The sequence below is a fragment of the Atractosteus spatula genome, chromosome 2 (genome assembly GCF_055471065.1).
Source record: "Atractosteus spatula isolate fAtrSpa1 chromosome 2, fAtrSpa1.hap1, whole genome shotgun sequence".
Lineage (NCBI taxonomy): Eukaryota > Metazoa > Chordata > Actinopteri > Semionotiformes > Lepisosteidae > Atractosteus > Atractosteus spatula.
This window is the reverse complement of record NC_142707.1, coordinates 45205111-45349289: the sequence shown is the minus strand read 5'-3', so window position 1 is coordinate 45349289 and position 144179 is coordinate 45205111. Positions and strand designations below refer to the sequence as shown.

The 144179-nt window shown below is 39.2% G+C and overlaps 4 protein-coding genes across 7 annotated transcripts; all 4 read left to right on the top strand.

Moving 5' to 3' along the window:
• The first annotated feature begins 3794 nt into the window (after positions 1-3794).
• Positions 3795-14283, top strand: ostm1 (osteoclastogenesis associated transmembrane protein 1). Its single transcript, XM_088907571.1, has 6 exons — positions 3795-4258; positions 5276-5390; positions 5906-6003; positions 6757-6870; positions 10122-10287; positions 11141-14283. The coding sequence occupies exons 1-6, from the start codon at positions 3872-3874 to the stop codon at positions 11194-11196; spliced, it is 936 nt and encodes a 311-aa protein (XP_088763697.1). The 5' UTR covers positions 3795-3871; the 3' UTR covers positions 11197-14283.
• Positions 14284-22061: 7778 nt separating this feature from the next.
• Positions 22062-25229, top strand: LOC148839724 (uncharacterized). The gene is made up of 3 exons (XM_088908491.1): positions 22062-22279; positions 22897-22996; positions 24156-25229. Exons 1-3 carry the CDS (start codon positions 22098-22100, stop codon positions 25074-25076), a joined length of 1203 nt encoding a protein of 400 aa, XP_088764617.1. The 5' UTR covers positions 22062-22097; the 3' UTR covers positions 25077-25229.
• A 7190-nt stretch (positions 25230-32419) lies between these two features.
• Positions 32420-68755, top strand: sec63 (SEC63 homolog, protein translocation regulator). Its single transcript, XM_088934446.1, has 21 exons — positions 32420-32675; positions 43570-43669; positions 45004-45118; positions 47391-47503; positions 47598-47659; positions 48282-48340; positions 49425-49475; positions 51196-51304; positions 51480-51574; positions 51668-51800; positions 53296-53388; positions 53615-53760; positions 55763-55910; positions 56336-56418; positions 57198-57260; positions 57551-57718; positions 58914-59072; positions 59392-59493; positions 59596-59694; positions 64981-65085; positions 65571-68755. The coding sequence occupies exons 1-21, from the start codon at positions 32552-32554 to the stop codon at positions 65706-65708; spliced, it is 2265 nt and encodes a 754-aa protein (XP_088790572.1). The 5' UTR covers positions 32420-32551; the 3' UTR covers positions 65709-68755.
• A 4180-nt stretch (positions 68756-72935) lies between these two features.
• On the top strand, positions 72936-143220 carry scml4 (Scm polycomb group protein like 4). 4 transcript variants are annotated; one of them, XM_088932040.1, is made up of 11 exons: positions 72936-72954; positions 81353-81458; positions 91293-91518; positions 112371-112603; positions 113841-113970; positions 123761-123961; positions 125441-125629; positions 136102-136308; positions 136856-137001; positions 137853-138021; positions 138400-143220. In XM_088932040.1, exons 3-10 carry the CDS (start codon positions 91329-91331, stop codon positions 137976-137978), a joined length of 1422 nt encoding a protein of 473 aa, XP_088788166.1. In that variant the 5' UTR covers positions 72936-72954; positions 81353-81458; positions 91293-91328; the 3' UTR covers positions 137979-138021; positions 138400-143220. The 4 variants fall into 4 exon arrangements, with proteins under 4 accessions (XP_088788166.1, XP_088788156.1, XP_088788183.1 ...); XM_088932030.1 differs by having other exon boundaries at positions 137853-143220; XM_088932057.1 differs by lacking the exons at positions 72936-72954; positions 81353-81458; positions 91293-91518 and adding an exon at positions 100149-100241 and having other exon boundaries at positions 137853-143220.
• Positions 143221-144179: the final 959 nt, after the last annotated feature.

Here is a 144179-nt window from a genome sequence, read left to right as displayed (position 1 = left end):
GTACATATTGCTTCTTCATGGAAAATGTACCAAAATAGACCCACCGGAAAAGGCAGAAAATATTTTGTTAAGAGTGTCCAATAACTGAACAATTTCCATATTTTCTTAGTCATTAACAGAGAGGTGTCACAGTGGTGTGGTGGCTAGCATGGCTTCTGCACAACTCTCGAGTCCTGGTTTGATTCTGGACTGGGGGACTGGATTTTGCATGTTCTCCTCTGGTCTCTGTGCATTTCTTCCAGGGGCTCCAGATACTGTACCTCTCAGCTTCCAGAAGAATTCTGTGTAAGGTAATGGATGTCTCACCATTAATGCTGTATGTGTTTGCTCATATGTATGGCCTGAAATGGGCCAGTGTCCCAATCACAGTGCAGTCCTGCCTTGTGCGCTGTGTTTCTAGAAGAGACTCTGTTTTTCCATGAATGTTTCTTTCCAGGAATAAATGAATAGCTAAACTAAAATAAGATTATTTGACAGTGGTTCTCATGGTGAAGTGACATTGTTTTTGTTTTTCTTTTATATCATTACATGACGATATAACTAGATGATTCTTAGAATTTTTCTTTCTTTTTTAGTATGTCATATGTACACTTATGGATGAATATCCTAATTAGTAGCCTTTTGTTGTCAGTGCATACAGTCAACAGGCATGTGGAGCATGTACAGTATCTGTGAGGCATGCAGGGATTGAGCTTCTCAGAACTAATATTCTCAGCCTCATGCCTTTTATAAGCAGTCTTTCACAATGTGTTTCTCCAGGATGCATGGCAAAGTGTGAGCTTTAAAGAGACCACGTGCACCAGCCATCCTGACCCTTAGAGGGTGTAGCTAGGAAACAAGCCAGCGAGGTTTGGTATTTTATGACTAATCTTCATGGGATATGGTAAAGCCATTTTGATTTCTACAGCTCTCAAGGCATTTGGATTGTCGCCTTTCTGAAGAGCACTTGTCTGTAAAGTACCATGCGATTAAAACAAATTGTACTCCCTCGGTCTAATACAGCTACCTGGATTTAACCAGTTTACACTGGAGCTTCCCCCTCTTTTTAGCCAGTGTAGTGTTTTTCCCCCAAGTTAGTTCCCTATCCTTCCATTAAAGCTTTTTAATGTTAAACTTATAATTATTTTTTGGATGTACAGGGACTGTTTTCTCCACTATGTTAGCAGAAACCATGCTGAGTCAAATGGCCTCTTGTTGTTTTTTTGTAGTGTTCTAGTGTGAATGTGTTTTGTGAAAAGTCTAAATCTGTGTGCTTAAATATCACCTGTTCCACCGCTTTTTACAAAGCACAGATAAGATATACTTTTTTAGTTCAACTTAGTTTATACAATGATAATGTTAGTATTAAGTTTAACCCAATAAGCAGGATTAAAGAAAGAATAGAATAACAATTAGTCTTTACTGTATACAGGGGCACTTTCAAATGTTTGATAGTTTCAGGTCATTATATTTCATTATGAAGAGAGTGTATCCATTCACTCACACATCTGTCTTAATATTAAGGCAGCTTTGTCTCGAGTAGTTGATTACAGTGGTGCTGGAAATACTTTGAAAAGTCCTCTATCTGCATCTAAATCCTGGTGACTATTATGAACTGTTCACACCAAGTAACTAGTGGCAACCTTATCTCCGCGTGTTCTTTGACTGTGCTATAAATCGAGATCCTGAAAGAGAGCTTTCTGACTGATATTAAGACTCAAAACCCTGCTCCGTTTTGACCTCAGATGTTGACACAGCAAGCAACAGCACTGTGACACCGATGAAAGACAGATTGCTGAGACATCACAATCGACAGCATTGGAGTTCAGCCAGAGAAGCTCCTTGTAAAGGCTTTGCATCACTGGTTTTAAATGGGCACTTAAACTCTTGAAAGTGGTGCCATTCTGAGCTTTGGTGGCTTCAGTTAACAGTGATTAAAATGTACTTTCCTCCGTCGCATAAAGTGTCAAAAAATAAATGTACTAAAATGCCTGTAGCCGAAAACATTTCCAAAAACATCTTGTACTTTGTTTTTCAAATTCTTTTAATCTGCTGTATTTAATCATGTAACTTTAACTTGGAATTTACTTTACCTTAACAATTACCAATGAGGTATGTACACTTTTCCGAAGCATGATTTCATCCCAATTTTAGGTCCAGCAGACTAAAAAGAGGTTTTCCTCTAAGATCTGTCATTTGCTCCATCTGTGAGACATATTTAATTTGTGTTAGCAGATTCAGTATTTTGCATTTTATGTTCTTTTTCAGGTTTAGTTTTTCTGTGGTCATGTTCTTAGTGTGAGAGATGTTTTATTTGATCTCTGACCTAAGGGAACGTGTGGTGTGGATGGTTGAGGGGAGAACACGCGTATGTCTTTTTCTTTATTTTGGTTCCAAATAAGGTTTGATAATCGGCCAGTGAAAGTTCTGTTTTCTCTCATACGAATGCCTACGACCTTAAAACAAGGAGGGAGGGTGTTGTCTAAGTGATGCGCTGTGTTGTGTTTGCGCCAGATGTGACGCTTTGCATTCAGACCAAAAAGTTCCAGTTTTGTCTTGTCGCTTTAATGCTTAGTTAAAATCTCCATGCAGGACTTCAGATGGGTTAGCCCCTGTGTCATATAGGCCAGCTCTGTGAAGTGACCGGGATATCATTGATTCATGGACATTTTCTCCCATCACATCCATTGACTCTTTTTCAGCCTGTAACTCTTTCCTCACCAGTTTCCTCCTTGCCTGCCTGCTCAGTTTGAAGAGACATCCCTCTCTAGGTGTACATCCGCTTCTTAATGATCGACTTCTTCTGATCTGTGGCTTTCTACAGCTTTATCCCTGAGTTGAGTTGAAAGATCATCAAAAGCAATTAAAGCACCAGCAATTTAATTGACAATTTTGATATTGAAAATATCAAAAGTAGCTTACTGCATTTCATTTAACTCGCCATTCAATACCAGTTCACCTTTATTGTAATCTGAACATTTTAAATTGAGTTTTATCATTCTTTAGTCATAGAGTGGGCTTCTACAGAATCAACAGTGAAACCACAGACTAGATGGACACAAGTGGAACTGCTGTATTTGGAAAGGCATTTAAAATGACAACGGGAGGAGACTTTACACAAAAGGTTGTGGGAGTTTCGAACAAGCTATCTAGCCATGTTGTTGAAACCTATACTCTGCATGTTTCAAGAAACAGCTGGATGGGGTTCTTGGATAAATTTGCTACAACCATAATACTTCAACATTGTGGACTGATTTGTCTCTTCTCAAAAAAATATCAAAACGTCACTCAGCTGGGTTGGTAGCATTAAGTCTCAAGTCTTGATTTCTATGGGAGAGTCTTTGCACATTGGCGTGGAGTATATTATCAACAGATGGCAACCAGCCACATATAAAACAATACAAAATGTAAAATAATGAATATTAGTTTTATTTAAATGAAATCGCGAAGACATTCAACCACTAGCAAAAAAAAACTACAAAACATTTACGGTAATCTTCAGAAGACTGTCGTGTTTAAAAACTTTTTGAAGTAATCGAGTTAAAAAGTTACCACTCCTTAACAATGACGATCTGTCGAGTACCCATTTACACAACAGTACATTAATTAGAGAAATCCGACTGAAGTGTTTTTTTCGTACAATTGTATAAGAGCAGCAGCATCACATGTGGGATTTGAACCCGCAACCCTCCGGTCCAGCGCACTAACGCAGCTCTCAACAATACATCTATTCACCGACCCAGAACTCGCGGGGTTGCACATGACACAGTCACGTGAGTCTTTGGAGGGGGGGGCCGGCCATGCGAGCGACTGTCACATGACCATGCCGGAAAACAGGAAGTAAGACGTTGAGCCGTGAGTGCGGGGCTGCCGCTGCTTTTCTAAAAAAAACATGATTTCATCCATAGTTATTGGGTGTGCAGTAGGTTTGATCTTGTTAGAGGGGGGTCAGGCTAGTTCTTTTGGAATAAACGCAACGGTGTTGGATGTTCAGCGGAGCAGAGACGATGTTTTACGGAGAATGTCTGGTATGGAAGAGAGTGCCTTGTTTACCTCGCAATCTCCCGTACTCGGATTCCACTTCTTGCTCGGTCTGTCCTCGTCTTTCCCCGACGACCTGGAGGTCAACCAGCAGTGTCGGGAACTTCTTCACATCTTCGCCCAGAGATGTATCTCCTACGTGGATTGCCTCCTGCGGTTTGCTCGACCTGTCAGGATCTGCCAGAACTGTTACAGCGAGATTGAGAGCCTGAATAATATTTATACAAATATCTCAAAGGTACATGACGATTCAGTAAATCTGTTAATCTTCTAGAGGTTGCATTGATATGCCTGGTCGAGTTTCTTTCTAGTGTAGGGAGCTACACGATTTTGGGTTCAACACAGCGTTTGGACCCATTTCTGAAAGCAACATCATAAAAAGTACACACAATTTTTAGTCGTTTTGTTCCGAAAACTGCCTGTCAGGGGTCAGATGATGTCTTGTGATGATGCGCGGTACACTTCCGCTTTCCCGATGAGTTTTGTGGACAGTTAACTACAGTTGCGCAGTGCTGCCGGTCTGGATATTGCTACTAATCAGGACTTTTTTTTAGTTAAACAAAAGCGAAGCATAATCACAAAAGCCACATACCGTAGAGGAAATGAATAAGATAAGCGAAAAAAAGGACAATCTGAATAGTTTTTTGCGTACATGTACAGTATGTCGACCTCTTTTGTTTGTAATTTTCTGCTCCATTGTTGTCTTATCTGACAAGGGTTGCGCTTGAAATACCGATTAAACTTTATCCTTGTGCTAAGGACAAACATGAGCTAAACATGAGACTGTTCATCTCATGTTTAAGAATTGAGATTAGAATTCAGGAGTGACAAGTCCTGTGAAATTAGCTCAATTATTTCTGAAAACTGTTCAAGTGAAGAAAGCGTACATTTAAGTGACCTGTTTTTGAAGACATACACCCTTTTCTGGGAAAGATGGACTCTAATCTCTTATAAATGGATCACACAGTTTCATAGTTTCAGGTCAAGGTTTATTCCATGCTAAAGAAAAACAAAAGAGACACTCTTTCTCCTTCTTCCACAGCCTAAACATTGTGTCTCTTTTCTTTTCCTTTAACATGGAATAAATCTTTGCTTGTTCCTTTGAAGCCTACGCATGCTGACACAGCGACCTGCTCGAACTATTTTTATTGATTCTATATTATGTTTTTTATGAAGTCCAAATGGGCACCAAGCACAGTTAAAGTCTTCCAGATATTGTTGTTGGATATTGTTATTGGCGTATCTTGTCTTCCAGGAGAATACAGGGAATGTGAGCTGTAGAAACGTCTTGCTCAAGTCTGACAGACTGCAGCTGGTTTCTGTGCTCCATCGCGATATGAAAGTCATCTGGGACACGGCGGACTGTGAAAGTAAGCGCTGTACCAGAGCAGAGCAAAACCGGAGTGCAAAATAAAAGAAAACGGAACACGTTAACTAATTTAAAGTTTCTTAGACATGATGAAAATAGCATTAGTGGCATTACTCTTTTGCCCCCCAAAAGAAAATTAATTCCAAAGGTAAATTGCAGCCCTTCCCAGTCTGATCCATTCCAGAAGTCTGATACAAACCAGCTTCTCTTGGTGGTTATCAGTAACACAAGGAGATGCTTGTAGCAAAGTCCTGGATTGGAGCAGATCAGAAGTGGGATAAGTTGAATAGCCCACTTTAGGGTTTTGGTCCCATGTGCAAAAGCCTGCATTCTGTAATGGGTATTGTACCACACAAAAAAGAACATCGTCTAGTGAAACATAAAAAGTTTATTAAAACTCACACACTTTATTTTTGCATTTAGTGCAAGTTTTTGTTTATAAGCAGTCTTAATGTTTTATTTTGTTATAGTGTCTGGATGTCTCCCGGTTTGAGAGTTTCTCCTCTTTTTTTGCAGAATGCTTGACTCTTCCTCTTGGCAGCTTCTCGAATGATAGCCTATACTTCATGGCATCTCTGAATCAATCGCTTAGCTGTTTTGACAAATATGACCAGGTAAACCACAGCAAAGGATCGGGCGGGGTTCATATAAATAATACTCAGCCTAACTGGTTATGATTAACTGGGAGAAATTTTATTCTGTTCATAATTAATATAGTATTCATTGATATCATATTACAAAGGTCACCTGTACTTTAATTTTTTATGTATTTTTCTTAGACATTGACCATGTCAATAAGTTAACATTAACCTGGTAAAAAAACAGCAATTAAGAGGTTACTTGCTTTAAAAGTAATTAAATAATGTTTTTAAACTAAAATAAGTTTATAAGTTGCTCACCTTTTTTTAAATACTTTTTTATTGTTCCTCAAAATTAATAAAATACCCTACAAAAATGAAAGTAGTAGTTCCCCACCCCTCACAAAACAGACTTGCCCTTTCTCTTAAGTAGTTTTCTGCTCCGTGTTTCTACCTGAGGACACCTAAAATATGGCCAGACAGCTACAGTTTCAACAGCACCTCCACTGTGCCCCCTTCTCTTGATTACACATATGAAAGAGATTGAACGAATTATTTCTTAAGAAATTGAATTGTGTAACGTCATGGTGGGTGTCACATATGTTTTGAATAGGAGTAAAAGGAAACCTCTTTTATTACTGTTCTACAAGTCTGATGTAACTTACTTTATTTATCCATGATTTTGTTGCTGTGGTTTGTTTAATGATATTTACGTGGTGTTCGATTACCAGCTGTGCTTCGGTGCTCTAATGAGTTTAATGAGACTGTCTTTTGCATTGTGTTCTTCAGCAAGGGAACCAGTCTGTAGTCTGCAAGGAATGCAAAACAACCTACAGGGGCCTGAATGACCTCTACAATAGGATGGAGAAGAACCAAACTGTCTGCATTGATATTGAAGACGCGGTGAGACTTGATTTGATCAGTTGAAGAGGTGGAAGAGCTTTTGACACTGCATAGCTGCTTATTTACCAGCTTATTACCAGCAGCCATATCACCCTGCAACTCACAACTGGCAGCCCACTGAAGCTAAGCAGGTGTGAGCCTGGTCAGTACCTGGATGGGAGACCTCCTGGGAAAAACTAAGGTTGCTAGTGTTAGTGGGGCCAGCAGGGGGCGCTCACCCTGTGGTCCACATGGGTCCTAATGCCCCAGTATAGTGATGGGGACACTCTACTGTAACCAGGTGCCACCCTTCGGATGAGATGTAAAACCGAGGTCCTGACTCTCTGTGGTCATTAAAAATCCCAGGGTGTTTCTCGAAAAGAGTAGGGGTGTAACCCCTGGCCAAATTTCCCATTGACCCTTACCAATCATGGCCTCCTAATAATCCCCATCTATTAATTGGCTTCATTACTCTCTGCTCTCCTCCCCACTAATAGCTGATGTGTGGGCGCACTATGGCTGCCGTCGCATCATCCAGGTGGATGCTGCACATTGATGGTGGTGGAGGGGAGTCCCCATTACCTGTAAAGCGCTTTGAGTGGAGTGTCCAGAAAAGCGCTATATAAGTGTAAGCAATTATTATTAATTATTATTTAACCATTGTGGTAATAGTTCCATTAAGGTCCAGGGGGAAAAAAAACAAAACAAAAAAATGGAAATGTGCTTACAAAGTATGCCAGGGAAAAAGTATTTCAAAAACATTTTTCAAAAAAGGTTCTGCGTTTTTTTACACTAGAAACTGACACACTGTCTTAGAAGTAGGCCTCTGTGGTCATTGTATTTAGTGGATTTTTTTAAAGTTGTAGATGTTTGTAGATTTAGCAAGCATGTCCTTTTCATCCCAGCTGCAGATAGAGACAGAGCTGGTGGTTCAAGCTGACTCAGTAAGAAACAAGGGGTAATAACAAAGAAAATGAAACCAATATTTTTTTTTCATCTGCCAGAGATTAGAGACCAAGTCCTGCTGTTCCAAATTAGCTTAGCCTGTGTGTTCCTTCTTACTGAACCTGTGACTAGGTTATTAGCCGGTTTGTTTTCACTGTCTCTTTTAATTAAACAGCATTCCTTTAATGCAAACGTGAAGTCATGTCAGACAGATGTTTCTTTGTTCATTAAGTATATATTATATGGTAACAAGTATATCACACTTGTATGAATAATAAAAATGGAAATTTGAGCAGTGAACTTTTTCACTGCAGTGTGCTTTCAGGCCCAGGCACCAATCTCGATTTCTAATACAAGAGTTGCTAAGTGGGTCTTAAAGCGAATCCTTTGTCAATGTGGACTATTACTTTTTTGTACTTCATTTCAGTAAGTATTCATTTTGTTCTGAATTCCCGAAACTATTAATGATACAAAAAAGCTGTCAGTGTTAAGATAATTACTTTTTTTTGGTTTTGAGTGCTTTGAATAATTCTAAAAACTGGTCCACCTCATAATTAGAGAGAGGTGTGGATGTTAAACCCTTTTTCACCAAGAACATCTGTGATTTGTCTTAAGCATAATGGCCTATTCTCAATGGGGAAAAATACGCTGTAGTATTACAGTGATTTTCTTATAGTCTTAGAGTATATGTTAACACTTCCCTCTCTTCAGTAGGTATAATATACATAGTTACAAATCATTGCAACATCAGCGATCACCAATAAATATTCCCATGACCAAGAATCAGTAGTTCTAGTGATGGCAAGTTTGAGCTGTACAGCCAACATCTATTTTTTAAGGTTTACATTCGAAACAAGCAGGCAATATTTGATTTCACAAATGTTTGGTGGCTTGATCAAAAAGGATTTGAAAGTTCCTCTCCTGTTAGAAGTCTCATTATTTCCGCCGACAAGGCAAATGCTCTGAAAAGATCAGTGCAGTGTCACTTGTTGTGATCTGTTGTGAGACAGAATTTTCCATTTAAAATCCTGTAGTACAGTACATCTGCAGTAAGGGATATGAGACATAGGGGACAAGTTGTAATACGCTTTCTGTATGGTACACTTACATTTGGAATTGAGAAAAAGTCCTTTTTTTTTGCTTTGTATTAGAATTTTCATTCCTCGTCTAAAATGAAAATTGAATTGTTTTCTAATTTTGAAGTTAAAAAAGCAAAGATATACACAGACTGAGCATTAGAAACAGGTCCTTGGGAAACTGGGTCGTTCTTATCCCTCCTGAAAACCCATGTCCTCATGACCCCCAGGGACTACTGGGTTTTGTTCTGATATCAATATCTCAGAATTGTCGGAGATTTATCCATTTTTTTCTTTTTAGCAGGTATTCACGTTAAGATTTCCTGCTTTGCTGTAAAATGTAAAATGCATAAAGCTGACCAAGTCTGCCTAGATTATAAACTGTTGTTTTAAGTCTCATCCACGTAGATGAAATATTCGTCAGAGATCTGAGCTTTGGCCTTTCTAGTGAAGAAGTTGACACATAACTGCAAACTATGCAATTCCAACTTCTGTAAAAGCTTCAGTGTAAAATAGAAAACACTACATAAAAATAAGTAATGTGGAGCAAACACACACAGTTCTAGTTGTGGTTTGTGGGGCAAATGGGTGTTTTTGGAAACGGGAGGCTCTGTGAACTGTTTGGGTCTTTCTTAATGTGTGAATGTTATAGAACAGCTCCCCTTAGAGGCCATGACGAGACGGCTCTCTGTGCCGAAACAGTGCAGACGTATCTGACGGAAAACAAAGAGATCACCTGTATCCAGCTATTTGTTTTCAACTGTTGGTATTCATTGAAATCTCTCCTTTTGTACATTCGTATGGAAACCCTTAGGTAGCTTAACACACATAATGGTAGATGCGGAATTAAAGGAGTTACTTGGTTTTTTTTTCAGCCCTTCTCCAATACCAGTTGTCATTTTTTTTTCTTTGTGTTTTTTTCTCCAGAGAAAATAAGTAGGAAACATGAGTCCCAGGCACCTGTTTTCACTCCAGTGCAGTGTAAGATCTCAGATGAGAGACTGCTTGCCTACAGGCAGCACCAGACAGGCTTCTAGAATCTGGGCTGTCTTGTTGTTTTGCAAACATGGAAGCCATAAACTTTCCTTCGTTATTTTTAGTTGCAGACCTTGCTTTCAGATGAGTAGGCGGCTTCCTCGATCTCCAGAATGGTTTGGCTTATGCCAAATTAAGTGCACACTGCTGACTGGGCCTTTGGAAAGAGAGCGCTCTTTGTTGTTTTCATTAGATCTTGTTTTTGAACTGTTTCAGATGAATATAACCCGCAGACTGTGGAGCACGAATTTCAATTGTTCGTTCCCCCGGGAAGAGATCGTCCCCGTCATCGCCGTGTCCAGCTTCATGCTCTTTCTGCCCATCATCTTCTACTTGAGCAGCTTCCTGCACTCCGAACAAAAGAAGCGCAGACTCATACTCCGTGAGTAACCAGCTTAATGCGCCCATTGTTGCAGACTTTTAACTGGCAGAGCTTTGCTGGGATGCCACAGGTTGTTTTGTATGAGGAAGTACAGTACAAGTTGAAAATTCAGGAATGCAGTTTTCATGCGCAGAGACGTTCCTATGAATTTTCTGATAATTCAAGTGTATGTGGGGAAACTCTAATGGCTGCAGACCTTCATGGGAGCTTTTAGTATACAAGGGGAACATATTCAAAGCCGGTCTTACGTGAAATTACAGTAGACTTTTACAGAAATGTGACCAAGCATTGTGAAATTTGAAGTGGACAAACTGCAGTGTAGATATACTTTGAGTTAGCAGTGAAACCTAATGAGACTTTAAAGAATGGGAAGGAAAACGTTTAAGCAAAGCATGAATATCTCCCCAGCTAATTGTTAGCAGCAGGTGTTGGTAGAATTTTAAACCTAATTGAATGCAACAATTTTAAAATTATGATTACAGAGTAAAGCATAATACAACATTAAGAAGACCTAAAGAATATTCTGTTGCATAAAAGAGACTCATCGTCCTGCGGATTTGCTGTAGCTATTTACATTCAGACACTAATACTTGGGATGCAGTGACTTTGGTTATTTTGAGTCCTATAAGAGCACACCGGAATTCACTAGAAATTCATACCTTAGGTATGGAAAATATCATATATGGAGAAAGGCTTTAGGAACAAGATTATAACCACCCACCCCTGACATTTACAGATTATCCAGGTGAAATTGTTTCTCACTGGTCTGTGCTTTGTTATGAATAGAGAAAAAGGCAGTGCTCCCATTTCAGAAATAGGCAGTCTCATCTTCCTGTGTTGTTTTTGTTTTTAGCGAAGCGTGCGAAATCAAGCAACAGTGTGATGAACATTCAAGACAGATACAGCTGAGTGCCCAACGCTGCAGACCTATGGCAAAGCTGGGAAGAAAACAGTGGAGATGCTTGGCTTTTCAGGAGCCCAAGATAATGGAGTATAGTATGGTGAATAACGCTGCCAACAGGGGTGAACAGACCTCAGTGTTAATAAGACTCTTTGTTTTTGTTTGTTTCTGCTTTTCTTTTTTGGTTGTAGGGAGAGGGCCGAGCATGAAGTTGCTGGAGCTCTAATATTGTTAGGATTGTTATTATTCTGCCAGGGCTTCAGAAGAAATTCATAAAATATACACTTTTTCGTTAAAAACTCATGAAACTTCACAGGATTGTAGAGGCCTATGGTAAGATGTTGGAGTGGAAATGAGGCTGAGTTGTCGTATGGTTTTGTGGCCATTTTGGGGATTTATGATATAATTTAAGAACTTTTTTGAAAAACATCTTCTCAGAAACCAGTAAAGGTAGAGATCTAATGTCTGAGGTCTAGACTTGCTGTGGTCAGATCGATTGGTCACATGGGTTTGCTGCCATATTGGATTTGTCAGAAACCATTCAAATAATCTTTACTGTTAACACAGGTTGCTATAGTAACAAAAACAACTGCCATGCATCAATTAAATATTAGATATGCTTAATATCCAAGTTACCAAATAAGTAATAATAATTCCCTATATATATATTGCTTTGCATCCCACAGTGTCCCACAGCAGTTTACATATAAGAGAAAACCCACAGTTCACCACTGAAGTGTAGTTGGTACCATTGTGTGCTGCAGTCTCACTATACAGCAGATCAGTTAAGGGAGGATATTTAGGCAGAGGCCACAGTATGTAAGTCCACAGAAAAATTGAGAGGTGTTAACCCCATTGTCCAGACTACTCTTCTGACCAGTGGCATGGGATCTTTATTGACCAGCATGTCAGGATGCCAGTTTGACGTTTCTTACAAAGGGCAGCATCCCCTACATCTCTTTCCACCACACTGGGACTGGAAATGTTGTGCTGTGAAAATGTGGCAGCAACAGGTCCTTCAGAGTGTCATTTGAGGTCTCCTGTCCCAGTACTGACCCTGCCTAGCCTTGTATAGTTTGTGAGATCTGAGGAGATCAGGCTACAGGGTGTCAAAGTTTCTCTCCAATATTTATCTACTTTAAAACATATATCTACAGTAACATTTGTAGGCATTTGAATCCTCACAGAGGAATTGTAACAGCAGCTACTGGTTCCCAACCCAGGTCCTAAGGGACCACTGTATCTTCTGTGTTTTATTCCAGCTAACATCTTAAGCACAGGCTAATTGATTTCAGTTTGCTATTTGAAGCACATTTTAATTTGCTTTTGAGAGACTGTAGGCTCTCTTAAAATGTCTAATGAAATTTGTACTTTGTATCAGCCCATCTCTAATCTCAGTTTCAGAAGTGCTGTCATGCAGGTGAGCTGTATCAGAGTGTAACCAGATGGGTCTCCCCAGAGGGGAAATACATACACTAGTACTTTTTCTATTTTTTTATGTAGTAGGACATACTACATAACTACATAGAACATGGGATTTTTTTGTAAATGTGTCATGCAGTTGATTGCACAGAAATACTCACACCAACTAGTGACTGAGAGAAACAAAAACTAGACTACACAAAGAAAACATATAGGAACCTGTGAATCTTCTCTCCAAAAGAAACTTCTGTCAGGTCGCTCCTTAAGGTCAAATGCAAAACTTGCATAGCATTTCAGAGTGCATACTGTACAGCGTCATGGTTACTGTGGAACAAATCTGGAAATCCTCGCTTCTGCCCTCTTCTTACAGTGAAACTGTGTTGGCTTGGTCCTCTGTGATTGCTGCTTGCAGCTGTATTTATGACTTAGGCTTCCAAGCAACATCATTGCCAAAGGAAGCCTGTTATTATTGTTGTTTGGAACATTAGATTTCCAAGCAGGAGGCCTGTTATTATTATTTGAATAATTAAGGGGACAAGCAAAAAAAAGCTGCTGGACTCCTCTTAAAATTGGACTCATAATTATGTTTTTCCCCACCAGAATCTTGAGATTCCTGTAGAGTCCAAAAGCCTGGATCAAAACGCCCAATGTGAAGGAAGATTGTAAAAGCCTATGGTATATGAGCTGTGAAAAAGAGGCTTATAGGCCACTGGATATTTCACAATTCTGAGACATTTTAATAACATTGTTTGAAAACAGTGATAATATAGACCTAATACTTGGTGTACAGTATACCTCCCTGGCCACAATTTGGATTTGTTCAGGACAGGTCGATTAACCGGTAAATGGTTTGGCTGCCATATTGGGTTTTTCAAAAAACGTTCATGTGAAACATCTCTGAAACTGTTTGGCTGACTGGATCAAAATGAGATATATGGTACGTGAAATAGGACAAGTCCTCTCTCAAGAGTTCTAAATAACTTGCTACTAGAAAAAAACTTAGTCACTTTAAGCCAACCAAATTTGTGCTTCCTTTAAATATATTTGTGCTGCAACATGCTGTGTGCCCATACTAGGATGTTGTAGGCTCATAAATACAGATGAATAGTATATGTCTATCTGTATAGTCTATGGAATTGTAGTCCACATTGGAACTAATCTGATTTGTTGACTGCCATATTCTGCCTCTGATCTTCTGGTCAAATGCAAAATTATTAACTCCATAAGGAGTAGAGACTGGGTCATGGTTACCATGGTTCACCAATTCACCAGTTCCTTATGTCAGTATTTAAATCAAGAATAATGTGTGGCTTCTCTACTTATTTAATCTTTTTTTCCCATTTCTCTACCAATACTCTGTATTGCAGTCAGACATGCTGGTTATTGTTTCGAATGATAGATTTTTTCTAAATGTTTTAAAAACATACATCAATGTTGCAATTAAAATGAGTGTACATTAGGAAAATAACCTATCAACTTCTTTTTCAGTCTTCTCAAATGTTTTTCTGAAGTTCTTTAATACTTGTCACTTTTGTGGAGATACTAAATATTCTAGTAAAAATCTGAATATGAACACATATGGCAAATGAATTACTTTGCACTTTAATGAGAAGGTGTCCTGTTACATTTAAGAATAATTTTGTTTTCAGTAAAATTAAATTTTGAAATGTTGATAATCATGATGCAATTTGTACTTCATTTATTACATTGTTTCAGATGTGAAGTATGTGTGGTCCAAAAAGCTCTCTTGTATGAGGATAAAAAACACATAAAAATAAAACATACAAACAGTTGACTTAACACGGAACTCCGCTTTTGGCAGCCATGGTTCATGTGACAGTCCTGTGACTCATTATTCTCCAATCACAGAAGAACAAAATAAGCCACCTTCGTTTCTCTTTGATTTCATTGCATACTAATTGGGTATCCTGTTATATGTGTTCTGTATGACTTTGATAATTATCAAAGTAGTCTCTATTATATAAAAAAGACTATGACTTTGTAAAATCGCTATATGTTTACTAAGATAAATACATCTATGAATTAATTGCTAAAAGCTTGAAATCTCTTCCCAAGATAAACTGGTAATAACCTGTGCAGATATTTGATCAACAGTAAATAGAATGTTTTATTTTTTATGGTTTGGGGAGGTTTTCTGCCATCAAATTGGAGTGTTGTTTACGGATATAATCGGTCATAGGTGTTCCCAGCAAAGAGAAAAATATGAAAACATTCAAAGTAATTCTGGACCGAATTAGCATGAAAATAAGCATTTTTCATGTATAGGGGCATGTTCAGAGGTCTTTCAAAGTGAAAAGTAATGACATACACAATGCTACGAAAGGGGATGAAGTGTTTGGGCATCTTCAATTATTGTTTAAAACATTCAACTTTTCTGCAAGTGGTTCAAATGAGGTTATTTTTCTAATATTCAATTTGAGGGACACTTTTTTACCGTTCATTCCGTGCTTTTTTCTCTCTCATTGTTTTCCTGTTAGAATAGAACATTTTTTTTCCAGTAACAAAAAGTTTCCTGTTCCCCTTTTTAGTAAGCAGTTAATCTCAATGTAGGATAAAGTTACTTGGCTGAAGAATCATAACACATCGGTTTAAACCCTGTTGGCTTTTTGGTCTTATTAAACATAGAAATTGCCTATCACACTGGCTCTAATAGCATTATCTTGATGTGCTGAATCATATGATCGCAAGCTGCGCAAAACAATCTTTCATTCATGCTGGCAGATTGGCCTGTGCTTTGTGGAGTTCAGGAACAACAGCTCTGATTCCATAATCTGTGGCTTTCTGAGCACACTCCCAGTAAGTAGGGCTGAAAGTCATTACATTGACTCAGGGTGCTTTAGCACACTGCTCTTTTCTTCCGTCCTGCAAAGTCTATCTTGCTGCCTTGTGATTTTTCACAATAAAACAACCGGAAAGGGAAAGCGCACAGACAAATTAAGTGCAGCTTCTACCAGAGGGAAATACCATAGCAATGCTTCAACACCATGAAAACATCAAGTCGTGATTTACATGTATCCTTAATTACTTTGAAAGTCATAATGAAATTGTGGTCTCTCGCATTACAGAGTTAGTGTACCTATGCAGGTACAGCTCGGTTTTGACATCAATACTCTGTGGGATTTAGGCCCACTTCTGGAAGCAAGGGTTTAAATGTTTAAATGTGTCCCAGGTCCTGTACAAAAACAATCCTTGCACATTAGTTTGGATCAATGCAGCTATCACACAAACTTCCACATCACACACTTTGGGGGGAAGCATAAAGATTTTGCTTATCTCTCAAAACCAGGTAATTTCTAGACAAAGAATGGAAACCTTTTAGGACGCTTGCTCTGACCGATCGTTAGCAAAGATTCAGATTCTCATACAGTTAGCAAATGTGCTCAATTCACTGATGATAGAAATAGAGGAAGCGTTCAACACAAATTGCAGGGGCAATGGACTGGCAGAATGACTTGGAAAAAATGCAGAGTTGGCAGGTGCAAAGTGATGCATTCATGAAGTGGAAAAGGTATGGATTGGTGATATTGAGCTGTAGGAAGCTACACGTGAAAGGGATTTGGGTTTATGGGGATTTTAAGGCCTGAACAGGACAATGAAAGGAAATTTTTAAAAAAGAGAATGCTTGTTTATATAGCACAAAGTGCGGACTGTGCTATAAGTGAAGAAAAGCTTACTAAACTTTAGTAATACCTAATGTATTATAGTGTTCAGTTTCATACCACAAAAAGGTTTATTATTACAACCTTAGAAGAGCAACTAGAATGATTCCTGGTCTTGGTTGATAATCATGTAAATCTCTCGTCCAAAGGTGTGTCAAAGGAGATTGAGAGATTTGATCTAAGCATATAAAACTGCAAGGTTGTAACAGTAAGAAAATTGGAAATGAAAATGGACAGAACTTAGAAAGCACTCAAAAAAGGGTTGCAGATGTCTGGAACAGGCTATTATGCTAGTCAGTTGAGGTCCAAGTACCAGGCTTCTTCAAGAAGCAATAATATATGCCATTGAAAGGTCGGTGCATGTACATTCTTAGAAATCTTTTAGAAACCTGAAAAAAATTGTATTGGATGGAGGTTAGTAGGATGATTTCTCAATTCTGTGTTTGCAAATTAAAAGAAACAGGCTGGCAACAGAAGTAGTAGGTAAAATTGTTTATCAATTGTTTGTCCTAAATTAAAATCCAGCATCCGTAAGTTAACAATGCTTAACAATATTGTGTGGAGTTTCAAGCAAATACTATTCTCCCATCTTCGTCATACCAAAACATTGAATAAAACATTACTAAAACCATTCAAGACATTCAACTATTAAGCCCTGGATGTTTTGTTTAATCTAGTTCAAAACGTATTTAAAAATATTTCTCCTTCATTTAGTTTAAAAAAAGCAGACATGAAAAATACATTTCTGAGATCCGATGACTAATTATTGGGAGAGCAAGCTGTTTCCAAGATTTGCCAGCACAATGAATAACATGGGTTGATGCAATTTAAAATCAGCACGTTAAGTTATTCATAATGCCCCTTCTGGGCAGGTTTCCCATTCACCTAATCTCCACAAAAAGAGCTTTGATAGGACTTGACTGTGGAATAATGCTGTGCTAAGTGACAATTTATTTGAAAAATTAATAACAATCTGTAAACTGACTCAATACGTTGCTTCCAATTATTCTCAAACCTGTTTAGATTTAATCATATTGTAAATGTCGCAGGGAGGTCAGTGTCAGTCAAAATGAAGCAAAAGCAGAGGTTTTTTGCTGTTCCCCTCATAAAAAATAAAGACTCCAGCAGTCTTGAAGACGGGTGCAGGGTTTTGGACTGAGGGGTTGTGGGTTCAAAATCTGGGTGGGATGGTGTTGTTGTAACCTTGGCATTTTGTTTGAGAAAATGCATAACTGTGTAAAAATGTGTTTCCAGGTTGTTGCTCTAAAAGATGGTTTGTTCCCAATCGACCTTTCTGGTAAAATAAATGACATAGTGCTGGAAAGCAGAGTGGGCATAGCTTGCCAATTTGAAGCATGTGCTTTAAATTGATTTAAAGGATTTTTCTTACAGTTTTGAAAGCCCTTACATAGTTTGTGAATACAAAATAAGCTCTAAAGTTTGTTTTCTAAATGTGTTTATTTTACTGTAGCATGTTGTGTGCTCTAAGATTGGGAACATCCAGAACTCAAGAGCAATTTGCTTCAGGCTTTCTAGCAGCCCAATGAACATGAAAACCCAGAATAAGGTGAATACAGCTCAGAATGGAAAGATGTAGTGATTCGACTGCTGACATTACTCAGACTGTGACTGCGGAATGTCCTGAAAATAACCATTTGCTCCCGTTCACAGAGGGTGCTATTCCTTTATGGTCAGGCGGTGTGGTGGCTCTGTGGCTAAGGATCTGCTCCCTCTGGCTAGAAGGTTGCTGGTTTGAATCCTGCGGCTGGCAGAGGAATCCTACTCCGTTGGGCCGCTAAGCAAGGCCCTTAACCCCAACTGCGCTCTGACCCCAAGCTTCTCTCCCTGTCCGTGTGTCTCATGGAGAGCAAGTTGGGGTATGCGAAAAGACAAATTCCTCATGCAAGGAAATTGTATATGGCCAATAAAGTGATCTTATCTTATATTTTACAGAGTGTTCAAACAGTGATCATAGTAATATAGAACATTACCCTGAGATGGTCCAGTCCTGTAAAGAGATTTCCTGTACTTTCATGACATCTCCTGCAAAAATCTAGAGGTAAAGAAACCTAGAAGCTCAAGTATCTACATGTGACACAACAAGTCAGGCTTTTTCCTTCACTAAGCGCTGTCCCTTTTCACTCTTCAATAGAAGGAAAGATGCAGCAATGGTACTCCAATATTATTAGCATGTAAGCTGATATTTTAGAAACCTTTGAAGTGAAATGCAATTCTGTTGAAACAATAAAGGAATTTCTGGTAGCGTGCAAAAGACCACTTATGAGGCAACGATGCAATTAAAATATTGGTTCAGCGTTCTCCAAGATATGCGTGCACCAAAGCAGGTGCCTGCAGAAGAGCTGAACATTAGAATACAATACCATTACTCGAAGGGGTGAGATTAATCTTCGCAGAGTCTTGTTTTCTCAATCTGAATGAACTACAAAGTATAAAAGAGGACGAGCTAACTCTTAAGTGACGTGTTTTGGGGGCTGATAATTTCCTTGTCTCGGGAGTCAATGGAGAGAGCTGTGTTCGGCTCTGCAGAGCTCCCGGCAGTGGAAACCATCAGCTGGAGGGCTGAATCTCTCCCGTTTGTTTGAACTTCTGATTCTCATCGCCGGGCATGAATATTTCTTAGTGCCATGCTTTGCTAAAACACTGAGCTCAACTGCTCTTTTGCACTGAAAGGTCAGCTGGTGTTCAGACACTAATTCTTTAAATCTGTGGTCATTTACCATTTCCCTGTTTGCTGGCATTCGTTAGGCATTATACCTTAAGATGCAGCCAAGGTTTTCTTCTTTATGCCAATATTAAGAAACTGTTAGTTAAAGCTTATGTTGTTATGCAAACCCCTTAAGCTGTCAATTAGTTAACTGGCTAAGGGAGATAAGCTACCTCAGAAGCTTGCAGTTAATGAATATAGTGCTTTGTTTCAGAGAAAAACATATGCCTGGGATATATAATTAGAAGAAAGCCCCCCAAAGAGAGAGCATGTGCAGTTGAATAAAGGGGGTTATTATACCTGTAAGGGGTCAAAGTCTGTAGATCTGTAGCTTATGGTATTATGATAGATTACAGAATCACTCTATTATGTTAGTCATTCAGTATGTAAGCAGGCCCTCACAGGAAGCAGAGCACAAGAAGCTTTTGAAAACAAGGTTCCCGGTAGCTTTCTTCTGAAGCCCTTATGACAGATCAGCTGTTAGTGACATCTCTACTGTTAGATCATATGTCACAACCTTAGGTGTCTGACTTTTGTCTTGTTGTTGCTGAGCCTCTTAGACCAAGGCTGGCTAAGGCAGGGATCTGCAGGGTTGAATGGTAGCTCAGCAGGCAAGCAAGAGCTCAGGCTCTTTCAGACAAGACCCCAGGCAATTACAGGCTATCTGAGCTCTCCTGGGGTCTAACTCTCCCATACTCTGGGACCGGAGGAGCCATCAGCTGGAGTGGACGGTTTTCAAGCCTGTCTTACAAATAGAAAACAAGAAAAAAAAAACAACAACAGCACAAAGAAACGCATGCCCTATTGAATCATCACCTACTTTGCCGTGAATTTTCAAACAAACCCATTTAAGGCAGTGTAACTATTATCACAGCAGTGCTACCCCATGAAACACAACAATGTCTGCCAGGTAGGTCGTTGCTTCTGTATTTTAGTCAATCAGTTCTGTTGTGTCTTCCATGAGCACATAACTGAAGAGTCAGAGCTTCGGCTTGGAGCTAAGCATACTATACTTAGCTTACAACATAGACATAAAGTAAAAACAGCTTGGTTTCCCTTAACTTTTGAATGTGTTGGCCATTTCTCGTTTCTAATTAAAATATTTTACACAAAGCGTGCATCTTCAAACACAGTTCTCCATTTTAATTTGCTAGTGTTATTCATCGGTCTAGGACAGTCGGATACATCACGTGTTTCAGAGCTCTGCACTGTTACACTGCACCCCTGTGTGACCTGCAGTGCTTAATTTATAAACATGCCGGCCATCGACTCAATCAGAACTTAACGCAGAGCACGAGCAATGTTCCGGGCAGTGCAGGAGCACTATAAACTGATGACACAAAGACCTGTGCTTAAGAATCACTCTTCTTCATTTTGAATTTTTAGTATTAAGATGAACACACATTAAAAAGAAGACGTTGAATTTAATAGCATTCTCTTAGTTTCCTTTGAAAATATGTAACGTATTCATTTAAAACTACTTGTGGTTTTAAAAACTTCCACATTTCTGTCAATATTTTATTTGTATACTTTTACATTTTTCATATGGCATGTATTTCTATATACTGTTGCAAACTTCTAGTTTAGATGCAGAATAAACCTACGCAACTGTTATTTCTAAAATGGATTGTCTTTTTCCTAAAAAGCAGCGGTAGATCTGGCAAGGTTGGCTTTGTAATTTTTTTAAAGTAATTTCAAATAATAAAAAAACAATACTAAAGACACGACTACTCATAAATTTACTATATAAATTATACACTGAAATAAACATGTTTTTCTTTCTCGGACGGTAGTTTACGTGCATTTAGTCTTTCATGCTATGTGAGCTCCATCTGCCGGTACATTGCAAAATAACAGCCACAGTGAGCATCACAGTTTTTTGCGAATCTACAGTATATCCACTTGACTATCTTCTAACCGCTTTTACCAGTACAGGTCCGTATGCTAGCCGGAACCTATCCCTGCAAGCAGCGTGTGCAAGGTAGGATACATGGCAGGGCAGCACACAGACACAATTTTCCCAGAAGCCAATTAACCGTCCAGTATGTTTCTTGGACTGTGTGAGGACACCCACGCGAACACGGGGAGAACATACAAACTCCACGCAGATAGCCATCCCCAGGATTTGAACCCACGGCCCCAGCGCAGTGACCAAAGCTGAGTACCGCGCCACTGTACCGCAGAGAATGTATTTTAATCATATTCAGATATTGGAACCGGCCTGCAGGTTCTTGATTTTGATTAATTCTGCATCTAGCGTCTATCTGTGCTGCGTCAGCACGGATAGTAATATAAATAATGTCTGCATATGAGTAGCGCTTTTCATCCCAGAGGGTCTCATAGAGCCTTAGAGAGGAATCTCGAAATACAACCCAAAACTGTGCCACCCGCGGCTCACACACAGTCTCCACTCTACACTGCAGGTTAGATGGGCAAGAATAGTAATGACTTCCCCAGTTGAATTTAATTGAAGTAGAAAATACTTTAATGGCAATTGAATCCTTTAGTTTTGGGGTTTTAAGACATTTGACTTTGTAGGATCTAGCGTTTAAGGAAACACTCAAAGGCTCGGTACCACAGGTCAGCCTGGATACAGACACTGAATTTCTCGCCTAGATAAAAAGTGAGATGCTGAGATGTATAGGTATAGAGAGACATTATTTGAAAGGTGCTGAAATAAATTGATACATCATCTAAAGGTGTTTACAGTGGCTTTTCAGCAAAGAGGTTTCTTTAAAAGCATGTCTTGTATTTAATGTACATGAAGAGCAATAAGACTAGAAACTGTGCTCAATAACACATAAGTGTATGAGGAAATATTGCAGGTTAAATATTTTATACATAGGAGCGTTCTGTACAAATGTATTGTGGGCGTCATCATGGCACGAGTACCACTCTACAGCACATGGGTTTAAATGGGTAATTGATCTATCAATATCAATTTGCTATGCTTCCGCTATATTAAAAAAAATGTTTTATTGATATTGCGTAAGCGCCGTCTTGACGTCACAGTGTGAGACGGAAGTGAAAGTCAGGGTGGGCGGTTCGTACACGGGATTGATGTGTTGTGTGTTTCATATTGATGTTTCTGCTGGGTGATCTTGTACTCAGCAGTGGCGCATCAGTGGTTAGTTGCCGATTTTATTCAGGGCAAACAAAAATGTCATTAATGACAGGATTTGCGTTTTTGTTCGCCGAAGAATTAGATGCAAGCGATAATATACCTTTTGTTACTGATGCACTTCGACATCTTCAAGGAAACAGGTTAGTTTAGCGTTATCCGACTTTTATTTATGTACATTTATTAATGTAGATAAACGCGCTTTTAGGTTTGCTAAGCGTTTCATCAAAAAGTGTTCATGTTTTCTCGCGAAATTGAATAAGTAGTTGTGAGGATGATAACAACACCTTTGCGATTTTAACTTTTACACTGTCGGAATGTGCCAATGATTAATTTCAAATCACCAGTTAACGAGTGCCTGGTTTTTGCGTAATTTGTTTTAACAGTACGATAAAATAAAACGTAAGAAGATGGGAAAGAAACGGGTGTCACTGCAGATTGTCTTAGTGAAAAGATGCTCTAGTGAAAAGATGGGTCCTTTAAGCATGTCGGCAGGTTTATAGTCTTTTGGTCTGGGCAGTGAGTTCCACAGACGTGAGGCGCCTTGTCCTAGGCAGAGCTGAGTAAGAAGGTATGAATTAAGATTAAGCTCATGTAGTTAAATCTTGAAATATTCTAAATCTAGAGCATTCAGGGCTTTATCCATGTACTATGGGTTAAATGATCCACCAACTGCCCTGCCTAGCCCAGTTCAACTGTTCCTGTTCTGCCTTCTGTCACAAAACGGATTGATTCCTTGACTTATTATTTTGTATCGCAGGGATGAAACAAAAGTGAAGAACTACATAAATGCAGTGATACCTCATTACAGTATCAGTGAGTTCCAGACCCATTTTCAGCTAACTCCAACCCAGGTGGAGGTAGGTCGCAATTTTTACATTTTCATCGGTCACATTGCGGGATGTGTTAAAGGATGTATTGTGTGACAATGAGGGGGGTAGATGGAGGCCACTTGTTTTGAATGCAGTTGGATTCATTGCATCATGTGTCTGTTGTCAGAAACAGGTCCTTGGACATACTAGTCTGAGTATTGTGCTTAATAGGCCCTGGTAAGAAAAAAGAGAGTGTTTCGTCTTATTCTTTGTCTGTTGAGCGGATGGTCATAATACATTAAAGGCTCTTCAAGTACCTTTGGGGTTAAAAATTTAAAATTTAAGTTCTCTCATCTGGTTTTCAAAGAGAGTACAGAGGCCCAGATCAGAATAAGCAAATGAGTAGTTCCAACAATTAATTCCTGAAATATTACAAATATTAGGTACGTGTAGTTTATATCTTATGACTTGAAAAAAAAACCATCAGTGTGAGCCAGTGGTAGGGGTCGAGTTTCTTCCCACAAGCTGTCAGATTACTGAACTGGCTCACACTGATGTTTTCTTTTAAGTTGTATGTTATTTAACTTGTTGTTGCAGCTGCTGCTGTTCTGTGTTTATGTTCTATGTTATTTCCTTAATGTCTTTGTATTGGAGCATACACGCACATAAGCATTTCATTGCACTTGTGCAGGTGACAAATAAACTGAACGGAACAAACAAATGAGTGGGGCACAGAAGAGACATGCCAGGAAAAGGAAAATTGCTCTAGCTAAAAATCTTTTAGTGCTGGCATTATGAACCAGCTCACTGTCCCATCAGAACTACGGCAGACCTGAAATAACATAACATAAAATCACTTTATTAGCCCTATACAATTTCTTGCATTAGGAATTCGTCTTTTCACATACCCCAGCTTGCTCTCCATGAGACACACAGACAGGGAAAGAAGCCTGGGGTCAGAGCGCAGGATCAGCTATTGTACAGCGCCCCTGGAGCAGCTGGGGTAAAGGGTCTTGCTCAGGGGCCCAACAGAGTAGGATTCCTCTGCCGGCTGTGGGATTTGAACCGGCAACCTTCCAGCCACAGGCGCAGATCCTTAGCCACAGAGCCACCGCTCCGGGGTAGGGTACGCACGGGAAAGGATTTTCTATTCTGTGCAGTCCGTGCAGGGAAGAGCAGCTCTTAATGCCTCTCTGTCCTTCCCCAGGGGCTGATTGCCGAGCTGGAGCCCTTCTACTCGAACCTCATGGGCAGGAAGTGGCCTCTCAGGAACGTGGTGCTGGCCAGCCTCTGGACGCTGGCGACCCTCGAGTCATACCGAGATGTGGCCGACAGGTTTGAGACCAGCAAATCGGTCATCTGCGGCCACTTGCACGAGTTCTGCGCCTTGGTGGCGGAGCACCTCTCCGGTACGCTCCGCTGGCCCGCCGGGGAGGCTGCCGAGGCCTCGGTGAGGGGATTCGCGGCGGCCGGTTTTCCCGGCACGCTGTGCGCGGTGGGCGCCTGCCACATCCCTGTGGAGAAACCCCAGGGAGTACCGGATCCCGAGGAGTACTTCAACAGCAAACACTTCTACTCCATCAACCTGACCGCCTGCTGTGACCATGCTGGACGGTTTGTTCACGTGAGTTCTGAGCACCCGGGGAGCTGGCACAACTCCCGTGTCTTTTGCGTGACGGATATAGGCAAGGCTCTGGAGAGAGACCCGCAGTCCCTGCTCTCTGGGTTTCATATAGTGGGCGACGCATCCTATCCGCTCTCTGAGCACCTTCTCACCCCTTTCCCCGACAGCGGACCCCTCCTCCCGAGAATGGGGCGCTATAATTGGAAGCTGCACACCGTCCTGAAGATATTAGACGGCTCTTTCTTTGCTCTGAAGTGCAGGTTCAGGAGGTTGAAATCCCTACAGATGCATTCGGTCGCCAAGACCAGTGCTGCCGTCAAGACCTGCTGCATTCTTTACAATCTGTGTTTGGAAACGAGCGGCTCTCTGCAGATTGAAGATATAGACTGTGAAATTGTGCCTCAGGAGCCTTTTCACTTGCTTCCTGATGGACACTGTGGTAATCCAGCTGGCACTGCCAAGAGGAAAGCCATTGCCGCATCCCTAGCAAACCTGGGCTCTTGACAGATTTTGGACTCAATGTTAAATGTATATTTCCTTACAGACTCACACGGTTTTCTGTCATGAACTATTAGACTTGCACATACTGGCTCGTGTGGACTTCATACAGCATCATCCATGTTTCACGTTTGTGGTGTTTATTCTACAGCAATAAACTCCTTTTAAAGAGTATTGGCAGCTTTTGCTTTTTCTCTTTGTCTCCCTTTAACAATCACATATTCCTGACCTTTGGGTACAGAAGGTTTCTTTCTTCACTGTTAACCGTAGTGTTTTGAATAGGGTTGTTGTGATTATTACACATAATATTTCACATGCAGATATTTCCAGCCTACTAAAGGGAAGTTTGTTGTTGCATCTTATTCACAAACTGGTGAAAAATACCTGCATAACATGCTGCAGAACTGAAACGAGTTACTCGGACACTCCACTCAAAGCGGTTTGCAGGTAATGGGGATCCCCTCCACCACCACCAATGTCCATCACCCACCTGGATGATGCGACGGCAGCCATAGTGCGCCAGAACGCTCACCACACACCAGCTATCAGTGAAGTGAAAGCTGCTCCCATTTTCAGTATTAAAGGATTGTTAATTTTTACTGGGAAGTAAAGCTGACCAAAGGCAAGTTTAAAGGGACTTCATGTGACATCAGATAAACACTGAAATTGCAGACAATGTGTATCAGCTACAATATGTTCACATCATATATTCTGCTAAATGGGTTTGGAAAAACAGCGGCTTCTTACATGTAGTTAGGAAAGAAGGGTTTTTAAAGAAAAGGATTGGTGCAAGAATTTTGTTTCCAAGCTGACATGATTGATAATTAGGAAATCATGCGAAAAAGTAGAGAGCATTTTTTACAGATTTAATTAACAGCACACTATATAAAAAAAACTTTTTATTATATGCCATAGCGATTTGAAGCCTCTGTTATCTAGCAGTGAACAAGCTGTTTTTTACAGACTTGCCAGCTCCAGGACACTTGACAGGTGAGTTTGCACTGATTGGAGGAGATCATTTCACGAGTAAGGCACAGGACTCGCTGAATCTCAGGAAGGCAGGAATGCCCTGGTCAACTAATCCCAGGCCCTGGACGGCTGGCCACAGTGATGACCAGTGACTTGGTGAAGTCTGTGTCAGACCACACTACAGCCTGAGGCAGACTGAGATAACATGACTCTGTGGACTAAAGCAACTGTGGTAACTGTGCCCTGTCCAACCTCAATCCACTCCTGTGGCAGGAGTTGAAAGTTGCAGTTCACCAAAAGTCCCAATTTGAGGGAGCTTGAGAAGTTCTGCAGAAAAGAAAGGACACAATTTGCACTGTCCAGATTTGCAAGGCTGGTACTTATCCGAGAAGACTCATGGCTGTGATTGTACTTGCCCAATCAGTTATTTTCTGCTTCATATTTATAATTCATTTATGAAGATCTGTAGAATTATGTTTTCACTTTGATGTTATGGAGTGTTTGTTTCGATCATTGATTTAGATTAAATATATTATGTAACATAATAATTATGTAACACAATATTGTTATTCTATATTATAGATCCTTGGGATTGAATACTTTTAATAGCCACCGTGCCTTACTCATGAGTGCAATGCCACTGTCTGCAGGTGTGAGTCTGCAGGTTTACCAGCTACTCTGCACCATCCCCCTTCCAGCAATGTCTATGTGCTGAGCGGGAGGATTCACTAGTTAAGCCACTTAGGAAGTGCAGAAGACATTTTTAACATTCAAATTCAGTATGAAAGGAAATGGAGAAGAAATGCACATGTTCCTGTATAATTATACAGTAGACACTGTACTGTAGGTCCAGCTCGTTCTTTGCTTGTCATTGTCCAGAATACACCTTAAATGAATACCACCTAAAATGTACATGGAACACGCACATATTGGTATTGTGCCATTTTATAGAACAAGGAGTGTGGTGCTATAGAGCAAAATGTAGGAGAAGGGTCTGTAATACCATGAGGATAACACATTCATCAGTTTGATATCAGCCTATGAAATCTTTTTCAGTGGAATATTTTGAAACTGTACAGAGTAGTTTGCCACTTTCATCACTTTTGTTCATGTTGCCCATAACTGAATCTTCCTGTTGTTAATGTAATGCTTTCTGTTGTGTTTCTTGTATTTCAGACACCAACATAAATGGGAGTTTTAAATTTGACAATGGCACTGCTGTTGCTGCCAATGCTGTTGGCAGCATCATGCTGAGCAGACTGGATAACTGGAGATCCCTGTGAGTTTTGGAAAGAAGAAATGTAGATGCATTGAGGTGGAGTGAATGTTAAGGATTCCACAGGCACCCTGAAGATGCTCAATATTTCCAGTTGCCACCGTTAAGCAGCATGTTTGGAGAGTGTAGAGATCACAGCTTCAAAAGAGACAGACCATCCATAGTCTAACCCCTTTATCCAATACAGATTCACGAGGGAGCTGGAGCTTATCCTAGCAAGTAATGGGCACAAGACAGGAAACACCGTGCAGTTGCACACTCACACAGGGTTAATACTGTATATAATATACACTGCAAAACAGATAAAGTTTCTGTGAAAAGCGACGCTAGCCTGCGTCGACAACCTGGGTCTCTGGTCAATTCCCCATGAGTGAGGGCGGAGAACCAGTTTACGAATCTCTTCTTTAATTTTAGCGAGGCTTAAAGGCTAGAAGAAGAAGTCATAAGATAGCGAGAAAGAAATGAAACAGAAGACGCTTTTACCTTTTTTTTGGCGAAAATAAAAACTGCATGCAAGCAGCTGCGTGCGCGTCTTTCAGAGCTGTCCTGTCAAGCGGCGCAGCTGCTGGTCGCCTCATCAGGGGAGAGTTCCCCGGCTGCTGGGAGAGCACTGCGGTCCTTGGCCCTCCTGTGCGCTCTAGTGGCGACTAGCGGATAGTCAGGTGAAAAGGGAACAGGACCGCTGTGCCAGAAAAAAACTAATGCAGAAAGGAGATGCGTTTGTGAAACTATATGAATCTTTTTTGTTTTTCTGGAACAGAATTTCCAATGTCTTTGTGCGGGGCCCTTAATATTACTCAATGGCCAGACCAACCGGAATTGGTTGCGGCTATTAGCGGGTTAGATGACTCGAGAGCTGCCTCGAGATAGTGCTGAGCTCTTGGAAGTGCAATGGGAAAGTTCTCGGTGTCATCAGAGCGATTCTTATTTTGATACAGTCAAGTCCGCATCTGTCTGGGCTGTTGCAGGCCAGCTATGATCCTTGTCCTCCAATTAGTACTTCCTCTCGGCAGAGTCCGTTCCGTTTCAGATCATTACGAAAAAAGGCAAATACCTTGAGGCAGTCTGTTTTGGGTAAACTGTGTATAAACAGGAATTACTTAAACAGGTTTTAAATCAGTTAGTTGTATATTTTACAAGATAGAAATCGATAAGATGCTGGAAAAATAAAATTGACAGCAAACTTCACATCCACGTTTTAAAAAATGTAACTTTTTTTTTAAAAAGAACACTATTTTTGTTCTTGGACCTGCTCACGCTGGACAGAGGACAGGAATAAGACAGTGAGGCTTGTGCAAGCCATGTGTTGATGTATGGCAAAACAGAAAGTGGCTAAAAAGTGCAGTGTTTTATTTTTAAAAACGCTGAATCATATCTGAATGATTCACTTTAGGTGAAAGACTCAAATGTGGGCAAAGAGATGACTTATACAAGTCATACAAGTCACTTATACAAGACTTATACTTATACAAGTATATCAGTACAGATTGATCTACAATGTATCCGAATAAGATGGCAACTGTAAGAGCACAGATGTGTCTTCTTTTAGAACAAACGCAGCAGTCCAATCTCCACAGTGTGATGAATAGGCACAAGCTGGTTCACTCCATTAAGATGACTCGCCTCTCACTAGACATTACTGACTTAGACGTAGGTCCTTATTTTCTGTGAGCTGAAGCCACCCACAGTGTAGTCTGAATACAGAAAAGATCAGAATTGAATTTGAAATGCCAAACTGTAAATGAGCAGTGATTGTGCTGGGAAGTGAAGTTTGAGAATGTCCTATAAGCTTACTCCTATGATGGTAGAAATGAGAGGAAATCTTTTGGGAAAGAAAATGAAGAAGTGGAAGGAATTTCACCTTTAAACTTTCTTGCATTCTGTGTGTTGTTTGCTTTCTTCAAATTGAAATAATGTGTATTTAAGGTTTTGGATCAAATCTGAATTTTCCAATTAAGGGAAAGAAGATTGGTACCCTACAAATGGTGTCCTGTTTTGTGAAATTACAAAATGATGCATACACATTTTTAATTTATTTTAGATAAAACCTGAATGCTCAGACTGAGGACTTCTGAAGGCTTGGAGTAGAGGTGTTGGCAAAAGGTGACAGAAGTGGGAGGTTCAATCTTTTCAGCTGTGCTCAGGCAGTGTAAGAACTCCAGTCTAATAGGATTTAAAGAGACAACAGCTATCTGAGTGATATCATCCTAGCAACATTGGGTTGCGTGCTAGATTATACAACAGAATGAGTTATTAAGGAGTAAAGGAGTAGCAAACTTGGCTGCTGAGAGGTCAGGTTTGTCGGTACGGTAACAAAGACAGTAGATCTGTCCTGTCTGAACAGGATCAACCACTGGGGATATACTGCTACTACAGGACAGGATCATGTTCTCTCCCTATTACCCCACAGGGGGTAATATTTGGTTACAAATCCCAGAGGGCATTTGTGATACCCCACAATGGGGTGCACCTACAACAGATGGGTTATAAATCTTGGGGGGATTTACCCCTAAAGGGACAAAGTAACTTGGGTTGGTTACAGGGCAAAATCAACTGATTATAAATCCAGCAAGGGATTTACAAGTTACTCGGTAGGGGACACATAGATCAAGGGGGACTTATAGGTTACAAACTCCAGAGGGAGTCTGAGTAAGAGAGGAGTAATTGGGTATAGGTCTCATATAATATGCTCAGGTTGAGCAAGGTAATAGGTTTTTAGTTATAGAGGTGGACTGACAGAATAAGGGGAGATCCAGGAAGGTGAACTGAGTAGCTCGGTGGCTCTGGAAGAAGGTAGGACTGGTAGGTGGCAGAGCCAATGTTAGGTCTCCCCAAGAGTACAAGGGTTAGAAACCCCAGTCCAGCCAAAGGTTCAAGGAGGTCACACGGTCGATGTCACATGGTTACTGACAGTACTGTAACCCTGGTTACTCAGCAGATTGCTGAATGTTTCTAAGAAGGGATCTGGAAGTCATCAAATTATCCTCCGAGGAGGTCAAGGTTAGTCAGGAATAAGCAGCTATGGAGAAAGGCTCAAGAGGTTGAAACTACCATACGCCATGATTTGGCGAGAAAGAGTGAAGCCTAAATCCAGGAATTTATAGAGTGAAGGGCTTAGTAAACATCCTGAGTATCGCGCTCATTGGGAACAAGATATGTTTCAGTTACAGAAATATTCCCAGATGGTAATTTTAATACTCGTACTCCTGACCTCAGCAGTTAAGATGAGAGTTCTATGCAGGAGAAATCTAAACACCTGATAATCTTGAATTTAGGCAGGTTCTCATGTAAGGTTTACACACTAAGGTTTGCTGAAGCAGAGCTTCAGGTCCTGGAGGATGAATGCTCTTTGAAAAGGCTAGAGATTTTAGGTTACAGGCTCTGCAGAGGTGCATAAGGACAGGACCATCAAAAAGAGACCCTACCACAGGCCACAGAAACTGCACAGTGTCACACAAATTAGTGTCAGAGGGCTGCAAATCTCTGGTCAAATGATGTGAGAAACTGTGGTGTCTGGGAGACAAGCTGTTGCTCCTTAATACAAGGTAAAGAAAAACTATATTCTATTATGTTGTTTTTTATTCCTTGTGAAGTTTAAAAGTTTAAAATTAGAAGTCTGCAGGTATTTTTAAATTCTAATCACATTGTGTTCTCCATAAATATTCCTCAATTAGTTAAATCGTTTGGAAAACGATTTTGTAAAAGAAGGAAATTAGAAATAAAATTAGAAATCTCTGTAAATTGTGGGGATTTTTGAAATAAGATTTTAAGCAATGCTTCAGTTTCGGGAACTAAAATGCCCGGCTAGCACTATTTAACTTCTCCACTGTAGGGTGGAGACAGTCCCCCTGTGAAATACAGCATCCGTCAGGCAGTGAGGGGTGGGAGGTGATGCCGACAGGGAACCAAAGCAAAGACCTCTATCCCATCAGCAGCTAAGTCAATGGGGCTCCCCCTCTTCCCCACAGACCTAAACAGAACTGGGAATACACCTCCAAGAATCTAGTCGTGCAATAAAGCTGGAATCTCAGATTTAAAGTGACTTAGGAACCCCTCAAATAAAGTGAAAATAAATATCCAAACCGCAGTAAACAACACAGATTTAATAAATACATCTACATTTACAAAGATAACTAAGGGAGTGTTAAATTAGAATATGAATGTCACCATCCTTTTTATGAGTATTGTTTGAATATATTCACATCTAAACCATCAGCACCAGACACTTATTTATTATCACAAGCAGAAAGTATATTTTTAATGAAGGATTATCCAGTGTGATTCCAGAAACAGTTTTCATACCCCTGCATATAAAGTTAACGGGCTGTGGTCAGTTTTGTGTCATTATTGAAGGCATTCCACCAAACCCCTTGTTGCCCTGCAATTTTGAGTTACATTTTTTTTTATTTGAAAGATTATTCAGATTTTTTCTTGGACAGTGGGCCAAGCCAAAACAACGAAGAAACACTGCTTTTTATGTGTTTGCAAAAATAAATCTTCTTATTTAAAGTGTATACAAATTGATTGAGACATTCAATGAAGTCAGTGGACTTTAGTTTCTATGGGCCTTTAGTGGTGTGAAAACACTCCTTTCTGGCCTCCAAAGTCTTTCAGTATTTACATGTGCTACTGTATTTACATTTCATCAGTTCGATGGCTGGGAGACTCAGTTGTACCTATTTTCCTCCAGCCTTCCACCCTTCCGTGGTTGGACTGCGAGAGCCGGCGGCAGGATTTGCCTTAGTCCCAGACCGTCTCCCGAGCCATGATTGGCCGATATTCACCTACGCTCTCAAGATTCTGCTCAATGTTGCCCATCAGACGCTAATCAAATTCGAATAGCACTTGTCCATTGTTTATATTCCTCTTTGGGGTAGTGAACGAAAAATGGAGAAACATAAATGGAGGAAGGTTTCATTTCATCCTAAAACCTATAAAGATACTGAAGATACTTTGCAAAGAAAATTCTCTATAGCCTATCAGTTTGGCTAATCATTCTTTGAATTACGTCAGGGTCAACCAATCAGCACTGGGTGACGGTCGGTGACCCACGTTTTAGTCCCGCCCACTCCCCCGCTCGCTGAGAGAAGGCTGCCGAGCCGCTCTCTCTACGCATGCGTAGGCCACGTACTCCAGGTCCCGCGGCGTGTCGCGCAGTTTACCCGTGTGCGTCTCCGTGCACAAGTCCGGGAGGTTCCGCGGCGGAGAGGAAGGGGGTCTCAATAGCCTCTCCGCAATGGCAGGGCAGCAGTTCCAATACGATGACAGCGGCAACACTTTCTTCTATTTCCTCACCTCGTTCGTCGGGCTCATTGTCATCCCAGCTACCTACTACCTCTGGCCCCGGGATCAGAACGCGGGTGAGGCCCCGGACAGGGGAGCCGACGGTGGGATCCGAGGGGGTGATGAAGCGGGCAGGAGGGACACTGTTGCCTGGCTGTGGGCGCAGACCTGTAGAGGCCTGCATCACTGTTTCCGAAACGTTGGTTCAAATCGAGGTTCCCTTCCCCGAGGCTGCGAGAAGGTAGTGTACGCGGTCGCAGCCGGACCGGGACTGAACAGCCGAAGGAGGATTTGCTCGGAGTAGGACGTGATCTAAACAACGGAGGGTTGAGATCACTTGTTAGAAAGTGGCAGTTCCTCGTGGGAAAATCGTGGTGGACGGGGACTAAAGTTTTACCCCTTGTCTGCTGCTTGCGATGGCTTTGTTTACGCGTCCAGCCTGCTCACAGACGAGGATTGAGTGTAAGGTCAGAATGCAACACTTTCAGTGCAAGATGAACATCGCTGTCTACTGCTAGTGCAGATGGCTCTTCCACAGCGCAGTGGAACCACCCTCGCTTTGCCCAGAATGAAAGACATTTCAAGTCATAATTTCCTGACGGTCCAGTATCGAGCTAAGCTTGCCCGGTAATATCGTCAGCTGCACGCTGTAGCTCCCTGGTTTACAGAATCCGGTCCCCGGTGCGATGTAATTCAGTAGCCGGCTCTTTTCGTGTCCCTAGGGCAGCAGCTGCAAATCTGTAAGGGTTCTGAAGTAGTGGTTTAAGGTCGTTTGCAGTTTGTCTAATTAAGCCAATACTTCTTTTAGATATGCGAGAGCTCTGCCCCTGCTCAGACAATTCACCCACATGCCCCTGAGCTCTGAGTGGACAACTCCATACCTGCTCTGCGTGTGAAGCTGACCGTTTGCTTGCTTCGTCGTCAGTTAATACCCATTTAAGTTGCCCTTGGGGAATATTGTCTTTTATTAACCACGCTGCTTTCTGAATTTGAGATGGTAGTGCGTGACGGAGTCTTGAACTCCCAGTACATTTTTTTTAACTGCCCTTTCTGAAGAATGACACCTTAGTTTGCAGCTAACGTCACCTGACTCCACCAGCAAATGTCTCCACGTCTTTTTTCCTTGAGAGAATCTACAATAGATGGAAACAGCCCACACTGTAATTCCAGAGCTTTAAGACTTAGACTTAGAATAGAAGCCTACACAGCAGCGTGTCTCCAGAGCTCGCGGTCCAGTCTGCCTCTTCCTGCTAAGCATTTTAGGGGTTACTTATACTTTGTCGACAAAAGGGGATGATAATGGCTAAGGGGATATACATGTTTGGTTATGCATTACTATAAGTTTTTCTGCATCTGCAGTAGATGTCGGACAGAAAGTGCTTGGCCTCTTGCTGAGTTTGCTTGTAATCTGCGAGATACATCTCATCTTAAAAAATCTTGGGATGCTTAGGCGTCGATGCGTGATTTCACTTAAAGGTAATACACGGTTAACTAATTTTTAAGAGAAAACCCTTCATCTAATTGGCTAAATGGAGCGAGTTTTAAAGGCTTTATTTTCAGTAAGTAATGTTACACTACGAGCTCTGTTCATTCCATGTTGACTGCCTCAGTATCCACATGTAGAAAAATGTTTTAGTGAGTGTGTTGTAGGTGTGAATTAGATTGCATTGGGCTTTATGTGGCACAGTGTACATCAGCAGTGTGATGCATTGTGCAGATGATCCTAAGGCTGGATGCAAGCGCTGCAGAAGCCAGACATACTGCAGGTTTGGAGCAAGTCTCGTGTATATTTTACCTAGCTCAGTGTCGTTCTCCTTGCCATCAAGGCCAAGTGTCAGACGCCCATGCTAGAGAAAAAAGGTTGGGGTTCTCTCTTTCAGTGCACTATACTATAAAAATATACGTTCAGAAGTTAATGTCCTAATTACATTAGATTTCAAACTGAAAGTGAGATTATCCTCTAACTGGCCCGTTGTTAGATGTGTTTTCCCCCAGATTAGCTTGGCATTCTGCTGCATGTACAGTTTTTTTTTTACCCCTGTACAGTGTGTTGAGTAGCACTTGCAATGAAAACAGCAACAGCAACATGGTGGCTCAGTTCAGGTTTAAACTAGAACATTCCACCTGTGGTTGTCGAGTGCTCCAGACTGCTGTTTTTATTAAAGTAATAAGGTTTTCTTCACAATGTTTTCTATGGTATGAGTGTTGGTGTGAATTAGTGTCTTCTGAAAGCTATCAGGTGTGACAGAAATTAGCTTGATAAGCAGCATTAAGGTGAACTCTTGAAAGCCTGGTTTATCAGCAGCTGTTGTCAGAGGCCTGATACTGACTGTAAAAGTTTTGCTTTGGTTGAACAACACTACTTAATTCAGTTATGAGTATTTACATACCTTGGGAACACGGATGACTCGGGGCTGTCTTGTCCTTTGTTACAGCAAGCAGGAGTCATATAGATACTGTGAGTAACACTGATATCAAGCAAGTCCTTTACTGTTTCTAAGATACATTAATCTGGTCTTATTTTTCACTTCTCTTTGGCCTTTGTGCACTTTTCCCATTTTCATAAAGTCAAAGCAAGCAATCTGTGTTTGGAGGAGTTTCTGTGGCCTACCTTGTTCACATAGCTTTGGACTTCCACGGATTCCTGCTACATTTTGATGGCCAGAATTGCAACCTGGAATGTGCAAAGGAATATATGGGTTATTGGAGTATAAAAGGAGAATTCTGTTTCTATTGACTTTGGAAATCCAGGTCTTACTTCTGTCTTTCGGCAGCTGATATTTTGTCCGCTTGGCTCAGTGTGATTTGCTTCAGTGCCTTGCTGTCTGAAAATAATTTAATGAGGATCTGTATTCTGTTGCTTCCTAAGAAGTTTGCCAGATGCAGTAGCGCACACCTGGCATATCTTTGATCTGTCAATAGCTCAACATATGCATACTGTGAGATAGGCTTGTCATCATGAATGAGGATGCATATACTTGTTTATATTGCACAAGGCTGAATATTTAAGCGCGTCTCGATTTCTGTGTTGAATGCACAACCCTAACGGCACCGTTGGCTGATCATCATGTGGCACATTGTGAAACTCACTGTTGCTGAGATGAAATGAATGGGGGTTGGGGGGGGTGTTATGGAGCTGAGGATGCTCTAGCCAGCTTCGGCCCACAGGACCCCCAGCAGTGCTCAGCCGCTTGAGTCCTGCTGCTGGAGTCCCCATCACTGATCAACGATAGAGCGGGTGGCTCTTCTCTGCTCTGATTCCAGGGCAGCAACCTCGTTTCTGTAACATGGTGTCCTTAATTATCCACAATCTTCTAAATCAGGCCCTTGAGTGTGCTGTTCAGTTTTAACATACACACTTTTTACTGTGTGTCTGTGCATTTTCTTGCTTCCTCACATTCTCTAGAAGATGTAAATAACGTGTCTATTGTAGCACCTAACATTGACATATTAGGTCTTATGTTGACCAAGTCTTTTCAAAATACTGCACTTGTCTGCTTTCAACGTCATCTGATACGTGCCTACGCTTTTTGGAACTTTGTGTCAATCTTTTTGAAATGCATTTGCTGGTCCTGCAGTGTTTGCTTTGACCTTACAGTCCAGTTTGTTCATGCTCGAAAACCTACCAGTGTTTCTGAATTAAAGCAGTTCTGCGAGCAAGAGTGGGCTAAAATTCCTCCACAGCGATGTGAAAGACTGATATTGAATTATAGGAAGCGTTGGGTTGCAGTCATTGCAGATAAAGGTGGCGCAACTAGTTAATAAGTATAAGCATGGAAATTAGTTTTACAATTACCTCACAGGGGATATGGGTGTTGGATAACTTTATTAAATGAAATAATATAAAAAGTTATTTTTTCACTCAGGTTCCCTTAGATCTAAAAACATCCAGTGTGACAAATATACAATTATAGAGGAAATCAGGAAATATTTTTTCACAGCACTGTACGTTTGGTGTCGGATGCAAACATGACAGGTTTAATAACTATACTAGAATCTGGATCATTGATATTAATTAGTAAGAGAAGAGGTCCTAGTACAGATTTTTGTGGTACTCCACAAATAAATCTATCTGCTATCTGTACTCTCTATTAACCAATTCACAATTCAGACATGTTTCCCTTTAATGAAATTCTAAATATATCCAGGAGTTCTCAAATTAGCATAGGCAGAAGTGGCACAAATTTGATGCAAATATTGGACATCATTTAACTTGCTTATCTTCTTCTCTTCTTGTGCTCCTTCTGTGCTCACTGTGCTCTGATAATCTCATCTAGATCCCTGTCTTATCTTGTGCTTCACTGTCTGGAGTCATAACTCAACTGAAGTTTGAGGGTGAATCTGTATTGTCAGCTTCCACATAAATGTACTTTAGGGCATAGAGGCGGAGCCCAATTTTGTTTTTTGTGTAGACGAGGGAGAACCCTGGCTCACAAGCAGCACTTGCAGCGGCAGACTGAGGGACAGCGGCGCAAGCTTGCTTCTGTTCCCAATGCTAAACCGTTAAACATGTTCCGATGTTAAATCAAATGCAAATTTCCAACAACAGGAGTGAAAAATAAGCATGTTTTGTGGTACCATTTTGTATGTTATTGAAATCTATGGTCCCCACCTTACACATTTCAACTGCATCCGTTTGTCGGTATTCCAATTATGTGAATCCCCGACATATAATATTCTCCGTGTGTATCCGTGAGTTGTTTCTAGTTCAAAGAACTGAAACAAGTTCTGGGTCTAAGGAAGATTTATGTGTTGTAAATCCATTTGGACTAATCCGTAAGATCTCATTTCCATCTAAGTGATCCTCTAGTTTATTTCTAATAATGAACAAGTAAAGGTTTATTCTGTGCTGGAAAGGAAACAACATTTCGGCTGTGGAGCCTTCTCCGGGTGTCTGTATACTTAATGGTCTATAATGACGGTGGGTCTTATGGATGGGCACTATGTTAGCAGTTCTCCAGTCCCCGGGTACTTCCCCTGTCTTATGAGACTGGTGGAAAAGTGGAGTCACTGGCTTCTGAATATCTTGTTTCCTTACATACAATTGGTAAGATGCCATCAGATTCCGTGTTAATCTTGCATTCTCCTAGTACCCAAAGCTCTTTTCCTTTTCAGTGCTGACACTGTTTAATACAGGACTTTGTCCTTATGCTGTCTGAGGCATGTCGGTGACTTTTCTTATGAACACCTGAGTGGAATACTCATTTAGTACTTCAGTGGTTTTCCTTACATTGTTTCCCATTTTTGCCCTAAATATTTTTGACTTCATCTTTAATGGTCATTTTATTTTTGTAGCATTGAAATGTATTTTAGCCTCCATTGCAATATCCCTTTCCTTTCCCTCTCTCTTGGCCTTTTAAATATCCTTTTTCACCTGTGATTGTACTTCATTTTACTTGCTTGCTTTAACTGGATCACGATCAGCTCTCTTTTCCATATTTAGCCTAACTGATTTGATGTGATGCTGTTATTTTGCTTTTGATTTAGTCTTGGGATAAAAGTGTTCTGTGCTTCAATAAGAATTGGTGTAAGTCATTAATATTCATTCTCAACTGTTAGCGTGCATTATCCCATTTTACTTCTCTCAAACTCTCCCATACCTTCACATTTTGCTGTTCTGACAATGTGTAAGGTTTTGATTTGGACTCTGTAGTTTAATAACGTACCATATTAAGATCACCATTCCCTTAATCGTTCTTTCACCCATGTTTGCCGCTGTCTGTATACCACATGTTGAGTGGTAGTTCTGCTGAGAATTTTGTAGTAGTGGAAACAGTTTTCCTTTTGCAAATTTCTGTTGTGATATGTTAAAATATTTCATATCAGATCAGAGCCATTTAGTAATCTGAAGGTGTGGTGTTTAATAACAAAAGGGCAGAACAAGTGTTTGAGTGTAACTGAAATCAAAATGCATGATTTTGTTTTGTGACATTTTAGATGTTTTGCAAAAATAAAGCTTCATGTACTAGACAGTTTTCTGTTTTCTGAGAGTTAAGATCATGTGCAGTGGTCGTAGCAGACTGCTGTGGTTTAGGTGCTGATTATAGAACAGATGAATGATTATGAATATCATTAGAGTAATAATAATGGCAGTAAGTATACAACAGCTGATCATACTGACTTCTGGATGCAACCCTGTCTTAAACAGGGAAAAGCAGGTTTTTCAGTTGAGATAAATGTAATAAAATAAGGGGAATCATCCCTCATATTGATGGTGTAGCTATCAAACAGTGATATGTTCTGTATGTTCTAAAATACTGACCAAATGAAGCTTGGTATCAGTATCTGAGTCAAATGTTGTGATGTTGGTGGAGCTGCACCTTATGTACTGCAGCCTTCTTCTCAATGTCCTGAGCAGGGGAGCACAATTTCTCCAAAACTGCACGCTAAAATCTCAAAAGCATTTTTGTTGGTGCCCCTTTCTACTTCCCGGATAACGTGGGACGTTGACTGAAAGAATATTTTTGAAAGCCTGTGTGGGAGGGACTTGAATTTTGTCGACCGATTTCACTGTTGCTGTTCTAGTACCCAGGAGAATCCCAGCCTTGGTTTTAGAAAATAAAGTCCTGAAATGCAGTCTGCAGATTGGTCCCCGTGAGGGCTGGTCTGACAAGAGGGTTGACATGACAGTTGTGGGCAGTCTATTTCCCAGAGGATTGTGTAAATTTCTTTATCAGTATCAAACATTCAGCTTAGATGCTTTGCTTAGAAATTCGAATGCTTGGGTTTCAGCGTACTTTCATAGTTCCAAGCACACTGTGCACTCTTTGGCTATTGCAGTTGTCATCTTTTTTTTCCCCCGTTTATTATTAAATAAAGTCAGGCGTGAAGAATTTAACACTTTGAAACGTTAGTTCAAATTGAAATCGTAGCTCTGTAGCAATTTATTCTGGGGAAAATACAATCTTGCCTTTACCTTTTTATGTCTTTTTTTTTATCAGGCTACTTGAGTTAGCATAAATCTGTAGCTGTCAGTAATTACGAGCCAGCCAGAGTTCACAGGCGTCTCATGAATAAATTCAGCCCGGCTTTTATCGGGTGATGGGGGGGGAATTAGATGCCACAAAACCAGATTTCTTTGCATGTTCTAGTTTCAGAATTCTATACATTTGCCTGATGCTTCAGGACAGCTAAAAAAAAACAAGAAAGGTAACAGAGGAGGAACTTGGGTTTAGTAAACTACAGGTTCTAGTTGTTGGGCTGTTGAAAATATTACAATTGAGGTAGGGGTCAGTATTGATAACGGAATAGATGGTCTCCCTCAGACCCTTCCCGGTTCAGTCCAGTGGCGGAGTTTGTTATTCTGTAGTCTATCAAATGATAAAGGAGAAGGTTGGAAGAGAATCCCAGTGGGCTGGAAGTGGGCGAACCACTTTTTTCAGTAGAATTATGAGCTTCTCGCGTTGCTTGACCAGTCAGTGAGCTGTGCAGTACTTGGTTTTGAGCTCGTGCGCCAATGGAGTGCTTGGGTTAATGTGGAGGATAGGTGTTTTGACATGTTTTCCGCTGTATAGAGTTTGAGCTTGAAATACCTGTACTTTTGAGAGTCAAAAAAGTGCATTCTTCTCAGCTGTACATGGAGTGATTAATGCTGCACTATGAATAGTTTTGTTCTCTGACACATTCGTATTGCATTTACCTTGACACAGCGGCTCATGGGAGCCTCCCTGCAAGATGTCATCCCGCGGCCTGTGTGGGTGTGCGTCTGCTGCTTATTTCTGCTCGGCGCATTGCTCTTGGCATGTTAACACCCAGTGAGGTGCCCTGGAAGGTTGTGTTTCCTGAGTGAAGCGTTTAGTAACGAGGTGTTCTGCTTCTCGCTTGAAGAATCGGAGTCTTATTGCCAGGCTGTAATTGAAGATACTCCTGGTGGAATCCGTGCAGCTCTTCCAAACAGATGGGGACCAATCGTGTGCTTTTGATGGGCATAACCAACTTTGTTTACACAGAATTGTACTTAATGCATCAAGGAGTTGAATGTTATTCTGCTTTCTGGAAACTTTTATACCTAATTTTCAATAAACTTCACATAAGACTAGACATTTGTCATAATTAGTGGACATCCGATGAGTGGCATGACACGTGACTCAATTTTTTTTCAAAAAAATAATTAATTTTTGTGACATTTTAATTATTTAATAAGCTGCAATGTTGAAATGAGTGCTCTATTGAAACAAGATCGCACTAATCACACTCAGTTTCTACTTATTCATATCAATCCTCAATAAATATAGTAGGCTTAATAGTTGTCAGTTTTGTGTTTTATATAGAAATTAATAATCTAACAGTCAGTGGAATTAGTCTGTATGTAAGACTTCAGATCCCCAAAGAAGATGGAAAGGTTAGAGAGTGGAAATTAGTCTTGGATAATGACAGAATATGGTGCTGCGGGTACCTGGATATTTTGTCTATTTTGTGATGTAAATTGGAGGTTTTACAAGTTACTGCGCACATTTAACGTTTATTGTGGTTTGAAATGCACTCATCAAGGCTGATTCTCTCCAACCCCGGAAATTGAAAATAGCCTCACAGTTCCCCTTTGAAGTCAAAGCCAGCCCTTTTCCCAAAACAGCAAGTCGTCAAGGTTTCTTGATGTCCTGGAGTCTCGGGTCTGGTGTTTTTTTGCTTTAATCTGCGTGCAAGTTCTGAAAGGCAGAACAAACACTAAAAAAAAACAGGGAGTGCTGCGTAGCATCTGCTCGGCTCTCGCATGATGAATAGGGAAAGTGCCAAGTTTACACACTCCCCCGTCTTTACGGCAAAGTTTGTGCAGTTTCAGGGTGTATATAAAGTTGAACGAGCAGTTTCCACAAAGTTAAATTAATCTAGTCGTAGCTGTTAGTCTTGATCCCCTGTTGCCTGGAGAAGATGCTTCCCCACTGTTTCCTGTCAGCCCCTAGTGAAGATTGAAGTGCCTCTTTCTGCATGGAATTGCTGTGATTCTGTTTGGTTCTGTGAGTGTGCAGTCATTGGAATTATCCCCATCTCGGCACGAGACGTCTCTCATGGACCAATCATTTATGGGGGCATGATGCCCAAACCTGCACCCATGAGAAATGGGAACGTGTTGGCTTTTCCAGGGTTGGATTTGGGCCTGATGCCTTTGCTGAATATGTTTGTTTTGTGTAAATATGGAATTGCCAGTTATTTGTGTTATACCCACCCGATTTTCAATGGCCAGTTGTGTGCGTTTCCCATCTCAGCTTGTAACTATGAACCCCACAGCCTCCCACAGGCCAGAATGTAGAATGAGGATGTGGAAGTGTAGACAGACTCCTCCGAGCCACCCACCTTCAAGACACTCATGTTTCAATATGGCCCAGGCTGCACCGCTACTGTTGAAGGCTCAGCACTGACCCAGCACCCAGAAGGCCACAGGGTTTGCCTGATCTCCCACCATCCTCGGCAGCACTTGGCCACTTATTTGCCTCTACTTGAGGAACCACAGTCACAGTCGGCTAGTGACCAGACCCAAGCTCGAACCCAGGATCTTGAAGCCCGGCCCTTAAATATTGATCCATAATCAGAATTTGTGAATGCAGCCTTTCACTACTGTGATGTATTATCATTTTAACAATGAGCTTTTAGCAATAATTAGACTAGATGGAATCACTTCAGAATATCAGAACTTTGTTTCCAGTTAAAATACCCTTAATGATGTTTTCAGTGGTCTCTGTCTATAGTGTTACTCAACTGACAAAATTTCAGTAACTGCCTACATTTCCTTTTCCGTGGTATGCTCCTGGGATGTTTTTTAAGGATCAGTCAAGGACAGGCGGCAAAGTGGATGCAAAGTTCATTTCCAGTTATTTCCAGACCACAGTGATGTTGCAGGGTTGCGATGCGTGAAATAGAGGGTCATTTTATTTAAAATCTTCAGCAAGATGGATCTGGCGCCGGCTGTTGTTCAAAGAATCCTATTGTTTCAGGCGGAAACTTTCATTTCTTTCTCAAACCACAAGCTCTGACCCTCGTATGTCATATTAAAATTGTATGTTGCAGAAGAATGTGGAGTGCCTCCAGATGAAATGTCTGTGTTCTCTTCTTCTGTTGTGTACAGAAATGTCATCTGCTGGAATCTATTGGAATTTGATCTAAACTCTGTTTTTATTATTTTTCCTTACACTTAAATAGCGCTTTTCTGGGCCCTCCACTCAAAGCGCTATACAGGTAATGGGGAGAATGTGCAGCTCCCACCTGAATGATGATACAGCAGCCATAGTGCACCAGTGCACTCACCACACATCACATAGCAGCCATATCACCCTGCAACTCGCAACTGGCAGCTCACTGAAGCTCAGCAGGTGTGAGCCTGGTCAGTACCGGGATGGGAGACCTCCGGGGAAAAACTTAAGGTTGCTGCTGGAAGAGGTGTTAGTGGGGCCAGCAGGAGATGCTCACCCTGTGGTCTATGTGGGTCCTAATGCCCCAGTATAGTTACGGGGACACGATACTGTAAAAAGGCGCTGTCCTTCGGATGAGACATTAAACTGGGTCCCGATTCTCTGGGGGCATTTCTCAAAAAGAGTAGGGGTGTTAACCTGGCCAAATATCCCGTTGGCCTTTACCAGACATGGTCTCCTAAAGATCCCCATTAGTGTCCCTGTCACTATACTGGGGCATTATGACCCCCTACTGGCACCTGTAATGCCACTTCCAGCAGTATCTTTAGTTTTCCCAAGAGGTTTTCCATCCAGGTACTGACCAGAATGTAAATATTTTTTAGTACATTTTTAAACTTCTAAGCTAAGCATGCTGATGCAGCAACCTACTTGAACTATTTTAAATGTGTCTAAAGAAAACAATAGTTACATTTTTAAACTGCTAAGCATTGGGAAACGTCAGACTGTGGGTAGAGAAGGATGTCGAGTTATCTGCAGTCGTGTTCTCCTGGATTTGCTGTGCTTCATCTCTTCCACCTCTGCTTTTGTTCTGATTCTTTCTACATTTTCTTTGGTCATGTCTCACCAGAGCAACTTCGGTTAAAGGCTTTGCGGAAAGTCCACGGAAGATGTTTGTGGTACCGGCTGCGATTGATGAAGTCCCAACGAAGTATTATTCCAACACTAAAGTACGTAATGTTTTTGTTCATTCGCAGTTGATGGGTTTCAATGTCGATCATGCACCGAAGAGGATTTCCTTAGACTTAAGCCAGCATTGTTGTTTAAAGTCGGAATCTAGGTTTATCCCAGAAAACCATTACCACACGTCCTCAAGAGAGGATGAAACTGAAACATCTGCTTTATTCAACAAGCAAAATTCTTACTTTGATAGCAGAAGCTGGTGTTGTGTTACAAATGTGTTGATAAGTGTCTGAAAACCAAAATGTAGTGCAAGAGTGGAAGTTAGGGGGAGAAGCTGACAGAAATTTCCTGCTGTCATATAAGCCTCAACACCAGCCATTTTTTAACAGTCCTGACAATAGTTGCTCATTAGACCTATAACAGTTATCTTAAGTGTTGCAGTGTCTAAGTTAGATTTAGAAATATTTATTTGTGCAGATGATAAAATTGCAGATCTTTGTCTAAGGACACATTTCACAGAAACAAAAGGATGTGTGCTGATCTGCATTGTCTGTGGAATTAGGTTAGCTGCTTGCTGTGGATATAATGTCTTCATTTGTTTTTGGTGTCCTGATTAAAGTTCTGCATTCCTCTCAATTGCTACAATACTACAGTAGAGCCTTGTGTCAACTCCTTCATTTTTCAAAAAACTTCCCACAGTTTCAGGATTGGAAGAATTTGTCTTGTTCTCAGCACAGAGCTCATACCTGTCTTTCCTACTGCAGTACAGTGACTGGGGAATGGCTGACCTCATTTTACTTCATCCATCCTGAAGATCTGTAAAACTGTTCTAGTTTAATTGTCCAGCAACAACATTAAGTGAAACAATTTTGAAACCAGTGATTTCTTTTCTCTTGGGCTCTGTTCGACTGTTTGAATTCCCATCTTTAGGTCACTTTTCATTTGCTGAAAAGATGGCTGTCCACTCAGCTGGGTTACTGAGTCACAGAGTAGCTGACTGTAGTAAGCGGTGTTCATTAAACGTTTAAAAGACCTGAATTTGGAATGATGATATAGTGTAGATATAGTGTAAAATCTCTGAACATGACTGGATTAAGAAGGTTTTCTGCATTGCCCCTTGCCTTGGTCATCCATGTTCAAAATCTATTTCATTGGTATGAAAATGTCATTATTTTCTGTGTGGCATTAATTCAGGAGAAAAGTGAAAATGTTCAAAAGAACAAGATTTAATAAAAATCACCTTCTCAGTAGGCAGTTGAGGTGAGTTTTAAGTTCCAGTGCAGTGTTTTTCATGTACTTATGGAGCTGCTGAGATTTGTCTTGTTTTAACACGACCTTCCTCAGGAACATTCATGTTTTACCTTTTCATTTTCTCTTACAGAAAAGTAGCCCTGTTGTTCGGATGGGCTGTGTTTTTGTTGCTTGCCTACAAAGTTTCAAAACTAGAAAGAGAATATCAAGAATACAACCCGTACGAGGTCTTAAACCTTGAACCGGTAAGTCTTTAAAGATTTTTTTTTCCCTAAACTTTCTTCCTGCAATGACTCACACGTGCATAAGTCAGTGAGATGTCTGTGCCTTCGTCTCCGTGCATACAGGCAGAGAACGATTCTAAGAGGGTAGCTGGGTAAGAGGAGACATGGTGCGAAAGCTTCATAGACTCTTGGACATCTTCCAGAAGAACAAATAAGCTGATTTTCTACTTGTTGTTTGCTTGTGTACAACCTTTCATTGCTTGTTTTCCCAGCTTGTGGATAAACACCCATTAAGATGCATGAAATCACTGCTTTTGTAACCATTTAGGAGATTTGTTTTTGTTTTTTGTGGGGATTGCTGTACTTTGCAGCAGCTGTCTTTGTGGTTGAATGGTTTTCTGCAGTATGTGTAATGTTATTGTTTTCATACTATGTAAATGCTTGGTCTGAATTTGATGCTTATCAACAAGAAGCACCAGGACCTTTGAGATGTACTGCTTATAAAAGGCTGGGGATGAGGGGACTCCAGCCCTGGTCCAGGAGAGCCCTGATCCGGTGACTCCTATAGGTCACACTACAGCACCTGTTTAGCAACACTTCCTTAAGCAAGTGATCAATTAAGCTGGTAGTGTTTCTGTGAAGGAAACGCTGTTCCTTGAGGGTTGAAGGATATTCTGATTTATGTTCCAAGTGATCTTTATATTGCATAATTGAAGTTGCCACATGTTTAATTGATCATAGATCGTAATTAATCACAGCATAGCTGATCAAAGCCTGGCCTTTAGTATGTGTTAAAAGTACCGCTGTGGCTCTGCGGGACCAGGGCTAGAGACCCCTATGCTACACTAGGTGGATTTCTGGAACGTCTCGTGTTGTGAAAGCAGGTTTTAGGAACAGCAGGCGTGGAAGAAAAGTGCACACGTGCCGTAGAGCACGAGGGGTGTTAACGCTATGTGTGGTGGATAACTTTTAAGCAGAAGAATGGGAAAACAAGTGCAATTCTTTTAACACTGATAACACTTGACTCTACTAACTTCATTTTACATAAATAATGATAAATCACTGTTCTGCAGGTAAATCAGTAAACCTGTTTGTTTGAAGCTCATGATTGTTTTTAATACTCAGTCAAAATAAGATGTATAATATTTGTATTAAAATATACTTATTAGGGAGAAGAAGTGACCTCAATTTATAGCTTGGGTTTTAAAGCGAAGACATGGACACTAGTTTATCACTTTGCTAAATGGCCAAGGCTGTCTTGCATAGTTTCTGTGTGTTTTCATCTCTGTTCATTTGGAGACACAATTCTGAGCAGGTGGCTCAGTGGGCTCATTAAACGGTCCTCTCAGTCTGTTACCTCTGGTGGTCTGGGCTTAGATCCAGTTCCCTTTCATCTGAAATTGCATTGTGCAGTTCATAACTTTGGCCAAAAACAAATTAGTCTCCACCATTACAATATAAGTTTCATATCTTGTCTCTCAGCAAGTATTTTTTTAGAATGAAGACGTGTGCAATGTGTGAGTTGAGACTGAACCATCCTGTTGTATAATTTAATTTACTGTTTATGGTCTTTTGAAAATTTAAGTATCCATCTCTTAACTATGAGACAACATCACGTGAAAGATGACAATCACTTTGGCCTGTCTAGTTTGATTGTTTAATATATCCAAAGTTCTTTACCAGCTATTGGCGTATAGAATATTTATCTTCTCTTATTTGGCTTGGACAACATGACTGTTTGCTGCCTGTTCTTATATTTAAATACACCTCCCTCTAGTTTTTACTGTCTTCTGGATTCTGTTTCAAGTCAATTTGTTATCAATATTTTATTAAATATTTCAACTGGATCCTCTCACACCCTTCTCTGTTCTTAGTCAGTTTTTTCAGTCTGTCAGAGTAGGACATTTATTTAAGCCTGAGAAGCTACCCAGTGGCTCTTGTGGATTTATTCCAGAGTAACAATTTTGTTTCTGTAGTGTGGAGACCTCTCAGTATGCTGTATTTTGTAATGAAGTAGACACTTCGAAGTGCATTGTACAATTTTAACATTGCTTCCCTTAATTTAAATTCTACTGTTTTAGGTATAGATTCGACCATTTTTTATTGCTTTGCCACATTGTCTAGTAGATCTTATCTTCTTTGGGAAGTGTCTTTAAGCTTCAGTATTTCCCATTTTTGCATGGCATCCACACTGCAGTGTCAGAAACATGGTGTAGAAGAATATATGAAATAACAGTGATTCATTTTATAAAGTTGTCCCACAATAAGGCTCCTCTACCTGTGTGTTTTCTAGGGTGCATCTATCTCGGAGATCAAAAGACAGTATCGGTTGCTCTCGTTGAAGTACCATCCCGACAAGAAGGGAGATGAGGTGATGTTCGTGAAGATTGCTAAGGCCTACCAAGCGTAAGTGTCCTTTTTTAATGAAGGTGCTCCCTCCTTGTTTTTGTAACTAAAAGGCAGCTTCTGACTTTCTCCCATATCCTGACTGTTTCAACAGTTTAACGAATGAAGAGTCCCGTCTTAACTGGGAGATGTACGGAAACCCAGATGGTCAACAAGGTGGGTGTAATATTTTAAATTATTTTAATTTATTCCATGTGTGGCTTTTTGTTATTTATCTAGCTTGTCCTGCTGTTTTGAAACTTTCTGCTGTATCTGTAATGTTTGCAAATGTTTGAATTATTTTTAATTAGAACGCCAGGGTCACAATTTGGACCTGGTGAAAAGGTAACTGGAAAGGAAGCAAGCTGATATTCTAATAGTGCTCAAATGGCCATTCCAAAAGCTATCCTATGAACCCATTTTGGAACCTTTTGGTTCTTTTGCGACAAATTATGGAAATACTGGGAGTCATAAATGGAGTCTGGATACTTGATATAAATCCATCAAATATATCGTACATATAGGCAAATGTATCATCATAAGTAAAGAAACTCAAAAAAGTAAAAGGCAGACTACAATTCAAAGTACTGAGCTAAACTGTTTTATACCTCTTATTAATCAATAAAATCAATAATGTGTGTTACTGGTTAAATCGGGTTTAACATGGGATGCCTTGATAACCGTTTTACTGTTTTGTGTTTTCAGTAAAATAATCTAAACCTTTGCACAGTCCTGTGAGTAACGTGCGTTCCAGGTAAAGAAACAGCATACTAACTGGCCTTTCTTTCTAATTCTCCAGTTGCAAGTTTTGGTATTGCTTTACCTGCCTGGATTGTGGACCAGAAAAACTCCATGCTTGTAAGTTTTTATTTTTACCTGGATTGTAGCTAATGTTCGTCTCTTTTCTCTGTTGAAATTCACTGTAAAGTCAATATTCAGTGTGTCCTGCGTGAACATGTGGTGGCCTTTTGAATGAGGTCAAGCAGATTCCGGTCATGACCACAGCAACATGATATCAGCCTAAGAAGAAAAGCTGCATGTGGTTGTGTGACTCTCGCTTCATAGACTCATTAGACCAAGTGGTCATTGTTGACTTTGACCTCATTCACAGATAAGGCTTACCCTGCATAATGAGATGTGAATTTTTCATATTTTGAGGATGCTTGTATAGTTCCTGTTGTGCAAAAAGAAAATGAACAGTGTGAACTGCATAATAAAATGATGCCTTCAGTTAACATTTAACAAATGAACAGATTCATTTTGGAAGTCGAACCAGAAGAAATAACTGTAGTTGTCTTATTAAACTTCCTACTTGTTTGTGTCTGAAGAATAGGATCGTATTAATTGTTGGGTCTACGTCTGTATGAAGGACAGAGTTCACGATAGAGACGTTACAATATGAAAACAAGCTAGAATGATCATGTTTCATACTGTTGACATGCCTTTTTTGAAAACCATCTGCATTTTAAACATGGTCACTGCAGCATCATTCAGTGTGAAATTAATATTAACTTCCATGTTATTTTAAAGGCAATAAATTGACACGGAAGAAAGCTACGCTGATTCTCTTTAAAAAAGTGAAATACCCTTGTGGAATTGGCACAAACTGCTGTGTTAATGTTCCGCTTAACCGCAATGCTAAAACATAGCTGTTTTCAGCAGCAATTTGCCTCATTTGTCAGCACTACTGGAAGAGCGGCTGAAAAGGAATGTAGTTTAGAGGTGAAGCCCAAGGAGCTTTCACTGCTGCCAAAGAGAAAGTCTGAGGCCTTCTTAAGGTGCACGTCTTGGTGACATTTCTTAGGTAATCCCCTTTCTCTTCTGGAAGAAATTGCAGTGTGGTTTAGGATTGTAAAAGGAAGGTTATCTCTGAAGTCATGAAGATGGTGATAAATATAACGACAGTAATATGGAGAAAGCAATATACCTTTTAATTTTGCAGGTTCTGCTGGTTTACGGTCTTGCCTTCATGGTTATTCTTCCTGTTGTTGTGGTAAGTATAAGCAAAACACCGTATGTTTTAAACCAGACTCTTGTATTTTGTTTTTTACGACGGTTCAGTTCGCCGTTTGATTCTTCTGATTTTCTTCTTGGTTTAGCGTTTCATTCGATCCCTGCAAATTACGAGGGCTCATATTCTCAAAGGGGGCTCAAGCCTGAGATGAATAATTAAAGTAACATCCTTTTCCAAAGTTCAAAATTTGTTTTAAGGGGGTTCTTAACCTAGAGCAGTGTTTTTCTTGTTTTTTAATCATGTGATTAAAATCGCAGGATATTCCATCTTTAAGAGCCTTTTGCTGTCAATATCACTGTAATTGCATTCACAGCACTTTGGCATGCTTTGTTGATATAGCAGGATTTGAATGGGCATTTTCACAGGTGTGTCATTTTTGGTTTAATTACAGTGTTATAATTGAGTACATTAAGTTCAGTAAATAAAGCATGTCGTTAGCATAGAAAAACTGGCAGTGATTTACAAAGACAAAAATATTTCCTTTAATTAGGTGTGTATCCCAGTGCTGTGATTTCAATAAATAAAACGGTTAACAATACTTATACCATGAAACAGTATTTAAACAGTGCTCTGAATGAAAAAAATGTGTCTTTATTTGGACTGTTACTAGTCCACCGTCTTCATTTCCCCAAGCAGGGGCACTCACTTGGCATGACGCCACCAGCGTGTGGCCGAGGAGTGGTTGGTCTCTGTTTTTCGGGGAGCAGTGGGTCCTGTAATTTGCTGGAAGCCTGTGGGTTGCTGTGATGTCAGTGAGAGATGCTCCGTTCCTCCAATCAGTGCTGTTTCTGGTGTGGAGCACTGTGGTGGAACCTGAAGCAACATTTCAAATGACGTGTCTCTGCAGGGGTCATGTCCACATGTCTCATACTCTGTGCTAAGTGGGTTCAGCCTTTAAATTGCTGGAAAGTTAATTGAAACAACCTAATTGTGTGGGCATTTAAGTATTTTTACTTTTACTAGCAATTGCCATAAAACCACACATAAAAACCAAAATCTTTCTGAACTAGTCAGTAAATAATCACCTTTTTTTCACATTTAGCTGCATTTACAACTTGCAATGAAATAGGTATTCTTAAGGTAAAACCACCATAATGGTATTGCAGAGTACTTCCAAATTGTCTGTGTATCTGCTTTTCATTAATTTTAAACTAACCCTTTGCATTTTTATCCTTTGGTAATTTCTACCAAAAATAGTTATTCTTCAGCAGCAGGCTAAAGACTCTTGCAGTTTCATCTCAACACCTTGTAGAAAAAAAGTCCACAGAGATTCATTTGTGAATACGATTGAAATTCAAATTTTGAATTTTTGATTAATCTTAGGCTTAAGTCAGCTTTGTGAAAAGTGACCCCCATGTGACAGTTTAGGCATCTGTCTGACATGACAAAATGTCTTCTGAAACCCCATGAACTTCTCTGTCAAGGATCACCTGCCTTTGAATTACTTAGAGAGGAGCAGATCTTATCTGGGGAAGTAAGCTTGAGGTTTCAGGTGCCCTTTAAAATTTAAGGTGTGGTGTGACTGCCAGGTTTTTTCAGCTCTTCCATAGCACCTATGGATTCATTACAAGAGTCCAGTGTGGAGTTCCTTGTGTGTGCTCTGCAGAGATCAGCTAGCTCTCCTACCAATGACAAGCCCTCGAGATTTAGTTTACACAGACATTTTAATTTGTTTACTTTTGTTTTTCTTTGTCTTTAGGGTACTTGGTGGTATCGGTCCATACGATACAGTGGCGACCAAATTCTTATCAACACAACACAGCTCTTTATGCATTTTATGTATAAAACTCCCAATATGAATATGAAACGTAAGTAAGGCCTGTTTAATTGGTTCTGGGAGTACCATGTGATTGCTGAATATCATTTTTGGTCTTATGATAGATTTTGAATATGTTATCTGTAACCACATTAGACTTAATGTAATCTAAAAAATATTTTCAGAATGTGTGAAGATAATTTTTTTCATTTTGGTTCTCCTTGTAGGTCTAATAATGGTTCTGACAGCAGCATTTGAATTCGACCCACGTAGTAACAAGGAAGCAACAATTAGACCCACAGATAACATTGAAGTACCCCAGGTAATGAAGTCCTTTGTTGTATGCAAAGGAGTGATTTATTACAGCCCATCTAGTGCTTGGCAGGAGTTTACTCTTGATTTATTACTGTTGCAGCTCATCCGGGAGCTGGGCAACATCAATGTGAAGAAGAAAGAACCTCCCTTCTGCTACCCTTACAGTCTGAAGGCCAGAGTCCTGTTGCTCGCGCATCTCGCCAGGATGGACCTGTCTGAAAATATCGAAGAAGGTACATCTCGGCCCGTTTCCCATTGAGCAGTTTTCTGTCAAAGATGGGCAGTTTCCTGACATTTCCCAATGCTTAGCAGTTTAAAAATGTAACTATTGTTTTCTTAAGACAAATATTTAAAATAGTTCAAGTAGGTCACTGCATCAGCATGCGTAGGCTGCAAAGGATCGGGAAAGGCTTATTCCATGCTGACGAAGCATTCCACAGCCGAAACGTTGTCTCTTTTCTTTTCAGCATGGAATAAACCTTTACTTGTTCCCTTATACTGTATATGCAGTGGTTGACAAAAGTATTGCAGAAGGCTTATAAGGATTAAAACAGTTAGGTTTTGCATGTCGAAGACTGAGAGTCATCAGGAGCAGGTGGCAAGTGCCACAGAGTTCCAGAAATAAATAAAAATGAATACTACACCTAGATCATAAAGAGTATATTAAAGCCAGCAATCACATACCGTACTGTACGTTTTAATCAGCGTCTTCAACATGACAGGGGGCTGGTCAAATAGACCCCTGATAAGTACCTTTAGTTTGGGTTGAATTTGAAAGTTCTCTTCTGTGTTGGGTTAATTTTCTTGATATTTAGCATGGAATTGACATGGGTGACAGTTCTTTATTTCTGATACTGCTGAAGATAATCTGGCATACTATCATTATTTTATTTTAGAAAAGTTAGAAATTCACACTATTACCTGCAATTTAGTTTTAAAGTTACATTTATACCGAAAGTACTTAAGGTGCCTATACCGAATGTGAAATCATTAAAGGAATTAAATTGTGATTGAAACCTGATGAATGTATTTTTTAAGCCAAGTATTAGTCCTATGCAGGTGTAAGCAGTTGAACCTGTAGTGGAGTACTTTTAAAAACATTATGTGCTTTATAAGTTCTGCTGGTGGTATGTAAGCTTTACATAACTTAAGTAACATTAGAAATTGTCTGTAGTAAGTGCAGCTGAAGTTATTGGATTAGTGTAACAGTAGTGCAGTCTGGGCAGAGCAAGATATGCATGTATATTGTATGTATTGTTGCATGTCTAGACTATTGTTTTTTTATGTGTATTTTATATTGGGTGTTATTCATTTTTTGTAGTTTTTTATGGTGATGACAAAGGCAAATTTCTACCTTTTTGGATGGACAATACAGTTATATCTTATAAACATCCACATGTTAACTAAATGGCATACTAAGTAAGGTCAGCAACTGAAGAATGAGCTGGCTTGTAATGTTTACAAATTTACTCATTAACTAATAGATGTTTAATGTGTTTCATATCTAAACGTAAAAAAAATAGTTCATACCCTTTATAGTGTGTCTTAGTGAATTTAATAGAACTTGAATGATTTTCTTGTATGCGTTATTTCTCGTTTAGCACGTATGAATTTTTACTTTAAGAGCTTAATAGGGTTAAGCATTGAGGTCTGCCTCTCTAGTTTTAAAGATTACAGTTGGTAAAACGAAGATGCAGTGTCCATTCTGTTTCCTTTGGTGATTTTCAGATCAAAGGTTTGTGGTGCGGAAGAGTCCAGCATTACTTCAGGAAGTGGTCAACGTTGGCTGTCAGCTCACTATGATGGCCAACAGCCGGGGAGGTAAGTGAAACACTAACTCCTCAGCCAGGGGCGGAGCAAAGAAGGAAGTGGAACTGTGTTCCAGTTTTCAGGGATAGCCGCAGTTCGCTCATGGAGCATTTCAGTTTGTGAAATTGATCTTGGAGCTAATGTTACATATTCTATTCCTTAACCTTACGTGATCAGGGAGAAAGAAACTGCTTTTCAAGGGCAAACATTTTATTTCGTTTGGTCGTTTTTACCTTAGGGTTTCATGCTCCTCGTTTGGTGTCCATTGAGAATTGCATGAAGCTCTCTCAGATGATAGTGCAAGGACTGCAGGAGTCCAAATCTCCTTTGCTGCAGCTCCCGCACTTTGAAGAGGAACACCTGAGATACTGCGTTTCCAAAAAAGTAAGTGCGGTCGGCTTGGCTGCTGGAATGTCATGAAGAAAAAAAAAGATATTTCATTATTTGCGATTTATTTCTATTATTATATCCTCCGATCAAAAGGGTGAAGAGAATTCCCTGGAAAGGTGGAAAGCTGGAAAGAGGTCACTAGAATAAGCAGAATCACAAAAGATGCATTTAGCATGGTTTGATATTCTCCCTGCCAGCTATACTGGAGATGTGCCTGTAGATTTTTCTTTGAGCATATCATTGATTTACTGCAGAAAAGGATGAATAGATTTTGAGGGGTTGTGATTCATGGTTGAAATTTTGAACTCCTCTTTTTGGCAGACCACTCCATTTTTTCCCCCACCAACAGAAGATTTATTTTTATAGGCACTTAAGATACATATGAATTTGTTCGCGAAGTCTTAACTAATTTATCAAGACGTTTTGTTTCTGAATATGTTCGAAACAAAAGGAGGCCCATCTTTCTTGTTCAGTTGGTAGTAAGATAGAAATCCAGGAAAATCACCTCGTTTTTTAACATGAAACCACAAATAATAAATGAGCAACATAAGAAGGGAGTTTGACACCCCACACCTTAAAAATTCTTTATAAAATGTTGTTTCCTCATTTGTGACTTAAATGTTACTAATTTTGCTGTTTTGCGGTCCCTGATGGTTTCATCCTCGTTTTTCCTGGGCTGACTCCATCTGCAGGATTTTGAATGCTCAAGTCAATTCTTCCTGTAATCTTGTGTTACAAGCTAAAAAAGTCTGGTTTATTAATCTATTACTCCTTTCTGGTTTGGTTGCTGTTATAGGCTGGTAAACAGAAAAAAAATGACAGCACTAGTTATGGTTTTAAAATAATGGCAAGGCAGCGTTTTTATTTTCATGTGCAGAAGTCAACACAACAAAACCAAGTCTTCTTGGACTTCTTTGATGTTTAGTCAGTCTTTCCCAGTTACTGGGGGTCTCCTGTTTAGAAGTGTGGCGTTTCTGGCCTTTTCCTGGCTACCTCACACACCTTTGCTGAAGGGAGCACATGTTTATGTTGAACTGTCAACTATCATGACAGTAACTACCAGTAGCTGCCCCCCTCAGATAGCTATGAGCTGAGAGCCTCATCAAAGTTTCTCTCCTTTGCTATTCTCCAACGAAATGATATTTCAAATAAGATCTAAATCGTGCATTGCATTTTTAAAACAATACTTCTCTTGATTTGTTTTACATCTTTTACTGTATCCAAGCATTTGGTTGGCATTTTGTATTGTTTCTCAACACTGTTTAGATGAGGAAATAGACAAGCTCGATATTTCTTGTACTGCTCTGTTGGTTTTGTTTGAAAAATGTTTAGGTTTAAAATGTTAATCATGTTTCCTGCATGTGATACCTTGCATTTGAACCTGTTAGGTTTCATTTGCCAGCATATCTCCCAGGATCTGATTAGTATTTAAATTTTTATTTCTTACTGAACACATAATGCAGCTGCGCTTTTTTTTTGTATCCTCTGCAAATCTGGTGCGTTAACAATGCCATCATCAGTACTGTTAATGTGTCTCAGAGCAGCAGTTCCATACTGACATCGGTGGGACCTGTTTCCTCCATTCCAACCAGTTTCTAATCCATGTATTACTTTGGAGCACACATTTTGTGAATTAGTCTGTCATGTTGGCTGTGATCTCTCTGAAACTCCCATTCTATATGTAGTATACCCTTTAATGTAAGTGTTGTTTTTGCCTGTGCTCACTGCCAAGTTCTTTGTATTCATTGTATTATGGGTGGCACATTGGGTTAAATCCTTGCCTCTGCTACTGTAATAGTGAGAATGTCAGAGAAAATACAGGCTTGAAAATGCTTTGAAAATAATTAGTAGTACATTTTTTTAAAGAAAGACCTTGCAGAATGTGTGCTGGAAGGATTTTCTTTTCCACTTTTTGTTGAAAACTGCATTTTTAAAATGTACGTTGTGGAGTGTAAGAAGGTAACTGTCTCTAAACTGTCATCGTCTGCTTCCGCAGTACAAAGTGAGGAGCATTCAGGACCTAGTCAGCCTGAAGGACTCGGACAGGCGCAATATGCTACGTTTCCTGGGGGAAGAGAAGTACGAGGAAGTCATGGCTGTACTCGGAAGTTTTCCTTACATTATTGTGGATCTCAAGCTTCAGGGTACTGTGCACTTCTGTGAAAGACTTCTGAAGATGAAAAACATTCATCCGTGTCCAAAATTAGTCCATTCATATTTTTGCTAAAAGGGAAATATTTGCATTACATGGATCATTTTGATTGGTGCAAAAACAAATCAAACCAATCAACTGAGCTTTGTGTTTCATAGTTTCACGTATGCGATGGAAACAAGCAGAATTTGGAAAAACTAAAATTCAGGGAAAATTATAATAAACAAATCATAGGGTGCATAGTCAGGATTAGGTTTGTATCATTTACAAAACGGTATGCGTCACTTCAGGTAAACGGTTTTTGATTTGTTTATCAGCTTTTATGTTTTTTCCCATTGTATCTTGGGAATTTCTTGCTGGAGAAAAGTAAGAAAAAGCAGATGGTGAAGTTTCACTGGTGTCTTCTGTCATTTGCAGTGCTAGACGACGAGGATAGCACTAACATCACGGCAGGATCCATTGTAACCGTCACTGTGACGCTAACGAGAAAGAGAATGGTGGTAAGTCATTCTTTTGTTCTTTTCCTTTTGGCGGTGGGTCTCAGCAAGCTGACTTTTCAGGTTTGCTAAATGGCTGTAAAAAGTAGTAGTTCCTCGCGGTCTGCAGCTCCCCATTGCTGGTTTCAAGCTGGAGTCCAGAGCCTGTGGGTTTTCTTTAACTTAGCCTCTGTCGTCGCTCATGTGTCGCACCCATTGAGGTGTTAGCTTGAACTCCAGGTGAGAGTGCTGGGGTTCAGCGCAGTGCGACGGGCTGCGCCTGAAGTCTGCCTTTTCTTGCCTTCGGTGCGAGTTGCTTTATGTGCACATGTGGGGGCAGCTGCATGTTAGTCCCCAGATGACCACTGGGTGGCATCTTCTCTTTGCAAATTTCAGCTAAACGTGTTTTATGTCTCAGTTAAACATGCTTCCCTTCCCCTGGAGTTTCGGTCTTGATTGAACCTCTCATGTTCCCGTACAAACAGCAGGTGAATGTGTCCAGCACACTGGGAGGTAAGGCTGTTCCAATGGCAGGAATTGACTGTTCTTCTAAACGTCAAATTTAAACATAAAAAAAAACGTCCTTAACACCCCTGGAATGTTGTCAGTGGTCCCTGAATGTGCACTTAACGTGGCTTTTCTCTCCTGAGAAAGTATTTTCTGGTGCCTTTTTCACCCATTGGCATTGGAGAGTTTGTGACGGAACAAAGAGGCTGGGCGGAGTGTTAGAAGTCTAGACAGGGCATGTGATAGTAAACAGAATGACCCCAAAACCATCTTTTAATTTCTTCTCTTTCTTAAAGGATTTCTTTGAGGCAGAGCAGGATCAACTCCGTGTTGTAGAAGACCAAAATACAGAAGAGGGGGTAGGTCAAATTTAAAGTTTTCAGTGGCATTAAAAAATGTAATGCAATGATCGGTCCAATTATTTATTTGGATGTTAAGAATTTCTTAGTCTTGGCATGGTGTTTTCCGAATTTGAAAGCATGTTGAGTTTCACATACAGATGCATACCATATTCTGGAGGAGGGATGCAGTGTTTCTTACATCGATGACTTTGTAACTTTTAACAACTGTTTTCAACTACAGAACTGAAAAGTTGTCCTTTCTAAAAATCTTTGAGAAACTACATAGAAAATGTTTTTTGTTGTTTCAGCAAGGAGAAGCCAGCAGAAACAAAATCAAAGTGTGGCAGAACAAGAATAAAGGAGCTAAGAAGGTGTCAAAGACAAAGAAAAAAAAGTTAACCAAGAAGAAAACAATTTCTCAGCAACAGCAGAAAACTGACAAGCAGAAACAAGCCAATGGGACTGTTTCTTCAAATGTAAGAAGTTTAGGAATCTCTTTCAAGTTAGTGCGTATTGTAGGACAAAATCAAGTGAGAACTAAAGACACATCCTTTGCTTATATTAAGATATTTGTGTATTTTAACACAAAAGGAAATAGTGGTCCCCAAGTATGACATAATATCATAATGGAACAAGTAAAGGTTTATTCCATGCTGAAAAAAAGAAGAAAATAAACACAACGTTTCAGTTGTAGAGCCTTCTTTGGGTGTGAACTACTATAATATCATAATGTACATGATCAGATACCAGAAATGAAGATCTGTGATTTCAAGGGGTATTACATCAGTACACAATGCTTCATCCTGGCAGGATGTTTGTTTGTAGGTCTTGCAGAATTAAGAAAGGGTAGGATCTGATGTGTACAGCGTTATGTCTGTTTGCTGCCATGTACTTGCTACCAGTGTAATGGCTACTGGTACGTGGAATCCCAGTTGATTTATTACTGAAAAACACATTCTTTGACAACCTTCAAATGTAAAATGAATCCTTTTATGTATACTTATAAGTATATGCATATATTATAGATATACTGTATAATGTTTTTATTTCTGTGATGCCCTTTTGATCTTTTAGTTTTGCTAGAGTTGACTGAACTTTTCAGTCTTCCATTTACCAGTTCCACATAAATAAAAGGCCTCTCATCACACAGCCCCAGCAGATTGTAAGACCTTATGGTTTAAAGACTGATAAGCCTTCCCGCACAAAGTTAAAGGTTGTATCTGTACTTCAGATCATACTTCCTTGCTCAGTCTCTAATTTAAAGCAAAACCAACGGTTTCTCTTTGCACCCCTCAGAGCCATCCCCAGTCTGTGGTGATGGTTCCCATGATATTTGTGCTTTAACAGTGATATAAATGTTTTAATAGTCTGTGTTCATTGTGTTTATTATGGTTTTATCAATTGAATGATCAGGTAAAGCACTCTAGCAAGACAGAGCAAAGCTCAAAATTGGTTTTGATTGTTATGGATAAATATCGTAATGGCTGAAGGATCCTCCAGTTACTTTGCTTCAGTTGACATGGTGACGTGTGAACCGCTTTAAATCTCTGGGGACAATTGCCCGAGTGAGGTGCAGTGCCATGAGCTCCATACGCCTGTATAGAATGAGAGAGCGCGCTGTCCCAAACTGCAGCCAGGTTTTCTGAAACGGGTTCCTGGTTCTCTGGGCAGGAGGTGGTCCCTTCGAAGGAGGAGGACGAGGAGCTCTCCGACAAGGGCAGCGACTCGGACGAGGGGGAGGCCAACAAGGACTCCCCCAGCGAGAGGGATGAGGAGAGCGACAAGCAGAGTGACGCGGAGGTGCAGGAGATGGGCGGCGACGACGAGGAGGTGAGCGGCTGTGGAGCCTCGTGCGGCCCAGCAGGGGCGATATCTGGACTCTGGGCTGATACTTTTATTGCTTTTTGTTTTACGCCTCCAATGCCGAGAGACACCTCATCCAGCGTAAAGCACTGATATTCCGCTGAACGTCTGCTTACAGATTTTCTGTTTCTTTGAAGAACACTGAAGCATTTGAAGGGCCAAGGGCAAAAACACTTTATTGTAATTATTGCTCACCAGTGGTGAGGTTTGGTCTGTATTGTAGCAGTCGAATGGACTCAGTTTGTCTGTCTGGCAAACCCTTGAATTCCTCTCTCTTTCTCTTCAGGAGTGGGAAGCACTGCAACAGAGTATCCAGCGAAGAGAAAGAGCTCTCCTGGAGACCAAATCAAAGATCACACATCCTGTCTATAGCTTGTACTTCCCAGAGGTGGGATAATTTGTTTTATATGTACTCTACTTCCGATCAGGCATCCTGACACTTTCAAAGAGGTCATAAGAATTACAACACTTGTTCTTTTGCCTTTTACAGGAGAAGCAGGAGTGGTGGTGGTTGTACATAGCAGACAGGAGAGAACAGACTTTGGTATCAATGCCCTATCACGTCTGTACGCTTAAGGATACAGAAGAGGTTAGTAGCTAAAAAAAGGAACAAAGAGTTTGTCTGGCTCCTTCGTTTACGTGGGCTGGGGTGGGTTAAGTGGCTGGGATTGATTTTCCTTTCCAGGCAGCGCTGATGTCGGTACAGCAAGTACCCAACAGGACACAAATGAGAGGAGTGGACCTGAGCACAGCCCTGCAGGCCCAACCACCGCTGATCCAGTTAATTGGAGTGATAAATGTTCTGGCAAAATAAAAATGAGCGGAGGGCACTTACTGGTAGCCTCACAAAGCTTTAAATACAGTGCCATTTTATCCTAACTGATTAAGGTTTTCTATAAAGATAAAGTTGCACATGCATTTAAAGTCTCCAGTGAGCTCTGATTAGCAAGCTGGTATATGTACGCAGTTGTACATATTAGGATGGCCTAAGCACAAGACATGCAAGTCATTTTGGCATTTCTGCTTGTTGGGAATTTGAAATCGGTGTGTAAATGAAGTCTGAAGACTGAGTCTCTCAGCCCCTCCTCCCTGTCAGCCTTCCACAATTAGTTGCCAAGCAACCCTAGTACAGTCGTGTCAGATTCTTAAAGGGGCAGAGCGCAGTCTTGATAAGGTTTGTTTTGACTGTAGCTTCAGATGTGGCCTTGAACTGTACAGAGGTATAAGGGCAGTCATTTTTATTCACGCCTGTTCTACTTGGGCAATTTTTTATATTCAGGCAATGGTTTTGAACAAGTAACATTGGGGAAAACCACTCAAAGAATGAAAGACTGCTTTTTGTTTTTGGTGTAAATTTGGTGCGTTTTCTTTTTAATATATTTCGTATAAAACTATTACAGGGAGCAAAATATTTCGGATGTCCCCAGCCGGACCTGTATTATGGAGAGCTGTTTTTGGAGTGCCAGTGTAGACAGGAGAGAGGGTGATGAAAGTTTTAGCTGTTCATGTACAACAAACCCTGCTCTTCTCGCAGCAAGCAGTTGGGTAAGGGAGAAGAGACTTCAGCTGTTCGGGACCCAGTGGTTTTGAATGTGCAGTTAGTCTGTACAACCAAGAACATTTTACAAGCCTCTGCCAGACAGTGTCCCCCTCTTCTTCCCCTGACCTCTCCCTGCCAAGAAACAGTACACTGTCACTGAATTAGGCACTAAAGTTTCCGATAGTCAAATCCAGACATGCATCTGGAAGCCGATACATAAATGACTGTTTTATTTATTTTGTTAGGTAGGTCAAAAGATGCTAACAGATTATAGATGTTCAGTTTTCTAGTTAAAAATTCTCAGAAACATAATCATATTTTGGAGCTCATTACCAATTCTTGTTAGTATACAAACTATTTGTGTTGTACATATCTAATTATATCATACACAAAAATAATTCTATATATTTATATATAGAGTTAAGTGAAGGCAACATTGTGAAGATAAAGAATCTGGAGGTTTTTATTATTTAAACATTTTTATTTAACAAAATTAAAACAATTGAATTTAAGGGCACTCTTTGTATGATGGCACTGTGGCTAAGGATCTGCACCTGTGGCTGGAAGTTTGCTGGTTCAAATCCTGCAGCCGGCAGAGGAATCTTACTCCATTGGGCCCCTGAGCAAGGCCCTTATGACCACACCCTTTACCAATTAATCTAACAGCCTGAAATCAAAATGCATTAAATCGGAATCTATTTTATCTTTATACATTGTACCTCGCACCATGCAAGTGAAAAATGAATGCTCAAACATTCTGAAAAGTAATTACAATGAAACCACCACCAAACCAAACCTGCAATAATATTTAAAATTAAAGTTAATACTAAAAACCATCCCATACTCGGAAGTAATGAGAACATTTAGCTAAATCAGCATCTAGTGAAGATTCAGTGACTGCCAACTGAATTTTAAAGGCAAGATTTTTGTTGTAAAATGAACAGCAAAATTGCAAAACAGCACAAATAAATAATACTATGGTGGATATAAAAAGTCTACACACCCTTATTGAAATTGCAGGTTTTTGTGATGTAAAGCTAGAGATAAAGATAAATCATGTCAGACATTTATCCATCTTTAATGTGACCTTGCAACCAACGAAATTCAAGAGAAAAACAAATAGATAATTATTAGGAAAAATAATTGAAATAAAAAAACCTTCAACACCCTGGTTGCATAAGTGTGCACACCCTTTTATAATGGGGGCTGCAGCTGTGTTCAGAGTTAACCAGGCACATTCAAAATCATGTCCAAAGCTTTTTTATATCCACTGTATGTACTGGTTGTGTGGAATAAATCATCAGAATATCTGTATGGTCCACTTGAAGTAGATTTAAATCAAATTGGTCCCACCACCGCAAATGAGTGTGACATTCTTGGTCTAGACTGTTTGGCCCCGATTGTGTCAGACTAAACTGCATTTCCTCTAGTCTCTAATCATTAGCAGCTCTGACCCACTTGCTGCCCTCTGTCCCTGCCTGTCAGGATGGTTGATTCCCTTTGTATCTTCCTCTATCAGACAGCCTGACTCCTCCTTCACCGTAACTAAATCCTCTTCTGATTCTCCCATATCCACATCCACAGCGTTTTCCCCCCGGTATTCCAGCTCACTCCCTCGTCCTCCTAAAATCCTTCAAAATTCCCATCAACATCTCAACACACACCTGTGCTCTAAGCTTTTATCTCCACCTGTTTTTATAATCCACTAGTGGAGCGCTTGGGATGTTACATACATGATATGATACTATCTGCAATCAAAAAAATGAAACTTCATGCTGAGGCCCTTTTCAATAATTGTGGAGCTTTGTACCTAGCAACATTAGTTTGATTGGACTGAAAAGGTGATATCTGAATTTATTTTGCCAACCACAGGCAAGTGTTGAACACTGAGCTAGTTTTGTGACAGTTGGTGGGAAGGGTGTAGAGCCAAACACCAGCAGTGAGAAGCTGAAAACTATTCAGAACTATTATAGTATGCACTGTACGTACTGTAGCTGGCGCAACCACTAAATTTACTAGACTTTATCAACCAATCATGAATGGTATTAAATTATGACCTGTATTCATCCATTCATAATCTCTTTAGGAAAATTCATAATGGAAGAGCAAGGTTGTTATCTTGCAGATCAGTGAATCTACTCTGTGAAATCCTGTATCTTCTTAATTGTAGTCTTTGTGATTTTGAACAGTTTCCTCTTTGATTATTGAAATAAATGTATGCTCATCTGACTTTTATTTTTTTCCATTGGTAAGTCTTTAAAGAGAAATTGCACTAAGAAGATCAATCTGTTTCTAAGGCTTCTAGTCTTTATAAAAAAGGCTGTAAAACACTGCGGCAGTTTAAGTTTTGGGTAACTAAAAGAGCAAAAGGACGGGCAGGTGATTCTCTTGCTTTGTGCAGAAACCCCATTTTGTTGTACTGCAACTGCATTATGTTTGGGGTTAATCAACCAAACACTTATGCAAGACTGTGTTACAGGTTACCCTTTCACCTAGAATGTGATGGGGAGTCAGTATAGGCACTAAAGTATTGCTGCACCCTGTGAGGCGCAGGTCTGGAGCATGTTCAGGTATTGATGAAACCTGTCAACTCTGAAGTAGGTTGCTGCGTCAGCATGCGTAGGCTGCAAAGGAACTGGTGAACTCCATGCTGGAATAAACCTTTACCTGTTCCTCATCTCAGTAATGCCACTGAAAAAAATGGTGGTCAAGTGTCCATCTTGGTTGACACACAAACACAATTTTCACTCAACATCCTCTTGGCTTTAGAATTGTATGTATAAAGTTTGGAGTATATTGGCTTAATACTTCCACAGCAGGTGCAGTTTGTGCTGCAGGCCATTTTTCTCAAAATGGTTTGCGACCTTTTGTAAAAATAATGGTAGCAACCCACATCTTGGTTGATGGAGGACTCCAGATTTTGCCACAGATTGCAAGGCTTATCTGTACCAGTATACTTGCCTAGTAGGATGTTGTTAAGCTGCCCAGTCTTCAAGAATGACCAGTTTTCAAATTAAAAAAAACATCTTTGCAATCAATTTTACTGCTAGAAAGGCAAATTACAAGAGTAGTAACAGAAAAAGTTCATAAGAAGCCAGAATGATCCCTTGAATAAAGGACTTGAAAGGTTAAAAAAACTGTCCCTCTTCAACACAGCAGCCATATCACCCTGGAACTCACAACTGGCAGCCCACTGGAGCTCAACAGGTGTGAGCCTGGTCAGTACCTGGATGGGAGACCTGGGTAAAACTTAAGGTTGCTGCTGGAAGAGGTGTCAGTTGGGCCAGCAGGGGGCGCTCACCCTGCGGTCCATGTGGGTCCTAATGCCCCAGTATAGTGATGGGGCGCCGTCCTTTGGATGAGACGTAAAACCGAGGTCCTGACTCTCTGTGGTCATTAAAAATCCCAGGGCGTTTCTCAAAAAGAGTAGGGGTGTAACCCCGGCGTCCTGGCCAAATTTCCCATGCCTCCTAATAATCCCCCTCTATGAATTGGCTTCATTAGTCTGCTCTCCTCCCCACTGATAGCTGAGTACTTGTATTCTGGAGCACTATGGCTGCTGTCATAGTGGTGGTGGTGGAGGGGAGTCCCCATTACCTGTAAAGCCCTTTGAGTGGAGTTTTCCAGAAAAGCGCTATACAAGTGTCAGCAATTATTATAATACTTTAGTTTTGAGTAGAAAAGACTTTGTGGAGACATGATCCAAATCTCTGAAAGTATATTTTCAAGGTCAATTTTAACTGTTAATTTGAGCTCCAAACATTCATGGCCATGAGAAATTAAGAATGGGTGTATTTGTAACTAGGACTAAGAGGCATTTCTGTACTTAGCTGTGAATGTGTGGAAACCCAAAAATTACCTGTTAGTTCATTGCAGTCTTTAAGAGAAGGACTGATGCATGGCTTGATGTGTTTTTGTAACCTTTTGTTAATCTAAAGCAGTGCTGTATTTTTACTAAGTAGAAACTTTACGAATATGATTTAAAATGTTTGTGCACTTTTTTTGAAAAAGCTCCATTCTTTCATGTTTTAAATATTAATGACTAATGTCAGAATTTCCACTTGCCTTTGTCATGTTCAGAAGATTAGACTGTGTTGAGAAGCTTTCCGTGAGGGTTATGCTACACAAGTTTAATTTTAATGCATATAGAAGTAATAAAAAGTAAGAAACATTTGATTGTGCTATGCTTTGAGTTGTTAAGTAAATTATCTTTTTCAAAGTGTTGATATTTTATATACTTATGGTTTTATAACCATATTATGTTTAAATAATATATTATCAGATAAGACTGTTTTTTTTCCCTCCAGCATTAACTGTGTCTTTGCTTCTTTAAAGGTTGAATTGAAATTCCCTGCCCCATCAAAAACTGGAAACTATCAGTATTCGGTGATTCTGAGATCTGATTCCTACATGGGTTTAGATCAGATAAAGCCATTAAAGGTGAGTGCCTTGTCAATTCTTCGGCTGTATGTTTTGGAAGTGAAATGTTTCTTCATTAAACAATCACAAAGAGCTGTTTTCTCTCAAGCAGAATTAAAAAAAAATGCAAAATATCCTGTGTAGAACTGAATAATCAGTCTGGTTATTGCTATTGTCACAGACCAGAATGCTCTCTATGTCCTGCATATACCTTGTTTTATTTGTGTGACAGGACTCGGTGGCCATCAATAATTATTGTACTCAGCAACAGCACTCAGCACATATATATTAGTCTGCGTGATGGTCTACATAACACAGAGAAGAAATGTTACCCTTTGTGGTTTGAATTTGCTGAAAATGATTTGGTAGAGTGAGCACACGGCTACAACAGGTCCTTAATAGACGAGCGGACTTGCAGTGTTTGATTTGGTGAAAATGTCAAGAAATTGTGAATCAGGCTGTGTTCAGCTGCGGCCATGTGTCTGACCCCCTGTCTGGTGCTGTAGCTGGAGGTCCACGAGGCCAAACAGATGCTGGACAACCACCCACAGTGGGACATCCCTGAGACGGAGGAGGAAGAGGAGGACCAGGAGGACAGCGACGGCATCGAGGAGAGTGAGGAAGACGAGGAAGACAATGACTAGCCCAGCTGCCCCGGCACAGACTGCTTCCTCTGGTTAATGCCAGCCAAACCGATCGTGAAAATCGAATGATTTTTTTGCACACAGGTCAATACAGGCCTCCTGGTTTCTCTCTTCCTTTTTTTTTATTAAAAAAAGAAAGTGGAACAGACGCGCTGACTCTGAGCTGGTCTGAAATTTCAGCTGGTAGTTGTGTGTGTAATGGTGTTGAATACAGCTCATGTTAAAAAGGACCAGGGAGTTATTGTCTTTCACTGCTTGGGAGATGCTCCTGGCCACCTACTGCAAAGACTAAACTGGCAATTACAGTCACCGTGTTTCTAGTGTGGAACTGGGGGCAGGGGAGGCGAGGAGCTTTTTCTTGTCGGAATAAAAATAATGAAATAAAACAATAATTGGCCTGGAAATTGGGGCTCCTTACTACTTATATTGTACTTTATTTTGTAGTTTGTGTGTACAGTAACTCACAGTTGTGCTTGAGAATTCCGCAGGCTTTCTTCTGAAAGTGTAGAAATAAATGTATGTTTAAAATAACACCTACAGGTCTCCGGTTTAAGGTTTTAATTGCTTTTGTAATGCAGCACATTTTAAAAAAAATAATTTGTACGGTTTAATAAATGGGAAGCCCTGGCTAATGGGGTTTAGCAAAGTGTTTTTTTTTTCCTCAGCTCTGTGCTAGCACTCGCCATACAGCAGATCTTAGATCTGTTTAAGTCATTTTATCCAGAAGACATTATCAGACAGTAATGACGGACAACAGGCTTAGTTTTTTTTTCTCCAGATTTAGTCCACTAAGAGTCATTGTAGCTTTGATCATCTGGTTCCGTCTTTTATAGTAAGGGGTACCAGGTCTTCTCACCTGCATGCACACTGTGTTCATTCCTTAGGAATGAATGCTAAGAAACTGCATCACTATTGGTCCCCCTTGCTTTGGAATCTTACAGTTTTGAATATTTTGAAACTGAAAGGTGTGATTCCCATTCTACCACAGTCAGCCTCACACTCACACTGTCTTTGTTTGCTTTACTGAAATTATATTTTCAGTATAAGATTACAGAAAAAATAAACAGTGGGACTGCTGTTGAAAGCCAAGTTAGATGGCCTCAGATTCAGCATTGTATACAATGCTTTTGATCTTCTGTTTTAATCTCTGTAAAGTTATAAAACAAGGGCACATTGCAGGGTTTTGAGCAAAGGTTAATGTGTTTCCGATGTGCAATAAAATTTTACAGGTTGTTTTTTTTAGGGCATCTTTACTCAACATAATGTACAAAGATAAAAACAAAGGACTTTGAAGATGTGTTTTAAATGCACGGAGGTCAGTGTGGCATATTTTCATGGTACATTCCAGTTGGTTCCTGTATCTCGAAAGCCTTATTTTGTAACAGGGTTGTAATGCTTTAAAGTTAGTAAATCAATTGTAGAATTCAGTATCTCGGGGAAAAAAATAAAAAGTATTTTTATTTTGAGGTGAGAATTATTTGGATCCAGTTTAACATTTTTCATTTTTCAGGATTCAGAACCATTTTGTTGTGGACTCTCCGCTTAGTAGTGACAATATTCGATAAGATTGGTGACGGGTACTGTGAGGTTACACATTAAACACAGCGACAAGGGGAGGTCAAGGCTTACATCTGACTAGAGAATTAAAAATGAGAAACTGAGTTTCAGAAAGTATTCTGTTGAATTATTCTAACGTGTCTGAGAAAGGCTTCTATTTCAAGGTGGAAGAAAGTCTAGAAGAAGGAGGGTCTCATATAAATTAGTAGGAGTGAGATGGGGAAAAAGACAGCTCTGTTTGCTAATGTATGGTTCCAACAATATTCTGTTTTTCATATACAGCAGTTGTTTCTGCCCAAGTTTTTTTGGCACAGGAAATATTTGAGCTCTTTAGGATGGACCTGTCAAATGCCCCCTTGATTTGGTACCCTGAAGCAGATGTCTAATTGAAATAGTTCACATATCTTTTGAACAACACTGTCCTCCCAGCTCTAAGCTCTTGAACCATGGTTAGGTGAATGAAATCTGTACTTAACTGATCAGTAAGTTTTACGTGTCCTCAGGCTAAATGGGTGAAGTAGGGGGGTTTATAGGACTTATAGGATATGGGCTTTGGTGAGAACTGGTCTGGAGATCTCCTGCCCTAAAGGTTAATACATACCTTCTTTGAAATGATCACTGAACTGAAACCTAAAAATAGTCCTAATAGAAAAGCAAAAGCATGTGGACTAGAAAAAAGGACAGAACCGTGTACGCCCTGTTCAGTCTTCGGGCAGCTCTCCAGCTCACTTCATTGACAGTGTAATGAAATCAGACCAGCGAGGAGTGAGAGAGCAATTAAAGGAGTATAGTAATGTATAAAAAATAAGTAAATCAGGCCCTGGCAGTTGTAAGCAACTTCTTGTAGTTCCCTGTGATTAATAGCACACTCGCTTTCAGACTGATTGGATTTTGAGTGCCTAACCTTGAAATTACACCCATCTAAATTTACAAGTGGGCTCATGAAAATCCTGCTTTTGTGTGTGATTTCTTTAAACCACTTTCAGTTGTTTTTGTTCGTTACTTCTTATATTAGCTCTTGCAGGCATCAATGGATGACTGATCTGTGTATTTAGTAGTTCTCTGGTGGGCATAAATAAACAGTTATTTTTAGCATAGATTGTTTTTTTTTAACCAGTATAACCATTGTGTCATGTATGAGGAAAAAGGTTTAAAATAGGGCTGCATGTTAAGTTATAAAAACACCAAACTTTACATCAACTAAGTTTCCATCAAAACTAAGACCTAGAAGAGAATTACTGTGTTTAAGTATTAATCTGCAAGAATGTAGCATTAGTTAACATGCTGTGTTAAAACTGCAGTGAATTCAATAAATCAGCTACATACTGTCCTTTTATTCTTAATCATTACAGGCCAAATTATTACCCAATGTTAAACTATCAGCCAATTTTTGTTTACAAAAAAATGTCATTGTAAATGGAAAATATAGCATATATTCTTTGTATTTAAATCATTGCAAATAAAATGGTAAGACTTTTTAAAATGTGAAATGTTTTTTTAATTGTTGTTTCTGTGTAAGATTCTTTAGTTCACATTTAAACTGCCTCAGAGGCTTCACGTAGTCCTGATGTCACAGAAATTCAACTTCATTGTGGATTTACATTTTTACAAATGTTTTGTTTTCTAATTTATACTTGACAGTTGCCAAATTGGGGCTCTAGGCCCTACGCCGTGTTGTGCTTCTATGAAGTCGTATAGCCCTAGTGTGTGGAGTGCTAATATCACATTTTTTCCCAGAAAGTGATTTTTGTTTCAATGAATTCTTGTTAATTTTTGTTAACAAATGGAAGCACAAATTCGAAATGTTTATTACTGCCATCTAATAACAGGGTTGAACTTGTAGAACAGTCTGAGGTGAAACCCAGGTGAATATTATGACGTCATATGGAGGTAGGAAGAGTGCGTCATTATTGGAGTTTTACTATAATGGAATAAAAGGAAGAAACGGTAATTTTCTGTTCTAAACCTGGATAGAATCGATTTGCAAATTCAACCAGACAACAACTGACGAGCAATTACACGATGCAGGTGTCGGTCAGCTCTATAGTTCTAGACAGAAAAGTTTAATGTATTTTCTGAAGGTTGAAATATAAGGAGTGGTAGTTGGTTGTTTTCATTACAATACAGACATCACCCTAGATTATTCCACAATGTCAACCACAGCATTGTAAATCCTAGAATACAGGAAGGGTATGCTTCAGTGTAGACGCGTTTGACTGCCACTTTCAGTGCGAAAACGTATCTGTAGCGCTAAACCATGACACGGAATCACAAATTAGGGGTGAAAACATGTAATTAAGATGATGCAGGACCGCTTAGTGATACGTCAGGGTTGCTGTTATTTTCCGGGTGTCAGTGCGCACTCGGATCCTCAGTGACTTTCTCACAATGTCTCTTGAAGATGGACGGAATGTGTCAGAAGAAGGTTACGCTTCATGTGTGACAGCAGGATTCTCGGATGTTTGCTGGTCTTTGCTGATACATCATTCATCGGTTATAAAAAGGCCTTGTGCGTTTCGCAAATGAAGATGTTGACATGCTGTTTTCTAAAGAAAGGTCTGTTGATATAAATAGTTATGCGTTAAAATGTTTATGAAGTCATGGTACACATTCTAAATAACTTTTATAAGCGTCCCTGCTTGGTTTAATATGTCACATGTAATATTAAGGAATCGAAATAAGACGTTTAAATATATTTGCTAATTGAGTTTCTATGAACGGTTTTTTCATATTGCATAGTTTTTTATCTAAATTATTTAACATTACTCACAATGAGATTAAAATGTTATAAAATACGTGGAGATCCTTCTAAAAATAAAACGTTTTGACGTTTCCGCCAGAAACGTTAACAGCATTGTTAGTAAAAAATGGGAGCACGAAATAGCTATAATTCTTTAGTATCTTAAAACATTAATATAAAAACTAAACCAAATTGCATATAATGAGAATATATTTTTACTCTAATAGTTGTTTTCTGTTTCTTTTCAGAACAAAAGTCGGTGAAATGTGCTTAATAAAGTAAGCTACAAAGCAACAGAGTTCGCCGTGCTTGCCGAATCGTGCGGTTTGGGCCTATGTGACAAATGTAGCTATGTTTGAACAGTCTGCAGCCACACGCTTGGGCATAGATTTATTTTGTTTAAAACCTTTGAAAATTTTCTCAAATACTGTGCATCCATTACTGTTTACAGTCAGATTTCCGCTATCACCGGTGATATCAATGTCGAACATCGTCCTTAAGAAAAAAAAAAGTTGTAATCCTAGAAATGTTCGGAGGGCCATTTAAAATATAATTGCCAGTCATGGCAATTGAGAAATATAAATGATTTCTGTACATTCTATTGTCCGTCTGTAAAACGCTGCTGGGATATTTTCTATGGTATCTTCTACCTATTGTTCTTTTGTTTGTAGACCTGTAGAGCCCACAGCTCTTTTAACAACCAAAAGCAAACAAAAGCAGTTCTCTAACAAGTGCCAGAGGGACAGTAAAGAGAGACTGTCCCTGTCTGAAGAAAGAGCCCAGTGGTACTGCTTGCTTGTATTGTGCTGTTTTTATGTTAGCTGTACTTTTTTAAGGATTTAGAGAAGAAATAAAGTCCTTTATCACAACACAACATCGCATGCAATTTAAGCAATAAATAATATTTGGCAAGGTTTTGACCGTTTTTCAAGTAGGAGTAAAGTACTGTATTATAAAGGTTGTTGCACAGAAAAGGCCAATACCTTTAAATTCTCAGAGTGTAATGTCAGTTCTCAGGGCAGTTTTCTGCAGAGGGTGTACACTATAATTTTTACACTAACACTATTACCAAAGCTCGCACCCCTGGGCATCTCCAGAGATTACTCATTATAACCATAACCTTGGAAATTAAAGCACACAAGGTCTTCTTCTTTCCCCTGGTGGGGGTGGGGGAGTCTGTGATGAATTTGGAATGGGGAGACCTTGCAGAACTGATCCTTGGCTTCTTGACTAAACAAGTAGATAATAACAAGACTGCATACAGAAATCTTTAATTAATCGAGGTTTTCATCATGACAGACATAAGTCCAATTATGAAAATTCAGGAAATCAGGGCAAAGGAATGGGATGTACTCATGGTACAAAATCATTTCTTTACTGAAGCAGAAAGTGCTTGGTGAGGATGCTCGAGTCTCATTCAGCTGGCTGTCATAAAATGTGGAGATTGTAGTATTGTAACGAATGGGCTATAAACAGTGCTGAAATGTAGCAGGTACTTTGTCAGTTAAGTTTAATAATAATGTTTAATCGTTTTTGGAATAAAAGGGGATTTTTTTTTAAATAACTGATTTGAAAAATCAAAGAAACAAATATTTTCCTGGAACCTCAAGACTCCAGTGTAAAGTTCATATGTGACAATTCTGTCGGTAAAAAGATGGCTATGCGGAAACTGCACATTAACGAGTGACGGGAGTGATTTATCACATTTTTTATTAACTATAATATATATATGTGTTTTATGTATAATTTATGGTAACACTATACATATTTTATTATGTAAATACAATACAGTATTTAAGTATGTATATTATAACATTCACACAACAAGTCGAACATTGTCAATGTTTCAAAACATAACTTTTGAATTTTTTAAGGAAATAATTTTCCTACCGCAGGAAAGTTCACTGCGTTCAATACAAACAAGTGAATAAATGGACGTTGTTTTACTTTCTTATGGACAGAAATTCCCATTATTATAATTTGGAAGGGATATAAAAGACGCGTAAGTCTTAAACTGAGAATAAAACTAATTTGAAATAGAATCGTAAATCTATGATATTTTTATGACATGAATACATTATGTATTTATTATCTGAGCGATTTCCACCTGAAAAAAAGACTTTGAAAAAGAAGATTATTATTTTAAACAATGCTTTAATGTGTAATTGCAGTGCACGTACTGCGTGTTTATGCATTTATTGCCTATCTATAATTTAAAAATACTACTACAAGAGGGTTTGCCGTGTTTATGAGACTCTTTCTTCCAGATGTTTCGGCCCGAGCTGCTGTAAGTCTACGTGTGTGCATTATAAAATCTACAGGAGTAAGGATTTAACAATGATATATTTCTGTTTTCGTGAGCTGTACTTTGTATAAATTGTGTGCTCGGGTTTTTAATATACAAATAATTGCAAGTGTAAATTTTAATTTAAAGCGTAAATAGTTAAACGTAGATTTAAATTCTAAACATCACTTTTATACGCGGTGTGCAGAGGAGCGTTTTAGTCTTCTACACACCCACACGCAGAATGCACTATTCTAAGCGAATGGGTTGAGCTGCAGAAGCGGACTGTATTATATTTAATGATAATTCTGACCCACTGCTGTCGTAGGCTAGCCTTCCCTTTCCCCCTTTTGCAGAAGCTCCTTCGGCCCCTGCAGGTGGCTTGGAAATAGTTCTACAGCCAGCCAGGAATCCGCTATGAGTACTTTTGCAAAAGGGAAATGCATGTCCATCCACAGTGGTGTCGTACTTCTCAGAGCAGTTCAGTTTAATTAGCTCCCCGGAGTGTAAGGCAACTTAGCGACATTTCTTGCCTTTATTGCCGCTGAGCTGGGCTGTCCTAGCCGGGCCACGGTGTTCGCTGTTGCATCTGCATCTGTGGGATACAGGCAAAATCGAGCCCGGAGTCTCCTACACTACAGCTGCATGGGAGACGAGCTCTGCAGGTAAACGCCACCCCGACACAGAAATGAAGGGATCACCTTTCGCGTAATATGCAACTCGCACAGGTAAACAGTCATAGCTTTTGGGTGTCTTTCATAAGCCCATGGCTTGAATTTTGTGCGGATATTCAAAGTATATATCTGAAATGTGAACACTGCCTTGCGAGTCTCACTAGAGGTGGCCATATCGCGTTTTACGGCGTAATATTTATTAAGTTTCAGGTCCTAAGTAAGCTGTCTCTTTCTTCTGCAGGTCACTAACAATCGTCTCATTTACGGGTCGTGTTAGGGACGTGGCGATTCATGGAAAGAGCAATTAAATGTAGAAATAAAATACGAGAGCGATAAAGAGCGTGAACCACCATGTCTGCATTCATTTTGCATAGCGAGCTCAAGTTTGGAATTTTAAGCCAGCTAAAATGTCTGCATTCCGCTCTCAGCCGCAGGAAAAAGAAAAAAAATCTTATCGTTTTCGGGTAGTTCATAAAATACAACGCTGGTAGCTGGAACAACTAAATCATGAAACTAAAATGAACTTATGTTATGTGTAATCTCGTGTTTTAGTTATGGGTTTTCACTTATAAGACTGGATTAGCACATTTATTCATATACAGTATATATCCCAAGAAGTACAGCATAAAATCTAGGGCATGGCAAATTAACACGCAGTTAACTTCAGCAGATTACCTGATTTTTATAGGCAGCATTTGGGTTGAACCGTAAAAAATAGCAAGCAAATTTAAGACATATGTTTTGCTGAAAAGGCCTTATGTGTTCAGTAAATCTATTTAAAAAAACGAATTGTTTGGTTCGTACGGTGCATTAAGGTGCTTTTCGGTACACGAAATAAAAGGTCTTGTTTTTCTTTTGTTCATAAATAATACCATTACCTTGGGACCCGCGAGAGCCCGGCAATGACACCTGCAGCATTATTGAGCACCTGAGGTCTTTCCAGATATCTTCCATTTCGGTTCATTCAATAGTTAACAAAACATGCAGGGAAAACGTGGGGAAACTCCATGCTGAATTTTGTCTTGACATTCAGGTAAATATTTTTCGTTTTTATTTTTAGCATGGAAGCATGACACCTGACAGGTTATGAAATATAAGCTATTTTACGTAAACTATTAAATATTTTATATTTCTCCAATATATACACCTTGAAGATGTCCGAATTGATCCATGCACATTATATGCATAACCACAGAACCAACGTTGTGAATGTATCGCAATTTTTGTTAAATAAACAGTAGCTTCCTGTAAACTAACCTTCATTTTTAATTTCTGCTTTGTAGAAATATATCACCACATATTTTAAAATGTTTTTAAGTTTATTATGTTCATGAAGAATTTATCACTGTGTTGCTAAGATGATAGCCTTTCCTTCATTTAACTGATTTTACACGGGTTATCATCACATTTTAATCCTGGGTTTCACCAGTGTACGTTTCTGAACTGCTTTTGTGAAAGGTATTCCATCTCGGGTGAACCAAGTGCTAACAGTTTTAGTCTGTGAGCTTTAGACCTCTGCTTTTCATAAGAACTAGAAACCACTTAACATCTTTACACTAATAATAATTAAAATTAAATACCTTAATGTCGATCTGTTAGAAAAAGGCCTGGCCTGTCAATGTGCTTTCAAAGAAATAAACAAGAACATCTACTTTATGTACAGTATGAAACTGCTTCATGAAATTATTTTGATTGACCTGTTAGGAGAGGTTCATTGGTAGCACTGGTCAATCACAGGTAGCAGCGATTGAGCACTGTACAGTATATACATAATTTTTATTGATTACCGAATAGAATAAATACATAATAGGAAAATATCTGAAAAACCTCTGCAGCACTAACCTACAATTACTGTGTTATTCTTTAATTAAAATAAATACATTAACCTTGGCCAAACGTGTTTTTCACATCACATTCTTTTATTTTAAATGAAATATTTTAGGAATTTGCTCCATTAGCACACACACTTCATCTGTCCCAATTGGAACAATCAGATAATTCATTGTTGCTGTTAAAGAGGAGTTTAATTGTGTCAGGCAAAAGAATGAGAAAGATTCCCCTTCTTTGTCAAATAACGGGAAAATTTATAACCCTCTGGGGAAATCAGTTTATGTGATTTCTCAAGTATCATATCTGATTGCGATTAAGGACTGCTGTTTTTTTCCCTTTACAGAATTCCATGTGTTTCACTTGTATTTGATAATGACTATTGATATATAAGAACCATAAAAAAGTAGAGAAATTTTCTTACATTTAACTTCAGTTTGTTCTCTTTCTTTGGGCTTATGAAATTCTGTTTTGCAACTTTCTGCACAAAACATTAATGTACAACATCTTGCTGTAATTTCTTTAGCTTAACCAAACAGTGATACCTTTTAGATATAAAATTCAACTCTTACTCGCGTTTTTAGTGCAGAACGTATTTTGATAAGAGCTTTCTCAGAGTTCAAATTTTTTTTTCAGATTCGGGTACAGTTCTTATACACCGATAGCCTGAAGAAAAGAGAAAGCACCTGTAATATTTGTTAAAGGTTTTTGACTTTTACTGTATACCTAATACATTTCAGTCTGCACACTGGAATGAATTCAAGAACAAACACAATTTAAAAATGTTAACAACGGTAAAATTATCTTTTTTTTTTACCCTGTAACTAATGTTCAGTATGGCTGGTAATTTGCAATAACTGTAATTGGCCCTAATGCATTTTGTTACACAAAGGCGATGCAGCTGCTGACATCCATGACTTAAGGTTCTTAATTAGTCATGTCAGCCTGAACAAGTCTGCGAGTCCTCCGGCAGACTTGTACAGCAAGAAGCATCTCGACTTGCTGTGCCTTACTGGCTTACTGTGACCTCTGCATGGCTCCATGTGTCTGTGAGGTCATCCGCCTTACACTTGTAATAATAACAATAATTGATTTAATTTATATAGCATATTTCCATACAGTCAATCTCAATGTACTTCACAAGAAAAAAGCTAAAAGAGAAGTTAAGGAACTTAAAAATTCTAACACTAGACTACTGCGGATGAGTTGTTACTTAAACTTAACATATGGATTTAAAGATGGAAGGATTTAAAACCTAGCATCAGAAATTTGATTGTGGCACAGCTCTTGTTTTTTATTTGTTTTCCCTCACTAGTAAATAAAAAAAAATAGTTATGCAGATAGACCAATCCCATCTATCTGCAAAACACAGTTTTACTTCATACAGGAAGTACTTTATACATAGACGTATATTCTCAGAGGCAGTGTACTCATTCTGTTGTGTTAATTGGCAAATTTACAAACAAGTTAGTTTTTTTTTTAATGTAGCTATAAACTGTATGAAACCCTAGCTGAATTACATGCTTTGTAATCTCTTGTGGCTAACGACACAATCACTTCAGTTTTTGTTTAATATTAATCACTCAGACCAGACAGTTTAACACCTTGCCTCTCGGGACTGCTCCTTCTCCTATTCATTACAGTCACTAGAATCCAGACAAGTACAGGAGAGCAAATGGAAATGGACATTAGGATTGACTCTGCAGTTTGAATTCCTTGTGGTATTTGTGTACTGTTTTGAGTTCTACAGTTGTATTCTGTACAACAATGTTCTGCTGTCTGAAGTTTCATTAACACCTTAGAAAATATGTATCCTGGTATAATAATAATAACAATAATCATACTAATAATTTACACTTATATAGCACTTTTCTGGACACTCCACTCACAGCACTTCACAGGTAATGGGGACTCCCCTCCACCACCACCAATATGTAGTAGCTCCCACTTGGAAAAACACTTTTATGTGGACTTTTATTTTGGGAAATCCCACCATGGTGTCGGTGAATTCATAAATTGATTTGGTTGTGGTTCCTGAGACAGGCGGTTGTACTTGCAGAAAAGTTGTGGACAATCCCTATGAATGCTCAGCTCAAGGCAGATGATGCAACTGTGTAAAATGATCAGGACAGTTTTCAAGAATGGGGCACTTCTTTGTCTCTGTTACTGAAGAAGGAATTTAGCTCATTTGAATGGCTTGCTTTTCACTGTATGTACAGTACAGTACTTGATTTATAGTCCATGTTCTTGATTTGTTTCAGAGATGTGGGGCTTTGGCGTTGTGGGAAGGGAATGGGATAGTGTTGAAAGTCTCCCCTGAATCCCATCACACATTTAACCAATTTGTATGTGCAGCACTTACCCTGCCACAGCCTCTGTGATCCTGTAAATGAACAGTATGAAGGTATTTACAGGCATGTCCTCAGGGCGCGTGCCACAGTGAATCAGTGGATATCCAGAATTGTTATTATCATTCTGACGGGCTGCTAGGGACCGCTCTCTTCTGAAAAGGTTACCAACTTATTGCCCATTGGTATCCACGGAGCACAGTGATCTCGGCTTCTTAGATCTCGGTGGTGAATCTTATACATAATTAATGTTTGTTTTTTTTTAAATCAGCATATTCAAATTGTGAATGCTGAGGAAATGAAATCCATCGCAAACATTTTGAAATAGCCTTGCTACTCTTATTAAAGATCTGCTTTGGAAAAGAGAGACGTACAGTGAAACGCTGGCATTTGTGCCCATTTCTGAATCATAAGAGGATGGAACATTTTTATAGTCCTATTTAGCATTTTAAATTAGCTTTTTATTACCTAACAGACGTGGTTGAAGTCTGTTAATTTCCTGTCATAATCATTTAACATTTTTGGATCAAACTCTATAAACCTGATGTAGCCATCTCCTTCTACTTTTCCTTTGTTCTTCGCCATACTGATCAGGTTGAAGTGCTGCGCTTTGTTTTCACCTTTCTTGGAATTGGTCAGCACGGGTAATACTTTCAGAGGAGTCTTTAATGTGCCTGAACACATGCCCAAGCACATTGTGAATCTCCTATCAGTGATGTCTGTTCACATATTCAAGAGGAATTCATTTCTGACGCCCTCCTTTACCACACCCCCAAGTCATATTCTTAGCTTTTGTCATGTGTAAAATGCCCGAAGTATGATGTATAAAGTGACATTAAGCATTTGATGGCTGACATCTGTGATCAGCAGTTTGTTCTTGACTTGCAAAATCAGTTCAAGGCATTCAGTTTAGAATATAAACCAGAACTTCAAATTGATCAGAGCTTTGAACTGATTTGTGAGTAAACTTTCATTCAGCTTTCACCACTACCTTATGATTTTATGGCAAATAGAGATCCTGTGTCACTTTGTGAGAACTTGTGATAATTTTGAAATAATATGCAAATCATGCTTGAACACATGGACTAGATCATCCCCCATATATGGGCTTTAAAATAGTATCTTATACATTATTCAGTACGGTAAAGTCCCGAACTCCGTGTGGAATTTTCTTACTGAAGTATAACTTACTGGTTTTAATGTGTTCAACACCAGATCTTCTCCTGAAGCTATTAATAAAACAGTAAATGTATCAATAGACTTTAAAAAACAAATATTGCCTTAATGTATGGTAAATTCAGTATGGGTCAGTGTAAAGGTTAAGCTCTTCTACTGTGCCAGCATTATCTTGGGATTTTAACGAGGATAATTATCTTCAGTTTTGAAATAGATTAGAAAATATCGAATGGATTAACCTTGAGCTGCTCAATCTGAAGCCGACGTGCTGGTCAATGAGTATCATTAATAAAACGCCTGTGGAGGATTCAGTCTGTGTCCATTCTTCACTGTCAGCCTGTTCCAATCTAATTTACTCCTTCTTTGGCCACCAGTCATCTGGGATCTACACTGAGGACGTTTTCCCATTTCTCTTTTATTAACCAATTTTTTTTCCTGTAATGCTGCAAAAAAGGCTGGGTTCACATAGGCAAGTTTTTGTCTAAAAACACACGGAGGTCTAGTGCGCGTGCTATGGCCCATAGCTTTCACTCTCCTTTCCTGTTGTTCTATGCTTTTTTAAAAAATGCCTTTGGATGGTCAGGTTTAACTTGGTGTTTTTGAAAGAGACCTACAGTACATTTCACGTCTCTTCACACTTACATTCTTAAAGGTCATCATTGTGTCTTGTGATCATTTCCAGTTTTATTTAAAGGAGAGCGATAATGCTTTCAGCATTTGTATGTTTCTTAGACAGCTTTTCTCTCGTGTGAAATCTAGATGGAAGCTCTTCTTCGAACGTTGCTTTAACTTAGCTGCCTCTGTGCTCTCTGCAGGATAATTGGTCGGCATTCTTTGTTCTTTACTGTTGTTTCTTTCTCTTTGTATTGGTTCCTCCCACATTCTTTACATCGCTCATTCTCCACCAGCGCATGTACTACCTCTGAGCCTGGAAATTGTGTTGGAACTCCACCCCCCAGTGTGAGCCAAGTATGATTAAGGTATAAAATTGGAATTCAAAACAAGTCTGCTGCACATAATCCATCAGTTCAGGCTTAAAACATTTATTTAAAGAAAGTCTGGATTGCTTGTGGGCTGCAGCGCATGGAAATATTAATAAGACGCAGCAATTTCCTTCACTTATCTTTAGACAGAGACAGTCAACTAGTAGGGCAGCTCAAAGGATGTCCATCAGGCCCCCTTTTTGAAATTTTAACTTGCTCTTCATTTATTAACTCCACTTGAGCAGCACTCTTCTGAACTAGGCTAAATCAACAGAATTTCTTTTGAAGGGAAACATGTTTATTGCACTGTGAAATAACAGTTAACAGGGGTGATGTTTTATTGATCACCATGCTATTTTAATATTTTGATCTTTGGAATCACAGACAGCATTTTGGCTGAGACCCGCGTGTGTGTTGATTTGTACTTATTATTTTTGTATAAATTAATTGTATTCATTAAATTGATTAATGAACTAAAGAACTGATCAAAGATTGCTGTTTTTAGAAAGTAATCATGCAATTTTTTCCATTCAAAGTTAGCCAACGAGTGAGAAAAAGCACCTCCTGTTTATACAAAGTACATCCAATAAAATATTTACATATTTAAAGATGGAATGGGTTGTTACAAGCCATTTAATTTAAATCTTAGCAGTGGTTTGGGGTTGAAATTAGGCTCAGTTGCTCACAGATAGGCTCTGGCTCGTCTGCGGCCCTGAATTGGAAGAAGAGGTCAGAAAATGGATGGATGGACTTCCTGAAGGTTATGTTGTAGTGTAATTTTCTTATTGGAGCTGGATTGAGAAATTGTCCATTTTCTAATGCTTCATCCGATACTGGAAAAACAATAGCTGTTTGAATAGGCTGGGCAGGTTGTTCCAGACATACACTACGCTTTGTGTAAAAAAGTGCTATTAAAAACACTTACAAATGTGTCACTGTAATCACTCTGGGTTCACTTTAACAATATCATTCCTAATATTCACCACCTAAATCACTTCTCCTAACATCCATCCGTTCTCTAATGGGTTCTCCGAATTTAGGGTTGCAGGGGCGGCACAGCCCATCTTAGCAAGCAACAGGTGCGAGGTGGGATAAAAATTAAATGTGATGTTTGTACTTTCTTTGGCTACTGATAATTTGTAATTCTTACTGCAATGCATAGATTAACCTATCAATTTATCAACTGAAGTTCACGAATCAAACAATCAAATATTTTAATGGAATAACGGGTGGATGCTGCACATTGGTGGTGGTTAGTAGATAAACACTTTTTCAAAGCACTCAAGGAAAATCAACTGCATTTTGTTAGTTTTATCATATCCATCCATATCCATCCATAAAGTAAAGCGCTTTGAGTGGAGTGTCCAGAAAAGCGCTATATAAGTTTAAGCAAATACTAATTATTATCATCATTAATATTTAAATCTGTGTATATCACATTTAACCCAATGAATACTCAACATGCGTGGTCTTTAAAATTTAGTGGGCTCTTTAGAGACTGATCTTTAGGGAAATCTAAAATGTGCGGATTTACTTATTCATGTTGGTCCTGGACAGTCTAATTGGTGTTTGAGCAGTCGGAGCACACGCTCTGGTAGTCCAAATTCACTCCTGGCTGACAAACCCACCATTCTGTTTTAATGAATTATTGGAGAAAGGGTTAACACCTTGTACCATGTTCAGAAAGTGTCCATATCTCAATCCTTGTGATCGTGTGTTATGAAAGTGGTGTGAGATGGTTTGTGTTTCTCTTTGTATAATGACAGCCTTTTAGACTGGTTCCACTGTAGTGATACTTGTCCTGTAGCTTGAACACTGCGTAATGGTGGCACGACATGAGGAAATTATCTTTGCTATTCTGTGTGTCCAAAGGGACATCCAACTGTTTTGCAAGATCAAACATAGCCCCTTACCAGTTGCCTGAAACAAAGATCCTGTGTCATTCCAGTTTTTCTTTTTTTTGGGGGGGGGGGGGGGGGGGGAGTCCTGAATAAGCATTAGGTAGCTAGGATGCATTCAGGTTCTTGAATTGTGATTCTGCATTTTTCATTGCAGGAAAGAGACGGTATTTCAGGATGATTCCCCTTCAGTGACTACTACTTCAGGAAACAAGACGGAATGACATTTTCTACTAAGGGACTTCCCAAAAGCAGCACAGAAGGTATTCTGCATATATTAAAAAAAAGCTTTGCAATTCGATCCACCAAAATTGATGGGGGAGAAAAAAAATCAATAATTTGTTCTCACAGCCTGTGTTCACTTGGCTGCAATAATGCCATAGATGTGTGTCAGAGAAGTGATCACTACAGGAGGCTCTGACAAAGGTACATGGGCACTCCAGTGTGTTTAGACGTCTCATTGTATCAGCCTTGGGGGGGGGGGGCATTTTCCATCGTGGTTTCCACAATGACAACCTATGGAGAAAGGAAAAGGGATAAAAAAAACTCTTGACAAGATGCTGAGTGACAGTGTTTTTAGGAGCGTCAGGATAAATAATGACCTTGGGGCTCCAGACAGCACTGAAGTCAAGGGGCAGTAGTCCCTCAGCCTGGGGACTCCTGCCCTTTATTCACTTCTATCTGCACAAGGGAAAGTGCCGATTCTCCGAGCAGGGACCACGGCTTCACATGAAAGTACCCCCAAACGAGGACCTCTTTGTTATTCTTTTGAAAAGAATTTGAGCATATTCAGATTTCTCAAAACATACCCTGCAGCAAAATAAAAAATAAATAAATCGTAGCCTGAAAGCATAAAAGGCTTTTTTCACAATTTCATGCCATTACACCCCCCACCCCCCCATCTTTTGTTGAAACTCTAGAGACATTTCCATTTTCCAGACACTGAAATTGCAAATTAGATTTTCTTGATGTGTGTTTTTTTGTGCTCAGGAAGTAAAGCTGTTGTTTGGCTCCAGTGTTTTTTTTTAAACAATATTAGATGGTGCATTAACAAAAAAAATCCTAAACTGCACTCTTTGTCCATGTGGTGCCCTTGTATGTTGTGGAAATCCTGGTTCAGCAGAGTCTGTTGATGTAGAAGTGGGTTGAGATCTGATCTGGGTTATTTGGCACTGTAAGAAGGGAAGAACAAAAAAGAATTTCTTCTTTTGACAGCTGTTAAATTATAAATTAGTGAAGCATTTTGCTTATATTCAGACTTTCAGGTTGATTCATGAACTCTTGACTATTACAATGATTATTTTAATGCCACTTTAATTTTTTTTCTTCTGTTGTTCCCTCATTAATGAAAGTTGACTTTTCTAACCTGTCCTTTTATGCAACTAATTCTGCATCCAACCCTTTTTTCTGATCGGGTAATTATGGAAGAGCTTATTATTCACCTCTGCAGCTTAACATTCGCATTCACCTTTTTTTTTTTACTTTGCATTTCAAAAAAGAAACAGAACAAAAAGCAGGTGCAGACCTGTAAAGGCGGAGTTGAATCACAGTGCCATGATTATAAATTAAGGAGGGAACAGATCAAATCAAAGTTTATTTATCAAATGCACAACAATACAGCATGCAGCAGTAGTTGCTGGCAATGAAATGTCTTTTCTGCGAGCTCACAAAAATCACAAGAATCACAAAAATCACAAAATTAAGGTTTCGAAAATAAGGTTACATAATAAGAGATGTAATAGAAATTGAATAAAACTCAATATGAATAGAGCTGCGATGTGTCCATGGTGTATGCAGTTTATACAAGTATTGGAGTATGCTGAATACAATGAAAACTGTATGTCCATGACAGTTCCAAAATTGTGACTTTATACATCTTATAAAGTATACAGGACATTGTGCCTTTTGTTTAAAAGATTAGCTTCTGCATAGACGTAGAGATCATTCTTGCAGTGAGAAAAGGAAATTAAATATAATCATTGAGGTCTTGTCTGTTTTTCTGCTCAGAAAGGTTGACCGCACCAGGAAAACACCGATGTGGTTTCAGCGCGTGTTGTGGTGGTGGATGTGACCGGGTCAGCGCCGCATGCTGTGGTCACATGATGTTTGGAGTCTTGCCTGTGGAGTTGTAGGGAACACTAGGCTAGCGCTATCACTCCCACCAGAGAGAAAGGGAGGATAATCTTGTTTTGATTTGCTTAACCGCAGTGACTCCCCAAGCCTGCAGTTGAATAGCTAGCACAGCGTAACAGCTAAGGGGAATGTTACATATTTTGATTAAGAGAACATAGGAGCCTGCTATAAGGACATAAGAATATTTCCAGAATACATTTGGCCTGTCTCGCCCATTTAGTAGTTTTTAGCTAACTGATCCAGCCATTTTCAGAAAGAAGCCAGGGTATTGGCTTCAATGCCTAGCATGGGTGACAATTTAATGAAGAGCTAACTGTTGTTGAGGGATTCAAAGAATATGAGGCATAATTTTATGTACATGAGTATGTAAAGTGAATGCATCTTGTAATATTTTTTTAGAAAAGAAAATGCTCACAGATGGATTAAAATAAATGATGTGAATGCTAAATCTGGGAAAGGATAATTACAGATGAACTTGTGTGCCTTAAGAATAGACATGGAGATACTGTAAGTGATTAAACTTCAGTTTAATGTTTGTTTTATTAAGGACCTATAGTTTGACATTAGATAAAATATGAAGATGTCTAGTTCCTGTTGTGCATTATTGAATAACCTGAAAGCTTTAAGGTTAAAGTTACTTGTCGTTCTTGTAAACAGTTTAAATAAACCCTTAATTTACCTTAGTGAGAAGCCACGGTCATACAGGTGAGATATTTTAATGATTTTAGGTAAGTTTAGCTGCATTGTGCGTCTTTTCCTATGATCGCAAAATTTTAAACTTACATTCTTCAGTATTTTCATTTTCACCTTAAATGCAATGAGAACAGATGGTGGCACATAAAGTTAAACAAAAATGTAAGTCTGAAACACAATATAGAAAAGCGTTGGTGTAACGGAATAGTTTAATGCCACTTTTTGATGAGGTTGTAGGTTTTTGTACAAGTTTTGTATCTGCTAGAATACAGTGACCCAGGTAATTTCAACATATATTGCCCAATTCAAGTGAATGTATTCTCAGAGCTGCTAAAACTAAAGGAAAATTCCTTTTTCTGACCAAAGTTACTTTGTAAAGTGGAGCCCTGTATCAGTGCTTGTAAGAAGTAGTTATCTCCAGATTTTAATTGCAACACATGTACATCAAAATTATTTTTCATGAAAGGATGACTAATTTGGTGGTCTCTTTGAATCTAGTTGTATAGCATGTGCTTTAATGTTAAAGGCAAAAGACTGCTGCTAACACAAGGTTTCTCTAGTGTGTTGCATTTTATGATGACTTTTGATTTTATGATGATGTTTCTTTTGCCTTGTGCCTTGCCTTTGTGAGCACAGAATAGCCTCTTCAGGGATTGGATTATGGTGCATGTTCCAAGTTTGAAGTAAGTTCTCATGCCTTCCTTAGTTTAAGGTGCCATAGGGAATGTATGTAACTGACATCAGTGCATTGTTTTTAATGTGAGACACAAAGGGAAGCAGCATTGAAGCCTTTTCTCATTGAGATGTAAAGGAAAGTGCTCCGCGTGGTTGTTGCTGCTATCTGTGGCACCTTTTAAACAGAGCTGTTATAACGCGTGGTACTGTAAATACACAAGCTTTGATGCTCCTAAACTGGCCTTGACATCTGCAGTGGTGGATTTTTCAAAGACGGTCTTGTTAAGTCTTCACCCGAGGCTTTGAAAACGTATATATTTTAAGCATAATAGTTGTCCTTTCAGCCTTCAGAGTGTTACATAAATCAAACACTAGAATTCCCTTTGTGCTTCTGTAATCACAGTTGCATTGTCCTGGAACAGTTTTTTTTTAATTAAATTTAATAAATTGACAAATATTTTAAATTACTTCAGAGCATCGTGCATCTGTGATTTTTGGAAGTTATCGACTGATTGTCATGAGCATGATCTTTTTATGTTATCATTTGCAGACTAGGTCAGCAGTTGTTGTTAGCATTTTCCCTGAGCTGTCTCTTTAATTTGGAAAAGCAGGATTTATTTTCTTCAGAAGTCCTTGCAGTGACTCCAGTAGTTGGTTGGAAAGTCAAGCAGATGAGGTGAGCTTTCTTCTGCTGTTGTGCTGGAGTGATTTTTTTTTCAATGTACTAACACATACCTTGACCTATGTATTTTGCATTCTCTTTGAAGGCCTTTTTTCTGAAATACTTGAAATCACAAAAGATATTAATTCTAGAGATATTTAGTGTCCTTGAGATGCTTTACATCTTTCTTCTGATCAGTGCCTTTATACAGGTTTATCCCATGGTTGAGTCTTTGCCTTAAATTCACTACCTGACTGAGGGACATGGGAGAGATTTATGCATTTATTATGAAATCATGTGAAACACTAATATTTTACACAGAGACACACCACTCAACTCGTTGTGTGGCAGTTAAGCTAATTTTGTGCACCTAAAATAATCAGGGTTTGAATGCTAATACAATCAGGAATTTTTCAATTTTCTTTGACCAGATTCAAACATTCAAAATTCTAAAAGGTGAAGACAAATTCAGCCCAATGTGCTTCATTTTATCCCTTTACTATCCTGCGATGGCCAGGAGTTTTGTCCAGGCCTCGTGTCTGTTGCTTGCTGGGATAGACCCTGGCACCACCCTGATCCTATATTGGTCAGAAGTGGTTAGAAAATGGATGGATGATCAGTTTACTTCTTTTTGTTTTCTGTTTTAAACGTGAGAATAGGTTGTCTATGTCACTTATTAATTCCTACTTCAAGTATTCACGAGTGCAAGTTCAAAGCAACAGAATATGGAAACTGTGCAAGGGTCTGAATACTTTTCAAGGCACTGTATCTACATATTTATGGCCTCTTCTGGCCATTTCATAATCATGCAGAGGGTATCATGTTGTAGGCATGTAACAAACCACAGAGTTATGTTGTTACAGTTTGATTACCGTGCTAAAGAAAAGATATTGGTACTTGGAATCGATCCAAAGAAGATCAATTAAATACATTCTAGCGAATGTTCTGCACTGACTGGCTAAAGGAACTGAAACTTGTTTAGTCTTAAAGAAAAGACTACTACAAGGGGGACCAGATTCAAACATTCAAAATTCTCAAAGGCATTGACAAATTCAGCCCAATGTGCTTCATGTCAAAAGTCAACTCAGCTACAGTATGTTTTTTGAAATCCAGCTTTCAAGACCAGTTTGATGAGTTCCTGGGATCTGCTAAAACCCTGCTAAACTGCTAAAACCCAAGCAGTCTTGTTGACCCGAATGGGCTTCTCTTGTTTGTAGCCTTTCTTATGTTCTAGTGTTTGTCTATAAATGTCATATATTGCCATCTCTTCGGACCAACTTTCTCTCCTCCTAATTTCCATTCTGTTTCGTTCTCTTTCCTTGCTCTCATATTCTTGTTTCCTCCCTCATTCCCCTACATACCTGAAATAGGCTTCACAGCTTGAACATTGTTTTCTTCCTTTCTCTTTAATGTTCAGTGTGGAATTTACCTCCTCTTGTTCCTTTGGAGCTCACACGCTGATATTGCTTCAGAAAGATAAGATTTGGTGTAACAAGAAAGTTTCTGTTTTATTGTTTAATGCCACTTTTAGTGAGGTCATAGGTTTTGCTACAGTTTTTGTATTTGCTAGAATGGTGCTCAGCTCATTCAAACATGCTGCCCAATTTAAGTGTATTCTCAGCATTGTTAAAAACTACAGGGGGGTCTCCCTTTCCTTATCACATTTCCTTTTGAAGTGGAGCCCTGCATCAGTGCTTTTAAGAAACATGATATCTCCACATTTTACAAGCAAAACATGCACATCAAAATCATTTTTAATTATTTGTGCTTTTCATAGAAAGTCCCCACACTTTGACATCAGCAGTACATAGCCTAATGTTTGATTTGCATTGCAGTTTCTGAGATACAGCTTTTTTTGGTTTATATGAAAGTGATAATTACACACTCTTGCGCAGAAACAGTAAAAATGGCTACCTAATAAAACAGAAAATCCTACACACTTTTCACTCTTGCCACAGTAGACACATTGTATATTGTGTAATGTGGCAAAGAAACTCGCTGACAAACCAGTTTCCATCCTCTTGGAAAACTCTTAGCTCCTCTTGCACCTCTTTTATTGCTCTCAGTATCTCCGCCCCTTCGCTACAATGAACATCTCACACTCAAGGATTCTTATCAGTCCTTGAGCACCTTTGATCAGTGGTCTCAAGGGTCCTTTTCTCCTTTCAGAGAAGCATGTCTTTGCCTCAGCCCACACTTGCATATTGGTAACAACAAAAGTTTTTTGGGGGTAAAATGGTTCTAGGCTGGCATCTACGCCTGTACTGTTTCAGATCTCCATTATGATTATCCATTGCCTCAACTTGCAGCACTTCAAAGTAAATTTCTGATAGATAATGGCCAGTACTTTAATTTTCTGAGCTATAAAAAGACTGTGGATTGTAGTTCATAAAAGAAAAATGAGGAAACTTTGTTTTAGCCCACTCATTAAACTAAAAAGACTTCTGAAGGCTCCTTTAAGCCCAATAGTTCTGAAAACACGTCTCAAAACTCCCAGTGTGCATTAGCTGGCAACCAATCTGTAACGAACAGTTCTTTCTGGACCCTATGTGGACGACACAGTCTGAAGTAGTGAGGAAACACTGGGGAAAAAGGTCATGCAGGAATACGGGGATGAAAACAGGGGGACGTGTCCAAAGTGCGGTGGTTCACGTGGAAGGTGTGGCAGAGGCAAACAATCCAAAGGTAATCCAGATGGGGAATCCAAAAACACAAGCATAAGTCCATGGCCAGGTGATCCATCCAGGAGATTAAAACCAGGAACCAGGTCGGAACTGGCAGGGGGAACAGGAACAGAGACTTAAAAACATAACGGAGCCAGACTCATCAGGACCCGGGCTTGCACGATATGGAAATCAGATGCAGAGCCCAGAACTGACTGAGTGTCTGGCTTTTAAGGGGAATGGGAAGGAGGCTGGAACAAGGGGCAGGTGCACAGAATAAGTCCAAAGTGAAAAGAGCCGGAGCGCCCTTAAGGAGGAGGGACTACAATCGTGACACAATCTGCATCTTCTCAACCTGCAAATCTGACCTCCTCTGTTTTTGTTTTACACATGGCTGTCGAAACACCTGTTAGATGATTCAGAACCAGGCAGTCAGATGGCAATACAGCAACCACCATTTGACCACTTAGCTGCATACACCCTAGGTCTACATTAACAGGACTCAGTTTAGACTTCACCAGAAAATGTCTTCCAAAAACACTGGTATATTTCCACAACTGGTGTTCCTACTAATATAATACAGGTTCTAAACAAGAGGCCATATGGCCAGTTTTGCAGACAGTAGTTAACTGATCCTAGGATTTCATCCAGGTTTTTTGTGAAAGAGTGTAGGTTTCAATTACATGGGTGGGTAGGTTATTTCATACACCCTCAAGCCTTTTTGGAAAATACTTGCCTCCTGCTCTTGGTTCAGAGGTACTTCCATGCCTCTTTTGCCCTCTGTTTTGCTGTTCATTCTGAAGTAATGCGCTAGAATGGTCTGTCAGTGCCTTTGAGGATTTTGTATCTTAGTCTGTTTGGGATGCAGCTCTACAGCTCCATCACTCAACACCAAGCCAGATTGGGGGAAAAAAAGCTAATTCATGTGGTCTCAGTCTCCATGTTATCCAGTTGAAAATGTTTTCCTTGCTCACCTTCTTTGAATGGTTCAGAACAGAGTGCTTGTTATACTAACAGATGTGAGTGGATTACAACCAAGAAGAACAAGATTTTCATCATAATTATGAAATGTTAGCCTTACTGTGCTATAGAAAGGGATTACAGAATTATTAACAGCATTATCAACAGGCAGAAACATGGGCAGTATTTTGACAAGAGACTTTCATGGAACACTTTTGCAATATCCTCACCCCTGCTCCCCAATTTTAAATTCCAGGTTCAAATTCTGTGTTTTTTTTCTGTTGATATGTCCTAGATAGATAAAAAGTCTTAGAATATTTGAACATAAAAAAGAAAAGGCTTTTTAACTTATCTTTCAATTTCAGTTATTGTTTTTAAAGATGGTGGTTAAGAATCTCTTTGATTTACCAATTGGAATAGTAATCCCTTAAGAGAATTATTTAAAAATATTGATGTAAAGTGGCCTGCAACCATCTGTTGGATTAAGCGGTTAGAAAATGGGTGGACAATGTGAAATGGCGTCTCTTGTTCCCCTGAGTTTGGGCTGCTACTTTTTCTATTTAAGTCTAGCTGTTTGACCAGGTGCTGACCAGGAATGTTTCAGCAGGCCTCTGATCTGTTATTTGTCTGAATGTCTATTGCCATAGCAAATGCTATTGTTGATGGGTAAATATTCTCAATTTAGGCTTTTGCATAAATATAGATATACATTCCAGACCCCAGACTTTCAAAATAGTTGTGGATTAACAGCCTTGAGTTGGCTTTGTTAGCTGATTATGAAGAGGTCAGAACCACTCAATACATCTACCTTGACCTTGAAACTGTCATTCAGTTAGGAAGCACCTCTTCTGTCTCCTCTTCATTTTGTTTTTTAACTAACACTACAATCACATTGTCTTTCTTATTAAACATGTAGATCGATTTGCATGTGAAGCATCAGAGTTAAATTCCTTTTGAAGTTATAATGAGACATTACATAAAAGAATGGATGTTGTAATAGTGGGACAGAAAAATGTCTGTCATTGTTATTTAATGGAATGTGACGACGATGTTGGTTAGTATTGTTATTTTGAAAATGTTACTTTTGTACTGCAGCTCCTCCTCCCTGGTCCTGGGGAACAGGGTTTTTTGGAGTGTTTTGGGGGGTCCGTGCCATTAATGTTCTGTTTTTTTAAGTCGATCACATTTGAGTTTTCTGGTCTGGGCGAACTTAAGGCCTATATCATTATTTTCTGAACTTATGAGCCCTGAGCCACTGTGGTTCTCTTCATTAACACATCTACAAAGGAGAGAACATTCTTTTAGAAACATTTTATTTTTCACAGTAATTTGTTTTTATTGACCTTGACACAAGCCTCGTCTCAGTGTGTTTTGTCATGTTACTTATTGCAATTAAACTTTATAAATGCGGTAAATCTGACTTTGCAGAAGTGTAAAAAATCTGCTGTTTTGTTTGTGTGGATGACAAGACAAGTTTCAGGGCTACAATGATCTTTTCTTACTTATTTTCCCCAAACAAGCATTGTAATGCTTTACTGTTTCTTTAAGTAAATAAATTCACTTTATTTGGAATAGTGTTGACCTGACTTTTTATCTAAAGAATTATGGACCCACATACTGTACATAAGAAACAATCTTAAATTGGACTTTGAGCTCATCCAGTATTTGTTCCAGTTTTTGTAAATTCTCTAATGGATTAACATTCACATCCTATTTATGTCATTTTTTAGCAGAAAACAGATGAATCCCTAGGGCTTTGTTAGTGATGCATTATTTTTTGTAGTTAATCTGCAGAATTCCTTGAGTATCTATGTCACAAATAACTTTTTGTTATTTGTTTTGCAAGGAACTATAGAACACTAGTTAAATGTTAAAAAACAAAAATAAACTTCATCCGATTATTCTTTTCTTGTTGTGCTTTTTAAAGCCGGCCACAATGAAGTGTGCCTTCTTTTAAAGTATGCCTTGCAAAGGAATTGTTTTTGGCAGCTCCTGAAATAAACAAAAGCAGATTGTAGTGTTTTGTATGTGCACTGAATGGTCAAATAAGTATTATGCCGTTTGGAATTAATATCTCCTTGCACTGTTCATGGGAGATCTTAGGTAATAAATGAAGCTCAATTACACAAATGAAAAATCACGCCCAGTACAATAAGATTAATTCCCATGTTCAGGGTGTATTGCTATACCTGGCAGCTATGAATGGGTTAGTTAAATATGTCTCCTAATGACTCCCAGTCAGCTGTCCCGTACATGTTTCCCTGGAGTGTAGAAGGGCCCCACGTGTGAACCTTCCCTCTCCTGCGTTGCAGTGTGGTGCTGTGCCCCTCCCAGAGCGTGAGGCTGGAATGAGACTCCGAGGGAGGGATCTGCAAGATTCTGCTGTTCCGTGGATCTCCAACATCTCAGGAGTGCAGTGCGTCAGGCTGCGGCTCAGACTGGATCGCCGTGACAACAAGGGCAGGGGCTGCTGGCAGTTGGTTGATGTGAGCAGTGGCACTGAGCGCAGCTGTCGAAAACTCAGAGCTTCTTCACAGAGTAAGACAGCCCAGGTCCCCTCAGACCACTGCTTGGTGCCGGGTGTTTTTCCCATTCTCTTTGGGGGGAGGGGGGGGAAAGAGAAGCTATCCTGACATTTTTCCATATGGGGCGTAAATGGTTCTGTTAGCTGTTTTTTGGTTTGCTTTTGGTTGGATTAAAAATCTTAATCCATTAGAAATGAGAACGATAGTATTTCCCACTGGTCATCCAGTTTTTCGTTTCTAATATAACTTCCTCTTAAGCTAAAGGCTGCTTAAAATAAATTCTCTTTGTAAGGGTACGTTTAGCAGCCGAATGAGAGTTAACACAGCCTATGTCGTATACTCTGTACATGACTTCAATGTCATAATTTATATAATATAATGTGCTGGCAAAACAGGCTATTAAGCCATCATGAGCACTGTCGAAGATGAATTGCCACACAGGGCTTTGGTTTTTTTTTTACAGAACACAGTATATCTTTCCACTTTGATGTTGCCCCTTAAAGGAGACTGTTATTACAGTACATTGAGTATTTTCTCTTGATTCTCATCCAGAGACAATGGCTGGTAATAAAGGTTGTAAGTACTTCCTGAGATTGCTGTTTAATTTGAATCCTACAATATTGAAATCAGCTCTGATCAAATATTGGGCCTTTTTGGTCTCTTAACAATGTTTCTGTTGCTGCACCTGTCTTTGTCTAGCAGAGCTGTATTAAAGAAAGTCCATGTAGTGTATATTAGCAGCTAGGCCTGAGTGGCTGACTGTCAGGGGATCTGCAGGATTTTATCACACCACAGATGTGTGAGTGACAGCTGTATTTTAATCTATGTGGACATGCAGTTATTATGTTGCCTCTTCAAGTTTGTTATGGATGAGGCCTCAGATATTAAGTATAAAGGCAACAATTTAGAAAATAAGGCTTCCCTTTGACTGGTGACACTTTTAGATATACTGTAAGTTTCTTGATGGACGTGTTGATATAGCTTGCATTATTTGTGTTATTATTGGGAAGTGTCAAGGAACTGCCTTTTATCTGATTGCAAGTGAGCTGGTTCTGAAAAACTGTCATTTCAGAGCCGAAGAACACAATATATTAGGCTACAGTATATCTCTGGGATATGTACTGGTTATGACTGTGAAGTTTGTCCAGTAAGGGTGGAGCAGATCTTTCCATACTGCTTTAATTATTGGCAATCACTCTTAGACAATGAGATGCTGTTCGACCACATATGCATGTTTTATTTATAAAGAACATGTTCAGTTTGTTTCGTCAGGATTGCAAGAAATGTGGATTAAAGTCCTGTGACGCATCTTGGGCAATTGTTAAGTTGAGCTGCTTGTTTGTGGTGATAGAGATGAAAGTCTGAGACTGTTCTTTACCTTTTTGGAGGCTGAGGCTCAGTTAATGAAACATGCAGGACTGCAGCGTTTAGAAAACAAGATAACAATTTTCTAATAGTTTTCACAGGTACCATTACACTCATTTAAATGGGCAGTCAGAGATCCCAGGGTTAAAATAAGTTTTTAATTTGAAATAAAAGAAGTGTAGAGATCTGAAAACAAAATTTCAGATCCCAGCAGCATGGCCCGTTAAACATTTCAGCCTGGTTTGGAATATTAAAAAATATTCCTGAGACTAAAATTTGTTTTGTCATTCGCCATAAAATGTGTCTTATTATGTAAAAACATAAGGGAGGCTATAAATCAGCAAAAGCCAATTGTCACATCAAGCCTGTTAGGTAGTTAGCAGTTAATTGATCTAAGAATCTCATCCAGCTGGTCTTGAAGGAAGCTGGGGTATCGGTTTCAGCAACATGACTGGGTTGGCTTTTGATATGAAGCACTTTGGGTTGAAACTGTCATTACCTTTGAGACGTTTGAATACTTGAAACTCGTAGCAGTCTTTTTTATAGTGCTGAAAGGGTTCAGTTCCTTCATCATGTCAGTGTAGGAGTGTATCTAGCTGCTCTAGACTGATTCCAGCACAGCAGTATTTTTTCTATAATGTTGTGACCAGAATTGTGACAGTACACAGTATTCTAAATGAGGCCTTGCTACTGTGTTACAAAATTTCATGTATGTTCCCTGATTTAAATTCTACATTTTTAACAATACTGTATATTCTAACATTTGCTTTTTTAATTCTTTATCTATATTGCCCGGAAGATTTAAGTGGTGTCAACATAAACATCTGTATCTTTTTCAGAAGTAACCTTTTCTATCACACAGTTGCCCGTCTTTTAATTTATGTTTTTGCTACCAGGATGCAAAACCATGAACTTCTGTACATACAGTCATCTGTCAGTGTCTGCCCAGAAACAAGTGTGGTTTTTTAAAATTTCTTTTGCATCTTCTCCAGTCTTTGCTAATTCTCTGATTTTGGTATCATCTGCCAACTTGACTAATTTATTAACTAGGCTATCCCAGAATCTAGATCATTGATATAGATTAAGAAGAGTAGTGGTCCTACTAAATATCTCTACATTACTTCACGCTGCCCCATTTTGAAAATGTCTCTCTTATATGTACTGTTTTCTACTTATTAACCAAATCTGAATCCAAACACTGGTTTCTTTGAATCTATATCCACCTATAATTTGAGAATGAATCTTTTATGAGGAACTTCTAAAGCCTTTCTGAACATCTAAGTACATTGAATATGTATATTGAATGTGTATCCATTACTCTTGTTGCAACAAGAAGAACAGCAAGAAGTTGGCTAGACAAGACCTAGCTTTTCTAAATCCACGCTGGCTGTTCCCTATTACCCCTCTGTCCCTTTTAAAACTATCTGAGCAAACAGTGGGCACAAGGCAGGGTACAGCCTGGATGGGATGCCTGTCTGTTGCAGGGCATGAACAGATACAAACACACTCACACCAGGGCCAGTTTTCCCAGAAGCCAATTAACCTACCAGTATGTCTTTGGACTAGAAACTGGAGTACCTGGAGGAAACCCACACGAACATGGTGAGAATATGCTAACTCTGCTAAGTTCTATAATTATTAGAAAAGTTCACTGTCTTCTGGACTAATACTATCCAATACAGAACTCTGTCCTTCTGCTTCTTGAGGCATGTTGTTGGTGAACACCTGAGTGAAAAACCTTTGGTACATTAGCCATTTCTGTTTTATTATCTAGACGTTTCCACATTTTGTCCTGGATATGTCTTACTTCATCTTTACTGGTTCTTTTGCTGTTTCAGGATTGAAAGAGTTTTTATTTCAGCTGCCATTGCAATATTCCTTTCCTTCTCTCCCTTGGCCTTTCTAAAATCCTTTTTTTTTTACCCATGCTTTTTTACCTGGGTCATATTATTTTTAAATTAATTTATTTTAGAATTTCACTTTTATTTTCTGTATATTTTCCTTTATAACTTTTGATTTACTCACTTTTGGGATAAAATTTGTGCTGTATGTCAAGCAAAATCTGTTTAATCTGTTGCCATCCACCTCCCGGCTGCAATAACTGCTGACAAATTAACTTCACTTCTAAATGAACTTCTCCTGGCTTGGTTCTTCTCCCCTTAAGTCCCCCTCTAAGTCTTCTACAGTATATCATCTTGTTACAGTAGATCAGATTGTCTTTTCTTCTCTGGCCTAAATAAATACACAACAATTTCAGAAATTTTAACAAACTGATACCCCTGACAAAAATATACCTTTTCAATTTCAAAGTCACTCCTACAGTTGGGTGTCAGAGAAACAGATTCACAATTTTTTGTTTTGCAAAAGAAATACTGTATGTTTATAACTGGTATACTAGGTATACAATGTAATGTAGAGAGTGAACACAAATCACTAATTTTCTACCAAAGTAATTTTTATGTGTTATTAAGTAGGTTTAATCAGAGGTTGGGAGGTTACTAATCTTATATTATCTTTTCATTTCCAGATTATACAGTTTTCTTTCTTGGTGAGCGTTTTGTACACCTACAAATGACCCTGAGCTAGACTTTAGTAGTCACTTTGTTTTGCGAACATGCAGAAATTTGAAAAGTTATTTTTTAGAATGGATACTGAAGGTAAATTTCAAAGCTATGGTGTAAATATCTTGTTATCTCTTATGTCTGTAGGGCTGACGGTGACTATTTCTCACAATCATACTGTTCATGTTCAGACACCTGATCTGCAACGATCCACCACTTTAATTGCTATGAACCTGTTAATCTGCTGTTTCAGTTGACCTACTTTAGTCAGGTGCACTGTAAACTGTATTGTGCTTACTTGAAGCAATTTGTTAGTGACATAACTCCTTGATTTCCCTGTTTTGCAGGGGTTTGCAAGGCAATATTGGAACCAATAATGGTTTCATAAGTTTCTGTTATAAATTACAGTTAGACCCGTTTAGCTGTCAGTTGATGTTTTCCATGGTAATTCAAAATTCATAATTATGAACTCATAGGATCCCTGAATATTTATCCTTAAAAATTAAAACCATGACCTAGCTTATGATTTGATAAGGTGTAGTACATTTGATAAAGAGCTTTCCCAGTAGTCCCCCGTATTTCTAAAAAAATTACCTATATGCTCAAAAAACTGAAAATACATAGAAGGTTAAAAATTGTGACATACAGTATTTTTTGCATCAGTACAGCTGCAAACAATTCTGATTCAGATTATATATAGTAATAGTGAAATTTAAGATATTGTACTACTGCTGTGGTAATTATCATAGAACCATGAGCTCATCGTATTTCCGTTAAACAGACCTGATCTTTTCATGGTACTGTAGCTGCCATTGATCATTACATGTCAAACACTGATCCACTGCTCAGTACAATACAAATATTAGACTACTGTGTTTGCTATTAAATGATTTCTACAGCACTATCTTTTGTTTTAAATCTTTTGGAAAAACAGATTCATTTTAATAATGTGTATGTGCATTGATTAATGATCACATACTGTATGTGTTGCATATGATGATAATATGGGCAGCACAATGGTACTGGTTAGCATTGTTTCCTTGCAGCACTAGGTCCTGTGTTCAATTACGGACCTGGGGTGCTATCTGTGTGGAGTTTGTATGTTCTCTCCGTGTTCATTTGAGTTTACTCCCTTGGTCTAAAGTCATGCTGGTAGGTTAGTTGGCTTCTGGGAAAATTGGCCCTGATGTAACTGTGGACAGGTCTGTGGTGTGTGCCCTGCAATGGACGGATGTCCCATTCAGGGTGTATCCCATCTTGCACTACTTGCTAGCTGGGAGAGGCTCCGGCTCCCCCACTACCTGGAATTGGATGAAGTGGATGGTTAATGATGATGATGATGATGATGATATTGATATTCTAACCTTCAGTTTTAGTATTGTAGCAGCTGGGGCACAGAGACATTGGTGCTGGACAGTTTGAATGGATGCTGACATGTGCAGGGTGGTTCATGAGGTGCCTCCTTAAGCAAGTAAAGGCTTGGGCTCACGTGGCAGGAGTCTTGTCCTGCCAGAAAAGCACCCCTCACCGTCTTTCTCCACAGACTCATCCAGTAGACCTTGAAATGGGGGTTCCTTGTGTAGGTATGTGGTGAGAGTATCACTAGGATGACTTCAAGCACCTATTCACTGGGTTATTTTCTCACTGGGTCTAGAGCTTATCCTAAGCACGCACTGAAACTGCTAGGTTTATCCCAATATCTTGGGACCAGAGGGGTGTTTTTGTCCTTACTTAAATTTGGAGCCTGAAACAGGAGAGAAGCATAATGTTCCCACACTTCTGAGAAAGAAACTGAAGCCAGCGCTCTGCGGGAGTCACTGGCTCTCCCGCGTATATTCATCTGCATGGGGTTGCCTTCCATGGCGTTCACTGTGAAATTAGTATTTTTTGTTAGAGGCTTTTTGTGTGACGGATTGCAACAAGCATAGCTGCACTCTGGAAGAAGAGCAGTACTGAACAGGCAAACACAGAAACAACACCCTGCTAAGCACTGATAGTGTGCACTGATGTTTACATTAAAAATATATTTAAAAAAAAGTCTGTAGTGATCAGTAGATATCACACAAATGATTTCAACTGCACAATTATAAAACCAGATCACATTTCATGTAAAGCTTTTAAGCTGAAGTTCTGTGGCAAATTTGCCTTTTTGGAAAACATGCTGCTATAATAACTTTGCTTTCTCCAGTTACAGCTTTTTGTTTGGATTAGGGACAAAAGGCAAATATACAAGAATGAAAAAAATAGAAAAAAGTGATTCCTAGGGGGTAATGGGACTTCTAGTGTTCAAACGGTTGAAGTGCTTTTTTCCTCTCTTCTTCTAGAACTGCCAGTTTATTTTTTTATGCTTGCGCTCAATTTAGAATTGTCAGCTGTGTGTTTTTCCTGACTCGGCTGTCGGCTCCGATCCCTGTGCCTGCACACGGGAGAATGAGGAGGCGCAGGCAGGCTCCTCCGACAGCCCTCCTTCAAGCCACACAGGTCTGGACCCCTTCAGCGCCGACTTCAGGGGGCTCTGGGTCACAGGGAGCCAAGAGAGCTCTCTAATCCCACTCTCCGGGATTTTGCTCTCCACTGCTTGGGGAATCAGGGTCATGATCCCTTCGCGATATGACCCAGGCTCGAACCCGTGCTCCCAGCCTGCACTTGGACAACTGCCTTTAGTGGCCCAGCCACTCAGTAGGCCCTGTGTGTTCCTTTTATTTCTTTTTAAGGAGATATCATTGTGCATATGCAGTAATGCCTTTTGTAAGGTTTATTAATTAAAGTTAGCAGATGTGACTGAGGGCGGCGCGGTGGTGCAGAGGTCAGCATTGCGGGCAAACGCTTGGATCCTGGGTTCATTTCAGGACCTGCTATCCGCATGGAGTTTGTGTTCTCCCTGTTTTTTGTGGGTTTTCTCCTGCAGTCCAAAGACATACTGGTAGGTTAATTGGCCTCTGGAAAAACTGGCTCTGGTGTGTGTGTGTGTGTTTGTGCGTACCCTGAGATGGACATGTATCCCACCCAAGGTGTATCCTGCCTTGTGCCCGGTGCTTGCTGGGATAGGCTCCGGCTCCCCCATGACCCTGAATTGGAAGAAGCAGTTAGAAAATTAATGGGTGGATGGAAGTGTGATGGAGTGTTTTCAAAACATGGACCCAAACTCTGAAGGACTTTTCTCTGAAGTAAAACTCGCTTTGTATTTAATTAAGCTGTTTATAAGATAATAAGGGAAACTTTAAAGGTGATTTTTGAAAATTAAATACAATACTTACAGTACTCCTACAGATTCAAGTTTCTAAGGTTTAAAAATATATTAATATAAAAATATGTTAATATAAAATATAGGATAGGTGCTCATCTAGAGCCTAAAGTGTGTTACTTTATTAAAACTCAGAAAATCGAATGTGAAAGGTTTTAGACAGTATAATGAAATCTTAAATTACTTAGATAAAGGAAATGAAGGTTTTTATGATATGTGAGCATACACTTATTTGCTACACACGGTCATGTGATATTGTTGGAGTATCAGATTCCCTGTCTGTTGCCATGGCGACATTTCTTCTGTTGTAAATATCCACTCATTGTTGATTGGAATGTTATATAGATAAGAATATTCTTTTCCTGCAGCTTCAAGCTGCAGCTCAGAGAATAAAGAAGAATGTCACGGTGATTCTTTGGTAGTGCATATTGACTAGCCAATCTTTGATTTACCTTTAGAAAAATAGAAAGATCATCTAGGATTTAACACCATTCCCAATATCTTAATGTGAGTTTACCAATGACAGGTGTTACAATATAGTTCGAGTCTTAAACTCTCTATTCTGTTCATTAAGAACTGAGCAGCTGTGTTAGAATGTATAGCTTTTGCAGAAGTGCCATGACTTTAATTTGTTATTAAATCACAATTAGTACTACTTGCATATTGCAAGCTTCCAGGAAGGTGTTCCAGAATGGTAGTCAAATGCGTTGGATGAAACTTAAATTCTTGCAGAAGAGATTTATAGAAAGATTGACAATTTGTTGAAACAAATGGGTCTACACTAAAAATAAGAAGCCAGTTAAGTCTGAAGAATTATCATGAAGCATGTTTATGATGCAGTTCCCAAATCCATTATATTGTTTGTATCAGCCAGACACTGGTTTTTCTTTGCCTAAGAGCTTGTTAAGAGTCCACTATGGTGCTCAGTGTGGGATTAGTCATGTCTTGTGGGGTCAGTCTGGAGGAGTGGCCTCACCGTGCTGTGTTCTTACAGTGAGAGACAGGTGGAAATGTGCTTTGTGTTGCAATTTTACTGTGCTGGTCTCCATACGAGTAAGTAATGTGTTTTTTGCATTATTTTTTTCCAGGGTATGAATAACTGCAGGCTCAAGCTTGTCACACGCTTTTGAGCTGGTCCCTCCAAAGTGACTTTTGATGTGTTTAAAGGTTCTGTTAAAGAGTGAATTATAACAATGAACCTGGACACAAACAGAAACAATATTTTTCTCTTATACATGATTTTGGGAATCAAAGTAGGTCCTATTTTGTCAGAGAAAAAATACTACAATTTGCAAAGTGAAGAAAGTGCTTTGAAAGCACTCCTTTGTGCTCGGACAGCAGGAGAGGTAACATTATAGGTATCAGCTATACGGTAAATGTTTGCTTTAAATGTTGTTTTAATTGCCTTACAAAAATTAATCTCCACTTTGTCTTCCTATAGCTTGCTGATCTTTGTGTCCCTAATCTTTTGAAGGCCTTCTTAGGAGTCACTTGGCCAGTAGGTGAAAAGTGGTAGGAGGCATAGAAACAATGGATGTTTCTTCAGCTAACCAATCAATGCATCAGGTAAACTTTACCTAACTGATCACCCTTTGCATTGAATAAAAAACCACATCATTTGAGTCATAACAGTGAAGCTGGAGATAAAAGAAAAACACTAAGTGGAGGCATTTCTTTGTACAAAAGAGTCGTGGGAATATTGAACTTATTACCCAGCCACATGTCTGAAACTGATACCCTGTACATCCTGTCTTCACTACTAGTGCTACTAAGACTGATGAGGCTCAGTTAAACAGTTGGTGCAGAACATTAGTTATAATGTGAGGTTCAAAATAAGGATCAGGGTCAAAGTTGTCCCTGATCCTTGTCACTGATATTACTTATCTGTGCATTGTAACAACAGTGTAGGAACAGATTTATTGCGTTGATTTGTTTTGACGACATTTAGTTATTAATCTCAGGGACATGGGTAGTAAGAATTGCAGATGTTGAATCACATGGGATTATCCGAAGGAAGCATTGATCAGAAAACAAGATTGGACCACAGGATTCTGCCCTGTCCTGTCCTGTTCCTGACTGCTCTGTGTGGATTGACTTACATTGTGATCATAATCTTGGAAAGTGATTTTGCTGCATTTTAAAACTGGGATTGAAAGTTTGTTGTAACTAAACTGTACACCTCCACCCTTTGCACTCCATGGGGAAAGTGAAGATCAGTGGCCAGGAGCCTTTGATGTGCCAGATTGTGTGTGCCATTCATGTTAGTAATGCGCTGCAATCTCCAGAGTACTTGATTGGAGAGTTAGCACTCACTAGAGCTCCTGTCCCTACAGTATGTCTACTGGCAGATGCCAGGGAAGTCACTGACCTTAGTCACCGTTTCATCAAATGCCAGGAGGATCCTTGCCAACTAATTCCCATACATCCCTGGCAGCACTCTTTTGGGGAGGGGAGGGGAGTCCTTTATCATAGGCTACTGGAGACACAACCCAGCAAGCAATGTCCGGGCTACAAGGCACACTCTGCTCTCACACTGGCAGCCTCTACTGATTGAGCTCTTTTATTTTCTTCTTTTTTTATATGCAACACACATAATTAGCAAGATTTGTATTATTGTCATTGCATAGAAAAAACTTAGTTTCCGATATTACACAATCCAGTGAAGACTCCTCAATGTGGTAATTCCACATGCTCATTTCCTTCCATTTACTTCCATATTTAGGCCCAGTGTTAAAACAAATGTGTTGAAATGTGGTGCTGGCTGCATGGATCAGCCTGGGTGGGGCTATCCTGGCACACTGCGACTGGACAGCTGTCTGGACTGAGCTGGGCAGGGCAGATCAAGGGGTAATTAAAGGGTAACTTTCATCAGCAGTATTCTGTCAGATAGCCCACGTCACATCAGGGAAACCCTCCTGTCCTCCAGCCATCTCCATCCTGTTAACTACACTCCTTACATGACCTAGAAATCCTTTTAGAACAATGACTATAATATAGAACTTTCATTCTGTGTAGTTAATGGATTATTTAACATTGAACATTTCTTCATTTAATGTTTTAGTTCATTTTGCATAATACAAGTGAAGTATGAATCTATAAATAATAATTAAGATAAAACGATGATGTATTGTTTGAAATGCGTACCTGACTTTCCTAATTTCTACCTAATCCTGTTTCATCATATTTCCCAGAAATCATACCGTTCTGGCTGTGGTGGGACAACTGGATGTGTTTGTGAATCTCTGTAGGTTATTTAGCCAGACAGGTAGGACACACTCCAGGGCTGCACTGGAATAGGGCACAAGGTTGCAACTGGAAACTGGGTGGAAGTACATTTAACAGCGGAACTGCTGTGCTTTTTTTTATGTGTTGGAGTTAGAGAGAATCAGCATTGATGAGTACATTTCAAACCACAATAAAAGTAAAATGTACACAGTAACTTGTGAAACCCCGATCAAAATAGGCAAAATTTCCAGGTATTCAAAGTGCCAAATTCTGTGAGTCAGAATGAGGCAACAAGACATCCAGTGATGTGTTGCAGCTTTACTACATCGTAAACAAGGAAGCGATTTGAATACATCTCTTTTAATCCAGTAGTAATATTGTTTTCGACTTTGAGATTTTGTCAACAGGTACTACATACTTGTTAACAGATCACGTTGGAACATGTTTGCGGTGAAATGTCTGCTGCACAACATGTACTTACTTGCTTGTACATCACATAACATTAGTTATTACAGTGACCAGTGAGCAGGAAGGGGCGCATCACATCGCAGTTCGTGGGAACTCAAATGCAAGGTTACGACAACATGGCAACATACAGTACTTTCACAAAGTTTACGATTTTGTGCTTAATTTGAAATTTGTAATATTTTTCTATAATGCCAATGAATTAATTTTGTTACCAAGATGTAATAATGATGCCAGTCTGAGATGCTGGTCTGAGAAATTGGGACTGTAGTTCCCCTTAAAAACTGGGAACAGAAGATATTCTTTACACAAAAGGTTGTGGGAGTGTGGAACAAGATACCCAGCCATGTTGTTTGAAGTCAACTTAATAATTAATAATTCTAAAAGGTAGAGATTTCTACAACACAGAAATTACACCCAATATTGTTTTCCTGATGAGGCCTACTTACAAAACGGAAACTGGAGTCCCCACAGCCTTGACACGAGTGAAACCCGACTTCATCACCAGTGTATGTTCTGGGATTTCTGCAGTATCGAATAGACATCCATCAGTACAGTATCTATGTTACTGCATGTCTCGTCTGTACTAAGAAGCCTGTAATGGCTGTGACTGCTGGAGCCTGTAGATTAATATGTCTGCTTATTTCAAAGGAAATGAAATTACTATTGGATCTGTCCCATCTTTCATAATTGAGTTAGTTACATTTTTATATTTGCTCTAAGTGTGGTTGCAGTATAATTAAGCTTTACGATTTAGAGAACCACTAGAACCTTATTAAAGTGTGCAATGTGCTTTAAAAGCATTTTAAAAAGAGATTGTTGTTCTGGGGAAAAGAAAGTATTTCCATGTTACAGTATCTGTTTGAAAAGTTATCAGTCTGGATGTGTTTTTTTCAAATTTTTCACATAAAAATAAGAAGGTCTTGGCATCCCATCCAGGTTATATGCTGCCTTACGGCTCTAGCTTGCTAGGATAGGCTGCGGCTCCCCCATGACCCTGAATTTGGTGAAACAGTTGGAAAATGGATGGATAGATCCTGAGATGGCAGTGTTGCCATCCTTTATCTTTAGAAGCTAAGCAAGCCCTGTCCAGTACTGGGATGGGTGACATCTAAGGAAAGCCAAGGTACTGTCTAAATGGTGTTGGAGGACCAATAGGAGATGCTCTCCCCCTGGACCAGAATTTCCAATCTAAACCCAAACTGTGGTGACTGGGGGCACTTTGCTGCAGTGACAGGGGACAGGTGACACAGTTCTCTAGTGACAGGGGGCAGGTAACACAGTTCTCTAGTGACGGGGCAGGGGACACAGTTCTCTAGCGACAGGGGGCAGGTAACACAGTTCTCTAGTGACGGGGCAGGGGACACAGTGCTGCAGTGACAGGTGACAGTGCTCCAGTGACAGGGGCAGGTAACACAGTTCTCTAGTGACAGGGCAGGGGACACAGTTCTCTACTGACAGGGGGCAGGGGACACGGTGCTGCAGTGACAAGGGGCAGGTGACACAGTTCTCTAGTGATGGGACAGGGGACAGTGCTCCAGTGACAGGGGCAGGTAACACAGTTCTCTACTGACAGGGGGCAGGTGACAGGGGACAGTGCTGCAGTGACAGGGGGCAGGTGACACAGTTCTCTAGCGACAGGTGGCAGGGGACACAGTGCTGCAGTAACGGGACAGGTGACACAGTTCTCTAGTGACAGGGGACAGGTGACACAGTGCTGCAGTAACAGGGCACAGGGGACACAGTTCTCTAGTGACGGGACAGAGGACAGGTGACACAGTGCTGTAGTGACAGGTGATAGTGTTGCAGTGACGGGGGCAGGTGACAGTGCGTAAAAAGTGCTGTAATTGAAAATGCATGCTGTTTTCTTCCATGTATTGCTAAATACGAACTGCTGATTCTTATTACATCATGAAGGATAATACCTTCTATATTGCTTGATCTTTTATCCTACTTGTCATGGTATAACGTTCTCATGACTGTTTAAAGTAATTATTATGATGAGTTAATTAGTTGTTTCACAGCAAACATTTTTATTTTCCTTTTTGGTTTGGAGATGGACATTAGATGCATAAACAAAAAGTCAGTTTTTTTAGTGGATTTCCATATGCACTTCATTTCTGTATTGTTTGCAAGTTCCTAACAGGTTGAGAATATAACCTATTTTTCCAATCGAATATATAAGACGAATCTCAAAGCTTTACTTTTTTTTATTAGTCAGCAAAATGTATACAGTAGGTCATGAATTTCAGTTTGTGATTTCAGTTTTGTCATTAATATTGTTTTGCCATGTGTGAGGATTAATGACCATTGTACTTTCATCTGTTATCATTTGTTTGTATAAATAAACCACCTTTCCTTGAGCGGGGAATTTCTTTTTTTTTCAAGATGAATTTTCAAACCTTGTCTGTGCCCACTCTCACCCCAGACTTATCATTCTCCTGTTGGGGGATAATGATGAGTAAAACCTTTTTTATCTTGTAGACAAGAAGTTTGATCCACTTTGGCATGAGATCTAGATGTAAAGATGTGAAATGCTGTTTTCTTTTATTTATGTGTTTGTCAGAAACAATAGCATTTAAAATCACAGGTCTTGAGCAGGAAATAGGACTTTTGCAGCTTTCTGACTTGAATCTGAAGCTGTGATGACAGTATTTAGAGCACAGCCTGATAGGAGAAGAGAAAAACATTAGTGTACTTAAAGTGAAAACCAGAAGCACCACAGGGAAGGCAAATAATGAAAAAAGACAGTCTGGGCTGTGTGGGGTAGAGTAGTAATGTACATGTCAAGCATTACACTAAGAAGCTGGAATATTAGTCCTTTATTAACACCAAACACACTAAACGGGTCAGGTTTAGACTAAATCATGATGACAGGCCTCCCGAGTTTCATATTTAATATTTCTGTAATAACACTCGCTCGTGTGGATCTATAGCACTGCCTCGTTTTCTAACTGCAGCCTCCTGAAGAGGGTGGCTTAGGCAGTGTGTCCTGTGACTGTGTGGTTGGGAAGAAGCCAGCTAGTTGTATTTAATCAGGAGCTTCACAAAACCAGCCTGGGCCTTCTGCCAAGAATCTGATGAGTACTACTGTCCGGTTCATTTCCTGATATGATTATAATCCAGCAGCATGACGAGAAGTAGGTGAGAGATCTTTGAACAGCCTCCTCTAAGACAAGCCCATCCAGGATCTGGAGTGTTTACGAGTCCGAAAGCCAAGGATGTAATGAGAATTAAAAACTACTATTATTGTTTCTGTCATTCCGCTTTTGGTAGCCCATGTGAATGCAAATTGCTGGTTTATTAGACTGGGTGAATCAAATTGTAGGAATTTGCTGAATTAGCTGTGTAGCAGTGCTACAGTTTAGTGCACCATTAGTGGAATGAAGATTTTTATTTATATAGCCAGTTTAAAATGAAACAATTTTTAAAAATAAGATTAGTGCAACTAATGACACATGAAATCCAAGTATTTAAAAAAATACCCAAATTTCAAAATGTAGATTTCAATCTAAATAAAAAACAGGAAATGCAAAAGAACAATATTCAACTTATAGAATGTGACTGAAAGAGCAAAAAAAATGTCAATAGGAACCAATTAGCTAATTTCTGCCAGAATGCACATAGCATTTTGATATATATTTCTTTGATAATGTAAAAAAAGCACTTTTTCTTAATTACATTTTTATTCAAATTTTTGTCAATTTTTGGTTTGCTGCTTCAGTGACTCTTTATCTGCTTTACTGGTGTATTAGTTATTTAGGTTTTGAAATAGTTTATTTCCTCCAATCTGGCATTTCATTCTGAGGAAGTACAGTATGTGTGTTGTATTTCTGTAAGAGCATTTTAGTAGTTTGCTCTTTATTAATTTTAATGTGTACTTTAGTTTGTTTACTAGTAAGCTTCTCATGTTGACCTAAAACATTTTGATCCAGAAATCAATCGACTGTGAAGAGAAACCTTACACCTACAGTAGCTTGTTTTGGTATAAGTAGCTAATTGGTTATTATTATTGTTGTTGTCCAGATATACATAGATTCTTAATCTGAAATACGAAAATTGTCTCCTTTTACTGCTGACCTAATCTCTAGTGAATTAGTAAGAAATATGGGAGAGTCTGAAGTCGTGGAATCTGGTGTGGCTCACAAGCACAGAAATGTACACCGGGGTAAAGGCAGTAGGCAAAAAGAATTCACTTGTTAATAATAATTGTTTTGTTCCTGAAAGGCTGTGCATTTTAATCGTAGAAGGCATTGAAAATACCTCATTAAAGATGAAGTCTTTAGCATAACAGTTATGGTTTCAGCATTACACATTCATTTTACTTCTCACGTTTAGTCACATAAATGCCTAAAACAGTAAGTAGAGTAATACTAAGGGGACATTAAGTGAGTGGCTGAGGTTATTTAAGGTGCTGTGAAGAAGTGGTGAAAGCAGAGACTTTACAGTGGCGTTATACATGACTCCTAGTTATCCAGTTCTTCAATTTTCTATCCATTTCTGGATACCATTGATGTAGACTGAGTTTGGGCTCTTTCAGATTTTGTAGCAGATAAATAAGGTTAATTTCAGCTCTTTCCCAACAGTATTAAAACATCCATGAGAGTATGCTGGATGCACAGAGCTCAGGACAGAACTATAACCTGGACTTATTCATACTTATTGGGTAGTTCTTGACCAAGCAGCAAATAAGTGACCCCAAACATATGGCTGATATGGCACTTCTTGTGACAGAGGATCCCAAAAAACGTCTCTTCTAGGAGGGAATCCATTCATCAGTGAATCACAGCATCCACCTTAACATGTAGCAACTGTTATCCTCCAGCACCCCCCACTACATAGCAGATCAGGGGTAAAAGAGAGAATATTTCACCACATTACTTTAAAAAATTGTTTACATAACCCATATTGAGCAAGCTTGAAGTGGAATTTAGCCCGGAGACTGGGATTAACACGCCTTCACTTAAAAACACTTCTATGAGATTTTTTTTAAAAAGCACAGGTAATTAAAACCTCAATTTAATATCTCATCTGAAGGATGGCAACTTCCATACAAAACTGTCCCTGGTCACCAAACCAAGACAATGTACTGGAAGTTCTCATCCAAAAGCAAGAGTGCCACCTACTGGTCCCCCAACACCATTTACAGCTACAGCCTGGTTTTCCTTAGAGATCTCCCTTCCCAGAACTGACTAGGCTCAGCCTTGCTTAACTTCTGAGATCTGACTACAAAGTGGTGTCACTGCTGTGGTAATGAGCAATAGACAGCACTTGCTGTCAAGTGTATAGTTCCCGTTGATCTTCAGGCACTTAATCCACAGAGAAACGAAACAGTCATCAAAGTGAAATGCTTTTTTACACCAGTCTTGAGGTCTGTAACGAATTAGAAACGTTGACTAGATACTGGCTTTTCTGGGGCGCAGCGACACGAAAGCCACACGGCTCTGGGTCTGGCCTGCGGTGTAATTTTGTAGGCTGTTGCTTTCCTGCCTGCGCACTGCATGGTTGAATACAGCCATGGAAGGAAAAGGACGTGTAATGGAATGTTTGCTGATAGGCATTTTGTGCAAATTTTTCTGCTTCCATGTAGACGTCGTCAATGACAGCAATGATGGGCTGTAGGTAGGGGGTTAAGCATATTTCCTGCCAGTGCCAGAAGATTAGTGCCATGATCTTTAACAGTGAGGCCATTGCCTTGAACGGCTTGAGCTGCAGGGAGGATGAGTGATGTCACTCCGCTCTGTGGTGACTGGTTTTGGGGTATTCACATAAGAAATATGGATTCATTTTTCTTTCTATGTGACTGGTTTTTAAAGGAATGCTTAATCCTATCTCTGTCCTGGTTGTAGTGTTGCACCTGCAGATTGACGTGCCAGATCCATTTATTTTAGAGTATCAGGGCATGCTTGTTTTTGCATGACAATCTGAGTGATCAGGTTTTCTGATCATGGCTTTGACAGCATCAAAGTCCTTTTCTTGTTTTGTGGGGCCTGTCGTGCAGCATTCCTCTAATATAACTGCTAATTCTGATGTGCTCTGGATAATACCACTTTCTACTGCAATAGTCCACAAAGTGCAGAAGCCTTTAATGAATGGTTGCCTGATTGGGTGTTATTCCCCTGTGTTGACACGGTGCTTCCTGCCGTCAAGACAGCCAGAGGTGAACTTTCCTTCACTGTGTGTTTTGGCTGCTTCCCAGCAGCAGTGCGTAGTGGGATGGGGTTTCCACGGCCCTTTAGAGCCGCCTTGTCATCCGCAGATTTATTGAATGTGACTAGAGCAAATGCCATGACAGGCCGCTGAGTAAGTGGTATGGGCTTAGCAATCCGCTACTAGTGAACAGTTCCCAGGATAGCCTTGACTTGCTCATCTTTTGTGCAAACATTTGACTTCGTTTATAAATAGCCGACAGCTTGCAAGCCAACGTACATGCCTTATTTTGGGGTCTGTTTTTTGTGCGCATGTTATTTTGGATTATTTGTTGGTCGTTTGTTTAACGAAAGTTCTAAGACCCGGGTTCGCTAGGTAGTTGCTCTCTGACCAAGTGATTTAAGGGCTCAGTGCAAGGCTGAGAGAAAGCCTGGTGCTGGCCGGAGCCTCTGAAAGGGGGGTGGCTCTTGAGAGGTCTGGTGAAGACAGCGGCTGTTGCTTAGAAGCCTAGGGTGCTTACAAATTGCATAAAAACACTGAGGAAGAAGCTGCTTTCCTGTGTGCAGTTCTGAATTTTCTTAATTTTTTGTTTCTAAGAAAGGTAGTTGTTTCTTGGAACACAGGTAAATTAGTAAGAAAGAAAGGATAGATAATAGGCATTTTATTAGGTATATTTTTTAAATGAACTGCATAAAGACTGCCTGGGTTGGGCATTAGCTTCTTGTTTAGGAAAAGAACAAAAGGATGCTTGAAGTAGAACTGTGATTGACAGCAGTTTCAAAATTGTTTCTATGGCTGTTTGATGACAGAAGATAATAATTGATTGTGACAGGGTCATGTAGCACTTAAATATTGTAGCAATTAAATATTGCACTTAAACCTTGGACCTCCCTGTCTTTTTGCATAGTTTTTTTCCCCCCTCAAATCAGGAAACTGGGGGTCTTATCAGAGGTGCAGTGTCTTCACAGCTAACTTGATTGACTTTGGACAATTCGTCTTGCAATTTCCATTTTGCAAGGTGATGAAAACACTGCTTCCGTTGCTGTTGTGTCTCTGTATAACAGGCCAGAAAAACTACACAATAGACGCTTCACATTTGTTGTTTGGAATAATAATACTAGCTCCTATTTTAATATTTGATTTTTCATAAATCAATCTTTTTGCAGCGTTTCTGCGTTTTTGTCTGTAGACTTTTATTAATACATTCTAAGAGGTAGATAGTGAGGAAGCTTATGTTAGATGGGCAGCAAAAGTTGCCACACAGAACAGAATCAAAATACAAAAAGCAAAAAGCTTGATGCTTGTCTGATATTTAAAGAAAGTTCGCTTGTCATACGTGGAGCCCTGAAATATCGGCGTATTTTTGTTATTTACTTTCTAGCTGGGAAGATAGTCACATCCAACTAGAATCACATAATTAGCATGGAAAGAATGACATTTTGATTATTAGTGCATAGTTGAGTAAAGTGTGCTTCTCACATCTCATAAATAATTAGACAGATAAATGGATGGGTTCTGTGAAAGTAAGTGTTCATCTATCCATGGAAGAAAGATTTTCATATTAACCGGCTTATAAGAATTCCCTTCCCAGTACTGTTTTTGTAAGAATAATAATGCCCACATCAAATTATTTAACGCATCATGTTTTAGCTTGTGAGATGTTGAATGATCTTTGGATGTTACAAGTTGTGCTTCTTTTCTAGAGGATGAAAAATAGTGTGGTATGTTTGAAACCTCCCTTTTTTCTCCATGCAGTGAGTGTCTGTCACTGCATGGAGAAACTGCCAATAAGTCAATAAAATGAGCTGAAATAAATCTGCTCAAATCTCTCCAGTTTATGTTTAGCTAAGGTACTGTATAGGTTTTATATTAGCAGCTTAAAAATCTGCCCAATTCCTTAGGTACCAACTTGAAGTCACGATAATTATTCAAGATTGACACAATTGTGTTCTTAATCCTTAGTATTGCACAAGGGGATTCATGCGATGAAGAAAAGCAGCTGATCTTGAGTAATATGTAGAACATTTCAATCAGAATTACCTTATCTGTTCAGGCACTATACTTTTATGTATCCCTCAGCTCCCACTGTTGCCACCCTGCAGTCGCAATAATTCTTCCAACATTGTGTTCGTCATTATAAAAATAAAATGCAGTGGTAGTTTTTGATCTGTTTGATTTTCTGTATTGTGCCTTCTCTGCGGTGGTATTGTGTGAATGGCAATTCCCCAGTTCCTGCGTTATAGCAGACGGCCCGGTGAAGGTTTTACTGAGAGACAGATGAATGCTTATGGATTTTCCAGGAGCTGTAACAATTATATTTAATAACCCTATATTCCAGCTGGCTGTAAATAATGCCCTCCTCCCCCCCCCCGGCCCTGTTGAAGCCCAAACCAAAATCCATTAACAAAAACTGCCACATAGCATCCAGTTTTAAACAAACACTTCCTTCTCTGTGCATTTGTATTAGCTGCCTGCGGACCTGCTCACAGCTTAATAATTATTTCCCTAGTACTGTGTGCAAATTGCGTATGAGACCACACTGTAGAATGAGACAGGCAGTGGTAGGATGTTACCGGCTTGTTGCTATGACAACAGATGAGGGACAGTTAGCAGAGCTTTTACAACAGTGACAGTAGAAACTGCCTGCAAGAGACTCTACAGGACAGAGCTGAGGCCGGGAAAGGAACATTATAAGCACACCACTGATTATCAGGAGATTCAGTGGACAGGAGTTGGAAGCATTATTTTCTCCTTGGGGTCATTTTTAAATGGTATGTTTTTTTAATGTTTTTGTTTGTATCTGTCGTACAGTTTTTTTTTTGCTGCATGATTTAACAGAGGAAGGAAGATGCATCACGCTGTACTACACCACACAAATAAGCGCTCACACACACACACACTCACTCTCACAGAGGCCTCATTTTCTACGTGTAGTGTGCGTTTATTCTTTGAAAGCCAGCGGTTGGCTGGTTTTCCGGACATGATGTGGTTGAAGCTGTCATCGTAATGGAAATTCATTGCTGTAGCTATGGTAAATCGAGTTTTCTGCCCTGGACTGAATGCATTAGTCTAATGAGATGTTTGCAGCTGGAGCTCTGAGCTGCAGGACTGAGGAGAAGAGCATAGAGGCAGGCAGAGAGAAGATGGCTTTTGCAGCTCTCTGAGTGGCTGTATTGAGAACCTACAGCAAAAGGACTGGAATTAAAGACACAGCATTCGGTTCATTAGTGCAGTAAATAGGTAAGCCAAACGGAGCTGTGCTTGTGTGGAATCTGCGTGGAATTCTTGCCTGACAGGTAGTATTATTGCTTGAAGTTGGTGGGGGAGGTGTTGTAGCAATACAAAAATGCTGTATATTGTGAAATTTCAGCAGCTGGCTTCTGTTCTTATTGGTTTTGTCCTCTAACCATCATTTTAGCTCTTCGTATGTGTTTCTCAGTTCTGTTCCATCTTTCCCCACTGTTCACTAAGGTAGCGCCTGTATTTTTTTGTGTGTTTTCATTTGTTGTGGTCTCGGTATCTAGCAGTGCTTCTGCACAGTTGAACAGGGAAAGGAAGAGAAAACATCCTTGTGAAAAAAAATGTTTTTTGTTTTGTGTGGGTAACACGCTGTTTTGGGCAGCTTTTCAGAAAGAGTGTCAGCAACTTGTGCAGGATGCCACTTATAGCTGGACACTTAAGTTGGCAGGACATGAAATGACTCATTTGGACTGTGGAAATGTACTCGAATTAGCATCAGCAGAAGGCTGTTTCAGTTTCTTCGATTTTGTGCTCGGGATACAGGAGTGATTTGGCGTCACATCTCCCTCCCTTGCTGTATTTCTGGCTGTTCTGAAGGCTTGTTTTCTTTTTCAGGTCCAATGAGTATTCCCGCGGCATCAGCACAGAAAGCAGACAACAGTGAGATGCAATCGCCTGCCATGAGCCCTTCATTCATTCCCGGGCAGCGAGGGAAGATCCCAGGCAGAAAGCGAGGCAGACCCCCGATTCGCTCCACTGTCTCCAAAATGGATTTTCAGAACCGCTACTCAGAGTCCCTCTCTCCCCTCAAAGTGCCCAAAAAAAGGGGGCGAAAACCTGGATTTAAGGTCAGTGTCTGCAGGAGGGGGGGTTGGTTGCGCTCCGGGCTCGGATTCTGGAGACACAGATCACACTAGACAGCTCAGTCCCTCCTTCCTCCTTGAGGCTGTCTCTGCAAGCCAAGCTGCAGAAGTGGGTTAATGCTGGATGTACCGACTGTATCCACTGACTTGACGTTAGATGGGGAATTTGTTTATGATGAGTGTTGTTGGGGCAGCTAGCACATAATGAGCATATGGAAGTACTATGTGTTGTTTTTGTTTCATTTTCTTTTTTTAAAACACTCACTTCCCGTTTGAGAAAAAAAACCCCACCGCTTTTAGAACCTGGCTCGATACAGTAATTGCAAGTACAAATGGCATTGTGGATTACCACACATAAGGAGAGCTGTTTGTTTCTGCTTATTTATATAGATTGTTTTATGCTGCACATTTCGGCTGACATCAATGTGTGGACATTATTGTTCTCTGTTTTATGGCATGAGCTGGTGTTGTAGCCATGAATGAACATCTGTGCATAGTGCTGGATTAATTCCTGCTTTATGCAGGACTGTAGATAGAACCATTTATTAAATCCAATAAAATGGTGTGGCTGTACAGTTGTCCTCAGGCAGAAAAGACAAGGCTAAAGGAGCTTAGGCCAATGTGACTCCTGTCTGAAAATCAATTTTACTGAGCTACTGTACTGCTTTAGGAAGTCATTTTCATTGTGCTATCATGTAAAAATTTAATTGTATGCACTGTATTTGTGCAGAGGCAAAGAACAAAGAGTTTATGTATTGTAAAAAAAAGATGTTGATTTCTGTTGTGACAGGCCAAACCCTAACAATGCATTAGCAACAATACGTAAAATGGCATTTGCGGAAATTTTACTCTTCACTCCAGTACTGTACAGTAAATGGGGAAAGACGCAATAAAAGATCATTTCTGTGCACTATTAGATCAGATTGTCGTTTGTGATGAAAGGCTAACACTCTGCCTTAAGACCAAGATTACCAACCCCCACTCCACAATCTCACTTGTGCATCTCCAGACCTTCGCTGTGAGTTAATTACCCTCTGAGTGGCAGTTGTCGATCAGAGATGGGAAAGTAATCAAATGCAGCTCGCCTTTATCCTTAACGCGCTCCTATTTGAAATAAGGACATGCTGCAAACTGGGGCTTCAACAACGTCTGATTGTGTGCTGTAGTTAGGCATGGTGCAGGACTGAAACAGTAATATCGCGGGCTGTCACTTGTCTCGCAGCTCAAGTCTCGGATCGTGATGACTCCTCTGGCCATCTCCCCTCCTAGCAGCACGCCAGAACCGGACATGAGCTCTATCCCTCAGGATGCCGCCACAGTTCCACACTCTGCAACTCCACAAGTGCTCACAGGTAGGACTTCGTTGCTGGGCAGTTGGACTCTCGGCCTAATCCAGTACCTCGCCGTTTTTAAGCCAGACCCTGAGCGGGAATTCACTGTCTTTTTTAGCATCACATGAGAAAATCTGTTTTGACACTTGGACAAAGCAGTTCTGAAGATGTTAAAAATTTTAATCAAAACAAGGATGTATTTTCTGTTGCTGAAGTAAGAAAGAGGCATGTGTGAGACATGGAGTTAAAGCCTTGCCTAAGGTTTTAATTGGCTAGTCTTGATTTGAAAAACAAATACCAAAGTTAGTCCAATCCTGGCTGTTATCTTTTAAGTAATTATAACGTAATGTTTAGCATTTCAGAAAGGTGTGTCAGAGAAGAGAAGTCATGGTAAGCTAACTTTAGCGTACCATGACATTTAGAGTCCTTTTTTTCCATCAAAAACATCCCTTTGTTTGTCATTGGAATCATTCATACTCTGCAAAAGTAATAAGAAATTAAACTGATTCTGGATGTGTTATCCAGAATAAACTGAAAGTTCAAAACCTTTTCCCGTGAGAGTTTCTATGGTGAAACTTTGCTGATAGTAAAACACAATATGGTCTTCTCAGAATGGTTTTTCACTGGCTGCCAAAAGGTACTACTGGATAGTTTTGATTTGATTTATGGGTTGCTTTAACGCATCAGGTGCTGTTAAAAATGCGAGGCGAGATAGAACGTGCGTTGATTGATAATGGTGGCTGTTCTTTTCACTGTTTTGCTTTTTAACACATTTTAGGTAGCAAGGCTTTTATTCTGTGTATACTGAAACCATTTGTGAACAGTATGTATACAAAATAGCTGTGCTACAATCATTGTCTTCAGTGGAAGATACAATTAGAGCAATTGTTTTAATTTTGTAGTCATTCTATAGAAAATTTATTCTAGCAACCAGCCAGGCAAAACTCAAAGCAATGTCTCTGTTTCTATATCTAATTATAATGCTGTTCCAAAGTCCATTTTACTCAATGAATCCTTTAGTGTGCACACTCCTTTGTGGGGAATTTTAAATTAAGCAGAGATCCATAAATTATTCATGTATTATTCAATATTAAATTTAGCCTCATTAAGGCTTACTTTAAAGCGAATCTAAAGATGACATTTTTTAAAATTACTTCAGAAATAATGCATGTAAAAGAATATTCCACATCTTATACATTCTTTTTCCACAATGTATATAATTTATGCCTGCATTGCCTTACTTATTATCTCAAGTCTCAGTACTGTAATGTGCATATCATGACAGAAAAACATGCATTAGGTGTAAAATAATTAATTTATCATGATAAAAATAGCAGAAACAGTTTGTGCACAGATAAGAATGTTACTGCCTCGTGTTTAATATGTTCTGTTGAAATTACACATTTTTGCCCTCACTAATGTTGACACTAGTTCACTGCTTCATACCTCACTCTTCAAATTTAGTTCAACTGTAAGTTTTTTTAAATATATGTGCTGAACTATTATTCTCATGGAAGGATGTAACCTTGAATTTCTCCTTTTTTGGTGTATTTTGGTTAGATCAGCTTTGGTATGCAGAACACATTAACAGCTGTTTGATTAAACAGACACCAGTGAACATATGGGCTTTCACCCAAGGTTAGGCAAGGTCTTGTTCATTTCACAGAGAAAACGACAAGTCAGACTTCTGCTGCACTTTGAGGTGTGTTACAAAATAATTTAGATTATTTCATATTTGGACTGTACTTGTTATTCTTATTTTTTCAGTGTATTATTAAGTGTTATCATACCTTTGAGTGTGAATCCATTTTTTTAACCCAGATTAAGGGAGAATATGGTGCTTATTGCTATGAGAAATTCTATAGTATATGGAACTAGAAAGTAAAAAATAGAAGAGTTTCCTCTCGCACAATCTGATCACAACTATCCTTCAGTTTGGTAGCTGGTGAGCAGACCTTGTCAAGAAATACAATTCAGGACAACTAAACAGAGATCTAACATTTAAAATGTAACTATGCCTTAACTGAAATGTTAAAGGAATGAGAGATTATCTGCTACATGATATTTAAGTTTTGAATAAAACAAGCTGTTCTTGAGTTGATACAACGCATTTTCTTTCTGAGGTATGATGCTCCCTCAGTTTGATTTCCCTCGCAAACTTGGCGAGTCTGTTTATTTTATTAGCTGTCAAAGTCTGCTTGGGTTTGGCTGGCTGTTGTTTGCATTGGCTTGACGTTTAGGGTCACTTATCCAACAAAAGCACTATTATATAGTAGCCAGAGAACAAAAACCAAAACTACTCCTAGACTATTGTGGGTTTGCATTGCGGACTTGTGAATCCAAACTTCCTAACGTTTACATTTCTTTTCCTGCCAGTTACACAAATTCTTCTGCTCCGGCGATATTTTCAGAAATAATTTGCCTCTACCCGTTGTGAACGCAGATAACCATAAACTCCCCTCCCCCCATCCCCTTGATTCAAACCCACAGACTCTCAACCCACTCCCCACCCCCCACCCACACAAGCAGAAGTGAGCCTCCCTACCCTTGCTGACAGGGGCACTTTTGCCCTGGTCTTCCTCTGTGTTGCTTTGCAGACCCTTGCAGCCAAGACGCAAACTTTCAGTCTTTGTTTTAGGTGCGTTTCCCTGCACGACAGCAGACATCTCAGCATGCTGCGTGTTTGGTCTCTCGGGGGCAGTGGTTGGCTGTGCCTTCTGGGGTGAATCCGGTAAGGCAGTGACTGCAGGACTGGATAAAAGGAACTGTGTTGTGGTGGTAAGAATAGGAGTCAGGTGCCGTTTGAAACAGCTGGGGAAAGACGCAGGCTGAAGAAACCAAGCAGGGGTTGCATTTTTAGATCGGTTTTCTTCTTCACTTTGAAGGGAGACTCCTGGCAGAGTAGGGAGATGGGTGTTGACTTTTCATTTTTTTTGTCGTGCCTGTTGTTTCTTAGCACAGAGACCACGTTGGATGCTGGGTACAGTGACATACAGGCAAGTGGCGAAAAAACAGCTGTGGAAGGTTTTGTTGTCTTGGGGGTCACTTGTTTCAGCGGGGAGCTTAAACTGTGTTAATAATTTAACTTGATCGTGGGTATTGAGTGCAGCTGCAATTTTCTGTCTTCCTCGGTACCTGGAGAGCCTAGTTTCTGGTCTTACATCACACAATGTAATTTGCTGAAATAACAGCACATAGCGTCAGGGGGTGATCTCTGCAAGAAAATGTGGAAAATAGTTTCAAAAGAGCATGGCTTTCACCATTGTTTTCTTACATAAAAGGTAAAACAATGAAATGGATATCTTTCCAAAGACATTTGACTTAGGTTTCAGTAAATCATTTACTACGCATTTTAGGCAAAAATCAGACAGCAGCAACTAAACCTTCTTTCTACTGTAGTATTCATTTTCATTTAAATGTGGTAGTGCCACTTTAACACGAGGCTGTGATGCAACACCCACTTTCAGTCATGCCAAAGAAATAAATCCAAGAAAATAAGGCATTGTCTTAGACTGTGAACAGGAAGTCAGAATTCAGTGATAATGTCATTCCACTTTTTGGCTGCTTTTTCAGTAAAGCTGTGGAACTAGAAAATCTCTCCTTCCCCATTTCACTGAGTCTCAGCATTAATTTAGGCACTATACAGTATTATTAGATTGAACTGCATGGTTTTGCTACACTTTGTTTTTTTTTTAGGATTTTAAAATATAATGTTAATCGTTTTTCTTTAAAAACTACACATTTTGCGTTTTCCTGTCCACTTGTCTTTGGAGAAACATTAAAGAATTATGTAGTGCTTGAGGTATTTTTTGGAATGTACAGCACATGGGACAGGATCCAATTAGTTTTCGGATGGGTTTCTTTGAAAATTGCCGTTTTATCAAAAGGAATTAAAAAGGAGAATTTTAATCATCAAGACTTAAAGCTGGATGTATTAATCTATGCAATTAAATTACCAAGATCTATGGGGGCATGCCGCTGACTGAACAATCATATAACTTTAAATCGACAGTCACCTTCAGCCAATCACAGTGAAAGAATGTGATGGGCAAGAGATCGTCACATGGGCAGACGAGCACCGACTGATCCCTGTCCAGCAGGTTAAAAACAAAATCAGATTAGCATTTAAATGCATCAATTCTCAGTGCTGCTGCAGTGCCCAATTTATAGCAGGTGTTAAGTGTTTTATTTGATTTGCTGTTTTCCCTGTGGGCACTACATTTTCTTGCAAGGGCAATTTCTTTCTTCTGCATTGATCATAAGTACCTCTAAGCAAAATGCCTATCTGTTAAACTTTATTATTAATGCACTGCTGTATTTCTTGGTGTGAACCACATCCCTGCTGTACCTTCAGATTTTGGCCGTGGCAGTAATCTGTCTTTCACTGCTAAATGTACCACAGTGTATTTGAAACATTTTCCCACTCTCCCCGCCCCTGTTTTTGGCTAATGGGCAGTCCTATGCCATGGGCCACTGGCTCTGCAGAATCTCATGTACTAATACAGCACAACTAATCTAATAAGCTGGTATACTGCATGTTTCCAAGTGTACCATTCATTACTAAAAGGCATACTTTCTTTCCTTTATGCTATTAATAGTATCCATAATTAATGTACAGTAAATAGCTCTGTGTTCTCTCTAAGGATCATTGCATTTTTGCAAACACTCAAGTTACGTATCTGTTATTTTACTTTTTAATAACTGTAATTTGTCTTTGCTATGATCCAGTGAATAAGGTTTTGTCAAAATGACATTTAGGTTGTGTGCTTGAACCTAGATCATTAAGTATGAAGCAAAATTAAATTAAAGGCATTGTCATAAATATGGTATTCCTTCCATTTTGGCTGTTGTAGATGAAATATTGCAGCAGAGTGTAAGGTAATAATTAATAATAAGTGCTTACACTTATATAGCACTTTTCTGGACACTCCACTCAAAGCGCTTTACAGGTAATGGGGACTCCCCTCCACCACCACCACCAATGTGTAGCATCCACCTGGATGATGCAACAGCAACCATAGTGCGCCAGAACGCTCACCACACATCAGCTATCAGTGGGGAGGAGAGCAGACTAATGAAGCCAATTCATAGATGGGGATTATTAGGAGGCCATGATTGGTAAGATTGGTACTCTTTTCGAGAAACACCCTGGGATTTTTAATGACCACAGAGGGTCAGGACCTCGGTTTTACATCTCATCCAAAGAGCGGCACCTGTTTACAGTATAGTATCCCCGTCACTATACTGGGGCATTAGGACCCACATGGACTGCAGGGTGAGCGCCCCCTGCTGGCCCCACTAACACCTCTTCCAGCTGCAACCTTAGTTTTTCCCAGGAGGTCTCCCATCCAGGTACTGACCAGCTCACACCTGCTTAGCTTCAGTGGGTTGCCTTTTGTGAGTTGCAGGGTGATATGGCTGCTGGCAGTGGTAGTGTTCTATTACAATGCGTGGCATACATACAGTACCATATACAAAGCAGGAAAATGTGCAGAAAGCAAACTAGAGGAAGGTCTTTTTTCAGTAGACAAGTATTGTTTTTTCTGTAAAAGTCATACTGTCATATTGAACTGTATTTTTCACTCTAACACATTACTGCGTATGTTCCAAGATAGATTTAAAAGGCAAAATGTGCAAAAATTACATGCATTGTCACAGAATGTTTTTTTTTCTTCAACGTGTGTTTTCATTTGCTTTTACTTACCCATTGAGTATAGGGCATCGAAATGGAATTTATTATACCCTTTCACATGTTTGAAATTCATTTTGGCATGTTTGAAAATGAATTCCAAATATTTGAACATCTCTTACAAATATTTGAAGCAGGAATTGAATTATAAGTATTAGCAAGGGAATTTCAAATATTTGAAAATTAATTAGGAGACTTTTAAAATATCTAATACATTCCCCTTGGGCACCTAATGCCGGAGTGTGGTCTTAAATATAATAGTTTTGACATGAAGTGGTGATAACTGTAGAGGGATCAGGTAGATAAGAGCACCCAGTAGTTTTTGTGGTAGTGTTTGTATATATTTCTAAATCCAAACACTTTGTGATGCTGTTTTTTCTAAAACAGAGCTGTAAGAAGACCAAAGGCTTGTCATGTAAAGCTTTGATGATCTCCTAGTACAGTATAAATAGTAATTCTATAAATAGTTGGATGTTTGGATGAAGCTGAGGAAATGGTCTGGACTTTTACATTTTTTCTTTTGTAGGTATGCTTGAAAAGGACTCATATACTGTATGTAGAGCTTTGAGTTAAGTGTACTACAATTGTACCATACTACAATGTATTTTACTAGAAGAGCATCTTGTATAATTTTATTGATATGAATCCTTAGTACATACTTTGTAGTGTTTGATGAGGGAGATTATCAGCCTTGGATCTTGTTTTCCATTTGTGATTCATTTTAATTGTCAGTATTATACAGTATTATGCCACGTATAGAGATACCTCACTCACCACCTGCAGTGTACTGTATATTCAGTACTACCTATAGAGAGACCCCTTACTGTCATAAATGTAATTTAAATTGTAAATGCTGTAATGTCATTGGATAGACCTAAAGGAAGCTGTGGTGTTAAAGAACAATAGGGAAGAACTTATCCTTAATACAAAAATAACAACCATAATAATTTAGAATATGATATTAGTAAATGATCAGGTGTTAACTAGTCTCAACCCAAAGAAAGAGCAGATCTTGATAGTAGAAAGTGGAAAATAACATTGTAAATGTATGATATGTATATTCAATACTGGTCCTGTGTCTCATTACATGTTGGCCTAAAACATGAGAAAATAATGTATTGGTTATTTTAAAAATGCTTTGTAAAAGCTAAAATTGTAAAAATGTAATGAGCAATATTCAGGCAATATTTGCAAACTGCTCTAGTCTTGTTTTAAAGTTCTTCATGCGCCTTTATTTAACACCTAGGTAGCATTCCTTTATTTTAATTCTTGTTCAGTGCACAGTGTGTGTACAAGGGGTTTGCTTCACTGAATATGTAGTTCAGAATGTTTCTTTAACTGCAGTGTTCTTGATTAGAACCTAAAGATCACAAGTATATGTGAACAATAGCTTGTCACGGTTACAGTAGTATTTGCAACAATCTGATAAAATTGAAAGTTGTAGAATATTGTGAAAGGATTTAACAATGAATGGTGAAATCATCCATTTCAGAGTAAAAACTAAAATAAAGCTGTCTGATTAGAAATTATAACATACCCTATTCCCACTCTGTTAAAATGTTTGTTTTTTTGTTGTTGTTGGAGTATATCATTGTAGTGGAGAAGATAACTTCCAGGAATATCTGAAATCTTCATCTTTAGTTGCTGCAGCTCCTGTAGAGGCCATTGAACTGACTTTCACTCCCCAGGGTTCGCTTGGAGTGGTTACTACCCAGCAAGCTGCCTTCAAACTTGACAGGTTTACAACACATTGGAGCTACCACAGCACAGTAGCTACAGGAAAGAGCATATTATCAGCGGTTTATATATATATTTCTTGTTTACCTGAAATCCTGCTAAAGCTATATTTCTTAAAGTGGCTAAGGGGATGAGGCCCATATTTTGGGAATCTTCCATCTTCTCTGACCTGACCACTGACCTTGTCTGGCCCATGTTTTGACACACAGGGATGTCTGTTGTATCACTCTTTATCTCACAGCACTCCTTCATTCTTTCTGTGAAAAGCTATAGCTTTTATACCACATAGTTCAGTTTAACCCTCTTCCTTCTGCTCTTAGTTCTATGTTTTGAGTGAAGACTTTGATGTACACTCTTACATGATCATGCTGTTCATGTCCTTTTCCCAGTCCCATTGCTAGCAATGACGCCGAGCATTTTTAACTTCTAGCTTGGTTCTGCTTAACTCATGAAAGAAGTTTAGTTCATACTGGAAAGCAGTGCTACTAGAAATCTTGAATTTTGTTTGGTGCGTAGTTATACCAGATACCTTTAAGACATCTTAAATACCTTTAAGTACTCATGTTCTTATTTCTCAGAATAAGATTTCACGTTGTTGTACTTTTAGGTATTTTTTATCTTTTGTGAAGTCTAGGGAATTGTTTTGAACTTTACGGCACTAAAAATGTAGTCTAAAATACTTCTTGCTGTCTAGCACACTTACTTTTCCTTCTTGTTCTTTATCACCCTTCTTAGTCGGAGCTGAATTTGACAATCAAAAGTATTTTACTCCCTTGCTTCTCAAATACTTCATGGGAGAGCGGTTTCTTGTGCAGGTTCTAAATTATTGAATTAACCATTCTGAAAGTTAAGAGAGTTAACCGCTTAATTTTCTGAAGAATTACAACAAGGTATCACTTTCCCATTCATGGTCAGGTCATGACACTATTCCATCATATGATGTAAATTCTCTAATCAGATACATGGTGACTGTTCTGGTATTATGAGGTGACGACTCATTAGCAAGTCATTATTTGAATGTAATAGAATGGAAAGCATACTGTGTGCATAAATTGTTGTTTTAATGTATTTTTAAACAATTTATTTTAATGATTTCTGTTTTTCTAGGTCGATTTGTCACCAAATAAAATGTCACGATATGCCAAAATATTGCTGTTTCTTGAGTTTGCATTGTTTGAGGACAAAATAAAGTCTGCTTTTTTGTTTTGCTTGCTAGTTTTTACCTAGTGTAGCTAAATGTAACAGGAATAGTATGCATGCTAATATCAGACTGAGTATTCTCTTACAACAACTGATATGAAATAAGGCACCTCAAGTATGCATGTGCATTTTTACCAACTTAGGTTGGGACAGAAATGTCATATAACATCACTCTTGTGTAAGTGATAGAAGATAGAACTGTATATAAGCTATAAATGACAGAGCATTAAACCATATATTGTGCGACCAGTTTGCCACCTTGAATTGTTGAAAAATATAATATCAGTCACCGTTGTCATAGTGTACCAGCACTCACATTTTTACCAGAGGTTTTCACTAACCATGCAGTTCTTCTAAGCATGGCATTTTAATAAGCTTATTAACCACCATCTATGTTCAATGTTACTTGTTCACATACATAACGTATAGTTATCTAATGGGAAATGTAGTCCATATACAGTTGACTGCCTTTGTGTCTTTAAAAGAATGATGCTTTCATTTTGAGAACTGTAGTGCATCACAAAGCACTCTGGAGCACACAGGTTTTGCATCTGAAGTTTATTTTTATCAAGTTAAAGAAATATTCCAGTTTTTCCCCTCTTCTGCAAATGCTGTTTTCCATGGAACAGAGTGGCATTGAAGGATTTTTACCACACTTGGCATGATTGCACTTGCTTGTCTTATCAATCCTGTTTTTCTAAATCCTCCAAATATGTATCACACAGCATTTTGCAGTGTACTGGAATTTTGAAACTAATTGGATAGCAGTTGCTTTGCTCTTCATTACAAATTAACATTGCGCGTTGCATTTTTTGAACGCTAGATCACAATTCCAGAGCAGTTTACTGCTATTGGCTTCCTCAGAACCTGTTTGTTTTGCCACATTTGCTTGTTTTAGAGTGGAAGCAAAGCACAGAATAATCTGGATTTTTTCTTAAAGCAGACCATCCATTCCATAATAGTCATGCAGATCTGTAATGCAAGGGTGTTTTTCCATTAGGTGATATTGATATGTTTCTTCAAAAAGATGTGTTTTAGCAGTTTGCATGCAAAACATTTTAATGGTTCTGTAACATTAACATTTTGTGTCATTTGCTTTGATGTAAATAACTCTATCGGTATGGCCATTGAAGAATGTCTGGTTTCTAATATCTCTGCATTTTCTCCTTCCTGTATTGTTTACAGTTTGCATTTATATAAACAAGCAAGCCAACACAGGTCCTAATCTTGACAGGAAAAAAGTGCAACAGCTTCCAGATCATTTTGGGCCCGACAGACCGTCTGTTGTGTTGCAGCAAGCGGTCCAAGCCTGCATTGACTGTGCTTTCCAGCAGAAAGCTGTATTCTCACTGCTCACTCAAGGTTATGGCGGTGAGAAAATATCGGGTAAGAATCCACAGAACTTCCTTTATTACCTGTGCTGGGGCCTCTTTGTGTTCCTGTGTGTTTTCTTTCTTTTGTTTTTTTAAATTGTTTGCCATATGTTTAGCAGTGCTGATTGGCAATATTGGAAATCTGTATCTGTGTATGTATCCATGGGCACAGTGACATTATTATATTATAGTAGTGATGGCTGTGAAACTAGCCATTAACAGTACCTGAGCTAGATGATTTAAATTCCCTCCTAGATGTCTAGTGCTTTTTATTACTTACCCGTATGTCCTAGATTAACAGCTGATACAGTGACACCTCACAATCCCTTGTGGCCTGTTAGAATGGCTAGGGTCTCCTTGGGAAAAATACAACTCAGAACTGACTGTTATTGTTTGTTAATTAATGTTGCTAGTTCCTTTATCCATGGTAACTTATAGCCTGAAAATATGTTGGGTGGAGTTGGAGCACAGAAGTTAAAAATCAAAACTGTTGTAGTTGGCCACAAAAGTTCACATGTATTTCTGAGTTTCCTCAAGGCGTTCCCTTCAGGATGTTGGCCAGGAGTAGTTTTGAGGAACAGTACATTGTCTCGGACGTTTCAGAAAAATGTGAGAAATGCTATGATGTCTTGCCTCTGTTCTAGAGGGGCAAGGTGTTTGACAGATGTTGGTTATTAACATTGGATTTCAGAAAGATGACAAAAAGTACCATCAGGAAATTCACAGCCGGTGCATTTTCAATCACCAGGATGCTCTTTTAAATGACCAAAAAAATGAATTGGCGCATTTTTAAAGTGTTCCATTAACTTACTCTTTTTTTTCTGCCTGATGAGTAATTGTTAATTTTTCGGAACAATTGGAATGCAGACCAGGCGTTTTGTGAACGAGCCAGTATAAGCAGTTTTATAATGTATCTCCTTAGGAAGCTGATTGCACAATGTGAACCGAAATCTGCATGTGAATACGCTTGCGATTGACAGGTGACATGTAGGGGGTCTGATAACAATCGGCCCCTTCGCTCTTATTTGTATTACTCGTCAAGAGCCATTAATCAGTCAAATATTCTCTGCATTTTAATGTACACCTGTGTCTAGCCTCACCAATAAACCTAGAACTGAATGTCAGAACTCTTTTTTTGTATCACCTGGTATTGTGATAGTTGAATTTTGCGGTTCTGGATATGGAATCAGTGCAGATAAGAATCCCATGGCTCAGTTTGTTCAGGCTATCGGTCTAATTGCATGGCAGATCTGTTCCTAGGTTTGTCTCCTGTTTTCTAATGACTGGCACAGTAATCTGTTTTGGTTTGCTAGTCATAACTGAGCTTGTGTTTAACGTCTCTTTTTTTATTCCAACAGTGCTGTTCAAAGAGTGCCCCACTGTGTTTATCAATATTTTTTTCCTCTTCGGTTTCTTTCTGAAAATGGCGCTTTTGATGTAGTTTGTTATTTCTGACCAACTCATTCAAACTCTTTTGTAATTTTGTTTTCAGCCACATTTGATGGGAAGCAGCACCTTCTGAGTCTGCCTGTAGTGAACAGTATTGGCTATGTGCTGCGGTTCCTAAAGAAGTTGTGCCGCAGTTTGCACTGCGAAAATCTCTTCAGCGATCAGCCTTTCCTACAGCACAACGCCGCCTCCTACCACTCTGAGAAGTACTTTGAGGGAAATTCGCACTCCAGTATGTACATTACCCTCTAATGTTTTTTTTTTGCTTTTTCCATCTTTCGTAGTAGTGTTTATTAAATAATAAAAAACAGCTGCATGCTTGAAAAAAAAACAGAATTTTAACTGATTAAAGAGATCCATTATTTTAATTCTGATTCTGCCCTGAAACTGAAAATATGCTCCAGCCCTTGCTCTGGCTTCTGATTCGCTCCAGTGTTAATTGAAATTTGACACTACAATGAACGCGTCTTTTTTCATGATCACTGGACCTTTGTTTTTCATATCCTTTTTATTCCCCAGTCCGGAAGCTAGATTGTAAATCTGCAATCAAAACTTCTCAATTCTCCAAAAGGTTCTAATTCTCTTCACTCTGTGATGGTTTTGAATTTTACTGGTGTGCTTCCATTTGAAGGATTCTGCTGGCTTTGAGCTGGTAAACACCTGAATTTGGACTGAATTTCAGCAATTAGGTGGTTATGAATGGTTAAAGCTAAATTGTATGGTAAGAATACAATTCTTACCATACATTTACTATTCTGCCATTTAGGATCCAGACTGGGGATTTCATCCTTTTCTTGTTGCCATGGGGCTCTTAACATGCAGAGGCCAGCGGGAATTACTGTCTGACAGCCCAAAGCCGTTCTCGCTGTTCCCTCACAGGGGCACGTTTCACTATGTCTTTGTGATTTAAAAAACAACTCTCGCCACCGTGTGCGAAAAGAAAGCGGAGGCTTGACTTGTCCACACGGTTTGCGAGCTTTCGTGATTTAACAGCGACTCCGACAGAAATGATGGATGTGGGCTGGACAGTGAATTGTTCTAATTGCGCCTTAACTGTTTCCACCTTGTTGGTACCACACGGGGGCCTCCGCTTGCTGACAACAGCTGGCACGCATCTGGGCTGTCACAGAGACAGCAAGAGCGGGCTGTTGCTGCAAGAGAATTGCTCAGGCTCATTCCCTTCATGCAGCTGTCACTGCGCCTGAAGGCACCCTTCCTTGAGTCCGTAGCCACAGCTCACGCAGCTGAAAGCTTGTTGATTCAAAATAAGCCGAAAGATCAGACACTACCCTGAGATTGTTCATCAAGATGGAAACTCTGAGCAAAAAGTAATAACTGCAATATTTCTAGCGTTCTACAATGAGAGCAATATTTCTGTCTCTGTAATTGCGGTAAACAAATATTAAAAATGTTTTTTTTGTTAAGCATCCTGAACATTATGCAGGAGTACTGGCTGTAATGTCCTTGCAGTATGATCTGACATCGACAGAAAGAAGTATAGAAATGTTAGTTGACTAGTGTAGATCAGACACTTACAGAGTTGTAAGTGTGGCTCAGTATAGTATACAGTGCTTGACTTTCATTTTCATTGAATCAGGAGGAGAAATCAGATATTCTGGTCAGTTATGTATGAGGTTGATTTAATTTCATTTAAAGATAGTTCGAAAGCTGCATGAAGAAGTGAAAAAATGCAGATTTGGTATTTGCGTTTGGTATTTTTGTGCTTACAGTTTCTTGTTCTCATTACCTGTAACAATCATAGTAAAAACACATTTAAGGCTTTGAGCATAATATGTTTAGGCAGAACCTGTATTCGATCATGTTTTATAAAGAATATGTACTGTACTGTAGTAAGGTGCTATTTAGAAAAATAAAAAGGTAATCACATTACTGCTTGAATGGAATCCTGTGTGTATAAACTGTAGCTGCTCTTTGCACCAAGCAAAACCAAAAAGGCACACATAATAAATGTGGTAAATAAGGTTTTCTTGAGTTGCCTATCCTGTCTGTGAATAATCCACTTTTAACCTTGAGGTCTGTGGATATAGATTTTGTGTTACACTTTCATGAATTTAACCACTTATTAAGGACGGGGTTACCAGGGCAAGGAACATGAAGTTTTTGAACTGCTGCACCATTTATTTTAGTTAAGGGGGTCGATTCTCTTAAACCCTTAGTTGAGGTGGGGGGTGGGGGATTTCGCAAAGATCACAAGTTTAGAAGGGGATCACTCAAACATTCTTTTGCATTGCTTCTTTGCAAAATGACTTTAGTGCGTCAACTATTTAGTTTTGTTTAAAATATGATTCTTGTTACAGAGCTATGTATGCGTGAATCATTAAGTTGTTTTTTTTTACTTATGTTTTATGTTGTTTTTTATTAACATACAAAGGTAACCAGAAGAGTTGCCAGTCAGCTCGAGTATTACAAGTATAAATGAGTGTAAAGTATGTTATGTATCATACTTCTGCATCTTTACAGAGGGTATAATGCGTAAAGTTATTCTCATTAGGTTCTAGGAGTAATCCACCTCTCCCAGTATCTCTCAAAAACTTCCTTCTGGAGTCTTAACTGAAAGGTTAGTTTTTCCATTTCATAAATCTCTGAAACAATAACAATCCAGTTTTCTTTGGTTGAGGGGTCTCTTTGTAACCATTTATGAGTTATAGCTTTCTTACTTTCTGCCAAGAATACTTTTAGCAAGTATTTATCTCTTCCAACAACTTCATCAGGCAGATTACCCAGATACAGAACTGAGCAAGACTTTGGACTTTTGGACATTGCCAAAATATATGGGAATGTCCTACGTCTCTATTGCCACAATCTCTCCAACAGGGTTGTGGCAAACCAAGTCGAAATGATTTTATTTTTGGGGTTATGAAGATTAGAGTTAAATTCTTCCAGCAAAATCCCTGCCATCTTTTTGAGTTTGTGGAAGTGCATTGTGTTTTACACATATTCTCCCATTCCTCGCTAGTGATGGCAATATTTATAATAATAATAATAATTGCTTACACTTATATAGCACTTTTCTGGACACTCCACTCAAAGCGCTTTACAGGTAATGGGGACTCCCCTCCACCACCAATGTGCAACATCCACCTGGATGATGCGTTGGCAGCCATAGGCCCCCCGAATGCTCACGACAGCTCTCAGTGAGGAGGAGAGCAGAGTAATGAAGCCAATTCATAGATGGGGATTATTAGGAAGCCATGATTGGTAAGGGCCAATGGGAAATTTGGCCAGGACACCGGGGTTACACCCCTACTCTTTTCGAGAAACGCCCTGGGATTTTTAATGACCACAGAGAGTCAGGACCTCGGTTTTACGTCTCATCCAAAGGATGAGAACTAATATTTACTTATTCTTCCCATTTTGTCTTAATATAATCTGTCTTTTCTTTTCTAGAACTCCTTATACCCTGATACAGTGTTGATACCATTTTACTAGTGCCTTTATTGCAAGCCTGGATAATGATTTGTATGACTTGATTTAGTTGAGCATTTGAATCATGTTCCTTGATCTCTTTTAAAAAGTACTGACGCATCTGTTAAGCATCGGAAAAAGTCCTGGTTTGCCAAACCCTATTTATCTTTAAGAATCTGAAAACTTAATAGATTTCCCTTTTCCATTATTGTACAGAATGAGGAAATTGCTCTATGAGCCCACTGTTTAAATCTTTAATCAAGTATACCTGGCAAAAATGCCGAATCAAAAGCAAACCACCTCAGTACCCTTATCTGTTTTTCTAATTGTAATTTTTTAACAAATTTTAAACCAAATTTTTAATGTAAATGCAGTTAAGGTATCTAATCGATCATGTTGAAATCTGGTTCGATTGCCAATAATAGCTTGGACTGGATTATTTTTTTATCTAGTCTCTATGTCTTTCCACTTGGCTATCATTTTATCATCACACCAATAGACCAGGGCCTTGAGTTGTGCTGCATAATAATAGTCTTTGAGATTCTATGCTAAAAAAAATTAACAACAGTAATTTTTAGAAGTTAGAAATGGTGTTTATGCGGTGAAAGATGAAGTATTTACAACTACTAAGGATAGTTTTTTTTTGTCAAAATGGACGTTTATTTTAAAGTAGTTGACATTCTCTTGGCTATTGCCTCTGTATCTTTAAACTAAAGCAAGAACACTTAAGCAAGAGCTGAGTTGTACTGCTGTTCCTTTGTTTGCATCGTAAAACGTTTCTGGCTTTGAAACACCAACTTTTATTTTAGAACTTTTATTTTCAGAATGGCTTTGTAAATGGCCCTTGTTTCTACCCTAGCAGCAGTGCCGAAGCTCTGTGTAGGAGTGCCATAGCAGGACTGATAGATCAGATGTTTATCATGTTGCTTTTCCTGTAAGAGGTGTGACTTCCCTGAGATTGGTACCTCTACCTTTCACTTGCCGCACTAGAAGAAAAAGGATGTGGTACTTCCAAATATAGGGCATTGCAAGAGTATTCGGGACCCCTCCTGTGGTGTACCCATATTTTAAACCCGTTTTAAACATTTTAAACTTAAGATGTTATTTAAAACCTTAGTGTGCAAGCTGAAAAATAAGGGTAAGATAAGATACAGTAAATGTCAGCAAAAATGTTGTATGTTAAGTACCAGACACACTAAATTCAAACCCTACAGTGAGCTCAATATTTTGTGAAGGCACTTTTGACCTCAATTAGGGCTGCAAGTCTTTTTAGCTGAGTCCTTACAAACTTTGCACCTGTGCTTGGTGCAATTTTTGCCCATTCTTCTTGACAGATTTGCTCAAGTCCTCTCAAGGGGATCTCTCAGGAACAGCAAGTTTTAAGACTTTCCAAAGATTCGCAATATGATTCAAGTCAGGACTTTGGCTGGGCCACTTAAGGACTTTCACTTCTTATTCTAAAGCTACGCCAGTGTTGTTTTGGCCTTGTGCTTTGGATCACTGTCCTGCAGAAAGGTGAATTTTTGGTCCATTTTTTGGTCTGAAACAGGTTTTTAGCTAAGATTTGCCAGTACTTTGCTTCATCTGTGTTCTTACTAGTCTTTGTAAGATTCCCAGTCCCTGTTGATGAGAAGCAGAATTATAACATATTGCTGCTTCCACGATTTCTGAATATGCTTGAATATAGGGGTGTTGTGGAATGGGAGATGTGTTGTTTTTGGTCTAACGTAACTCTTTGGCATGGCATTTAGACCAACAAGTTCGAGTTTGGACTTTTACCACATTTTTGCAGGATCGCTCAGGTGGAGTTTGTTGCAAATGCCATGCTAGAGTCGTTGCTGACCTCAAAGTGGCATCTAACACCAGTTTCCTCTTTGCCCAGCTGCTCAGTTTGGAGGGACAGTCTGATCTAAGAAGTGTCTGGGTGGTACAATGCTTCTTCCATTTCTTGATAATTAAGAAGACTGTGGGACTGATAGGGATATCCAGAGACTTAGATGTTTTTGACCCTTCTCCTGGTCTGTCCCGGACTTGACTTGAAAGCTCCTTAGTCTTCATGGTCTTTGCTTGAAATTGTCTCCAAGAAGAGACAAGCATTTTTATTTTGAGATCATGTGAACCACTATTATTGCACACGGACAGTCGTCAGTCAGCTAATTATGTAGTTCATTAAGGTAATTTTGTGTTCCTAAACAAATCTAGGTTTGCTTCAGCAAAGGGTTCTGAATACTATTCTTTCACGTTAATTATTTTTGTTTCTGGATTTGAATGTGTGGAGTAGGTTATGTATTTAACAAATATTAATTGCTTCTTCAAGGTCTTATAACTACTTTAGAGCAACAAAATGTGAAAGCTGTGCAAGGGTGTGAATACTTTTGCAAGACACTATATAAAAGCGTTTCTTTTTTTTTGGTGAAGAAGAAATTCAGAAATTCAGAAAAAATATTTTTGTTTTCAATCTTTTATTGGGTGGAAAGACAAAAATGTAGCTGTAAGGTAGAAAGCCTGCCTTATTTATTATGTGTGAGGAAATAATCAAAATCACAAAATAAAGGATGAAGCACTGCTTTTAGTTACTAACTGGACATCTTTCAGTCCCTCACTGTACACACCAGGCAACTAAGCTGCTTACCAGCTTTCCTGTCACAGTCTCTCTCTATCACGATTCTTGTCTCAAAACGTTTTCCAAAAGACAACTCTGTCACAAAGACTTACAGTTCCCCTCAAAGTCCTTCCACAGCTCATTCATGGGCTCCTTCTCCCACTGCTGCAATCCTCTACAGTGGATCACCAGGTGGCAGATGCAGAGTGACCACTGAAAGCCACTGTTTCCTGGTTTGTAAATCACCTGACCAATCGTCTTCCCCCAACTGGGCAGCAGGTCATTCGTCACAACCTCCTGGGAATGCAAGTGAGACAGGAACTGTCATCCCCATACAGTGTAACCCACCACAGCCAAAGCATTCACTACATCACCCATAGTCCAATTGACACTTTTTAAAAGGATTTAGAACTGTATTTAGAAATCAATTCACTTCCTTCTTAAATAAATGTCATGTTAATTCAAAACATTAGTCACACTTAAAATGAATAGCACGTACGCATACTTTCAGAGAGCACGAATTATTTAACTTTTCAATTAGGCAGCAATGCATAATGCTGTGACCTAATGACTACTTGTATTTACTGACATTTAAATTGAACGTAAAATGGAAGAATATAATTTGTTTTATTACTGTCATGCTATATTCAGAGTTATTCAGTCACTTCCTGGTAAAAGAAATTGATTAAGATGTACCATATCCTGAGAATATTATGACTTTTTTTAACTTTATCTTCTATCTTCTGGCCTCTCTTCTGCCTCATTCTGTGAGTCCATGCTCTCAGGCCCAGGCGATTAGAATTTTCACACATTCTACCAAATTGATTTACAACCTGTTATATCTGTTTCGGAAAGCTTTTGGAAAACGTGAGTTGTTATTCTTTAGATGATTGTCCTTATTCTATAAAAAAAAACTTTTTGTTCTGCTTGAAATAGAAGAAATAAAAACAAGTGACTCACCTGTTTACTGCTACACTTTTGTATCAAATAAGGGGTTATTGTAACTTTTTTTTTTCAGTGACTCGCAGAATAAAACATAATAGCAAGAAACAATTCATTTCCCAATTTATTAATAGAAGACAAAAACGGATTTTCCTGCCAACGTCTGCTTGACTGATCATTGTGAAACCAATACTTAATCTTCACTTTCATCAAAAAGAATTGTGTTAAACAATAGGAACCTCGTGTTGTGCACTTCAGTAGATTACTGTTCTTTTCATATGCAGCTGTTATTTTATTCTACTTGTTGTCATTATACTGTATATAGCACAACTGGAGTAATACTGGTTGGGGAATAATTAAGTGTCACTAAAACAGAAAATGCCAAACTTTTCTCATCACATTGCCGGCAATATAGACAATACTTATTCAGACATATTCATAATTTCATTGTATTTTAAAGGATTAATTCTACACTCAGGGTGATGGAAGTACTGGAGAGCCACAGAGATTTGTGCAAGGTCCATTGTTTTCTCTAATTTATATCAATGATCCGGACTCTGGTATTAAGTCTGCATATTATGCCAGAAAAGGAGAATTGGCAAACGCTGCAGAATCTGAAAATGTAAACTCAAGAAAACTTCACTTTTAAATTCTAGACTGGGCAAACACTTTGCCGATAATGTATGTAATGTAGACAAATGCAGCATCGTATCTTGTGGCTTTGATTGTCTCCAAAAACAGGTTTTACTCCCTGAAGCCAGGAGAGGAAAGGGTGACATTGGTTGGAAGCAAGTTACCAACAAAATTGAAAGAGGTCTTTATAGTTCATTAATACTTAATCTGAAGCTCAGGAAGAAGAAACATTGAAATACGGAAAAATAACTGAAGCTAGTTTGACAGGACATGGCAGCCGCATCTCTGACTTTGTTTGCTACAGTAAAACTGTGCAGTAGATGTAGTCTCTGTGTTTCCAGTCTCCCTGTACACAGTGTGTGCCATGTTAGTGGTGTGAGCAATTTGCAGCTGAGCTCAGAGGACGGGGTGCTGCCAGATGATGCTTCAAGGTATTCAGAAGCCCCAGCGTCTGGTTGCTGTGGTGATATAGTCACACGCAGGTAAACTTCCTGTGCACATGAGCCCCGCAGTGATCTCCCCGGAGTACACACTGAAACCACCCCACTCCAGGCAGAATCAGGTCTGAGAGGCACACTGCTTTTGTGGCTTGTCGTAGACAAGGTATTATCACCACCTTTTTATTTTATATTGGGGTTTAACGGGCTTGGGTAGCTGATACTGGGGAACATGTCGAATGCATACAGCTTAAAGCACACAGGAATGAGTGTTTGCCTTTTGTGACGTTGATAGGGCTGCATTTTGTGTCCTTTTTAGTTACTGCAGCACCCATAGCTCTCTGAAAAAGAGGAGGGAATTAATGACATTTGAGTTTTAGATTTGCTCGGCCCTTCTCTCTATACGTTCTGTTTTGCAATCAAGTTGAGTCTTTCAGTTGGATTGTTTTAATCTTCTGTGTTTTTAGACTGCTTTTGAAATTGGTAGTATATGCCGTGTCCGATCACCTGTCTTTGCAGATAAACATTCTGGGTGAAGCATACCAAAAAGGTCTTCTGATTGCCTATATTTTGGGCACCTTGGGGATATTGTAATAAGGACCCACTAATGAAAAAAGTCCATTACATTTATTTCCCAAAGGTGGATAACAATTACATTTTTACAGATTCTTATAACAGGTTTCTGAAAATTCTATATAAATCCTGCACTTCTTATAAAATGATTTGTTATAAAAAAAATGGTCATTAATAAATATCTGCCAGTATTCTCTTATGAGATTCCATAAAGGAATTCTGCTCCAACAAATGGCATAATCAAAAAAGATGCATTTTTTGTCAGTACAGTGATAGCAGTTCCCATTTCTTCTGGTACACCAACATATTAATGATATATGCTTCTGAATTATGTCTATTTGAAAAATTCCAGTACAAATGGCTCTATAATTTTGCTCTGCCTCGAATGTTCACTGATACTATATATCCAGACCAGTGCACTTTGTCTGCTTGCTAACAGTCTTTTGAGCAGCAGAGAAGGTAATTACGGGCTTTAGCATTTATATATCAGAAATAGGAATGCACCCAAATGTTATGAAATATTAATAAAGCTTTAATGAAAAGATGCACTAAAATGACACTTTGTTGAGACTTGCAGTGGCATGGACATTAACAGTACTGAAATGCCAGCATTGTGGTAGCTGATGCTGCCTTGCTCTGTGGCCGATTATGCCTGTTCAGTGATTAATAATCTCACAACATCATACACGTTATTGGCTTGCTTTATGGGGTCCATAAAAAGTGCTCTGTCTTGTTGGAGACAAGAAGGCGGCGTCTAGCATCAATGGTTTAGATGCGTTGGTAATTGCCTCTGGATCTTCGTATCTATGATTTGATTTGGCAGTATTTCTGAAGAGAGCAGCAGTTTTTCATTTTACAAGCTGTTTGCATTCACAGTAAGTTTGGACCCTGATCTTTCTGGTTGCATAAAAACATCTGTTGAGGACAATTAGATCCCAATTGCTTACTCGCTCCTCTGAAATTACCTTTGTGATGCATGTAATCTCATGGAAAAATGGGGAAGTGGTTCTTAAAGTTTGGCTAGACCTTACCACAAGAGATCAATTTTATAATCTTTAATATGTGTTGCAAAAAATGCCTTTTTTCCTAAGTCTTTTTCAGCACAAACGCACTTCCAGTGTAGTTGTCTGTGGGGAAACTGAAATCCCTGTCTTGATCCCTGTCTACGCTTACAGAGAGAATTACCCCTTAGGAGCAGGACCAGTATCTGCTCTATTTTGCTTTTTACCACAGAGTTTATCTAATGAAGAGTAGTTTGGTAACAATTATTTTTGGAACCTTCTTAGTGTTCTATATGTTTACCTGCTACCTGGATATGGACTAATCCAAGTCACATTGCATGTGATTGTTGTTTTCTGTTTTCCATTTAAATCATTAATTTTCTTTCATTTGATCATCACAAATGAAAGAAAACTAAATCAGGTTTCACTTCTTGTATGCTGTGTGCAGAGAGGGGAAAAAACAAAATTGCTTACAGTCATAGTCTTAATTTAGACAGTTCAAGTCAATGATTATTGCTCATTTAATAGCATTCACAGGCTTTATGAATACAGTTTTCCTTATTGTCCTAGAAAATGTGTTATAACAACATTCAGTATTCACAATATTCAACATTCTGGACCTAGAGCATTTCTTTGTTGTGTATCTGTTTGTGTGATCTAGTAGTACTGTTATTTTTTTAACATTGTTATTTTTGTTTTACAAATATGCCCCTGAAAAGATCCTTAAGAAATTGAAGGTTCTTTTTTTTTCACCTGTAAGTAAATGATATAAGATCTGAGGCAGCCCAAAACAATTACTCCAGTTTGTTCCATGACACATTATACCCAGGATGTATTCTTCTGACTATGAGGGTGTTTTACTAAACTGAATTCCTGTCAGCTGGCAGCCCAGCTTTCCAGTCCTAAGTAAATAAATAACTGGAAGTTCTTCACACTCCAAAAGGCATCGCAAGGTCAGCCTTCCAGATTTTGTCTGCTGGAGAAATTGTCTGATGGGTTTTGAGGCAAACCTGCAATTTATTATCTCTGCTGGAGCCGATCTCTGTTAACATTCAGAGCCTTGTTATTTTTTCTTTCTGTTCCCAAACAGCCGAGACTTCAATGCCCGAAGATTACCTTGTTGACCCCATAGATTCAAAGCGGTACTCGGTGGACCCCAGCGACTCTGCGTTTAACTCCATGAGCTCTCCCTATCCGCCCAAGCCCTCCTATGGCTATCGCTCTTGCCAGCAGTTTTCCGGAGGCCCGTGCAGGCAGACGTCCAGCCCTAGCACCTTCCAGGAAGGAAACAGAAGTGGTAATAATGGAACCGGGGTGTGCACAGGCACTGTTGTAGAACAGTCACTGCAAGTGTCGTCTTCATCAAGACCAACAAAATGAATCGCAAACGTTTAATAAATCAGTATCGCCAAAATCGATTAAATCAGCATTCTCTGGCTTGGAGGAGCACTGTACTTGTAAAAGAAAGGAAACCTTCAATGCAGCTTACTTCAGATGATGTAGATTACTTGACATATGAAGTCTCAGTTGTGCTGACAGACGTTTTCTGTTAAGAAGCAGCCATGTAAAAGCCTGTTTTATGCCGTTTGTATGTGATTTTGTAGGATACGAGTCTGGTCACAGCTCATTCTGAATGTAATGTTTCTCAAACTAAGGTTTGAGATTTAAAAGTCATTCGATCTTTCCATCTTTACTGTTCGTACTGCTTGTGTTACATATGTAATATTTTGCTACAATGCAACCTTCTCCCATACCCTGGAAAATCGTTTCGATCACCAAACTGGGCAGTTGAATGGGAGTGTGCGCGAGTGAGGGTGAGACTCAGGCCCCTTGTCTTTGCTCAGCCTACAGTCCGTCTCCAGAGACGCAGGAGTCCAAGCCCCCACCCAGCAAGGACCCCTCCACCTGGACCGTGGACGACGTGGTGTGGTTTGTGAAGGACGCAGACCCTCACGCTCTGGGGCCGCACGTAGAAGTCTTCAGGAAACACGTAGGTTGGCCCGAGCTCAACTTTCAAAGTGGTGATGGAGTCATACTCTTTCAAGACAGGACTGTACTCCACTTTCCCGTTGTGTGACAGCCTTCCCTCTCCAGCCAGCCCTAGGGATCACATTCCTGAAAAACCTGCGGTGGGGAAATACTTATGGATAGGGGAAACTGGGGGTTCGCTTCCCACTAACTGTATTCTACTCCTTATTGTCTCATATAGCTTGTAGCTTTCGCCTTAGAAATTACAGACACCGTATACAACAACCTGACCTCTAACTAACCTCGTGAAAGTTATTTACCTGGCTGGCGAGGGAAGCCTGTGTTCACTACAGACGTTATTGATATTCACAGTGTTGCTTTTTTTAAAGCCTTTTTATTTGTAATATAATTGTTTTTCTTTTTGGTGAATTATTGATTTTTGTATTTCATTAATTGAACATTAATTGATTTCGTTGCTTTGAACGACACATTATCAATTTATGGTGCATTTAATAACAGTGATGTGCAGTCACTGATTTTCTACAGAAGCCCCTAAACTGTCAAAAACTAAAGTAGCTCTCACAGTTTTCACTTAGCTGACTGGAAGTATGCATTCCCTCCCTTAAGCAGAAACTGAATCTGTCTTTATGCGTTTTGGAGCTTTGTCTGTGCAGCTCTGCAAGACTGAAAGCTTCTTCCTGCATCATTAGTCTTTTTAAGGTCTTGTTTCAAAAAGGAGACATTCGGGGAGCTTTTCATACCAATGTTAGGTTCTTAGTTTTTGTGTTTATTCTAAACTGTTGTTCCTTAAAGAACTAAAAACTGCTGTGTTAGACTCTTACTCAGGGGCTGTGTTTGCCTGTTTTGTTACAGGAGATAGATGGTTACGCTCTGCTCCTTCTGAAGAGTGACATGATAATGAAATACCTGGGACTGAAGCTGGGGCCAGCGTTGAAGCTCTGTTACCACATAGATAAACTAAAACAGGCCAAATTCTGAAGGCTCCTCACCAAACCTCTAGCTGATTGCATTAAACAACGGGGTAATGCAATTTTACAGTATTTCTGTTAAAAAAACAGTTTTACTATAATTTGTAGAAAGTGTTAAGTTTTTTTTCATTCGGGAACAGTTGTAGCCACCTAAAGAGGCGCAGGCTTGTGAAAGTATTTGCCTGTGGGTCACTAACTGGCCTGTGAGGATGAGTCAGTTCTGTGTGCTGCGCTACGCTCCTGTACAGCTGATACCTTATTTCTTTAAGTAGGACAATGTGTTAAAGTTCAAGCAGGTGCCATTGGTGAAAATGCCTTTCCATGAAATCACAGAAGCATAATTGGTTAATGAGAAAAGACGGGATTAAATGGAAATGAAACAGTTGGAGAAAATATCATTGCTCGCCAAATAAACCGCCTTTCTTTCCCAGTTCAAGAAGATTAATGTGGAATTGACGTACCGTATGAGCTTTGCCAACTGTAGGTCTTCTTTCTGCCTGCTGGAGCTAAAAAACAGACTAAGGTGCCCTGCTGTGCATGGGAATTCAAGGGTGACTTGGTCCATCATCTACCCAGTAATGAACGGAGAAATGGAGCTGCAACAACCAGGTACAACTTTCCTGCAATTCAAGGGAAACCCTCAAGCTGCCTGTCTCTAGGTCACCAGCAAAGATCAGAAACGTGGTGCCTCTACACTTCAAATGACTCCTCTGATCACATATTTCACCATGAATGGTGTACACTGTCATTTGATCCAGTTAATTTCCAGAAGACATGTCCTGAGGCGTAATGAAGATGAACGAAAATATAATACCCTTGACACCTGCTGAAGATAACAATTCAAATCTCACACAGACATATTTTTTTATTATACAAATCATCCAGGTACTGTATGTTTCCACGTACCTGTTTCACGTTGACCAGGTAATGCTGGGATTTTTAATCTACATTGGTAACAGACTTTGTATATGTAACAAGCTTTTGGTGAGCCAAACTTAATTAACAATTATAGCACATACTTCGGCTCTGGCCTGATGACACTGATGATATGTACAATTCCAGAGATAAGAAATATTAAGGTTCATTCTCTGGCCTGAATAAAATTCAGAACACCTCTGTAGCTTGTTGACTGATGACTTTTCAAATTTCACAAATTGTGTACAGTTAAAACCTATTATCACCCAACATGAGGCAAATAGTAATCCTGTAATTAAATGCATATAATGTTTTTTAGTTTGATTTGTAGGTAGGGCATATAGATTTGCGTTTTATTGTTTTTTGTACCATAGACAGATTTTTAGGATTTACAATCAAACAGTAGAAGATGAACTCATTCAGGAAAAGTTGCAATTTTTTAATTAATTTCCCTACTACAATCACACTCCTTCCTTTTTTGCATTTAAATTGTGATGGGGAACAGCATTTTATAAGCCGGTTTTTTTAGCTATATACAGTATATATGAGCTTGGTGTTTTATATGTATCTGAGTAAATTGCAATTGTAAATAATGTCATTTTAAATGAAGTTAGTAATGTATGTTAAAATATAAGACATGGTACTGTCACATACGTTTTGGCCGATGTTACCTGATTTTGTTATTTTTTAAGCATCAGTATATTTAGAAATTACAGTAAAATGTGAGCAATCGAAAAAAAAAGTTGTAAACAGCTGTTAATTGCTTTGCTGTCATAAACATTCCAGCTTGAGTCATTGTGGCTACTTCTACCTGTCTCCTGTAGTGTTCTGAAGATCTCACTTATGCATCTAAAAGGAAGCCTTTGCTTTGGCTTCCTTTAACACTATTATTTCAGTAATATGGCCATCAATAAGGCAGAGTTTCATCTCAATGCTGAAACCATTACCGCTTCCAGCTAGCTTTAAAAGCAGAGGCACTTAGTGCCAGACACTTGAGTAAAGAAAACTCTTCAGCATTTTTTTTAAAATACCACTGTCACAATACTTGATTTGAAATGGCCTTTTCATACAAATGTCATTCTGAGAACATTCAGCTTTGATTGTGTGTGTGTATTGCATTTATGTATTTTTTTAATAATACGTGTATCTGAATGCTGCTTTTATGATACTAGATATAACCCAAGTCACAAGATATCAAACAGAAGTTTATTATTGCGATTCTGAGAAGCTCTGGTGCAAACAAAATGTACCAGGATGGCTGCTACTGGATCATTTCATGTTGGTGCTAACTTCAAATACTTTTAGTTTGCATTGGTGTTGTGAAAATCGGTGATTTAACGCAAGAACTTAAGTCCTGCTTCACTTTGGCGAGACTTAAACTGACAGAGCATTAGATCTGATGAATGAAGCATTACACTTTATCTTGACACTTCAACCTTGTTTTGGACACAATCAAGAAGCACTTCTTTCTGCATTCATTCAAGTTAAGCAGACAGATTACCTTTGACTTGATTTATGTATCAGACAAGGACGCACAGTGTTTGACAGGGTGCAAAATCTGGAATAAAACAATTTTCCAAGACAACGATAAATCAAAGAGATTCCTTTTTACTTCTTCGGTTTTCTTGACTGTAGCCCGTCATTCTAACACTGAGGTCCTAATGGTAAAGATTTATTAAATTATCAGCATTATTATTATTGCTGCTGTTATTACTATTATTTACCTTTTCCTGCCTCAACTGTGATCAGAGCCGTATTATTAAGATAGATTGACTGGGTTTGGCCACCCAGACAGTGATGTATTTACTGAATTTGTCTATTAATCTGCTCTGACATGTTACATTGACTAACACAAGTGTTTTAAGCCCAGCTATTGATCTGCCTTCAAAACTCATTCTTGATTTAATTTATTAGCCTGTGAGTTGATAAGGTTTTAAATAACCAGGTATAATGGCTGTTTTTTCAGGCTTAGGGTTTAGGTTTTGTTCACAGAGTCATTGTGATTTGGTACCCACATAAAGTTAACATGGTTTTATCGTGTGGTGTTTCTTGGACTCCTGCTGAAAGGTGTTGCCTTGCTGGTTTCCACGAGTAGCTACTGAAGAGAGCAAATGTACAGTACTGCTTGCAAACTGAGTGCAGACTGGACTGTTGCAGTATAAAGGTGATGTACAATACATAGAAATAAAAACAGGATTGCCTTCAGCAGAATGATATTTTGTTGTAGATAATGTATAATTGTTGATAATTGCCTTCGGAGGAAAGATTTCATGTTATTTATTTTTTAATTGACACCAGTTAGAGATACAGATTTGTATTTCATAGTATTCCAAAACAGAACTTTCTGACAACTTTTCTTTACTGCCCAAAACATGAATCTGTCTTTCGCATTCTGAAGTGCTTTTACTGAAGTGACTGTCCTACACTGATAAAGATAAAATCATTTGGACAGTATTATTAAAAAAACTATTAATGAACAACTGTAATAATTCAGGTGGGTAGCTGCATAGTCATCATGCATAGTCTAAAAAGGAACAAGGTAATAGGTTATTCCATGCTGAAAAGAGAAGAGCGAAAACACAACGTTTCAGGTGTGAGCTTGTTAGCCAAGTGGTCTTTCCTACATTTGCGTGGCCTGTTAATGCTTCATTTTAAACCACAAGGTCCTATAGCTGTTAGAAATTAAAATATAAAAACTGACGAAAGAGTTCATATATTTTTGCAAATTAGAACTTGAAACTTGCGCCTTGGATACACTCAGGTGTGATTTGGAGTTTGGAATGTAAAAGCTGAAAGTAAAATTTGTGAAAGTAAATTACTTGAAATATTAAGATTTATTTTTAATGTTAATGATATGTTTGTGATTATCAGAGGCAGCTTAGGAGTAACACACCTGGGCCACAAGAAGAAAGCCTTTTATTGAACAGCTTAATTGTTAGTTTTTTCACTAATGAATTTTGTGATTTTTTAAAAAGAGAGCAGTTTAATCTTACCCCAGTCAATAGGGAAATGGGTTATTGTGAGAAAAATGAGGTTATCTGTATTAAATCCAGCTAAAGATATTTTGAGTTTAATTTTATACATTGATATCAGAAGCTTTGGGTGTATAATAGAGGAAATCTGTGCAGATGTACAGTATTCCAGAAAAAAAGCAGGAGAAGCTCTCCTCCAAGAGGGGTGATGGGATCCAGTTTTGTTGAGACAGGCGTGGTTGATGCGCTGTCGTCAGAAGATCAGCGCTTTTGTTTTCAGGCCAAGGCTTGAACGTACTCTAAAACTGTTCTATATAAAGCACTCCTGCGAGCACAGCAGACTATTAATTTGACAGATTAGAGTAAACTGACATTCCAAATTAAAATGATTAACATTTGTATTAGAACAGTGCTGCAGTGTGCTACTGTATACACAGTAAATATGATACAGTACTGCTGCAGTTGAAGCTGTTATTAGTGAATTTATGTAATTTTGGAAATAGTTTATTTTTAAATCTATTTGATTTAAATAGAATCCAGAAGTACACAACAGTCTGCCTGCAGTTACAAGTTTTGTGGTTTGGATTCCCTCCAACAAAATGAGAAATAATCACACTCACATGACTGAAATTCTGCCATCTTTTTCTACTCAATGTATTCACCCTGGATCCTTTTTTTTCTCTTTGCCAGTAATTATTGTGTTTATTTATTGGAAGACAGACATTTATTGGCTGATTTCAGAGTTTTGTGTATTGTAATCGTCTCATAATATTTTCATCTGACTAAAAACGGTAAACTGTAGTGGCTTGAATCATATTGTGGCCTCAACTGGCTAAGTCTATCCCTTATCATTAAGTGAATACCAACATAAAATCCAGTTTGTTATGAATACATTTTGAAATTTCCCTTTGGTTGAACAAAGAGAAGGTCATTATTAGGTGTTTTTATAAAACATTTTTGTTACCTCTCATTACTCATTCATTTAAGAAAAGACCACATGACCTACAGTTGTATCATTAATGCAAAGTGTAGTTACACTGGATTCTCCTGCCCATTCCCAGTGTAATGACACAGAGGTCTGCAATCAGTAGTTAAGAGCAGTGCGTAAAAGGGCAGATCTAAAAAATATGCCAGGTAGTTGAATATTTTTGTCTTTGAGAGCAATATTTTTATTTTTTTTTTTACCAGGTGAAGTGATTGGCTTTTTATTGGCTGCTTGAGTCTTTGATTTTGTAACCATTTTTCCCCACCATGATTTTTCTTTTCATTTCCGAAGCACATTGTTCTGTAAAGTGGTGTTTGGTGACGTATGTTTCAAAGGTTGCACAACATGTAAACTGCTTCAATAAAAAGAATCTTACTGTATATGAACGTTTTGTAGTCTTCACTTCACATCCTCAACACACAAGGTGAAAGATTGAAAAAAGCACTGGATATCACAGTACTTTGTGAATCAGTGTTACACAACATCGTCTTCAAAAGCCTCTTTCCAAATGGAAACAAGGTTCCAGATAGAATCTACCAGTGTTTTCTCGTGTTAAATCATATACTTTAGAGACTGTGCACAAGAATGTCAATGGCTTGGCAAGATACACAAACCCTTGTGATGCTTAGAATAAAATCAGGTGGAGTGTCAGGTGTATGCTGGAATTATTTTTGCTACCATCTGCCATACTTTTAGGGAAGTGTTTTATCTTACCAGAGTACAATTATACAGGAATGCTGTATGAATCCTAACCTTGCAGTGCAAAGTATATAGGTCTGTGAACTAGACTATAGTGTACATCACCCAAGTTCAGGAATAAATGTGGAGATTCAGTATATTTTTAATTATCTCTGTGTACTGTAATTCCAATGGAAGTACTGAAGTTAGATGAAGGGCTGCCTTCAAGTGTGTTCATTCTGATAACCTTCCCTTGCACCCTTTTAAACTATTATTTATTTAGCTGGTGCTTTTATGCATTGCACCTTACAGTTCTACCTGCTTATTCAGCTGAAAGTTGTACTTTAGCAATGTTATTGTACCTTGCTCCAGGTATTAACAGGAGCTTCTCACCTGGGATTTGAGCCCAGAGCCATGCAGTTAGGATCCACTCCTCCACACCGCTGCCCTCTTCTGTTCAGTCAACAGTATTGGCGTTTAGAATAATGCAGAGAATCAGACGACCAGATTCACAAACTCAGAAGTCAGACACTCAAAACAACAACGCCTCCTAAAAACTGTGATTCTTTTTGAAATTGGTGAGTTTTTCTTTATTTTTTGGCCTGCTTGATGTTCATTCTCAAAACAAATTAAGAGGCTTTATTGTCTTTATTTTTGCAAA

Excerpts from the sequence above, each read along its gene's own strand:
- scml4 (XM_088932040.1), top strand. The coding sequence starts at position 91,329 with ATGAGACTCCGAGGGAGGGATCTGCAAGATTCTGCTGTTCCGTGGATC. Across the intron at positions 113,971-123,760 it reads AACTCCACAAGTGCTCACAG|TTTGCATTTATATAAACAAG; the intron begins GTAGGACTTCGT and ends TATTGTTTACAG. Across the intron at positions 125,630-136,101 it reads TGAGGGAAATTCGCACTCCA|CCGAGACTTCAATGCCCGAA; the intron begins GTATGTACATTA and ends GTTCCCAAACAG.
- sec63 (XM_088934446.1), top strand. The coding sequence starts at position 32,552 with ATGGCAGGGCAGCAGTTCCAATACGATGACAGCGGCAACACTTTCTTC. Across the intron at positions 51,801-53,295 it reads GTCTGAAAATATCGAAGAAG|ATCAAAGGTTTGTGGTGCGG; the intron begins GTACATCTCGGC and ends GGTGATTTTCAG. Across the intron at positions 59,695-64,980 it reads CGCTTAAGGATACAGAAGAG|GTTGAATTGAAATTCCCTGC; the intron begins GTTAGTAGCTAA and ends GCTTCTTTAAAG.
- ostm1 (XM_088907571.1), top strand. The coding sequence starts at position 3,872 with ATGATTTCATCCATAGTTATTGGGTGTGCAGTAGGTTTGATCTTGTTA. Across the intron at positions 5,391-5,905 it reads GGACACGGCGGACTGTGAAA|AATGCTTGACTCTTCCTCTT; the intron begins GTAAGCGCTGTA and ends CTTTTTTTGCAG. Across the intron at positions 10,288-11,140 it reads GAAGCGCAGACTCATACTCC|CGAAGCGTGCGAAATCAAGC; the intron begins GTGAGTAACCAG and ends TTTTGTTTTTAG.
- LOC148839724 (XM_088908491.1), top strand. The coding sequence starts at position 22,098 with ATGTTTCTGCTGGGTGATCTTGTACTCAGCAGTGGCGCATCAGTGGTT. Across the intron at positions 22,280-22,896 it reads CGACATCTTCAAGGAAACAG|GGATGAAACAAAAGTGAAGA; the intron begins GTTAGTTTAGCG and ends TTTGTATCGCAG. Across the intron at positions 22,997-24,155 it reads TAACTCCAACCCAGGTGGAG|GGGCTGATTGCCGAGCTGGA; the intron begins GTAGGTCGCAAT and ends GTCCTTCCCCAG.